This window comes from Coturnix japonica, chromosome 4 (assembly GCF_054131305.1).
Source record: "Coturnix japonica strain WE chromosome 4, WE-NBRP24, whole genome shotgun sequence".
Classification (NCBI taxonomy): domain Eukaryota; kingdom Metazoa; phylum Chordata; class Aves; order Galliformes; family Phasianidae; genus Coturnix; species Coturnix japonica.
The window spans coordinates 55,805,314-55,949,492 of NC_140666.1; the positions used below are offsets into that span (position 1 = coordinate 55,805,314).

At 39.3% G+C, this 144,179-nt stretch overlaps 1 protein-coding gene across 1 annotated transcript; it reads left to right on the forward strand.

Moving 5' to 3' along the window:
• Positions 1 to 37,965: 37,965 nt before the first annotated feature.
• Positions 37,966 to 77,845, forward strand: ANKRD50 (ankyrin repeat domain 50). Its single transcript, XM_015861898.3, has 5 exons — positions 37,966 to 38,395; positions 39,145 to 40,433; positions 61,094 to 61,323; positions 68,957 to 72,504; positions 74,772 to 77,845. The coding sequence occupies exons 2-4, from the start codon at positions 39,955 to 39,957 to the stop codon at positions 72,499 to 72,501; spliced, it is 4,254 nt and encodes a 1,417-aa protein (XP_015717384.2). The 5' UTR covers positions 37,966 to 38,395; positions 39,145 to 39,954; the 3' UTR covers positions 72,502 to 72,504; positions 74,772 to 77,845.
• The last annotated feature ends 66,334 nt before the right edge of the window (positions 77,846 to 144,179 follow it).

Sequence of the window (144,179 nt, forward strand, 5' to 3'; positions counted from 1 at the left end):
ATATCATCCATTAGTTTATATTTCTCTTTCCAAATATAATTAACATTAATATTTAGAATTATTTCTAGCATAGAAGATCACTGTGCCTTTAATCATGCTCATTTCTGGAGCTGTTTAAAATTCTCTTTTTTTTCAGTCATGGGGCATGACTGAAATTTTAATGCTGTCTGCAAAATGGATACGCACCACAGTTTTATCATATGTAATGACATTCATTTTTCAGATAGCTCATCTGGCTTCCTATTGTTACACATTTAGTAAAAGTGTTCTTGAACATCCACAGTACCATAGTGAGCAACATCACAGAAAGTGAATAATGGATTTTTCCAGGGTAGGCACTGACCTGTTTTCTCATCTTGAATGCGATCATTTTAGTTGAGAAATACTGCTGAAATAATTGCTCAGTCTGTACTCAATTTTGGATAAAATTGCAGAGACATTCTTAACAGCCTTGCTTCATTCACAAAGACTGTATACACCAGTGAATTTCACAGATAATAGAAACGATTTTTACCCCGGATCACTAAAGAAGCTTATGATTAAATAAGACTTCTTTTGAATTATTTTTCTAAATGTCCCTTTCTTTGTAAGTACAATGAATTGCTGGATGCTGCATTAAGAATTCCTCAGAGAACCACACTGGGTAAGATCATACTTAACAATTGGTTTAGGCAGGTTTATCCATCGCCAGTCAAAGGGAGAAAGCCAATATGATGCCAGCCACAGTCCTTACACATATCAGTGAGGATATTTAAAATTAAAAGGTCTTTTGTCCCTAGCCTAAACGAATAGATGGTGTATGCTTTGTCATCAGAGATGGTGCTGCACAGTCACTGTAGCAAGTGAAAAAATGGTAATAAGCTCCCTCTGGGTTCACTGAGGATTGTGGCAGTGACTTGTGTGATCTCAGTCCTCTTCACTTGGAGGAAACAAGACCCAGCACTTCACAATTCTCCTGGGTAGACAAAGGTACAAGAAAGAGATGGTTCAATGAAGCTGAATTAATTTCTCGATATTGTTAGCTTGTAAATTGCCTTGCACTATTTTGCTTCAGGAGAAATTTTAGGATGCTTGGCAACAGAGCAACTGTTGAATATCCATACAGTGTAGGGAAACTCTTACCTGGTAGCCTACAGAAGGAAGTGCTTGCATTTTCTTGATACAAACAAGATCCAGCACATCAGTGAGGATTGTCTTCATTTTACCTACTGTTCCCTTTGACCAACAAATTATAGACAAGCTAACCATCTCTTTTTTATTTTTATTTTTATTTTTATTTTTATTTTTATTTTTATTTTTATTTTTATTTTTATTTTTATTTTTATTTTTATTTTTATTTTTATTTTTTTCCTGTCAGTTACATTAGTCTCTTAGACAATCATTGTTTTTGTTTGATTCAGTTAGGAGATCTTAAAACCAAGGATGTATGGTGTAAGCATAGAAGATATCTGGTCACCACATCTTCTTACTGTACCTTACTCAAAATCTATTTTCCATCTCTTTCCAAACATCAGATTTTGTATTTGTATAGAGTCAAAAGACTGTGCATGATCTGCATTCTTGGACAAGGGTCCTACGTGTTAATGTGTAGCCAACTTTTTCAAAGCAGCCTTCAATATGAAAAGTGCTATCTCAGTGACAGCACAACTTGCAGGTCGCCTATACAGTCTGCTAGAAAGCTGACAAAAATCCATGTTATAAGAGTTATTTTTAACAGATTTGAGGCCTACAGGTTCTATTTCAAGGGACACTGACACTTTATTTAACTCTTTGACCTATAGTGCTAATGTAGATTTTACTGCCAGTAATGAACTAATATATCTGGGGCCGAATATCAAGAATTTAGATATCATTTAGCCACTGCATTCTCAGCTTGACAATTACAGAAACGTAGTAGTAATTCAGGAAGTTCATTTCTTCAACATACAGTAAAGTCTAAGATTCTATAAATCATGCCAGGTCTCAGAATTTGCCTGAGGTTTAGGTTCTCTTGATGACCATTGGTTTTCATAGGATATTTATGACATTGCTTGGAGTGCTGGGGATATTTCTGCCATTAATTCAAGGAACAAATGAAATCACACAGGCTTAAAACTTCTCCAGATATAACATCAAATATGTGCCCTTCATATGTTATGGGCCTTCATATGTTAACTGGGAAATAAGTGCAGTAGTACCAGCCAGCATTCTACAAGAAAGCTGTTTCAAAACTCATTAGTGTGGTAAGAAAATACAGCATTTACTGAACAGATAATAATACAATTGATTCAGTAACTAAAAGTAAGCTTCCATTCTGTTTTCAGTAATTCAAACACAATCAGAAGTTTATATTGGTTCAGGAAATTCTTTTTGAGACTTGTCTCATTCTAAACTAATTATTGCTGAATTGAGACTCTCCCATGAGTTTCTTCATCACACTCAATTTCAGACAATTACTATGTCTGTAGAAAAAACAGACTGCCAGAAATGACAGTTGGTAAAAACGATCTCTTTTAGAGAAAACGACTTGGCAAATTCTGCTCTTTTGAGCCCTTATTTTTCAGGAACGACTATTGCACAGTACATTAAACTACCCAACAGAAATTTTTTGACAAGCTCAGTGTTTAGGAACGACACTCCTAAATAGTTTTGCATGTGATTATGGGAGCGTTGTTTGATTTGCCATCTTAATTTTGTTATTGGCAGCCAAAGTAACAGTCATTGTCAAAAAAAAAAAAAAAAAAAAAAAAAGAACAACAAAAAAACCATCTCTTGTTGGAAATCTATACATCCATACTATGGTTTTCCCACCAAAAAGATCTATTTCACACACAGGTGGCTGCTTTTCCCACACCACGTTTCACAGTTACTTCACTATAAAGGATTTCTGATGTCTCCAGTCTAATGAAAATTTGATGGGGAAAGAGTAAGTATCACAAAATTTCATTTCATGTATTAAGGCCAATAACACAAATGGCAAAGGTAAAATGCCAACAGATTCATTAACATGATGGATAAGTATAGTACATTCATAGAATCATGGAATGGTTTGGGTTGGAAGGGACCTTTAAGATCATCTAGTTCCAACCCCTCTAGGCAGGAACACCTCTAGACCAGGTTGCTCAAAGCCCCCTCCAGCCTGGCCTTCCAGAGAGGAGACATTCACAGCCTCACTGGGCAACTTCTTCAGAGTCTCACCACTCTCACAGTAAAGAATTTCTTCCTAATAATTAGTCTAAACCCATCCTCTTCCAGTTTAAAATTTCCCCTTGTCCTGTCACTGCATGCCCTTATAAAAAAAACATTGCCTAGTTCTGATAAAAAAAAGTCAGACTGTTTTGGGAGTTGAACAACGATATCTTGTCCCTAGGTGACATGAGGGGTGGACTGTTCATTAAAGGCCTTTTGTCCATTTCACAGCTGGGTATAGGATGCATTTAAACCACTTAGCACTGATATTAATGCCTATCTCGTGCTTTCTGAAGTTTGAAATAATTAGCAAATTTTCCATTACGTATACAGCCTTTTCTGACATTGGTACTGCTGCTGTATAGAAACATTCAAGTATCTAATTCTCTCGATAAGAAATGCTGTCACCTATATTATACAGCTTGTCTTCTTTTTGATAGATTACATGCTACAATGAAACATGCTACTTGTCCACATAATTTAACTGCATACTTGAACAATGATTATGATATGCATTGCATTTTAAATTATCTTCCATTATGTTTCATATGCTGTACAGATTTCAGTTGGCATTTGCAAGACAGACAGAAAATTACAGCAATTATTGAAAACTATTGTGATATAAAAGCAATGTACTTCCCCTCCTCCCATCAATTTTCTTTGTACGGCTGCTTCAGCACCTAAGACAAACTATATTTTTCCTCCTTAACTATTAGCTGTACAGAGATAATTAATTCTACTTGGTATTTTTGGTATCAAACAGTCAATATTAATTCTGAACTTGATTATGCTTTTTACGGAGCCTTTTAATTAGACTAGAATTTGTTAAATGTACATGCACATTCAGACATATTTCCACAAGTGTAACAGTCAATTCTTAATTCTTCTTTAAAAATATAATCAATTTTTAATTTCATTATTGCTTTTCTGGTTCAGATTGAGGAGATTTTAACAAGAATTTCTTCGGCCAATCTTTTTTTATTACTTCATTTATCTTAATGGCAAGGACCTGTCCCATAAACTCGTCTATCCATGGTTAGTTTTACATTCACGAGTAGTTTCTCGCAATCCTGTGGGTATACTCACATGCAGAAAGTTAAGCATTTGTATGTTTATATAAGAACAAGGTCTTATTTTGCCTGAGCTTTCTTAAATACAGAGCACATTGTGTTCATTGTGTTCCTTTACGGGTAGAAACAATTTAGAAATGTTTGAAAAAGAGAATTAATGTTTTTTCATAGCATGCATACATAATAGTAATAATTTTCATCATGCATGCCTAACTCTAAAGTAAAATTTGTAACACAAATCTCTATGCTGTAATATAACAAAATTGTACTTTGTGTATTCATGTGATTTAAATTGAATCTGGCATTGCAAAGGGCAGGAATTTTAATTACTTAAAATAATATCTGTATTATGACCTAACATACTAGTACAAGAGGATGCTGTTTGATTATAATTAAGTTCTACATGTGTGAATATTTTCCTTTACAATTCTCCAAAAAGCAAATATGTATATATTATTGTGACAAGAAGGTTGAAAAAAAAACAACCATTAAAAAATAAATGTGTTAAAATTATAAAATAAAAGAATAACAACATCGTGATTCCTAGTTAAAACCTTGTCACTTTGTATCCATTAGAACAGCTACTGGAAGACATTAGTTCTCTGATGTGGGATGTGTTCAGCATATCGGAGACGTGGGGAGGTGGGTATTGTGATAGCAAAGAGCGATGCCATGAGCAGGAGGTAAGCTGCAAAATGAGAGCAAGAAATCAAATGCAATGTTGCTGAACATTGTAATCTTCACTAATTCTACTTGATTATCTTGACACAATTTGAGGCATAAATTCTGCTAGTTAAATTAGGGGGCCTGCTCCCACACACCTTTCAGTGTTTCTAGAGACCTTCCTTGATTCCTTCTACAGCATTCTGCACCACGTCAACAATTGTTACTTATGATAGTAACTGGTGATTAGTGCCATAGCAATTTTTAGCATTAAACACAACTTTCTCATTGTTTCTGCTGAAAGGTGAACAAACCAGTTCCAGGAAGATAAACTGTCTGGTTTAAGAATTGGCTTAACTGGGATTTTGTCTTTCCAGCATCCCTCCTCATCACACAAGAAAACAACCCCAGATATTAGTGCAGTTTTAAATGGTTACTATTCCAGGAACACTGGTGCTGTAGGCATCAGGTGGGGCACATCAACATGAAAATGCCAAAGATGTCACCGATTTCTTCTCCTCCAATTTCTGGAGAACTGAACATTCCTGGAGCTGGTCCAGCTCTACTTCTGGGGTTCCTCTCATTTACATGACCACACAGACAAACTTTACAACATCTCACATATTATTCTGCTACAGACAGTCACAGAGCATGGATGGTTACTACTGAGTATAAGCAGATGAGCATATGTCACAGAGCTGCTTAGCATTATGGCTTAAAAATAGATGTATATTTATGTCAGCTCTAGTTGCCATGGGTAAGTCTAAATGGTACTTTTTATTAAAAAAAACAAACAGTGCTTTAAGTTATGTGAACTCGAATACAGAAACCATCCAAATTGCACTGACATTTATATATATATATATAAAGTACCATTGAGAACAAGGTACAGTATGGCAACGTACAAACAGACAGTGTTGAGAAGGCTAGTCTACCAGTGTCCTGCATCTGTCATTCATAAAGGAAGCTATCTACCCAGAACACGTGAATATGGGTTACTATAGTAACAGAGCTTTTATTTTTCTTCAGGTTTATTATGTGGAAGCTAAGGAGTATGTCCAGACACTGAGTGCATTCATAACCTCTAGAAATGTCTGGTGAATGCCTCCTTGAAGGCACTTCTAATAGATTTGTTCACTGCTAAAGTCTGCAGCCTGGAAACTAAAAGCAGACAGCCCCCATAACAACAGTATAAAGCCTTAGTCCAGGCATGTACCTATGGCTCAGCAAAATAAGATAATAAATTAAAAATCAAAAACAAAGATGATGTCAAAACAAACAAACAAAACAATTAAATCACTGTTGCCTTTTTCTAAGAGTAAACTCAAGGGACAAAGTCCTATGGACAAGACTTTCTCTGTGCCACCAGAAAGGAGCAATTCTGAGGAGCTCTGAAGCAGGGAGTAACACATGCGCTTTGTTACAGAGGGAGTTCTCATCTCTCTGTTATTTATTCTTACAGATTACCCTGCGCAATGGGTTCAGTGCAAAAGCAATACAGAAATCTCTCAGCCTGCTAAATGCTGGGGAACCACTTAACAGAAGGGGTTAAAAGCCCTGGGATGACTCCTTTCCTTACAAAGCATCCATCTTTCAAGACTCATCTCCTTTCAATTCTCATTAAACAATGATCAATTTTAAAACTGAAACATTTTGTGTAGCTTTGAGGCATCATAGACAAGACAAAGAGAAAGCAGTGGTGCTCCAAGATTGTAGGGCTCTTACCAGGAAAGTTATGAAGTGCCAGAGCTAAGAATACATGCACAATCTATTTATAGCATTGTGATATTTTCTCATTCATTCATTTCCTTTGGGAGCTCGCTGTGTTGTGGTTGCATTCAGGAGTAAGTCTTCAATCTTGTGGCCCTGTGGTTGCAGGAAAAAAGCAGCTGAGGATTGTATTATTGTTTTATGTAGCTGTGCAGCGAGATTTTGGGCATCCTGGAATTAAAGGGAAAAAAATAACTGAACTTTGTTTGCTTTGCCACAGTGGACTGCTTTGTGGCAGGGATGAAGGATGATCCATGGTTAAGGAACTGCTGGTACACGTGGGGATGAAAGTTTGGTTCCTGAATATTGCAGGAGGTTTTTTATTTCCTTAAGTAGAACTGTCAAAAGTAACTAATGATTTCAGCTTCCTCCAGACGAGGTTGCCTGTTGAAGACAATTTAATGGATAATAATGGATTTAATGGACAATTTCCTGGATTTTCCAAGAAATTGAGCATCAACATTCCCCCAAATAAGGTTTCTTTGTCTTCTGTTTGGGCAGTCCAAATTTTCTCATAAAATTCCTACGTGCTTCCTGGAAATCTGGGCAACTGAGCCCCAGAGATATTGGGCTATCTACATTGAGAGAATACTCACTGTATTTCCCCCATCCTTTAGCTTTCTTTCATTTTTTGTCTCCTAAACTGCAAATCCCATTTAATGTGTCAATGTGCAGTGTCTGGTGTTGAGTTCTCAAATCCCAACTGAGGATTTTCACTATTACTAAAGTACAAATGTCTCAGTATCTAAATCATTCAATTTCAAATGCATCTTTTCCAGTGCTTTGTACAGAAAAAAAGTCCTGGACACCTGCATCCAATTTGAGTGTGGGCTAGTTAGCATACAGAAAGTAGCTGGAGCACCTTAGAAGACTTTTCTTGCCAATATGCTGTAGCTTCTGTCAGATTCCCTCCACTACCCTTCCTGTTGCTGCCATGGGTTAGGCTGCACATAGAGACAATGGTTGGCACTGGAGCAGAGATGTGGACACCACCGATCTCATCTCACATGGGTCAGTTGGGTGCCAGGGAACCCACAGCCCCCAAAGGAGATAAGCTACTTTAGTCCCCGCATTTCTACTACACTCTCCTGTATTCAGGACACTGCAAGAAGCACTCTGAAAAACACTGATCTGCCTTAGCACTCTTCATTAAAACTGAAATCCAATCAGCTGAAATATGCTGTGATGTAATAAAAAAAATCAGGACTGAAAAAAAATAAAACAGTATCTCAGCCTTATCTGAGGAGAGAATAGTTCAGCTGAAGTAGACATTTAAATGTCATTGAGTTCAACTTCAGCATAAATAGAACTATTTTCTTCATGATAATTGTAATGATGATTAATGTTAGTTCCAATTCAGATGAAGTAAAGACAGCAGAACTCCATGCTCATTTTAACTCCAGTTAAACTCTATACAACCCAAGCTGTTAATCTTTGGTAAAATACTCTATCTAAACAGTCCACAAGCTTTATTGCAGAGTGTTAGGAACCTAACAGTCTTCATCTACTGACTTTTGATTTCTGTTCTGAAATTTAAAGCTTTATAGCATCTTTGTTTAAACTATCCAAGTTTAGAGAGCACTTAAATTCAGCCTTGTACTGACCTTGTTGAACAAACTGTAATTTATTTTTGGCACCAAAACCTCTGGGTTCAGGCTGCTGCTGGTTGTGAGCTGTGTTGTTTTTTTAGGAGACATCCCTTGAATGCGCTTCCCAGATAACAGCAAAAGACTGTTTCCTCTTCATGTCTAGACACTTTGCCAAGTGTTCATTCTTGAGTAAGCAGTACAATGAATTATCTCCTCCATACAGAACAGCAGCCACAGAGCAATGCACAGGTTAAAACAGGAGCCTTCGGAGCTATGGAGACATATGGGGGGCTTGGAGGTTCTGTCTTGTAAACATGAGAAAAATGTGACCTTCTCAACACCACCTGAGATTATACTATGCATACCTGCAGACATCTGCTTGACCATATGTAAGTGATTCATGCATTCATTTTGGGGGTTTTGGCAAGTAAGAATAGGACTGGAAATCAGGAGCCAACATAACAGAACTGAGGGAGCCATCCAGAAAGGGATAGCATAATTGACAGGGAGACCAGGAAACACTGTTAATATGGTTTCTTGCAAGAAAGCTTATCCTGTGTTTAGCTTTGTTAGGCTTTCTGGTTCTTTGATTGCTCTTTGGATCAGCACAGAAAAAGATCTAGATCTGGAACAATACAAACAAAGGTGTACAGCTTGTAACTTTGTAGGTCTAATGTAACTTGAGGGGCAAGATTCTCCTAGAATTCAGGCCAGAAAAAGTCTGACATAATAAAAATAATATATGCAAGGCAGGGATATTATAGCATCAACTCTGTGCCTGGCAATATTTTTGAACCTATTTTTCTGCTAACTTATTTAAATATCTGTCAGCTTGAGTTCTCATACACAGTGTCCTGAGGCATTAATCTCTTTAATAAAATGCTATGCATTCCCACAGAAGCCAGCAATACAAAAATGAAAGGGAAGCTCTGCTCATATTTCACCACAAAAATAATCTTAAAGAATTGCTGAATGCGTGGTCAAAAATGTATTATAAGTTTGCTAGCTAATACTTTCTCCAGCAATACAGTAACAATGAGTATGTCCTAGGAAAATAGGAAACAGCAAGGACGTGCAAGCTGAAAATATAATCTCTGTTAGTTCAGCACCAAGAGCAACAGGATTGTCCCAAACCTCTGCATGGTTCTGGAGCCTGTTTGAATACTGTAACAAAAGAAGGAAAAACAAGTGCTCAGAAACAAATCATTTCCAAAAAAGAATGAAGCCCTCACCATCATACATAAGTTGTTAGGAAGCACGGATTTGCTATGCTTAATTTCATCATTCTCTGTTACCACACTGCTAGAGACACCCATACAAGAATGGAATGGACCCCACACGACCCCAAAAAGACAAATATATTTGGGCTGCAGTTCTCATCATGTGATAGAAACAATGGCAGTTTTCCATCAGATACCTCATCCTTCCATCCTCTGGGAGAAGGTTTACTTGTAGCAGTCTGTCTTTTCATTACATCTTTTCTACTGGCATAGCAGGAAACATAATAGTTAGGAGATTTGCTTTTGACTAGTGCACCCACTACATATGCAGTGTACATAGGTCATACATAGCTGCACAATACATGATAAAGCATTTGTATGTGAAACTTAGCTATGTGAAACTGCTTTTTAACTCTTTTGCTTCCAAATGCCTTTGGTAGGGATTTGACATTTTTCCACATTGATTATCTCTGGGCACAGATCATTACATTATAATCATTTGAAAGCTGTCATTTCCAGTTAAATCTTCATGCTGAGAAGGATTACATCAGTATGTAGGAAGTTTGTGTCAGTATAATTCAACAGATCAGGGACTGGATACTCTGTGAATTGTCATAGTCTCAGGACAAGTCACTCTAACTTTGGTCCACAGTGCTAATAGCTATGGAGGTTTGTTTTAATAAATCCTTTCTTCGTCTCTTTATAAATCAGGGTATATTATTTTCCTCATTTTTTCCCACTAAAGGACACGTTTCAGACCCTACTCTGAAGACAATAATTACCTCCAAGTTGCAGGGAGTAATTTTCCAGGTACTTTTCCAGACTTTTTTTTGTGACTGAAAAGATACAAACGATCTCAAAAGCTGTAATGTGCAGCAGTGCACCTGTCACTTACAGGGGTTTTTTTTCCTAACAAAAAAAATAATATAAAGAAAAGCAATATCCCTTGCCACTCTCCTCTCAAAAGAAACAACACCTCATAGCCAGTCTGTACATTTAAGTGACCAGTCGCCAGGATGCACTTATTTGAATCACAAAACAGTCTGGCTTAGCAATTAAGCTTGGTGTTGTCTTGAACAACTGGAAGCATCCACTGACAAAGCAAGGCTGAATACCCAATACTAGTACCCAAGATGGTTCGGATAGCAATGTGACACTGAGGCTAAAGTCTGAAGAATTCATTGATTAGACTTTCTCTTTGGTGACATCTGAATGGTTAAAGACATTTACATTCTTTGTAGCTCACTATTTCTTCCTGTAAGACGCCAATGCAATCATATTTCCCTGCCAAGTAAAATGGTATAATTTCCCAAATGGGTAAAAATTCCCCTCACTTATTGCTAAAATTTCCCGTATAAAAAAAGGAAATTATGTTTCTGAGAGCCTGGGGATTGAACACAATTTTCCAGAGTCAGTCAGACAAGCTATAATGCAGAGCTTTTGAAATCAGCCACGCAGCATGGTATGTAGCAGCATCCTGCACCTAATTATGCTCCCGCTTATATGAGGGTGTGAAACAAACCTGCTATCTCTTTATATTGCACATACACTTCTAATTATGTCTACAGCTTGTTATCAAAAATATAATTAGGCAAGGTGCCAATAGGTCATGGAGCTGAGTTAGTAACTGTGGCTGGCTGGCTAACTGCCTGCAGTTAACAATTGGGCTGATACACTCAAATCGTAGTTATTAAGGGAAATCTATGCAACTGATGGATGTTTGCTGTTTCCAAAGCATTCTAACATTCTGCTTGGTTTTACTTCAAATAACTTACCACTCTCCCTTGAAAGCGCATAGGCAGCAGTGAAGAGAATTAAACAAGTGTTAGCTCTGCTATATCCTTCACAGTTTACTAATCAAAAGAAAAACCAACAAACACCTAAACCTTTTTAATAAGCATGGAGTTTTATTAAGACCAACGTTAGCTGGTTGGATTTTTGGCCTCTTTGGAAAAGATGCACCAAAACTATTTTCATCTAGGCACTTATTACTGACGCATTTATCACCTCCAGAAACTGTGTGTGGTTTTTCTGTCCGCTAAATGAACAAACAAAGAAAAGTGAAGCAGCTTGATACTTCTGTCCTTACTCCCTGCACACACCATCTGTACACAGACTCTTGTTTAATTCATTGGGATTACAGGTATGGGTGAGTGCTTATTCTGAGAAATTGATTTTCTTACCACAGTACATTTTGTACCTTAAGTCTACCAGTTCATGTCAGAAATCGCTCAGACTTTGCCTTTTTGCTTCAAGCTGAAGTCAAAGCAGTGTGTATCATTGATCTGTTCATTATAGTAAGAACAACAGAGAATCTCAAATGTAAACTATTCCAAGTTAATTTTAACCAATTTGTGACACTTTTAAGACTGAAACGAAATCTACCAATGAGCAGCCTGAATCCAGGCTACTTAAATTCAGTCTGTAACAAGGATAATCTGAGACTTTTGCCTTAATCTGAGATGATACCCTGCCTAACAATGTCTTTGAATATTTTTACATCACCTTGGAAGTCTGGGTTCAGATCTGCACCTAAACATCATGAGTAGCAAGTAGCTATGTTGTTTTTTTTTTTTATTTTCAGTCTAATGTCACCCTAGAATTGCATTTCATAGGTCACTTTGTCCATATGATGAAGGTCAATTAGATTCATGTCCATTATCTCAGATGTTTATCCAGTGTCTTCTCCAAGATGTTTAGTGATGAGTATAGCTCTGCCGAGGTGACCTACTTCAGTGCTTCCAAAGCTTTACTAATGCTAAACTTATCTTACTGCCTGCTGTAGTGACTCATTCCAGTTTCAACCCATTATTTCTTGTCACAGTGAGTATTTTGGAAGTCATAAAGTGCTGCACTTCAGAATAATATTGTGACTTCTGTTTAAAAATATACTGGTTCACCCTTTACAATCATCTGTAGGTAACCACGCATACAGGTGTTTTCTTTGAAGATTTATCCAAATCATCAACAAATTGTTCTTTGCTCTTTTTCTCTGAGAATTTCGTATTCCTAAGCATAGGTACTGTAAGCAAATGTAAATACTGTAATAACATAAGTAAATAGAAATATCTCAGAATTGCAGTCTATATATATATATATATACATATAGATATACATATATACATATATATACATACATACACACACATATATATATGAAACTATTGTAACTGAGGACTCTTCTTCATTGTTAATATTTCCAGATACAGCACAATGGATTTTTTTTTTGTCATAGAATTCACTTTTATCTTTGGCTAAGTTTCAACAGTTGCCTTGTTTTAAAGGGATTTTTCGAGGCAACAGAAAGGTATTGGCTACACAGTGCTCTGTTTACAGGTACAGACAATTTTATAGTCAATCATCAGTTTATACATAGCAGCATGTTTAATATAGCATTTAGACATAGCTTTTCAAAGCTGATCACATTTACCATTATAAATTTCTGGCAATTTTAATATTTTTTTTATTCTTTTGCATAAAGATACAATAACAATATTGACCAATGAACATCCAAAGGATACATTTTAAGTTTGCAAATGATGAGATGGGTGATGTTACACATTAAATATTGTTTCTGTTCACCAATTGGAATGATGGAATTTTCTGAAGACTTTGTATGTAGAAGTATAAGTCATGCTAAGCTTTCAACTAATCAAACCAACAGGGTAAACTTAGTAAACATGAGAATCAAAGTAGATTTCTAATGGGTAATGCCTTCAGCTCAAAGGCTTTGTTTCTAAATTGCATGTGTCATCACAACACTTCTACATATCCTCAGTTGAAAATAAAGCTCACTTGCCTAAATGTGAGCAGGCAAATGAGACACAGAAAACAGACTTTTGTATAGCATAACACTACCTAAACCTAGTTTCATATCTAGCTGAAATGTGCCAGACACTTCTGAATGTGGAGGGAAACTGCTGAAGATCTCTGCAATTCACAAAGATGTCATGCTGCTAGGAAATTGCTTTCAAATATGTTCTGAAAGGCAGAAAACAGAACAAAACAAAACAAAAACAAATAAATAAGAGAAAAAAAACAACAACAAGGACAAACAAGCACTTTTAAAAAGGAAGTGGAGAGTAATAGCTGAGATAGCAACAGTCTCCAGAGAGGGGATCCATCAGCTGGTGTAGTGTTCCTGATGGATGTCTGACTTCTTCTCAAAGTTAATAGGAGGGCAGGGAGGGAAGTGCATCCATACAGCATTTTCCACCCAAAGGTAATTGTCTAAGCTGAGCAAAATGCATCTCTCAGGCATATTTCTCCTTATGGTAAGAGCTCAAACAGCTTTAGACAGATCCTAAATGACTGGCTTGGCCCAGGGACTTATGTTTCAAGTGGATGAAGATGCTAGGAAAAGGATCTCATTCTCTGTGACAGATTGTGAGAATGAAGTATCTAGGAGATAGGATCTATCTGCCCATTTATCTATAAATTCGTATCCCTACAGTAGGGTTTTGTGTATACATTTTGTTGTTTATAACTAAAAATGCATAAGAGAGTCTTAAGACCACACTCCAGCCTGTCCCCTCTGGATAGGTGCCTTCAACCACAGCCCACAGATCTCAGTCTATTTTCTCCTTTCTCCAAGCTAAAGAATTAGGAACATTTCCCACCTTCTGCATGACAGTCTAAGCTGTGTTTCAGTAATTACAGCCCTCTCCTGCCAAGAAGGAGGTGGATCTCCATTTTTCTGAGGCTCCAGCTGTGAAAGAAATTTTAGACTCTAAAGTTCCCTAAGTCACATAAGGAAAACCTGTGGGTAAAAACCCAAGAGAAGGAGAGAAGAGAGGTTTAAGCTATCCTCCTGCCAGCACTTTGCATCAGACCAACTGAAGCTTCTCCCTGCTCAGCATCAAGGCTGCTCTGCATCCTCCTCAGAAGTTTCTCTCTGGCCATATGTTGGCCATACAGAGAATTTGGCACCTCACCCAGCACTCTGAAGCAGGGAGCTGGCAACCCAATACCAACACAGCAATGCTTCCAGTTACCATACACACATCCCCCCGTGTGCCTTAAGCTCAGCTTTTAAGGTCAGATAAGTACTTGACTGAATAACTCAAGACAGGAACTGATGACTGATTTTGCTGTCTTTTGGCCACTGTGAGAACAATACTAGCCCAGAAGAACATTTTAAAAGCCTCAGCATTTTTTTAAATGGTATTAATTGTTATTTCTCTCCTCAGATGTGCTCTCAACTCTGTGCTTTTTGTCTGACAATTTTACAACAGGGCACATGCAGCTCACTTTTGATGTACGCCGTCTGTTTTGAAAAACAGGTCTGGGATTCCTTGAGCTAGCAGGCAGTATATAAATATGAAATAATTGAAAAGTATAGCCAGCTAGCTTCTTGCAAAACTACCTGCCAACATATAGGACATACCAGACTCACTCAAGTGTATGCAAAAAGAAAAAATCAAAGGAAAAGTCAAATAAACTCTAAAAGTAATATGTTCAGTTTTTCTTTACTCATTGACAAATGTACATATATGATATTTTAAAGGTAGGCAGCTGCTTAATCCCAAGACATGGTATGGCAGCATGCATTAGTGTTTAAATAATTAACAAAGAACACTTTCAATGACCAAGAACCAGGGACTTTACATTTCTGAAGCCTTAATTCAGATACTGCAGATTTTTTCTAAGGAATGAGGATGAGGAAGTAAGATTTTTTTCACTTCCAAAATATATGAATTTGAAATCTAGGTGCTCTTATCCTGTGCTTGGCTCTGTGATAGTGGGTCTGTACCTAATGTAAATACAGAGTACAAAATACATTTGATTCTGAACATTTGTTTCAGTTACTAAAATGATGTAAACCAAATTCATAATGCAGTAGTAAGACAAAATAGTCTTGTTTCAATTCTATAAGTTGCACAGTAACCAGAATGTAAGTTACAACGCTAGTTTAGATGGTAGATGCAAACATATATTAGTCTTCCTATTTTATCTTGTAGTGTAGCCTAGAGGTTTATTCCATATGGTATACAAAACAGACATAGAAGAATTAATTCCCTATCTATTAGAGGCTTCTCTACCACAGCCTGATCCAAAATCCACTGAAATCACTTGGAAAGGCTCCTACTGACTTCACTGGGCTTTAGGTCACAATGGTAGAAAATCTGTTTACATCTCTACATTATTTTATAAAGTATCTAACAAAGAAAAGCAGAAGAGGGTTAAAACTGCCATTCTTCCATTTAGTCCATAAAATCCATCAGAACCAACAACGAAAGGAGCTTACTAGTACACGTACCTTCAGTGAATTGTCATTTTAGCTAGCACATAACTGTGGGCTGTATTCAGAGAAAACGGATAATGCAAAAGCTGAAGTCTTCAATTCTTTCTGCTGAGGCACTATTTCTGCTTCCTAAAATCAAACAGAAATAATAGCATAATGAACTCACTTTTTGATCAGAATAAGAATAGATGTATTTATGCAGTAAGTCTTGTCTTACATATGAAACCACGAGCATTTCTTTGGAAAGGTTTAAAAACGCACACAAAAAATATTCAGGATTTCTTGGCTACATATAAAAGAATTTAATGTCATTTTTATTTATTATTTTTAGCGATAAAATTAATTTTCTGATACTAACAACATTATCCATATGACCAAAATTTTGTCCAAAGGAAAGTTCGAGGAAAAAACATTCATGCACATAGGACTGGAGTGGAATGTCCGCTCCAGTGTAACAACAGATCACAAGTGGAAAGCATAAGAATAGAGAATACTACAGTAAACTGGACACGTACATCCAACATGACTAAATCAAATATTTTTGCACAAATTAGGTAATGTGAACAAAAGGATAGAATTTGTAAGAAAAAAGCCATTCAGTCATCTTCAGTCTTCTGTATTGTTCTTTTGAGAGCCTTATCATCAGTAGTAAGGTTATGCACCCAAATTGATAAAGAATACTGTACACATACAGTTAAAAACCATTCAATTTCCATTGATATTACCTTTTAACTTTTGTATGTGATAACTAAACTGAACCAAGTGAGTGGAGACACTGCCAAGGTGCTAAGGTGATGTCTCTCATGGCTGTTGTGAGAGATATCTAATGTGGAGGGACCAGCAAAATTAAAATGCATTTACTTTGGAAATCAGAAGCAAAAAACGCCTTTAACAAAAACAAAAGTTCTGTCTATATTACACACGCAGTAGAGTATCCTCACAGGACCTTGAGAAGAAATGAATACTCCCAGGTGCCCCTAAGTTTGTTGAGAATATAGAGCATCTTCGAAGATTTAGTATCACAAAATCTATACAAAATGATCCCCTTGTGCACTCTTGCATCTGCACATAAACACACCTCACCACATTAAACTGGATGGAAGATAAATGATGGGATTATTTGTAATATGATACTTGATTCAATAACTCACATCATCTTTTCCAGCTGCACTCTATTTTATTCTATGGTCCTCTGAAACTGGAGAAGAAACTGGAGTATAGAAATAAATTAACCTAAAAACATTATGATTGTATGGATTCTGCTAATAAATAACAAAAGTAAAATGAAAATGACAGGGATTTTTTTCATTAAACAATCTCTGGAGATTTGTTTGGCTCAGTATCATGAGTTAATTTTAAGGTCTGTTTTCTTTTCTAGGGAAAATCTTTCTGAAAACAAAATACAAACAAAAGTGATGGGAAGTTCTTGAACTTCCAGAGCTGCAGCAGGAAATATTTGACCTTATAAGACCCCTAACTGTGATGTTTCCATCAGGGAAAAATATCACTAAGCAGAGTCTACAGTAAAGCTGTCTTACAACAGCAGTGTGGAATTTTAAAAAAATGTATGTCAAGTGTAATTAAAATCAGAAGAAAGATCAAATCTCAGTTAACATTCCCACATAAACAGCCACTACCAAACCAAGAAACAACCTTTCTCAATGATAATAGGGACAGTAAGCATCTTGTTTAAGGAAGCTGAGAAGTTCAGAGTTTATATGTGAGTATTTCTATCACTTATTTATACTGTACAGGTACAAGGACTTCTTTGGTCTTCACAAAGTTCAGCTGCAATGCAGTAAACAAAAGGAGGTTGAGAGCACTTCCGTTGCTCAATAAAATACAATCAGAGTCTTTTAAAAGAATACTACTTAAACCTGTAGAAAGTTTGTAATCTTTGTATACTATGGCAAAAGCAGAGTGCCTCAAAACATCCCAGAGCAGAGGTCACGGCTCCAAGCTGTCAGAGTTCAAGAAGCATTTGGACACCATTCTCAGACACAGGGTTTGCATTTTGAGTGGAGCCAGGAGATGGACTCAATGATCCTTGTGGGTCCCTCCCAGCATGGGCTATTCTGTGATTCTACTTACTCTGTGGGAGTACAAAGAGGTTTTCATGAAAACTAGCAATGAATAAATACATAACAAAAAATAAAATGGCATTTTCAATTTTGAACTGTCTTATACCGCTCAAGTCCTCATAGTCCCAATGGCTCAAATCAAACTACAGAGAAGTCCAAAAAAAGTCCAAAAACTTTCCAGAGAGCTAACCATTTCCTCAGTGACCATCTGGAGTTGCCTCAGATCTTCAGTGAGCCAGTGCTTGTTGAGAAGAACATGGAATGAGACACAAAGTTAACACTGCATCCATGATCTGTGTTTTACTTCCACATTTCCTGAGCTGCCTGCTTTTTAGTGGCTGACACAGTTAGAACAGATCTCTTCATCAAGTTTAGATGATTCACATCATTAAAAGACCACCTTCCCCATTCTATGAAGCTTTGGTCCCAGGTGCCTGAGGGCACTGATAGGATGTAATTGTCCAAACAGAAACACCTGAAACACCACACCAGCCCTTACCTCCCAGGGGGAGGGGTTATTTCAGCCCAGCCCTGGCTCCAGTAGTAATTTGAGTGATGCTGTAGGGGTACAGGAAGGTATCAGAGGTTGAAGACTGTAATTGAAGGTTTAGTAAAACTAAATGCTAAGTGGTTGGAGGAGGGGTTGTGCCTACTAAGTCAATTAGTGTTCTGGTATATTTTTGGTGTGATGTTTCTTCTTATCATGAAAGAATGCCACCCTGAAAAGTGTTACCACAACTTATTTTGTGAAGCTTTTTGAGGAACTACTGACTGACTTACTGCATTAGCATGGCTCCTTAAGAAAGTACTTGTAACCAATTTCCTGTCACTATACAGTATTCTCAAACCTTAGACCGATAAATCCTTCTATCCAATTTTTCTGCTTGAAATCTTGTATATCTTCCAATTGTGTTGCCATGTGCCATTTGTCTTTTTGGAAGAGTTGTATGTTTGTTGGCACAAGGAAAAGCTTTTGGGAATTCAAACATATTTTGAATTCTGCAGATCTGAACAGTGACTCTTTGGATCTCATCTCAAAGTATGTTGAAGACAGATTCAAACCACATGAAGAAAAAATTTTGACAAGTACATAATCGATTTATTTTTGTTATCTCCTTTTCTTGCTCAAAAACATCAAAAGAAAAGTTCTGGCTTTGATTGCTTTAAAATGTAAGACTGACTAATGAGCAAAACAATCACAAGTTACTAAAGCTTATTTATTTTTTATTTTCAAGGGGGTTGGTAGAGAAACCTCTTTAGATGTGTTTTTTTTCAAGGTCAGACTTTTCATTTGCAAGAAAGCAAAACAGCAACTGCAGTTGTGCAGTCTCTACTATTTGAATTAAATCAAGATTCCACTGGAGATCTTCCAATCTTCTTTATGGAAAATATGTAGGATATGCAGTGTTAAGATCCTTTCTAATTCCTTTTTGATTTTTGTTTTGTTTTCGTTTCACTTGCACTTTCTAATGTTGAATAAAATCTTTATTGTTAAATTATTTTAAGTAGTAATGATACGTGGATGTCACGATCTGATGAATCACAAAATGTACTATTTAAAATCTTACGTTGGTATGATTCTTTATGTAGGTATGATTCTTTCCCAGCTATCATAAAAATGAGCTAAGATTCTGAGGTGAATATCATTAATTGCTCATCTAAATAAGCCATAAGACGTGATAAAAGAATCTGAGAGATAAACTAACTAGATGGCAAAGATGGTTGATCAGTGAAAAAAAAAAAAAAAAAAAAAAAAAAAGTAATGGAAATGTTTTGCATTAGAAACATCTAGAAAGAAAAACATTACCAACTGAGCATCATGAGGAAGCCTTTCTGAAAGGAGCTGTGGAAATCTGAAATTAAATAGTTTGTGGTCTTCAAAGTGTGACTATAAAGAGCTCAAAAAACACACAAAACTTTGAGATGTTGTTACTGCAACTAGCATATGAATTCTTTCATCCATTGGAGTTGACTCAGTGTTGAACGTGAACAAGAGGAAGGGTTTGTATGTGTGTGATCAAAATAGCTTTGGAGTCTTGGTAGGTGTTGCCTATCTACTGCTTCAGTAGTCTTGTATAGTCTGCATTTTTTGTGTTACGCTCGAAATTACTCGTGAATATTTGCATTTATCTATTTCTGCGATATTTGTCCTGTAGAAAGTAGGCAAATGAAAAGAAGTTGCTGGCTACCGTGTCAGATAGACTAAAATACACAAAGGAGATGCTCAATACTGAAATTGCAGTTTGAAAGCTGCTGTATTCACTACTGTGAATAGTAGAGCACGGTGCCAAATAATTGGTTGTCATTGACTAGAATTTTCCAGTAAGTGGAAGGGTAGACAGACACTCCTGCCATAGCACTCCAGGTACAATTTGGCCCTTTCCTCACTCAATAGGCAGGCTAACAAGTAAATGACAATTTTAATCACTTGTGCACCAATACATGTGGTACTGCATTTCAGTAGAAGCTAAAACTGCATGATAAAATCTGTAATGAACAACTCACTCAGCATTCCTCAGGGGGAAATGTTTGAATGAGCTTGTTTAGGTTGTGTGGCTCTAGGAAGTGAAGAGTGCCAAAAAAAAGTCAAAGGTGCTTAAATAGTGGAGATCACAGAGGCTTTAATTCTTCTAGAAATGAGTTATCTACTTTTTAGACTACCTTCCAAGAAGACAGCAGCCCAAGATCAATGCCTTGAGCTGGCTGCAGTTCTGATGAAATCTTGTGAGGAGCGGGAGGAGCAGATCATTGTACTTCATTCCTCACATGTTTTGAATAGCACAATTGCATTTTCTTTGCCACTAGTCTTTCCCCTGAAAGACCTCGCTCCCTGTGCGGCATGTCAGCCCATCAAAAGCTGCTGCTTATCAGAATTTGAGGTGGCGAAACTGTAGGAAGGAAGCTGTTACTTATGGCTGGTGATGCCAGCGCTGTAGATGCGGATGTGGACCTATCCATGACTCCCACCAGCCTCTGCTGAGTGCCATAATATGCAAAGTGGCAGTTGCACTGCTGCTGAAAAAATGCTGCAAGGCAGCCAGCACAAGGGAAATGAAATGGCAGGCTGAGGGAAAGACTACAGCAGGAGAATAGGGCTGACATGCTAATCTTGGCTATCTCTCTCAAGCTGGAGGACCTACCAAACCAGCCAGTCTTCATCTAAATCATGCTTCTCCCTGCCTACTTCTATCAGGAAAGAGATGATCTGATGCTTTTTGGTGTCTGCAAGGCAAGGGTATACACAGCTTCACCAACCTAAGGGTTCATCCTTTCTTAGATCCAATAGTGAATACAAGAGGAGTCTCTATCTTGTATAGCCCCTTGCTCTTGTCTCAGTTCTACAGTGTACAGAAGGAGCACATAATGCCTTCTGTTGTCCTCTGAGATATGATTAACACAATTCTTACTAATTTTCTGGTTTCACTCATTAGATTCAAGAATTAGAAGCAATACTTTATACATAAACTATCTTCTTCAACCTATCAGGTAAGTCATCTGCAAAATTCCAGTGTGTTGTGGTGTTTTTTTTGGGGTGTTTTTGTTGTTGTTGTTGTTGTTTTTGAGGTACATCAGCAACTTCTTGAACCAGAAAGTACAGGTTCCACAACTGGCAGCTGGTCTTTTAAATGCAGTAATTTCTTTAGAGGGCAGGTGTTTATTTAAAAACAGCCTAATTTATATTTCTGCCAGGCATTTCTGAGAATGAAAGACCATGTCTTTGGAAGCCTGTAATTTTAAGCAAGTTTTTTGGGATTCATGGAAACAGAAGATCAAGTAAGTTACTAACAGAAAAAGTAATTCTTCCAACTTCCTACTTTGTATTCATTTGTTTCTTTTAAATTCTACTTAGATTTCTAGAAAACTTTAGACAGCATGGAATAAAACCTTCTTTTGAAATAATATTTTTGTTTGACATATTGAATGACCAGGACAAGAAATGTTGTAATAGAGCTTTCACATGAGCCATACAACATAATCCCTAAAGCTGGAAATCATTCAGAAGGGCACAGCATATGAAAATCTGTTTCACTAATTTCTGCTGTTAATGGGAATGCCAAATTGAATTCTGTTGCATCTCTTCACTTTTTCTTTTGCATAAGTGTTCTTATATTCAATATCCTCCTTAAATAACTTTAAATTGAGGTAGAGATAAGGTCTAAAAGCCCATCCTGTTAGGACTGAGTATATAATACTTTGCTCCAATGGAACCACCTGTAGAATATAAAGCAAATCCTTGCCAAAAAAATTAATAAAATCTTTAAGACTCTTAGTCATGTTCAGGAGTTACTTCTGTAGATAGGGAAACAATTTATTGTTTTACTTGGGACTTTTAGATCCTCAAATTACTTTTTCTTTTGGATTACTTTTCCAGAAGGCTTTTCTGTATGCTGCAGGAAGATACTGAAGATATCAAATAGTGGAAATACATAATTCCTAAAGCACATATAAGCATATAATCTTAATTAACATCTTATGCCTAAGAATACCTACAATTGCTTACTTGAAAAGTGAAAGTGTCTGTTTTTGCAAGACAAAAGGAAAGAGGGGGGTTTTACTTTATTCCTTTATTTACTTTATTCAAATATTCTTTATATCCTGGAAAAGTTATTTGGCCTGCATTTCATTGTCACCTGTCCCTGTAAGAAAACTCATAAAACCCAGGCAACTAGTAATGTTGATTGAAGATGTTTTGCATGAAACCTTTTCTTTCCATTTATTTTTGATTGAAGATGTTTTGCATGAAACCTTTTCTTTCCATTTATTTTACTGATTTGATTGAATGTAACAAGATTGATATCAAATATTCTGGCTGAAATTTGTCGCCCCATATTAGGAAAAGAGTCAGAGCAGAAAAGCATAATTATTTTCACAAATTACTACTCATTTAGTTGTATGAGACTTTTCCTCTGAAAGAAAGGGTTTTTTCCATGACAGATAGTCTTTACTCATCCTCTGCTCCTTAAAAACCACTGGATGTAACTGTACTTGTAAGGTTTGATTTATGGCAGCTAACCATTAAAATGATTTAGAAAGCTCATCTCGCTATTGTATTTCACATAATGACGTTATATGATGTACTCATTAGATAAAAAGTTTTGTTACTATTTTTAAAAATCTGGTATGTCTAATGGTGGTGTCAGAGACATAACAGTCTCAATAAAGGCTTAATTCACATCCTGCACAATAACAAGTGTATTGCATTCTTTAGGGGAAAAGGCAATCAAAAGATTTAAGTGTAATCTTTAAATTCTGCAAATGTAAAAATCCAAGAATATGTTTTAGAATTCTTTCACAAGCCAGTAATCACATAAAAAACTTATTTGAGAGGAATTCTCAACCTGTTCCTTTAAATACTTTCATTGGTCTTCCACCTATTGCTGCAGATTCAGTATCCCTGAATGGTCATTTGATGTTATGTAATCGCAAACTTCTTTAGCCTTATCTTCCAATATTTCACTTATTTCCTAGGAAATATGCTTTGCTACTTTCCTTGAAAAAGGAGGACTTTCTGAGTATGCTTTTTCTTTTTAATGAATATTCCTATCTTGTGCAATCAAGCATTCTTCCTGCATGTCTGCCTGTCTTCTGTTCAGTACTTGTGAATCCATTAACCACTTTAAATCAGATCTGATTGAATGATAATGGCCTTAGTAATGCAAAATTCTTGCAGGTTCTGTGGAAGCAGATAACTGGAAAAAATGTCCTGGCTGAAGGGAAGGGTTATAGTGTGAACTGAACCCCAGATAGTCCATGTAGGATTATGTAGCTGATGTATGAATCTTTGATTATTGCACTCTGTAATAAAGCAAAACTGTAGGAAACAGGCTTTTATCCTTCTGTTGCTTTAATATAATTTCAGTAGCTACTTGTTTCAAGTGTTCAACTCTGTACTTATTAATGCATGTTATCATCCACCACTTCTACGTGATCCAGCTCATAGCTACTGGTCTGATAAGTTTACGAATTCCAGCTCTGTGCTCTATGGCAAGAAAAGGTTTAAGAGGAAGTACTTTCTCAAAGAATGGGAAACTTTTGTGAAGGCAGGAACAAAAGCAGCTGTGTCATTAAATAAGTAGAACTTAAGATGTGAAAGATCGATGTAACTGAGATGTGATTTTATACGTGCATGTCTTTCTATGACCCCTGCAGCCTGAAACATGAGGGGGTTAAACTGCAACTGTTCTCTTTAGATGCCTTAACAATCCATTTAGAAAGTTGCAAACAACTTTCATTGCATACAGGAGGTGCAAAGCCAACAGTCTGCTGAGAGTACTAATGCTGGATGTGAGTTCAGATGTGGAACTGTTCTTTTTTATTGCTTATCACAGCAAGCTGCATTAACACCATCTAAGGGCAGTTTTCTTCCAGAGCAGACTCAGAAAGAGGTATAAATATATGTTCCAGTCATAGAGGATCATTGTTCTGTTGGATTCAAGGATGATTAATGTCTTATAACTACAGCCCAATCCATATAACTCTAATAGATTTATAATCTATTTTATGGGAACTGCCAAGTCTCCTGCTGCCATTACTAGAACATTTTGTCTGATCTTAGTTCTATCTGCTTCCCAGTCCAGTCTCTTCCTGTCATAATTAGTTCTTCAGTCATAGGCCTCTAGGTAATTTTTGATCCCGGTTTTGCCATGTTATGTCAGGACAGGGCTCGTGGGGAAAACAAACTTAACAGAAATACTGCTCTGAAGATGAGGGAGACGCAGAGATTTGACCAGCAAACACCAAACCCTCTCAGGATTCCCTTTTCAGCCATTTAAAAAACAAGCATTGTCAAATGTCATCACCAAGAGCCTCTGACTCCCCTGAGAAGACTGAATGATGGCTTATCGCCCAGGCAGAATTCTGTTCTGATATGATTTTGCAAAGAGATGAGCATATTTTCCAGTATTTGGCAGACTGCCATTTTAGAGCACTAAAGGTGATGGACTAAGATACAGAGCTAATGTGAAGAAGTAATGTTTTGGCTCATGTTTGTAGATGTAGACAAGTTTAAATAGCATGAGAAGTTGGATCAATGTTTTAACTGTAGTTAAGCATATAGTAAGGGCAAGAGAACTGGTCTTTGCTTGGGAAGAAAACTATCCTCGATTGCCAATAGTACTGCAATAGTACCCCCCCCCCCCCCCAACAAACCTCATTTACACATCAAGATATGTATATTTTTAATTTTTCTTGGATACAGTCAAGTAACTTTTTCTTGCCTTTGGGATGAGCATAAGGAGTAGTAGGCCTACTTGGCATCTGTCAAAGTATTTCCTCAGACAAATCTGCACGGCTGCTACCCGAAATTCTGTTCACACATTCACACAGCTTGGTGCTCTTTCTTGCCTCCTAGAAATAATGACTGATTCAGAGGGCCAGTTCCATATTCTGTGTTTAATTAAAGCCTACACTGTCCTCCTTTTCACCACATTATCTTTCATGTCCTGGAACTCTTTACAGAGTGTATAACCGGTGTTATTAAATTTACCCTTTTGTCATCTTGTTTCTTACCACTACACAGTTTTTTTCACCTTCACTGCAAAACTTTCCAAACCCATCCATATTCTTCAGTGCAGGCTTCATTTCTTCCTTTCAAAGCTTGCAGTCTTTTCTCCTATCTCAATTTTTTTATTCTGAAGACTTTTAGGATAACAGTACTCAGCTCTTCCCCAGAAACTCTCATAGGAGCCCTACTGATCTTTTAATGACCATCAGAAAAACAAGAAGAAAACAGATTTTCCTGCCTGCATTATCTTCAGCCCATTAAAATACTTGCCTGTCTGTCCCACAGCTGCCTTAGTACCTTTGAAAAAGATAAAAATAATTTAAAAATTCCTTGTCCTTGAAAGTTCAAGGCTGTACGATGCCTGACTGATGTGCACGCTCACCATTTTCCTCAGGGATGCATTTTTGCCTACTGGCATTTATTTACTATGCCAAGGGATGTTCCCTGAGAACTGGTTCACGTGCATTTCTCAATTTTACAATGCTCATGTGAGCGTGTTACAAAGCAATCAATCCTAAGCAAAGATTTGTTGGTTAGTACTCTTTTCTCTCTACCCAGCAGTCTGTAAAGTTTTCCTATTTCTATTGTTAACAGAATATGGTAGAATAAATTTGATATTAAATGTTTGCATACAGCTCCCCCTGACACAAATACACATATACACTTGTATGTGCTAAATGTTAACAACTACATATATGAATATGTGCGTTGTTATCCAGAATACAAATCCAGATTCTTACATTCAGCTTTAGAAATTGACAGTCCAATAGGATGGTGAGACTGTTCAGTTACATGTGTGAGCATGAATTAAACCATACGGGCTAACATAATATGGTTCTTTAATGTATGTCAGTGGAAGTCTAAAAGTTAAGTGAAGGTTACCTTGGAGTACAGCTGCCAGTCTTATAAATCAAAGAACATCACAAAGAGGTTTTAAAATACCAGTTTTAATGTAAAGTCTATTTGAAATGGCTTTATGGTACTTCTTTATATGTTTTTCAGACCGCTACTTTGAGAACAATTAATGTAGCTTAATCATTCTTTCATTCACTTTTATTTTTTTGGTCTTTTATTTGACTCATTTCTTCAGCATGGAAAAAGCCCTGAATTACTGATCCCTCTGCTTCAGCTTCTACTCTAAGTATATAACCTGTTTAATGCAGGAAAAAGAATAAAGAAATAGCAATAGTGTCTGTAAATATTGACAATTTTGAAATGCATCAGGAACTCTTCTAAGTATTCCATCATTTTGAAAAGCTCACTGTGAAAATTACTTTGCACGGCTGGCAGTTTCAATTTTCCTACCTTGACTTGCTAATATGAGGTTTTTCCGACTGCAATGAGCACGGCTCAAATCTGATACTGATCAAAAACATTTTAGTTTTATTTTATTGTTTGATTTAAATGGAATATTTGAAATAAGCTTAAATGAGAGAAAGTAGATTAACTTAAATTGGCATAGATACTATTAGTAACAGAGTATAATGATCTTTAATGGTTACTGGCCAGAAATCCTGATTTTTATGAAGCAGGATTTGGTCCAGTGTTGAACAAAGTCTTTCTGATGTACATTAAACATCTTGATAGCTCAAGGTGTGCTTAGATTTAAGTGAATCATGATAACATTTCAAATGAACGCTATTTTTTAAAGACTAGCATTTCTTAAAGGATGTTCACTAACAGTGGCGAAATCTCTACCATTTGTGATGAGTTTTCCAAAGGTAATACCTTAATGATTTTATTTCCCTGGGTAAAGCACTCTGAAAGGAGATGGCAGTTGTGAAGAGTATGACAAATTCCTGCTTCCTTGTGATTTTACTTCTGTAGCTAAAGCAATTAATAATTATGCAGCCATTAGGACTAAACATAAATGTCACAATGACGCTATTCTTAATGAAGCAGATTTCAGACAGTTGACAATGTGCCTTGCTTACAAACCAGTGTGCTGACAGTTGACATGCATCTCTTTTTGCGTGAGGTCTAAATTTTCTATGCTCCCAGGAACAGCAGCAACATGTGTTTGAGTCATCTGGCTCTATAATCAGAACATGAACATAATTATATACACACATTTCTCTGACTCCATACCCACGAGGGCTGCTGCTGCCATGCCCTCCCTGCTCTGGGGAAGCGGCAGACATGGTTAGGACTGATTTCACACTGGGGTCTTGCCCTCTTCCAGAGCAGCAGACTGTTCCTTCTCAGACCTCAGCTATACTAAGGAAAATCTGGATCCCACATTCTTAAAACATTTGCTTTCTATCGTCCTAATTCCCATTCTATCTTCTCCTACCCACATGTTGTGTATAAAAACAGACACTGGTTTCAAGGAGTTTAGGAATCTGATAAACTGAGTTGATTGCAATTTTAATAGCGCTAATAGTGGTTCTCAAAGCTGAGTTACCCAATTATACATTTACAGAGGTAATATTTGAGTTGTCACTCAGTATCTGGTGATGCTGTGCTTACTATGAGTTTATACTCCTTTACGCTCTTCAGCTTGGCTTAAAACTTTGAGTAAATGTTCTCTTTGAAAATACCAATTCAAATTGCTCTTGATATGACTAGCAGTTTCAGAATTATCTGTACATATGCTGTAAACAAATTTCACCCTTCCAGTATCAGCCGCCTTCTTTCTGAGCATCTGATTAATCTATTCTAATCTACGGCACTCAGCAAGGACCTAATGCCATAGTGTAATTATGTTTCCCAATTACGTATAAATTGATTTCCTTTGGAGAGATTTACTCTTCATGGTGTGGGTGGGTCTCATGGAGCATTTAGAAAAATCAAGCTAACTAGCAGTGAAGCTGGTGGTTGTAACACCAAGAGAATGCAGGCAAAATGCTAAAGAATGTGACCAGCCCAAGCAGGCAGTTAGGGTGAACAGATCAAAAACAGAAAAGAAGTATGAAAATTCGTAATAAAAAGCATACTGCTAAATGAATGTATACGGTCTTCCTGGATGATAAAGCTGGGACAACTGTTGTTGGCTACACTGCTTTTATACACTTCTCACAGCTGACTTTGGTCTATGTCTAGCAGTTGATACACATCAATGCTATTACCTCCAATAATAAGATTCTGAATTAGCAGTAAAACACTTAATCCTTTCTCACTGAACTTAATGTTCTGAATATAGTACAGAAGAGTACCTGGATGAGGCTAACATTTGTAAACAGCTGCTTTATTCACTTAGGAGTTGCAAAGTAGAAAGTGTATCCAAATTACTGTTTTACTAAAACTTCAAGTACTTCTGAAACTGGGAATACTTGACAAAGTAGAGAAAAAAATCTATTAGAGAGACATTAGCACGAGATTAATGGAGAGACATAAATCATTTTAAATTAGGAAGGCATTGATTTTTTATTTTCTGTTTTTGACAGAATCTGACTCAACTTCCAAAAAACCCCATGATCTTAACCTATTCATTTCCATTCACTCTAAGGGCAATAGCGATTAATCTCTTGATTAGAGATTAAATGAGAAGGAAAACATATTATAAAACTGAAACAAACCATCGTAGATATCATAATGGACTCAAATCCACCAAACAGATGCTTAGCATGTGAGAAATACAGATAGATCTGAAAATAACTGCAAAAGTATTTCAAAACGAGACTCATAGCAGTGAGACTGCAAAACTGTTGATGTTATGAATACAGAAATAACACATGTAATTGATTTCTACCAACATTTGCAGCATGTCTATTTGCTGTATGGTTCTCTTCAGACTAGTTTCAATCTTTGCCCTTACAGCAGGCCTTTACCATGGTGATTAATGCCCTTTTCATACGTCTGCGGAGACTGATCTTGTCTCCTGTAAATCTCCTGTTTCATTTCTAAGTCTCTAGCGAAATGCTGGAAGTTCCCTTTTCTTGTGCTAAGAATTACCCTGCAGTCCTTAGCTAACACTTGTATGGGTGTGCAAAGGTCCAAGCAGTTGCGCTACTGTGACTATGTAGTGTAAATGGGAACTTAACTTATACCAGCAAATCAAAAAAAACCCAAACCCTTCAGTGTTTGCTCTTCCCCACTAATTCACACCTGCCTCCCACCCTGGTAATTTAATCTGTGGAGGCTTCAGGACTCCATTTATCATCTCTCCCTCTTCGCGTTTACTAGATAGCTAAAGTTATCTCCACCTCTCTCCGCCTGAGTCCCATCGCCCACTTAATCCATTTAAATCCTTCCATTATTTCTTTCTTCTGCTAAATCCTCAGCTTCAGTGTCTTCTGTGTCTCCTCTTAATGTGTTGATAACCAGCACAAAGCTACTGGAGTGTTCTTGCTGAGACTCAGCAGAGCCTGCAAAGTAAAGACAATTTATCTTTTGCTCATTGTCTGCTATTTATGACTATGTAATATAAAAGGCTTTATGCTTTTTTCCCTTTATTTTTCAACTCTACCTCCAAGATCAAGATCCCAGGAATTCAGTCTTAAGGAGGTGAACAGCTCAGACTGGTATTCTGCTTAATTTAATAGGCCATCTTTAGCATATATTAATTATATATTAGAAAAATATTAGATGAATATTAGATATTAGATCAAATATTAGATGAATATTAATGTTCAGAATTGTATCTTTAAATGTTTTTTTGTTTGTTTGTTTTTTCTTTTAACCTCAACTTTAATTGTTTCCATGTTTCTTCTTCCTTTCTGACTAGATCTGCTTTTGAGAGACAGCTAAGATAAAAAGGCAAGTCTTGCTCATCATCTAAATACACATTAATCATTTTTGGACAGAGTATTTCATGGTTATAAACCCTCTGCTGCATAGCCAGATTTTCACCACTCCTCACAGGTTTCAATTTCCTTGTCTGCTCCCTAAGTGTGTTAACGGGATTTTATGAAGATGAGGCAGTCATGGAAACAACCTGAACTCAAACCCTTGGAGCTTTGAAGATATGGCCTGCATTTTGACTTCAGTATGTACTTCTGTAGCATTTTAAGGCAAAGGAGGAAAAGTAGCGTATTTGGTAATATACACTGAATAGTAGGAACTAAAATTGAACAGTGAGATGCTCAGTAAGGTATCCTTGCACTCAGATAGCTAGTAGAGCCACCTCAAGACCTTTTTCAGATCTGTTCTCCAGGTTCCCAATGCTCTGGTTAATGGTTTTTTGAATGCTTTGCATCTCTCAATTTCAGAGAGTACATTGCCACTTACAGTTAAAAAGGATATTGTAGAAGCTGTTGGGGTTATTAGCTGCACTCTTATTTAGGTTGCAGAGGCTTCCCACACACTCCACAGGCACAGGAAAAAAAAACATATATATATATCTTCTGATAGCTGCTTTGCATTTGCTATTTCATATTGTAGTGTTTACTGCAGCTCTATAATGCAACTTCCCTCATACTATCTACATGTCTGCTGGCATTTGTAGAACAATTTTTGAGGACTCCTCCAAGAATGTCATTAATAACCAAAGTCTGTAACTGCCATGAAACAATTTAATATCGGCTTTCTGTTCAGCATTATGTACTTGCTGGAATTCACTCGTGTTACTTTCAGCTCGTGAAGTTATATGTAAACCATATAACTACTATACATTCTAGCCCATAAAACACTCATTTTTGGCATGCTTGGACAAAGAAAGTAGAAAAGTTGCTCACTTTGACATAACCTTCTCTTGCAATACACACAGAATGTTCTGGATCCTTTTACAGAGTTGCAGGAGAAAATACAATTTGATTTTTGCCTTTTCGCTTGTTTTACAAAAGGAATGATTTTAGATTACTTAAAAAATATATTAATATTACCTGAAAGATGGGAAAGGGAGTAAAATTTGGTCTATCAAATTAGACTCACGATCAAACTAAAATTGACTTCCACATTAAATGCAAATGTTTTGTGTTTTTTTTTTCAATCAACATTAGCTACCCAGCAGCTTGGAGTCCACTCTCTGCTTTTCCATATATGCCAGTTGCACATGCTCTGGTACTTGAGTCCACTCATAAGAAAGTAAGGTTTGTACTCCCTGCTTTAAGCATGCCTTATGCTAAGGAGTTGGGGGGGGGGGAGGGAGGGAAAAGCATAATTACATTCTATATTTCCCCTAAGACTGGAAACTGTGTTGAATTGGACAGCTAGCAGTCTTGCAGCCAGAGAAATGAATGGGAGAATATCCATCCTACTTCAGGCGAAGCTAGCTAGGCAAAGCTTAAAAGGGCAAGCAAAATTAAACCCTGCTATCTTCTTACTCCTAAAGTGATGACTTATGGAGTACTACAGATTCGGGAAAACAGCAGAAGTGCTTAGTGCTTAATGCAGCAAGTGCTTAGTGACCTGGGATATTCTGTCAAATGGGCAGTTTGTCTCCACAGGGACTGCAGAATAGTGTTTAAAATGCATGAATTCACAAATACCAAGAAATGGTCTTGAGACAGAGTAAACTACATGGAGAGAGAAATGAGTTAAATTGACTATACAGTATATCAGCACGACTTCTCACACAAGGAGCACATGAGCTACTATGGGCTTAGGGCAGAGGTCTGCAAGAGCCTATACAGTGAAAGGGATTTGGGTTATTTATTACTTATGGTTTAGTCTGGATATCACACACTGATTCAACAACACATCAATCAGACTTGGCCAGTTAGAGCATTGCTACCTGGTGCTACTGAAGTAGTACAAAATATTTTGGTACATCTTGTTTTTGCTTGCAGTTAGACCAAGCATAAGAAAGCAAATAGGAAAGCTTTACTTTCTTTATTGTACTAATGAGGAAACAGAAGCAGATAAGGTTACAGGAGTTGCTCAAGATCACAGAACGGGTCAGGACAAGCATTCAGGTGCTGATGAAAGTAGTGAGATTACATGAGCAACATACAGAAAGAGCATAAGCTATTTACACACACATTCCTAATGATTACAGCTTAAATATTTCCAACATAAATCAAACAGTACTTGATCATATTTCACTAAGTTTATATAAAATCTTGCTTCAGTATAAATTCTTCTGTTATTGTATGTAGTCGTTCTCATTCTTCATGTAAGCATTATTTCTTATTCTTAGGCATCTGTTTATCTTTTTTTTCATGCACAGTCAATGATATTTTGACAAATATATTTCTGGTCCAAATCACAGAAAAGGTCATTTTCTTGATATAGTTTTACTATGTCTTACTGCTGACAGATTTTTTTCTATCAACTCCACAGAAGTTTTCATGCCATCCTTTAATGGCATTTAAATTCTTTGCAGATCCTCATACATTTTCATCCAACAGAACTAGTTATCTACTGCAGCACCTGTTTTTCAGAATATTATACTTAATAATTAAGTTTGACTGGCGTCATGTGTTGTCAACTCTTATTAAACAGAATGGTAATGTTATCCCATAATTCACATTGCACGAATACTGGTTAACATGCTACTCTGGGGCAGGAGGAAGGTGGAGTGTATTCCAATCCCTGCACACATAGCAACGTTTGAGGTTAGAATGACATAGGCCGCTACATTAGCATGTATGTCTTAAATTCTCAAGGCCACCGTTTTAAGAGTTTAGTTCTGTTTAGCTGCCTAAATACTGTAATGCATTTTGCAAACAAAGAGCCGAAACATAATAAATATCACAGGTTGAGTGTCAGTTTTTTTAACAGAAAATATGCCTCTTCCTAGCACTATGCAGATGCATATTCAGGTACTAAAATACATTGCAGCAAACTCTGGAAGCCATAGCCTGAAGTATTGGGCATGAAAGTATCGCTCAGCCCATTGACTAAATTTAGTGTGTGATCCCCATACCTAAAATGGAAGGATGGTGCTCTCATGTCGAGAGAAAAGCTTCTCCAAAACCATTTCACAGCATTTAAACTGGGTTCCTCTTGACAACAGCTACCTGGAGTAGCCAAATTTTATTTTATTTTACTTTATTTTATTTTATTTTATTTTATTTTATTTTTTTATTTTTTTTTTTTTTTCTGACAGTGTAGGGCTGATGGGTAATTGCACTGGTAGTATGATAGTGCCACAGAATCATGGAGGTTGGAAGGGACTTCTAGAGATCATCTAGTCCAACACCCCCCTTCCCTTCCCACCCACAGAGTTTTACAGGCGTGGGCAGCATGGCATTTGAGTTTGTCCTGATTCCATTGAGTTACAAAATGGCCATGCCCAAAAGGTAAGGATGTATGTATGAAAGCTTCCTTATTGCCTTTTTGGTGGCTGCAGGATAGATGCAGTGTTTTAAAGACCAGAATGCTGAGCCGTATGTATCAAAGGCAAGTTATCTTCAGTAATCCAAAGCATAGGAGCCATTTTTCTACCAAACAGCAACTAGAATATATTGTAGCAGCAGTTCTATAATAACCTATAAATTAATGCTGTCAGCCTGGAAGTGGGAACAATTTCTCTTTCAAGAGGAATGAGGATATAGCTCTTTCCTCTCCTGTTCAAGTGTTTGAACTACTGCATTATCATATCCAGGATCTTTTGTTTAATTTTTCTTCAGCTCCATCATTCTCGCATCCTTTGTTCACAGAGATCCCGTTTCAATAGATGGGATAGATAGTACCTCTACCCAAATTACTGGGTAATGAGGAAGGAACTGAAAGGAACTATTATACTTCCTAACTATATTCTTATGTAAAATAACGCTATTGCCTTCATCTATTGAAAACCCGCAGTGATGAGGGAAACTCCCAGATAGCTAGAATAAAATAGTATTATGAATAGGGTTATGTTCCTCTTTTAAAAAAAAAAAGGCAAAAAAAAAAAGCATTGAGGGAATGGTGTGGTCAGTATCAATTCAGGCCAAGACCTTACAAAGCACCTCTTGGGGTTAGTTTCCATGTAGTTAGGCAAACTGTGCTGTGCTGAAGGGGATCCACATACATGGCAGTAGGCATCAGGTTGAGCATGAGCTCCCTTGCATACAGGACTTCCAGGTTGCTCTGCGTAGGAATATTGTATGATGCCATGAGGCCTAAGGACTATCTCACCCTGGGCAGGTTTTTGAACTGGGATCTAAATGTTTGTATCACTGAAATCAGACATTCATGCCTTTGCCTAATTGTTCCACACGATAAAGCTTCCACTATTTGCTTGGAAAAATTATAATGTGCTTTTATGTCAATGTTCCTGTGTTATATCAGGTCTACACTATCTTCCCTTACCATCAAACTCACTAATTTCACCTGTCAGAGAAAGTATCTGAATTAATAATGCCTAATTATGCATGAAAATCAGTAAGTTACAGCTCGACAAGTAGTTAAAATGACTGCTGTAAGTTGGCAACGATGCCTCAGGCCCACCCCTAAAAGCTGTTTATTTGGGGTTGTGAATGCTTGCGTACCAAAAGCTTTCCCCAAACTCTTACAAGCTCCTGGGATCTGCAGCTCCACTCCCTTCTCTTGCAGACCTGGCACTGACTTGACGAGACATGCAGCACCTAGACAGCAGGACCAGGGCTGGGCGTGAGTCATACACAAACCAGAAAGCAACCAAACCGATAACACTGCTCCAAGCTACGTACAATGCAAATGTTTTTATGTGAACGTGATTACTCAGATTTTGATGACTTTAAATATCAGCCTCAGTCCTACCTTTGCCATCACAATTGATTACATTCTCTGGCCTATCAGAGATGATTGTTATCTGAAAACAAACCTTCCTATCTGAATAGCATCATACTGTAACTGCTAACACATTAGTGGTCTATTCTACCATTCTGAGAATAGATGCTGCAATTCACTTAGAATGCGTAACGGCTTTTTGTTTAATCAGTCCCTTGGATTTTCCAATGTCAGCATAGACTTGATAAAGTCTATTAAATTTTTTACCTTCTTACTAAAAAGTTTCATCTTATTTTTTCAGTGTTAACTAGTATTTATAACCATAAGATTATGCCTGAAAATGCATAGCAGAAACCTCCCATTGTATCTTAAGATCAGGTCCTGAAATGTCTTCATTTAAGCAGGCAGCTTATTACCGCCTCAGACCACTGGAGCTACAACAAGAGTGTATTTATTTTTTTTTCAGATGGGAGATTTTGATATGTTTCGTCTTCTTTGTGTCTGCTTGAGGTCTTATCTGTCAGTCTTGGAGTCTGTAAGGTTGCACCCAATTATATCGTGGTTGGTTTGCTATCTATGTCAAGCCGAGTTATACGAAACCACAAAATAAGGTTTGGTTCTTATCCTGTCTCATTAACTACAACGTTGCACAATTGTATCAGCAATATCTGACTCTTAGCTATAATAATTCACCAGGATGATGTCATAGAGGCTGTCGCGTTAGAAACAGGAGGTGCTACACAAACATGCTTGATAACAAAATACCTTCCTTGCTTTTGAAGGTTGACTTCAGGGTCTTACTCTTTAGCATACAGATGAAAGCTCTCAACCCCAGCAGCTGCACCTCTTACTTCATAGCAATCTCTCATTCTTTTCTTTTTAACGCTTCCGACGTTTGTTAGGACTTTTTATCTATATTTTAATTATTCATCACTTTCAGTGTTTACATGCTTTTTGTTTCCTAACTAATACAGGCAGTCAATGCAAGACCATTGTGTGAAACATCACCTTTAGGTCATATATGCATCCTTTTGGAAAGAAGCATGCAGGTTATACTTCCCACCTTGCAATTTTTTGTCATCTTTTGACAGCCTAAAAATCATCCCACTGGGAAGGGTATAACTGCATTCTAGGCCTACTGCGTTTTTCCTGTTCTTTCATTCCCTTTCTGCCTCCTTTCTTCTTTTTCCTTGCCGTTCTCACAAGTAATTTCCATTGCCTTTAGTTGTAGAACTGATCTTCGGAATGGAAGTTTTGCTCAAATGCATGATACATAAGTAATTTCAGTGGGGATGCTTATTGTGTGCCTCTTTTCCATGCTGAAATCAAATTACTGCCATCTATTCAGCTGCAGACTTTATATATTAGCGTGGAAAGATTAGTATTTTCTAGTCATTGTCTATAATGCAATCTTGATTACATTTAAATATCTAATTTTAGCAAACCACACTGTTATTCTTTCTGTTCATTTTGGATGTTGTGGAATCTAAAAGCAACTTCTCATGTTTAATCGGTCTTTGTTTGCTTTCCAGTCATCAGAAAAGGGGGAGCTCCATTTTCCCTTGGGTTTCATCATTGTCCAGATTCTCATTATATCTGTTTTGTTTCCCTGAACACCCACCAGCCCAAGGCTTGTATCTAAGATGTGACCCTCGGCATCTTGATCTTTTTTGGTGTTTGTGTGTGTCTAGTTTTAGGGTTTATTTCTTTGGTAGGTTTGTTGTTGTGTGTTTTGTTTGCTTGTTTGTTTGTTTGGTGTGGGGTTTCTTTTGCAGTCTCTTTCACTCTGTCAAACCCCTGTTTTGTCTCCATCCAACTCAGCTGACCAGAACTACAGTTCCATCATTCCACATGTTATCTATCACCATTCATTTACTGTTAAGAGAAAAACAAAGGGGAGGCGGAGGGGGGGAGAGAGAGATTTAGCAGTTCAAAGGCTCTCATGAGGAGGTGCTGCAAGGAAAGGAAAAAGCTTAGAGAAGATTATTTGCCTGAAGTATGTAGTCTAAAAAAGAAAACAGTTACATACATATACATACACATATATACAAAAACAACAAAACCAACACTTTTTTTCTGACTTCTATTCTTATTTCTGTTTCTCCCCCACTCCCCATTGCTTTGCAAATTCGTAATTCAGTGCTTCCAAAGGTTCTTCAAACTTGTTCTACTGGTTTCCAGAAGTAGGCAGACTTGTTTTTCTAAGCTCTTCAGTGTGCCAAATGAATTTATTCTTTTTTTTTTTTTTTTTTCTTTTTCATTCTATTCCTACAGAAAATCTTGGGACGCTCCTTGGAGGGTAGTAGATGTGTGTCCTGTATTGCATGGATATACTCTGTGTAAAGGAGTGCTTTAACTGCCTGATGTACAAAGCTGGACAGAGGAAAGACTCTTTATCAACCATAAAACCCCCGATCAGAAAGCTAATGGGAAGAAAAGCCTTATGATAAATAACATGGCCAGCCTAAGAGGTGAAATTTTAATGGAAACCCTTCCTCTCCTTGCTCTCTGGCAGCCAAATAAGGGGAGAACTCCCACTTTCTCCCTGCGTGTAGGCTGCACTGTGAAGGGCTGCTGAACCCAGCAATGTTTCCAGTCCTGTCAAAGGGATCTCACAGCAGTTTTCAGGGGTCTGCAAACTGAAAGAGGAATCAGGATGGCCACTGTGTTTCATGGGTCTGCAGCAGTCCATCTGTCTGAGGCTGGAGGGCTGCTAAGCCCACATTCAGGCAAGCAGCAAGCTTGGAAACAGTGTGGTTTTCAGTGTGTGAACTGTGAGGAGTAAGGGGAAAATTGCTTGGAATCACCGCATACGTTCTGCGAGGCTGCATTTCCCCAGTGCACGTAGCAAAACCCCACCTGGGATGGGCTGGTTTGGGAGAAATAGGAACAGGCAAAGGGAAAACAGCTATTAGGCCTACTCTTTTTCTAGGCTAACATAAGTAAGGCAAGCTGAAGTCGTGCATTAGAGTGCTGGCATACAAGATTTACACAGTGCAATCACCGCGCTCTGCACGTAAATAAAAGGACCGGCCATCGATGCAAACCGTTTCCCGAGAACCCTTATTTTTCAAGTTTCGGTGCTCCCGCCCCCCTCAGTTCCCCTCAGGGCGCTCCGCCCCACCCGGGCAAACCCCGCGGCCGCGCCCCGGCGCCGGGAGCAACGCTGCCGCCCCCTGCAGGGCCCCGCAGCCGGGGGGCTCCGGCAGCTGGAAGCCCCCTACATCGGCAACGGAGACGGCGGGACAAAGCGGAGGGGCGGTAAAGCGCCCGCCCGGCGTCTCCCTCCGCCCAGGACTACTTGCAGCCAGATGTCGGGCTGGCAGGAGGGAAGGGGGCGGGCCGTGAGGCGGGCAGGGGCGGGGGCAATGCGAGGGGGTGGGGTCTGGAGGAAGGGGTCAAGGAGTCGCCGAGGAGAGCACGGGCGGGCTGAGGCGCCGCGGAGCGGGCTGGACGCGGGCCTGGCACGGCGGAGCCCGGGGGCGGGAGCCGAGCGGCCGGGAGGAAGAGGAGGAGCGCGCTGCGCCGAGCCGCTGGGAGCCTGGAGCGGCAGCTGGGGCGCTGGTGGAGGTAAGAGAGCGGCGGTAGGGAGCCCCCCAGCCCGGCGGCCGTTGGGGCGGTCGGCGGCTGTTGGGCGGTACCTGGCTGAGGTGGGCAGCGGAGTGACAGCGGCGGGCGGGCGGCTGCGGCCGGGGGCTTTGTGCGGAGCCGTACTGGGGGAGGGGAGCGGGGGGGTTACCCGGCTGTTTTCTCGGCTTCGGGATCGCCGGAGTGAGTCGGGTGCCTGGCCGGGTAGCCGCACCGTGCAGGGCAGCGCAGCGCGGGATGAGGACACGGGCGGGGGGAGCCGCTGGGGCTGACAGGAGCGGCAGCCGGGGCAGCCCCGGTCCTGCTACGGGCGGGCGGCGAACAAAGGGCTGTGCGAGGAACCGTGGGCAGAGCTCGTCTGTGGGATAAAGTTCTCGAGAAAGCCGTGGGCAGCAGCTGGAAGGCTGCGCGCAGGGAGGGATCGGCGCTGGAGCTGTGGGAGAAAAGAGCGTGCGGAGATAAAGGGAGCGTTCGGCTCTCGTAGGGAGGAAGTGCGGGGTTCGTTGTGCTGTGATTCTGAGGCCACTGTCACAGCTGGCTATTGTTATGCTTTTATATACGTATTCAGTTGTACCTTGAGAAAACATTTTGTTTTTTCCTTTTAAAGCAGCTTTTTAGATGGGCAAAAACTAAAGATAAGAGCCATTGGCTTCACTCTTTGTTGTCTGCTTTGCAGCTGACTGAATTACGACTTGCATGCAGGGTTAAAAGTGCTGTCTTCTTTATTTCAGAGCTCTAGGGGAAGATGTTGTCTCTTCTGACATCTTGCGATTAAGATACCTGAGAACAGGTTCAGTAAGAATCCAGGTTGCTGAAGAAGACGCTTATGAATGTACTGAAATGAGAAGTTGTAAACACTTTTTTTTTTTTTATCCCTTTCATCTCTCCTGCCTAAGAAGCCATAATCCAAAGCACTTCTGAGACGCTTGCCCAGATACATGAAGTCTGCAAAGTTCCTCGTCCAAACTGACTGTTTCTCAGTAAGCTGTGCGTATCTGCGTGTTTGGAATATGTGTATTGTACTCTGAAGAAGAATTGCTTTCTGTATAAAATTCCCAGCAGGAACATTTTGTTATGGACAGCTTTTTCTGGATTTATATCCGGAGAGATTAATGCCTAGAGTTGAAAGGCATTTAGTATACACTGAAAAGCTGGCTTCCCTTCAGTTTTTCCAGATGTAGTGTCTCCCCTGTATGCTGGGAACGCGCACAACTGCATAAACTACAGATGTAGCCATGGAGCTGTATGGACTTTTGAGCCATAGGAGAAGTATTGTTGAGCACTGGTATCGGATGCTGCTTCGTGATGTCAGCTGAGCTGTGACTGTGTTTCACTACTTGTATCACAGCATCCAGATGGAGTGACACCCTTTGCGAGAAGATGCCGTTAAGTGTTACGGGGAAGGTTAACTGATTATTTTACGCGCTGTCAAGTTCTGAGCAGAAGATCTTCCTGCACAAGATGAACCTGTGCCTCCCTGCGCTAAGATGATGAAAGTATACTGCCGCTTATGACGAGTCCAAGAGAAGAAGCATTGTAAAATGGCTCAAACCAGCTTGCTGCAGGGAAAGCAGTTTTACTGTAGGGAGTGGGTTTTCCACAAGCTTCAGCACTGCCTCCAGGAGAAAGCTAACTGCAGCGGTAGTGCTGCCAACAAACCATCTCTTGTAGCAAGTTCTGGGAATAATACTGGTGTTGTCTCTGGGAAAGGAGCTGCCTGGGGTGTATTGTTGGTAGGAGGGCCCGGTAGTGGGAAGACAGCCCTCTGTACTGAGTTACTCTGGCCAAGCTCACCTTTAAACCTGCAGAGAGGTTTACATCGGCAAGCCCTAGCTTTCCATTTCTGCAGAGCCCAGGACTCTGACACGCTCTGTGTTGGAGGGTTTATTAGAGGTTTAGTTGCACAGATCTGCCGCAGTGGACTGATCCACGGATATGAGGACAAACTAAGAGATCCTGCTATTCAAAGCCTCTTGCAACCTGGGGAATGCGAGAGGAACCCTGCTGAAGCATTTAAAAGGTAAAAACTAATAACAACCTAAAGCGAAAACCAAATAATAATTTAAAAAACCCCTTGTTTCTATTTAGGTTTTGCTTCCAAAGAGTCTACAATACAGACTGTTTATTACATGCCTGTCTCTTGGTTTGTTATCTCTGTGGATTACTCAGAGCTTTCAGACCTACTGTGGAAAAAAAGAAGTTTGTCCTTATAGCTGATATAAATAAATATTTGCTTTTTAAATAAAACTTACTATTGATAGTGAGTTTATTTACATTACTTGAAAGTAATGGACTGAAGGGTGGATGATAGCTAGAATAAAAGTCAGTGGCCTTTGTGTTGTGTAAAAGGTAGGGTAGTTGTTCACAGATGTGAAACAGACCTTTGGGGACCCTTGCAAAAGCTTCCAACGCTGTTCTTTGTCAAAGAGGAAACTGGACTAATGGATCCCTGGGTCTGATCCAGCACATCAGTTTTATGTTTGTCTAAAAACATGTGGTAGGAAAATGTCAGTTAACTCCTGATGTTACTTCTCTAAGTGTTGGATGAGTTATGTCATCTTCATCACTATTTATAAAATAAGTGCTTTAAAGTAGTAGGTGGATCAGAAACTCATCAAGAGAGTTCACCTTTCTCCTTCTTATTAGATTTGGCAGCTAAGCTGAACAAAAATACTAATTTACCAATTTTTTTTACAGTATGTTACTGGGAATTGTATTTCTCTGAGAGTATTTGTGTGTGTATCCATATCCCTTAAAATAGTCTGCCATCTTGAGCATGGCATTCATGTCAGTATTCCTTTGGATCACAGTGAAGGAAAAGAATAAGGCTAACAATAGTATTTCTGCTGGTTGTTAGCTAACCTGATATTCCTTACTGTTACATGGTGGCTTAACTGTTGTTTTTCTTCTCTATCATGGGGATAGGACTAGGGGTAATGTGATGAAAGTACAGCATAGGAAGTTCCGCATGAATGTGTGGAAGAACTTCTTTGCAGTGAGGGTGACAGAGCACTGGAACAGGCTGCCCAGGGAGGTGGTGGAGTCTCCTTCTCTGGAGATATTTAAGACCTGCCTGGACGCCTACCTGTGTGACATGGTGTAGGGAGCCTGCTTTGGCAGGGGGGGTGGACTCGATGATCTCTAGAGGTCCCTTCCAACCCCTACAATTCTGTGATTCTCTGAGGATTGAGGCTGGTCAATACTGACGTTGAATGTAATGTCACTATGTTGGGAAAGAGCCTTCCAGCTCTGGTGGCTGCGATGTCCTTGTCTGTGTAATAAACAGGATGCAATTCTACATTGTTCCCAGTGCGGGGTCTTCAGAGCAAGCACTAAACTGAGACTAATTCTGTATTATTATTGTTACTGTTGTTGCTAACTGAAGATGCAACTTCTAGCAACTCTTAAAGTCCTAATTTCAGAAGCATTAAGTCCTCTCAGTCTCTAATGGCTAAAAAGTGGGTGAAATGATCTATAAACAGAATAACGGGCTCTGTCTGGCTCTAGGCAGTCTTTTAAAGTCATGGAAGTGGATTAATCTGGTGAATGAGAGCCTGTTTACATTTGAACGTCTATTACAAAGGAATCTTACTAATTTAGAGCAAATTCTGTTTAAGAACCTGAACCTTGCCTTCATTCTAAGCGCAACTGGCTTGCTCAGAAGAATAGGAGCAAAGTAAATGTCTTTAGCCAAAGATGCAGTAGTAGAAATAGAGAAGATGATTGTAAGTTAGACTTAGCTTCTTAGGTAAGACTGCTGTATGAATGCAAGATTAAATGATGGGTTGTTTGAGAATTTAGGTGTTTCTACAGGATTCTTGCATTGGGAGATTGAGGTGACAGTGTTTGGTAGCAGTCTCAAATTTTTTCAGCAGTGATTGTAACCTCTGAAGCTAAAAATACTTCCCATGGTGTAGCAGCTTCAGTCAAGGGTTTATTTTTATTACAATTTTATTTTGTCTCTTGCTGCCCACCACCGCTGGTCTCCTGCTCCCAAAAGCAGCTGTGGTGGCTGGTATTCATCTTCAGGTTTAAGGGAGATGGAGTGTTAGCACTGAGGTGCTGTCTTGGGAATGGATGTTTTCAGCAATGTGGCAGGGGACCAGCAGGTGGCTGCTGACAGCAGTACTGGGAGCTGGTTCTGCTGCCCATATGGTGCAGTCCCTGTACACAGACGTAAGGTACATGGCAATGCCTCCTCCACCCTGAAGTACCTCAATCACTTGCTAATATATAGAGTATGGAATAAATATTTATCGAAAATATAAGCTTTGTTCACAAGTCCCAAGATGTAATGTTCTAGTATCCCAGTCCTGGTAAATGCAGGTTGTACGTGAACTCTAAGAAGACTTAACAGTCAGCTAATTGCCTTTCTTATTGAATAAAGGCCCTGAAAACAGAGCTCCCATCTCATTGCTCCATTGGCTTTACCATATTTTATTTTTCTTTCATCAGCAGAAGATGGCAAGGGCCTTTCTTTAAAGTTACTGTCAGTTTTTTCCTCTGCTTTGCACAGCAGCTCTAGGCCCAGCTCTTCCTTCATGGCCTAAAATGGAAAGTCTTTATAAGTGCTAAGCAAGCTTATACTTTTCTGTTTTGTGCTAATTTTCCTAGAAGTAGTAAGAAAAAAACTTGCTGGTGCCTTGTAAAGTGTCACTTTATGAACAATGTAACGTGCTTTAGTCAAACTACTAAATCTTCTTGTGAGGAATGTTTTTATGTAGGTTTCCATCAAACCTTGTGGTGATGCCTTGTGCGAGTGATTACCCGTAAAGTCTTTTCTCCTCCTTATTTGGAATCTCTGCTCTTAAAAAAATTCTCATGTATTTATAATCTTTAAGTGCTCTAAAAGTTCCTTCAGGATTGGATCTTGCTGAATTGCAGATCTGGAAGGTTTGCTATGTACAAATGTATTTGGCATTTGTTTCTACACTGACAGCTGAGAGAAAGAAGAGCTACTTAATAGTGCTGCTTCTGAGGCATTTCTCCATGCATGTGGTTCTGGAGCATGAAGTGGCCTTTAAAAACACAAGGGAGAAAGCTGAAACCTCATGTTGAAATTTTAAGTGAAAATTAAGAAGGAAGTGTAAAGAAAATGAAAAAGGAATAGAACATGTTCCAAAACTCAGATGGAACAATGTGTTTAACTGAACAAATTTAATCAAAAAAGGTCTGTTAACTTGCTCTTCCTTGTATGAATAGAAAAATTAGAACCAGAATACCCCAGATTTTGCCAGACTACATCTAGAGTTGTGCGTTTTCAGTTATCTTAGAGCAATCTTATGCTTCCAATGGCTGGTAGGAATACGGGCAGCTGTCAGTTGTTCAAAGCCATGAGTAAGTAGTGGAAGTCAGATACAAGCCATGGATAGTGTTGACATGGTTTAAGCTTCAATGTAAAATAACACATCTTAGTTTGTTTTTCAGGAAGAGGAGATAGCATTAAACCAGGCAGCAAGGGAAGGTGTGCATCTGCTGCATGTTGGGCTGCAGCTGGGATTAGGGACAGAAGAATGAGGCTGGTTAGCTCCCAGCCCAGAAAACTGGACTGTGCTGGAAGTGTGGGGCTGGTTTACACCACACAGTTGATTTCTTTTCCAGCCTGTTGCTCTGAGTTTGAAAGACATCCAGAACCAGAGCTCATGAGTCAGTTTCAGGGAGAGAACATCTGTCTGTTAAATAACATCACATCATTAAGTTTGTAGTGTGTGTTGGTCTGGTACAAACTTAAGGACAAGTCTGGATGTTGTGTAATGTTTGGGTGGATTGATGAAATGAAGGAATACCTTAAAATGGTGAATTCCCATTTCTCTTGGAAGGCTGGTGTGGATGGAGCTGCTTTACTCTCATGGTGAAGTTACTTGCTGTCTTCTGCATCTCTTTTTAAGAGACCTGAAGGCAAGTCTTGTGAGATTTTTGCTCAAAGGCTGAGTCATGGCTGGAAACAGTACCTGGATGGAAGGCAGGGCTATAACCCATGGTTGGAAGGGTGCAAATTTCAGGTGTTTGAGAGAGTTTTCAATAAGGGAAAATTCTAGGCTGTTGTAGAAAAACACAGGTTTGTTTCACAAATATTCTGTGACAGTTCTCCAAGGTCTTTAAATCTGCAGCATAAAATGCCATTTTTCTTGCAATTTATTTGGCATGGATGAAGGTAAAGGTTTAGAAAATGGGTTTTACATGATAAGACTAAATGTGTTGAAGCTGTTCTTTTTGAAACTCCTTGTATGATCCTTGAAGCCAGTAATATGCTTTAAATTATAGATTATATAATTTATATAATCTATAATTTATATATATAATTTATATATATATAGATTATATGGACTTGATCAAGCAATTAATTAGTGGGCCTTTTCACTTTTTCAGAGTAGCCTATTCTTAGTTGTAAAGACTTAATTTATTTTCTTTTTGGAGTAAATCTAAAAAGTTCAGAGCCGGCTCCTTTTCTCCACTTTCTCTTTTTCCTTTTATCTGTTTATTTTCACATTGTCTTTAGTTAGTAAGTTTCAAATCCACCTTAATGGCTGAGGCAAGAGGGTTAATTAGAGAATCCCAGCTTTGATGACAGTGAGAAGAGTTGCTCTTTATAAAGTATTAAACTTCGTGTTTTCCTTGCTAGTGTTAAGCATGTGTTTCTGCCGCTGTTTGTAGCTGGTCACTTATTGTAGTTTTATTGACAACCAAATTTGTGATTTCTGTGGAAGCACTCATAGCATCATAGAATTGCTTGGATTGGCGAAGACCATCCAGTCCCAACCCCCTGCTGTGGGCTGGTTGCCCCCCACTGGATCAGGCTGCCCAGGGCCCTATTCAGCCTGGCCTTGAGTGCCTGCAGGGATAGAGCATCTACAACTTATCTGGGCAGCTTGTTCAAATATGCAGTATTTGTTTTACTCTGAAGGTAGTGAGGGGATAGTGTGGTATTTACTTCGTTTTTTGTAAATGCATTTAGTAGAAATCTGTTTCTATCATGAACTTAGGAGGTGTATATGGAGAGGCAGCGTACTGGAGGCGGTTACAGGTGTCTGAGCTCATCCTTTGGGAAACTTGAAGCTACTGGAATTTCTGCTGATTTATTCTGTAGAGCATTAGGAATTCAGTCTTAATCTTTATGTATAAATTTGACTTTTTTCATCCAGGAGGTGATCTGTGTTTTTGCTCTGATAACCTGCTGGCTTCAAGTGACTGTTGCACAGGCTTTCCTGCTGCCTCTGCAGCACCAGTACAATGCTGTAGCTTTGCCACAATTGCAACGTAGCATGAATGTGGATCTTGTCAGATTCTAATTTTACAAAGCTATAAGTGGTAGAAATAAAGCCAAGAACTGTGTCCTGTTTCAGTGGAAAATCTGAATGCATAATGAATTAATTTACAGGATCCTTTTGAGAACTTCACAGTGTGTTTATTCATTTACCACATGTAAAGTTCAAACATGCAAGTAACTGACTTCCACCTAGATAGAGGAGGAGGGGTTGGAGGTGACCTCAGAAAATGAAGATCATATTCTTGTTCCTGACAGAAACAGCTAAGTCTGAGAGTGATGCTTGTTTCATCTACCCTTAAAAGCATTCCTGTATGCCTGACTTAAGGTTTTTTGCTCTAATCTGAGCTTGTTACTAATATTACTAATCATGCCATTCTCCAGAGATGTGGAGAATGGATTCCTTCTTCCTTGTTTCTGTGACACCTTTTTACCTATTTGAATACTGTCTAATTTCTTTCATCTCATAATTAAGTTTCATAATGCTCACTGGTTAGAGCTTCACACCTAAGAATGTGACACTTAAAGGGAAAAAAAAAGAAATCCCTTGCTTAAATTTAGGGCTTTTTGTATCTAGATGGAAATGTCATTAGAAAATTTTAGATGTGTATGTATATATCATTTTACTTCCATACTTTCCCAGAATTGTGTCTGTTCCTATGTCATTCCCTTATGCTTGACTAGAATCCTGAAGTGAGTTGGATCCCAGCCCAGAGAAGCTTGAACTGGTACAAGATTGAATTCCGCTTAAAATAGAGGCCATAACCATTTTCAGTTAAAAGCAATCTCAGAGATGATTTGTTTTGTCCTAGGTACTTTGTGTAATCATCCAAGGATTGATGCGTTTGTGAATTGTTCAAGATCTTAGTACCTACAACTTGCCAAAGGAGAAGCAGGTCTCCAAAGAGTCACAGAATCATGGAATGGTTTGGGTTGGATGGGATCTATAAAATCATCTAGTTTCAACCCCCCTTCTATAGGCAGGGACACCTCTAGATTGGGTTGCTCAAAGCTCTATCCAGCCTGGCCTTGAATACTTGCAGGGAGGGTGCATTCACAACCTCACTGGGCAACCTTTTCCAGTGTCTTACCACCTCACAGTAAATAATTTCTTCCTGATATCTAGTCTGAATCTCCCATCTTCCAGTTTAAAACTGTTTCTCCTTGTCCTGTCACTACATGGCCTTATAAAGGAGGACTCTTATTACATCTTTGCAGGAGCTAGTGGAAAAAGAGCATCTTGAGAACTGTGTTCAGTTTTGGGCCCTTCCTTATAAGGAAGACATTGAGGCCCGGGAGCATACCCAAAGAAGGTCAACAAAGCTGGCAAGGGGTCTGAGCATGAGTTTCATGAGGAGTCTCTGAGGGAGCTGGGGTTGTACAGTCCGAAGAAGATGCTCAAGGGATACCTTATTGTTCTTGAGAACTACCTGAAAGGAAGTTGTGAGGTGGGGGTCAGCCTCTTCTCCCTCATAACTAGTGATAACCAGGGGATGTGCAGGTTCAATAGTAGGAATTATTTATTGTCAGAAAGAGTGGTGGTACATTGGAATAGCATGCCCAGGGAGGTGGTGGAGTCGCTGTCCCTGGAGGTGTTGAAGAAATGTGGAGATGTGGTACTAACAGATATGGTTTAGTGGGGAAGTATTGGTGGTATAATGGAACTACATGATTTTGGCCTTTTCCAACCTTGCTGATTCAATGATTTCAAGAGCTGCAGAGCTTAAACTTATTTTCTTTCTTTTGACGTTGCAGGTCTTTCCCTCATTCGACTAGAGGAAACAGAATATAGTACTGTTTCTTCCTACTTTTTGGAGAAGTTGAAGGAGGACTAATTTTGATTGATTGCTGTTGTGAGGGATGTAGACTTCTTAATTAATGGTGATAAAATTTATAAACATGATGGGGAAAAAATTGTCTTCTGAAACCTTTCTGCTGTCATTGCATTGATTCGGATTGGTTACAGCTAATCATTGAGTCTTTGTAGAAGGTCCTGTATTCTCTTGTTGTCCTCTTCAGCATTTTACAAAGGTTTTTTTGCTTTTTTTTTTTTCTCTCTAAGGCATTGCTACTGTTGCAATATCTTCTTCCCCCTATGGATTTCAAAATATAGGTATTAGGTCTTATAGGCTAGGAAATACTTCTGGGCTAAGAATTCCTAATTTGCCAAGTGTATGCAGGAGGGCAGCTGAAATCCTGTCCTTCTCCTTCTTTTAAATTTCATTTTGGTGGTTTGTCCCATGTAGTCTCATTATGGATTTCTGTGGAAGTTATTTTGTACTCAACCATAATGGAATAGGTACAGAAAGGACATTGAGGTGTTGGAGCAGTTCCAAAGAAGGGCAGCAAGGCTGGTGAAGGGCTTGGAGAATATGCCCTGTGAGGAGAGACTGAAGGAACTGGGGCTGTTTAGTCAGGGGAAAAGGAGGATGGGGGGAGATCTTGCTGCTGCAATATCTGAAAGGTGCTTTCAGCGAGAGCGGGGTTGGTCTCTTCTCATTGGTGTTGGGATGAGGAGAAATGGCCTCGAGTTGTGCCTGAGAGGTTTAGGCTGGGTATCAGGAAAAATGTCTTTACAGAAAGACTTGTTGAGCACTGGAATAGGCTCCCCAGGGAGGTGGGCGAGTCACCTCAGGGTTGTTAGTTAAGGTAGTATAGTTAGGTTGTGGTTGGACTTGATGATCTTTAAGGTCTTTTCCAACCTGAGCAATTCTATGATTCTATAATTAGAACTTGCTCTTAATACCTGATTTCTGATGAGGAAACTTAGTGTCAAAAATACTTAACTTCAAGATCAAGTGGTTGAGGGACTATTTAATTAAAATATTTACTGAAGATCTTTTTAAACAGCACAAATTCTGTAGGTTTCATCAGAAAGACTGGACGGTTTTACTGACTTTAGCTCCCTAGTAGGTTAGTGTTCATATGGTGGGGGCTTAAACTTTAGTGATTGTATAGTGGGAGACATAAAATATTAAAAACAGCAGACAGCCTTCACAGCCCAAAGTCTCTTACTGCTTTTCACAGGAAGCAGCTGCACGTAAGCTGATATCTGCAAGATCAAAAGATCTTTTGAGGTCTAATGAAGAAAACGGTGAACAAGACACTTTGTATGAAAGGAGTAAGGAACAGCAGAAGAAAATCTTACGTGGAACTTTAGTATAATCTCCTGTGTGATGGTGTGCTTTGAAGATGTAAACAGCTACAATGGATGAATGCTAAATGTCTGGTAAAATGCTGTTGGTCCTCAGAGTGGCTTACTAGTTATAGCAGTTCAAGTAAATACATATTTCTGTGCTGGCTTTCAATTTTTTGTAGTGTGGATATGAATTTAGAAGTATTTACATACTTCTGTCACGTGCCTTATGGAGACTTCCAATAAAGATAAGATTTGTCTATATTTCAGTTATTCAGTAGCACAACTGTGCTCTGAAATGTTAGAGGCAGGATGCTAACTGAAAGTCATAGCTATTTATTGGTATAGGGAGAAACAAGGTATTTCTAAGATTGTGCACGAGAGCGTAAAACATCTGCTAACTGAGCTTGCATTCCCACTGTGTTGAAATTGACGTTCTGGAAGGTTAACTGGAGTTTTGGAAGCTCAGTCTATTTTGTATTTTGACATTGGTGGAGCTTCTGATTCTTATAGTCCATGTAGTGCTTAACTGATGCTTTGGGCTTTTACTGTTGCTGGATTTCATAGGCAATGCTGTGTTCACATGCTCCCCGCTATTAGAAAGTTGAGCGTTGCCTGAAGCTTAAGTACTTTGTGGCATGTTTCTCTTTAGGCTTTTCTCTTAAATCTGTGGAGTTAGTGGGTCACATAGCAACAGCTGGTGTTTCTGCAAGAGTAAGTTGTATGTTCTTTCATTGTATGGAAGCGCTGCATACGAGGTGAACGTTATACCATTTAAGGTTTTAACCTTTTCAGTTTGAATTACCATAAGAAAGTTTCCCTAAGGCATTTTAATAATGACAACTTACATAGGCCTTTTTGTCTTCTACTTCTATAGGCATTAACATTTTGCCTTTAATCCATGTGGCTCAGTCTTAAACCTTGCAGGTTTTCCTATAAGCTGTTTAGTTAGATGGACCTTCGTAGCAATTCTCACTTGTTAATTATTTCCCTTCTCTCCTGTTTTCTATGCACATGTTCATAGCTTGTGCAAGGGTTTAAGTTTCTTTTGTTCCTTTCTAACGAAAAAAAATGAAAAGGATTTGGAGGATTGTGAAGCAGAAAGGATTTAGTGTCTAATATACTGGGAAAAGATAGCATTGAAATATCTCTTTTTGAAAGCGTTAGTGAAGCAAGTGCATTGAAGAGGTTTCAGTTTCTTCTGTGTGATGATGTGTACAATGCCCTGGGAATGTTCAGATGCCTTCCAAATGTTTAGTGCAGGTGCACTTTAAATAGTTAATGCAGAAACCCTTCAGGACTTGAGTCCTCAATCGTTATTTCAGAGGTGTTGTGGAGGAAACATTGCAAAGAATGTAGGTGGATGAGTTCCTGGTACATTTGAATGATGTCAGAATGTAGTAGAATAGCATAAAAGAACCGAAAATGGAATCGAGAAGGAGACTAATAGGGAAATTAACATAGCTGATGGAGCAAATGGTGCAGAACACTTGCAGTCAGAGTTCTCTCCACAGTGTGTTCGTATATGCCTTCACACAAAGGAAGGACCAAAGTATTTTTGATAGAAGGTGATTATTCTTAGCTCAGTTTTGGTTGCTGTTGTTTCAATGGACAGGAGTGGGAATTTAGGATTGTATGTGAGTGGGCTTTCAGGTCAGTGGTCATTGTGCCATCTTTTCCCTTTTTTTTTTTTTCCTCTCTTTTTTGTCACACACTAAAGATAGTTGGCTATAGTGGTGCACATGCAGAGGACAAAAATGCCAACCACCTTGCACAGATACAAGCTTGTGTGCTAAAGTTCTTGATAGATGAAAGAAGTGGAGCACAGGCCTTATGAGGAGAGGCTGAGGGAGCTGGGATTGTTCAGCCTGGAGAAGAGGAGGCTCAGGGGAGACCTTATTGCTCTCTATAACTTCCTGAAGGGAGGTTGTAGTGAGCTGGGGGTTGGCCTCTTCTCTCGTGTAATCGATGACAGAACTAGAGGGAATGGTTTTAAGCTGCGCCAGGGGAGATTCAGGCTGAACATTAGGAAGTATTACTTCTCGGAAAGGGTAGTCAGGCATTGGAATGCACTGCCCAGGGAGGTGGTGGAGTCACCGACCATGGGAGTGTTCAAGAAACGTTTGGATGTGGTGTTGAGGAATATGATTTAGCCAGGAAGTATTGGTAATGGTTGGACTAGATGATCTTCTAGGTCTTTTCCAACCTTGATAATTCTGTGATTCTGTGAAGTGTGTAGAAAGGGGTTATGGCAGCATCCAGGACGTGGACTTGTCTTGGAAGAAGACAACTTTTGTTAGGTAGTAAAAATAGTGGCTGTGTAGAGATGGCTTTAACAAGTGGATGTGAATGAACCTCATGAGGGAAAACTGCTGAGAAAAGGATTACAACGTGATTTCAGCCTTAAAGCAGCTAATTAACAAATCTCGGATCAACTGCATTAATTCTCTTGCAGTGATATAAATCGTTAAATCGTTTTTCTGCACATTCAAGAAGTACAGTTCAGCAGGACAGTGGAATGAAAGCTGCGTTTGTAGGGCGAGTGCAGCTGATGTGTGGTAGGAGGAATTGTCTTATCATGACTATATATGACTCTAAATAAGTGAAGGAGTATTAACTCTGCCTTCTCTACCAGATACACACTTAAGTAGTCAGCCATGCAAAAAACGTTAAGTTGCCTTACAGTTCTCTTGGTATGACATGAATTGTACCAACACATTCTAGCTTTGACAAACCTACCAACTCTTGGGTAAAATGTCCCTGCTTTTACAGCATTCCATTGCCAGTTGTATGCATCAGTTTGGTTTCAGTAGCTTTACTGTGTATTGGTTAGTGCTGCCATGTTCTTTGCTTTGGCTTTGATCCATTGAATTTGTTATTTGTTGAATAAGTTGAGATACAAGGAAGAAATGGATTTTGTCTGCCTCTAAAATGTAGAATAATGCCAACAAATTAAAATGCCTGTTAGGCTACAAGAATTTATATTCAGCTGTGCATTAACCTCTATAGACAACACTGCTTCTAATTGAAGCTGTATTTGATTAACAAATAGAGGTTAATTTTTATGAGTAAAGTACCAATGATTAATGAGAAAAAACTAAGACTATATTTAGCTTTGCTGTACCTTTCTTTTTCTAAGTGATTTAAAACTAACTTTGCAATTTTAATATATTTTCTTGCATATGTGAACCTGTTAGTTTTTCTTATTGTGGTACCCTATGGCTACCTTTTGCATTTCAACTAGAGACTTCTGAATGTGTAAATATATTATCATAACTTCACAGGTGTAAAAAAATAATGTGCCTTATGGGTAATTCTCATTTCAACTCATAACTTACCGTGAGCCTGATTTGATACTTTCTCCTCATGCATTTGATGTTAAATGCTGTTTCTTTGAGACACGGGCTTTTATTTGTTTTTAAGAGTGGATTCATATAGACAATGAGAATATATTTGATGTTTCAAAAAGAAAAACAGTGGTTTTCCACCATAACAAGAGACATCTTTTAAACAGCGCACAGTTGATGACAAATCCTGCGGATGAATGTAAATAACAGTAACTTGGACAACAGCTCAAATAACTGGAGTTAGAAGAGGGGAGGAAATGAGGGTATTCAGGTAGGGACATGGGATGGATAAAGAGGATGAGGCAGTTATTCAGCTGTCCTGGATGTCTTTAAATAGTGGAAAGAAAGGTATGGGGTGTAAAGAAGCAGAACTGGAAATCTTACTACGCAGAGTCAAGGTTGATTTAAATGCTTTTAAAGGTCTCTCAGGGTAACTTGTGTGACTGGTGTTTTTTGTTTAGGAGTTGCTTTCTATATTGCAAACTTGCTTTGAATTCTAGAATAATCTAAAACTATCGAGAAGTCTTTGAATGAAGAAAAGCACTGTATGTGGGGATAGTTTTGTACATATGTTATCTATTTAGAGGATGGAGGTAGCACTTCTAATTGGAAAAAATAGAGTTACCCTATTAGACGATATTGTGCATCTTAAAGATTATCTGCATTGCCAGAGTGTAGTTGCTGTAATTGAGAAATTCCTGCACCTCTAAGCTGTCTTTTTCTAAAAATCTAATTGTTTTACTCTTTCAAACCAGCATGATCAAGTAAATTAAGTTTCTTTAAGAGAACAGATGGGTTGTCCATAGCGTAGGGTTTGGATGAGAATGCCTGAAATATGTCTGTAGCTGACTATAATGAATTGCCATAATAGATTGGAGATGAACATCATCTGGGAAACAAGAGTCTGTCAGTAACTTGATTTCTAGTGTGAGAGAGGAAAAAATAATGAATAAAAGGACAGAAATTTGCTTCCAGCAGATGAGAAGATGAAAAACGGCTTTTGTTGATTGTATCTGTAAAATGATTTTAAATGTGTGATTTTTGGAAGAGAAAGATGAACAGATTAAAAGCAGTGGACTTTCCCCTCAGATAATTTGTGGGTGAGGTCTTGTGACTGCGAGCAGAAAGGAAAGGAATTAGCTGGAAAGTAAATACTAAGGCCTCGAATCCCAGTGTATTAAATAGCCGGTTTAGTGAAATCAAGCTCCTCATCATTCATATGTAAAACCTAAGGACAAAATCAGGGAAGTAGATCAGCTACTTAATATGAATTTAAGATCGCAGGAAAAAAGCCTGCACAGAAACAACAACAAAGAAACAGAATAGGTGAGAGGCTCTAACAGAGTCTGAGTTGTCACTGTTGTCTTCAGAGGACAGGTTATATTTTTCAATGTGGTCTTGAAAGAAAAAGATACTTAATGTCACACTTTATGAAGGGATAAAAAGACATTAGAGAACTGTAGACCTGTCAGTTGAATAAAAAATGCTGAACAAATAATCAAGCCATTTGCAAGCAGCTGGGAAGAGTTGAATTGACAGTTAACATGGCATGACATGGTTTGTTTTTTACAAATCTAATTAATTTCTTGCTGTAAAAGGCAATAATAGTACTTGTGGATAAGGGATGACCATAAATGTCATTTTTAGTTCAGATAGGCATTGAGGATGTTCGTATGATTCCACTGCAAACACGCAGTGCTCTGGGTAGACCGACATTTGGCTCCATGCAGTGTGATTTGGGTACCTTGGGAGTAACTAGGAGCAGTTCACAGTGACACTGCACCTCATGTTGGGCATCGCTGCCATCTGTCCTGCATCTGTCCCTTTGGTGGGCTAATTGACCTCAGTCACTGAACCATTGTCTGGGAGAATTTGCGTAGGATAAATTAAACAGTTCTGCACTTTGTGCTCAGGAAATTCTTTGTAGGGGGTTTTCATACTCACCTCCTCTTCCCCTTTGATAGGGAAGCAGATTTTTAGACTCTGAGTGGTTAGAACATATTGTGTAGGTAAGAATATAAAACAAATACATTCAGATAAAAAAAAGACTCAACCTGCTCCTAGTAGCAGGTGTGAGTGGGCTTCAGCCACACTAGTCTTTCCTTAATACAGCTGAGTTGTTTGCAAACTGTTCTAGGCAGTCCAATTATTACAACCAAAATATTTGCTCTTAAGGTTTCTTTTTCTGAGTTTTCTAGTAAATCTACCAGTGGATCGACCTGCGGAGCTGTGTAAAAGAAAATCACCTGTATATTTATATGAGACAGCAGGAGGTCTTTAATCAATATGCAGGGGTCCGGCATGTTGTGTTTGTGTGACTGATGGTGCTGACTGTATGATAAACTCTGCTTTTGTCTGGCTCAATACCCTGGAGCTGCCTTTTGTGCCCTCCTTGTAGGATTGCAGCTCTGCTCTACAAAGACAGATAAAACTCAGGTTACTCCAAGGCACTGCAGGATCAGGTGCTGAATTGCACAGCAAGCCTTGCCTGCCGTTTCTAATTTGCCAGTCTGAAAAGCCTGGACCTGAAGTTTACACACAAACACTAGAGCTTACTTAGCGGGTGATTCTCAGCACTGTCTTTCCTTCCTTTCTGCTTCCTAAGACTTCCTTCCTAAGTCTCCCTTCAGTTTGTTAGAACCACCAGGGCTGGTTTATCTTTCTGTGCAGCCTGTGAATTAGCAATTCACTTGAAACAATTGTGTGTATTATACACACCAAGGAATGATAATATAATTCCAGTATTGTGCTTTCTCAGAAAGTCATAATCAGTTGCAGGCACTTTTATCACTTTGAAATGGGGCTGAACAACCACCTCAATAACTTGCACGTGTGTATGTACACAGGTGTGCACACAAAATCAAGCCAGGTAATTTTACTTTCAAGGAAGGCAGCTATTGAACTTTACCATTAGATTGTGCCGCAATCAGTAATTCAGAAGCCATGTAACAATTAGTTTACTCCAGATGAATAAGCGGCTGCTGGTAGTGATCCATAGGACATAAAGGGAAATGTGCCCTAATCTAGAAACAGCAGTGTAGATAATCTGTGAAGATGCTTTTTTTTCAGCTGCTGCAAGTATTCTCAGGAAGGGGTTAATATTTCATCAACTGAATGGCTAAAACTGTCTGATTAGAAGTATAATTTCCCTTTGTGGCCTGTGTCCCCTGTACAGTTTGGGAGTCAAAAGAGAAAAATTCAGCTCCTGGCTAATGGATGCATTTGCTGAGGTATCTAGCAGTGTTTAACAGGTTTGTCCTCCCTGTCTTCAGTCTTTTAAGTGCAAATTAGAAACCAGGGTACTGACAGCCTCATGAGTTTACATTCTACTGGCTGACCGTGGAAATATGGTGGCCTCAAGTTGCGCCAGGGCAAGTTTAGGTTGGATATTAGGAAGAACTTCTTTACAGAAAGGGTAGTTAGGTACTGGAATAGGCTCCTCAGGGAGGTGGTTGAATCGCCATCCCTGGTTGTGTTTAAGAGCCGTTTGGATGTGGTGCTCAGGGATATGATTTAGTGGAGGGTTTTTAGAGTTAGGGTTCTGGTTAGGTTGCGGTTGGTCTTGATGATCTTCAAGGTCTTTTCCAACCTGGGTAATTCTATGATTCTGTATAATATAAGAGTGGGTTCATGAGACAGCGGGAAAAGAGATGGGATGTGACTTACTGTCAAATGTGAAAATATTGTAAGTAGAAATTTTAAGAACAGTGATCTGGAATTCTGAATTTCTATTCTGAAACTGTGGATCTATGCACTTTAAAGGATGATTATTCCAGTTCCAGTGGAACTAATAAAAACCTCATTGCCTACAGCTTTATGCCTTTTGGCACTTCTATCCTTAGGTATGGTGCATTGACCTGGGATCCCCCCTACAATGTTTCTATAAAATAATTCCTTCCAGCTGTGAGGTGGAGAGGGCAGAGCTTCTCATCCACCAGATAAAGCTGGCAAGAGCTGAGTTAGGATGCCTACAAGGTTTCTACATCTGATTCTTAGGCAAAAATCCCAGTAATTCTTATGTTGCTGACAAAAATAGTTACAGTGTTAACTTAGTAAGCATAATTGGCTTCCTTAGAGTTTCATTGATGTATTTCGTCTTCCTGAATTCTCTGATACAACATAAATGGAAATGAGCGTCTTAAAAGTAAAATAGCAAATTGCTGTGATACATCGTGTAGGAAGTAATCCATAAGAAGAATGATGATTCTTTGCTTTTTCAGAGATCAGCACTATTGTTTGAAGAAATGTCTGCTTAGCTATTGAAGTGTGTGTGTATATATAGGGAGGTATATATCCATCCAGTTTATTTATAGCAATCTTTTACAATTATTTCAATCTTCAAGAGCTCTTTAGGTAAAATGTAGCAGTTTTAAAGGAAATCATGCAAGGCAGTCTTATCTCTTGCCAAGGACAACACTGTGCAGTCCTTTTCATGTTAGGAGAATGTTTTATGCGGTTCTGTTGGTAAGTTTTTTGCCAACGTAACAATAAATTCAGTTGAAACTCAGTGTAATCTGGATTGCTCTTACCAGTTAATAGTGTCCATTATGTTGCTTGTAGTTACTAACCTTATTTTTCCATGGCATTATGATTAAATGCTTTTTCAGTGAATGTTTGCAATCCTCAAAGTTGTTTAGCTGAAGTTGGCTGGTATTTCCCAGTACTCAGAGGGATCACGTACTTGGGACTGTGGTTTCTTTTGATTCAGAATAGTTGCAAGTAATGTGGCATTGGTGTTAACTTAATTCTAAGTACCACGTATAAACCACTTCAGTGGCAATGCCTGTCATCTTCCTTTTTGAAATATCAATGGTGTTTGGAAAAGAAGAGAGTATGCAAGGATCTCCATAGTGAAGATTCAAGTAGGAGAATGACAATTCACCAAAATCCTGAAACTCCTAACTGAATGGGGGAAACAGATTTGCTAAAGGAGAGGATAATAACGGCCTTGCCTGCCTGGTGGCAATAAACATCAGTGCTGAGCATTTAGCTCAGTGTCACTTGGAGAAGAATTGCCTTTTCTTGTGCTCTTTTTCTGTGGTGTCACTGTGTGTGTGTGTGTATGTATTTGTTCCACAGTGTACCTGCTGTCGTACCTAAGCAAAAAGATGCCCAGTGTTATGCTAGTATCATTTTGGAGACTTATTGCACACCTGGCAAAAGCAGCAGCAAAGCTTGGAAGAAAGCAGGCGGCTCTCTAACCCTCATGTGAAAAGCCTGGGTCTGGTTAGCCTGTACAGAAGTAGTTTATGATGCTGGAGGGCAGCGTGCATGCCCAGTCATTGCTGTCTTTGAAAGATAAGTCTATTGCCTGCTTCTTAAAACAGCTCTCTTCTGAAAGAGCAAACATTGTAAATGTATAATGGGCTCATTATGTAATGTATACTATATATGTCACGCGCATTGCTGTGGAGGTTTTTTGTGACAATAATGGCTGTAACTGAAATGGAAGTGCCGAACCATAACACATAGGCAAGAAAGTGGCTCAAAGGGCAATTTGTTAACGAAATATCATACTGATAAATTAAATTCAAAAGCAGTAGTGGCAGTTAAACACTTTCCAAATTTGTATCATTATGATATTTGAAATATTTTTGTTTTGCTACAAGTTGCAGTGCTTGGACTTAGACAAATATTGGATTTCTGATCTTTCTAGCTTTCTTCTGCTACTTTGCCTAGGAGATGAGTTTTTTACAATTGTTCTGTGTGTTTGCCAGTAGTGAGCACCAGCAGCTGGCAAGAGGACAGGGACCCTTTTGAGGGGATAAGCTGTATTTGTGCTGTAACAGACATCAGAGAATTTAAGTGGGGACATAACTCTGACTTTCCTACACACCAGAGTCAGTCACATGAGGGGCATTCATAACAAACTAGGCTTTATCATCCTTCTTCTTCAAGAACTGCTCATTCATTGTTATAAGGCATCTTGGCTTTTTTATTTTCTAACAAGTATGTGCATTCCACTGTGTCTTTCAGTCTTTGTGGACACTGCTGCTATCGCTCTGCTTTCTTCTGTCGTGTCTTAGCATTTTTTGCAGATCCAATTTAAAAATCTGAGGGATAATCATTTGCAGAACTTCAGCCTTGCTGCTATGTATTTCTTCCATATGTGGAAAATCATATTTGCATGGGTTCCGTCAACTCAGTAGCAGTCTGAAGAATTCTGTGGGAGGGTTCATTGTTCTTAGGACTCTCTATTTATTTGAGAGCATACAAAGCATCTTAGCTCTGCATAAATAAGTCATTACATTACATTCCTGTTAAATTTCATCATTTAAGATACATAATTGTGCTGTTTTCTCTAAAGATCTCGTTTTTTTTAGTGAACACTTTCAGAACTATTCTGTAACAAGGAATTGCTATGTAATGAGAACCACTTTTATATCTGTATTGGCTGTGAAAGTTCTGAAGATAAGGCTGTTTGCTATTATCCTTTCAGAAGGTGAAGAAAACTCCTCATCTTTTGAACAGTACTCTGCAAATTAAGCGATCTGTTAAAATGCTCTGTAGAGGAATCACCGTTTACAGAAGTCCATTTAAGACGTTTATTCCATGTCGATTGATGTGATTTCCATATGCAAGCAAGATGTTATCGGAGAGTAGGAATTACTGTGGAGGTAAACACAATGGGAATTCTGGCCTCAAACATGAATGTCTGAAAAATTTCCCTATTAACGTTATCTGGCACTACTCTGAACTCCGAGATAGAAAAGTCTAGACAGAACTGAGGTTATCAAGTGGTTCCTAAGAGCACTTTCAGAGAATGCTTTGTCAGTGTCTTGTCAGTGCCACACTTGTGAGTAATATAGCTGTAACCTGGAAGAAGTAGTCATACCTCATCGAATATATTCTTGTATGTGTATGTTTATATATGATGATTTTTTTTCCCTGGTTGAATGGATGTTATGCTGCTGCTCAGAAATGAAAGTATTGTGAAGTGGAAGGGATGCCAAGTGGAAAACTAAATCTCTGTTCCACAAAACTCCTGCAACCACTGTTTCTGCAGTCTCCAAGATATGGAAAAATGTGGTTTAGTGCTTGCACTATTTTTTAATACCTTATTCTTTGTACATCTTTTGACTTCATTTGGAGGCAGGATGACCTTTTACTTTGACCTACTGTGGCCAACTACTGCATACTGTAGAATAATCCAGCAGAATAATTTGGGACTCTTTCCCAGTTGTATCTATTAGGTTATCTTGGTATTTCCTACAGGTAAATACTAACACACAAGAGCACTGTCAGATACACCAAAGGTATTTCATAGGCGTTTTGTGACGATCACTCAGATTTTAGGTGAGATTTTGCTTTAAGGTATTATTTATTCACATCTCAAAGCAATGTAAATAGCTGAGAGTACAAGGCTGCATTCTGCTAGGAAAGAGGTGGAAAATGAGGTAATTTCAAGCTGCCTCCTTTCATTGTGGGGTTGATATCACTTCGGAAAGTAATTTTAGCCTTATGGCTACATTAATTTCCTGCTTTGTAAGTTAGTAGTTGCTTAACTTCCCAGCTTAGGGAGCACAGAGACTACCTGCCCTGCAAGCATCTTCTGAAAGAGGGGGACTGGCTTTAGGAAGTAACAAAGAATTCAGAATAGTCTTGTGTTTCTGGAAATGCAAGGGGCCAGAGTTAAGGATTTAAATGCAACTAATACTGAAAGCTTTCAGAACTCATCCTCTCTATCCCTTTGGGAAAATTTCACCAACTGGAATAAATTGCCTAGCTGGCTCTGCTAGATCCTGCTGTTACTGTAAGCAGCGCACCACTTTGTGTTTCCATTCTGCACTTTTCTCAGTCAGAAAACAAGAAAGCAACACTGTACTAGTGGTGCTTGCAAATAATTTTTTACTCTGTTTTTTTGTTGGTTTTTTTTCCATCAAACAGGCAAGATTTGCCATTGTTCTAATTTGCATCCTTGATAGGTAGTAATTAAGTTGTCGGCCAAAGTGTTCTGAAGATAAATTTGTTCAGTAAAACAAATGAAAGAAGATTATTATTGCCTTAAGTAAAACAAAAATACTTGTGACGTCTATGCCATCTGGACACAAGCATAAAATCTGCAAAAAGAGAACTATCATGCAAGTGTATTTATACACTCAGAGCGTTAATATATTTCATACCCTGTTTCATTTTCTGAGTCTTTTTACTATAAAGGCAAACTTTACTTGTCAAATGTATTTAAAGATCATAGAATCATTCTATGATCACAGAAATCATACAATGGCCTGGGTTGAAAAGGACCACAATGATCATCCAGTTTCAACCCCCCTGCTGTGTGCAGGTTGCCAGCCACCAGACCAGGCTGCCCAGAGCCTCATCCAGCCTGGCCTTGAATGCCTCCATGGATGGGAGATGTATTCAGTGGATCTTCAGGGCCTAAATGAAACTTGCCTGCAAAACAGTATTGTTGTGTAGAAATACTGGAAAGCATGTGGCAGTTTATATATAAGCACAGAGATATATTTTAATGAGTACTACTAGAGATGGCAGCAGTACATGCAAATATGAGGCAGGAACTCTGGTTATTAGCTGTGCTGATGCATTTGTTCAGCTCCTTGTGTTCTGAGAATGCAAATATGTAGAAATTCAGTTCTTTGTAAAATTTGTTCACTCAGGGGTTAAACTTTTGAGCTCTGATACTGCAGATGTCTTTTTATTTAGTTTGGTATCATGACCAGCATCTGATAAGCAATAATAACAGAAAAAAAGATTAATGAGTCTTTTACATTTTATGCCAAGTAGTTTCTGGCATACTAAACCACCGTTTTTCTAGGTATTCTTATGGACACTGAACCACGTTAACTTGTTTTAAAGTATGATTAGAGACATCAAGGTCATTAAAATGTAATCTTGCCTAAGCAAAAGTTGCGTCACTGCATTTATTATATTGTTACGTTTACAAGATTGATTTTGCTCCCCATTCCTTGCAGGTGCATTCTACTTCCTCTTCTGGGAATGAAGCCGCCTCAGCAAAGCCTCTTCCTGCTCGTAGACTCAGTCGATGAGGGCTGCAACATCTCTGAGGGTGAACAGACCTCTACAAGTTTATCTGGAACGATAGCAGAGCTGTTAGCTGGCCACTTTGAGTTCTTCCCTCCCTGGTTGCTCCTTCTGTGTTCTGCCCGCAAGCAGAGTAAAGCTGTTACAAAAATGTTTACAGGTGAGTGCAGACCCCGGGAAGCATCATTACATCTGTCTATAATGAGGATTTGGCATTTACAAAACCTGTGGTGATGGTCGAAAGCACTAATGTGCGCATAGTTCTAAAAAATGATAATGGCAAAAATGGTAATTTTAAAAACCTCACGTTCCAGTTTACCTACCATAAGCTTAAAGTGGCATTTAGAAGTAAATTATGTCTCTGCACTAGAGCTATTGGTGGCTTTGAGTTCTCTTTTTGCCTTGCTTCTTCTAAAAAGCTTTGAAGCCATGTAGGTGATGTGTAAGTACATAAGTATGTTGGCTGTATACGCCCATTCCTCACAACCTCAAAAGATTTTTTTCATCTACCATTAAAATATTTCCCCTTATTTTCAGAAAGCAGTGAATAACCTTTGAAGGTGGAACTTGAGAGGGTAATGCTGTCAATGTGGATTCTTAGAGTATACTTTTGGCAAAGGTTACTTGGTAAAGAATTCTTTACAACTTCTTCGTCCAGTCTTTACAGTGTCATGAGAACATTTCTTCACTATAATCACATTGTTACTGGATGTTCTCTGAAATTTAATAAAGGCCAATATCTAGACTGGATTCCAGGCCTATGTATAAAGCCTGTGTGTATTAAGGCAACGATTAGGACAAAAATGTGATTATAGAACATAGACCCATAGGCTTGCTTGTTTCCACTGTGGCAAAAGGTCAATGTGATAATTGCATTCTGGAATGTAGTCCTGTATTAATCAACAGCAGACATGAACGTTGGTATTTAGGGGTATGTGAGAACTAAAGGAAACTTTAGAGTAGTTTCATAGGGCTCTTTTGGATGTTCGTATGGGAATAGTTTTGTCAGAGCTTGGCTGATTAGAAAGGTTGTCGCTGCCAAAAATACTGACAAAACTTTCTTCAGAGCAGCTTTATTTCCTTTCCACTGAATCACATAATGTTTCAGACTAGTCCTAAAAAATTGTTGCTGTCTTCTAAGTATACTTCCAGATAGAGTTCGTGACAGGAGAAATCAGCAGAATTAATGGGTATGCCTTTAAAATAAATTTAATTTGAAAGGGTAAATTTCTCATTTCCACAGTGAATGATTTGATGAATAGCATAAAGAGTTGTCTTGTGATGTTATAATGCATCTGTGCTTTGAGAAGAGGTGCAAAAAACAACATTATTCCCAAAGCATTTGAACTCATAATGAGTCTAAGTTTGGGGGTCTATTTGTAGGAAGGAAGGGGTGGCTTGTTGCTTTTTTTGTTGGTGGTTGGTTTGGGTTTTGTTTTTGCTTGTGTTTATTTTTTTCCAAATGAGAGTGAACTGTGATATTACATCCCCCAGTACCCTACTGGATGATTTTCCTCCTTTCAGCCTATGCTCGAATATGTGAAAGATACAATGAAGTTGTGAGCAGTACGATTGAAGCTTCAGTTAACTTCAGATACATTGGAACTTTGTGTTGTAAAACTTTGAAATAATTTTGGTTTTCTTTTTTTTTAACCTGCAAAGGATAGGCTGTTGTTAACACGTCTCTTGGGGCACACTCTTCTTCCCCTTTGCATAATGTGAACGTTTAATTTTATCCAAGCAAATTTCTTTTTAAAGTTATATAGAATCATAGAATTGCCCAGGTTGGAAAAGACCTTGCAGATCATCAAGTCCAACTGCAGCCTAACCAGTACCCTAACTCTAAAAACCCTACACTAAATCATATCCATGAGTATGCAGAATTCAAGATTGACTGGGAACATTTTTTGCAAACACGGCTGAAGAAATGGTCTGCACAATAATGCGCACTGTACTCTGGAACACCATTATACTGAATTTCTAATGCTTTCTAATTTCTCATCAAGTGGTTGCAAGTGTAATGTTAACCTTGTCGCTGCACGCTTTCTTCCGAATAGTTTCTTCCATTTGGAAGACATCAGTTTCACACTAACTTAGTAAGATAGGCTGGAATACTTTTAGCATTACTTTAGGAAAATGAGTCCATCTGTAGGCTTTCGTGCTAAAAGTTTTAGAGTAAGGTGTGACGTATGTACTAGTTGGTATTAATTCAATAAGCTGTTTTGTATCAGCTTTCACTTAAAATTTTGATGTGAGGAATCTTCTTCTGGAAATGTGCTGAAATAGAGCTAAACCCATTTGTCAGCATGTGGTGTAAGTGATTGGGAGCAGGGCTGCTGCAGTAGTGTGGCCTTGACAATGTTCTTTTTTGGGTGTTGAATACAGACGAGAGTTCTGCAAGCATCTCTCCAGCCAAAAATAGTCATAGACGTGGAAGAAAGAGTGCAGCCTTTCTCATCTGCTGTCATCTTGCTGCTGCCAGTGGTGAATACATCATCCCCACCAGAAGATACCGAGCAAAGGAGGAGATTTATTCTAGTCCTCTTCATTTATTTCCTTTTGCTGGTGACTAATTTATGCAATCTGAATAGCTGTGCCTGCATCTGCTGCAGCCCTGTGTTCAGGGGTGTATTCAGAGTTTCTGTAGTAGCACAGAATGCTACAGATTTCTTTTTTCCTCTCTCACCAGATTCTCAACTTTCAATAATTAAAAATAAAATAGTTTTTGCCTCTTGTGGCTGCAAAGACAACCTCAAAAATATGAACCAAATGTAAATTGATGCCTGCATGAGTCTGCGGTCACCCTCCACAGTGAGCAAAAGCCAGGCAGCTGAGGAGAAAAAGAAGAGAACAGATATGTGTGTCCTCCTGCCTCCTCTTGTATGCACTGTCACCAGCTGTCACATTGTGCCTGTTTACTTTTCTTACATTTGTCCTGAAGTTTGCCATTCTTTTTCCTGTTCCTTTGTTATCCCAATAGTTCCATGTGACATCATCTGCTTGCAAGTGTGAGTGGTCAAGCAGCTGCATTAAATGCAGTCTTTCCAACCTTTTTGTTATTTGTTTGAAGGAATTCTTTATTTTTCTAAATAACTTCAGAAAACTTCTGTATGTAGCATAGGCATTCAACTTGTTTAGGTTTTATATTTCAGCTAACTAACAAGTGGAAATAAAAACCTCTAAAATGAGGTTAAATATTAAAAGTGTATCAGTTTTTCTTGCAAAACTAAATTCTTTTTCTAAAGTTCTATCATAAGAGCTAAAGATGATGGGCATTTTAAATTCCGGAAATTTTATTTAGGTAAGTTGGAGTAAAAAGCAGGTATTTCCTCATTTGATAGCATAATGGCAAACAGAACTGCATATGTAGAAATGCTCTATTCATTGGTCTGAAGAGGCATTTTAATAGACATTTACTTATTTGTTTCATGGATATCACTCAAAAGAAGAAACTGTCCTTGGCATCTGGCTTGATTATACTTCTCAGTTAAGCACTGCTATTCTTGATCAAAATAGTTCCTTTTCACACGAGACGTGTGCACCAGATTGGTGCAGCCCATGTGAATGGCTTGTCTTAGGAAGCTGAAGTTAATACATAGTTCATGTTATTTACTAGAAACCAGAATAAAAAGAATGAAAAATGGACATGCAAACATTCACTGTAGCATCAAGGCAGCTTACACTCCATTCAGCCGGTTATCCACAGGCAGAAGCAGACTGTTTGTCCTTTTTCACTCTTGCATTTGCCTGTCATCCAGCTGAAAGTGTACAGATAAGATATTCATCCTGATTTACTCTGAATTAACGATCTTGAGCGTATCAGTCTTTCTGTCATGTTTTCAGTTTGCTAGTTCTAGTTGGAATAAATATAGAGAATTGTTCTTGAAGACTTTCCTAAAATTAAATTATGAACAAAAATGTGAAAACCTAAGAAAAACGTACTAAAATAACAAGTCAGCTTCTGCACCAGAAAATTTAAGCTGCTTGTTTAGTTGCATTGCTGAATCCTCAAATCAAATCGCTTGTCAAATTTGGAACTGCACTTTCCTTCCTCATGCTCGTTCCAGAGAATAAATAGCATGAGGCTGCTTTAGGAGAGATTGCTTTAAAAGAAGAAAATATTAAGCTTATGCCATGCTTTGCAATTTACGTTGGCAGTTTCATGTTACTTTAACATCTTTGTAGGAGTTTGGATTTTGACAATAAAAGATTGACAACAGCAGAATTTAGTCTCAAGACTAGTCCTATGTCTTTTAGCATCTGTGATGGATATGATACAATTTGTAATGGATTGTACACTGCAAATGTGCTACAAACTAAGCATGCTGCTTTGGTTTTCAAGTGCTTTTTACTTTTCTGGATATGTTATTCTTTTTAAGTGGGTGTGCATAAATAGCCATACAAATACCTAACTTAATGCACATTTAGATTAACAGTGTAAATCAGTAGTATTAAAACATTGCTGTGTTTTTAATCATTTGGATTATTTTAAATTTAACAGTTGAGTTAGATGGGGTATATTAAAGTATTTAAACTTTCAATGCAATTAAATGTATTTAATTAAAGATACAGAAATTGAAAGAGATTTCTAATCATTTAGTGGAACCTGGTTGTTAATAGTTTATTTTTTATTGTTAAAGTTTGAAAAGGTTGATATAGTGTACAAGTATTTATATAGCCAAGATACTTTTTTTATTCCCCTTTAAATGACCACAGACCTTGCCAAGAAATACATTTGGAACTGATTTGTTTACCGAACTGCCAGGAATTTAATAAATCAGGAAAATCCATAGTAGAGCACCCATTGGGTTGAAAGTGATGTGTTGTAAGAAAAATCTGAACAATGCAAAAAGCAGTGTCGTGGGACTGTGAGTTCTGTCTGCTGCACTCCTGTTCTGCTGAGCTTAAGTAGTTCATGGGAATGCATCTGAAACAAATGAGCTTTCTCTCAGTGTTTTGATTCTTCTTGATCTTGAAAATAAGTTATTACAGTTGGTAGGGTGGAAAAGCAAGTTTGCAGAATCTTTGTTTGGAAACATAAAATGACCTCATTTAGATTAAAAACAACAACAAAAAAAACCCCACCGATTTGTTTTATTCCTTCAAGCTAACAAGTAGAATGTTAGGGTTTTGTATTTAAGTATCTTCTCTCCGTAAAACTTTTCTTTGGATTACTTATTGTACTGTGGCATGGTACAGTGGTTTAATATAACAGCCTACTTCTGTTCAAAAGGCTGTTATAAAGGAAGTGTATTAATCCCAGCCCTTAAGGAACATATTGTCCTTGGGACGTGTGAAGGCTGAGAGTCGAGGGAGGTGAGGATCTCACCTCGCATCAGCCCTGAGCACTGGCTGATGTCTCTGCATTGCTGTCCAGGTCTGTCAGTGGCTTTCTGGCACAGCTGCAGTTATATCAGCTGCTCTACAAGTTGCAAAAGCAGTTGAGTTATTTAAAAAATAAAAGTAACTTAGGCAGATAATATATTGGAAGGAAAGATGTGGGCATGGGATGGCTGTGAGAGATGGGGATCTGGTGTGAGGAGTCACCTAGGGCTAAACGCACTAGGAAGGACTTTGCAGAGCTCTGTGTCTGCTTTTCTTTAGTCAAGTGGCAGGTGTATATCTATCAGGAATGTTTGTTTCACTCATAAGAGAGAGGTTTAAGAAACTAGCAATTGAGTGAATGATGGTGGCGTTTGCTCTGAATTGAGTAACTGAGCTGCTCCCTGCACACGTGACATGGGCTAATCAAAGTGATGATTGGCTGAGGACAGCCTTGCATGTAGGTATGGCTGTGAATGTGTACGTTAAGCGTTGTTTTTTCACTTCCCTGTTTGCTTTTCTGTCTTCTGAATGCTCGTAGTCTGGAAGCTCAACAAGAAATCTTGGCATCTGCAAAACTGGAAGGCACCAGCTATCCTTACTCAGCAATATCTCTTACTTGGTTTATGTGTGTGTGAATTATGGGTTCTGCAGAGTTGCACACAGAATATTTTAATGAAATGCCCAGTCAATCAGTGAATTATGCCATCCTGTGGGTCAAGTTAGGATATTGTTCAAAGTTGTGGTGACAGATTGCAGTCAATAAAGATAGTTCTGTATTTTGGAAAGCCAGAAAAAAAAAATGCATCTGTAGAATGGCAAGAGATCCTCCCAAATCTTATTTTTTACCTTCTTGACATTAAATGAAAATATCTACAAGTGGAGTATCTTATTGCACTTTTAATGTGAAAAGTGACTGTGCAAAAATATCCTGTCTGATGATTTTGAGTAGAAGCATAATTTTAAGAGTTCTATTGATTTACTCCTGTCAGATTTGTCATGCTGCCATAATTAATAAAGGAAGAATACATTTATTTATTTATTTTTTTAGCAATATCACTCTGATTGATTAGCAGAAGTAGTTGAATGTCCTGTTCGGAATCTCTGCTGAAGACATTTGGGAACAAAAAACCAAAGCTCAATTATTGGAACATACTTCCAGACCAAGCGGTTTGATCTGCAGAATATTTAAATATAATAAAAACACAGAACTGAAAATGACATTCTTCAGGGTGTCACTTCCAATTATTTGTTCTATGGAGCTAAGGCCAAGATCACATTGACTAGGCTGCACTATGGTAGCTTTTCCTTCAGGATAATTTGGGGGTTAGTAACTGCTTTGGTTTGCAAAGCAAAGCTTTTTTGGACTACAGATGAGCTGACTCTAAAGGAACTTTATGCAAACTGCGATGCTAGAGGAAGAGATGAGAGCTTGTCCTTGGAGAAATGAGGTGCAATTCTGGCCTGAAATAGCTATAAAGCTGGTCATTCCAGGCACTGTGACTGCATCCTCTGCAGTTTTCCTCCAGCTTCCAGAAAAGCAGCATTCAAACAATGTAATGTTTCGTTTAGACGTAGAAAGTAGGTTTTCATCAAATACCTATGTTTTAAATTAGATAATTGCATATACCCTGGCACAGTAACATCGATCATAAGTACCATTCCTCCTTGGTCTCAAGAGCTTCTGCTCTGTGCGATGTGGGAGTGTGCAAGTGTGTATGCAGGGAGGAGACGTACGCAGCATACAAAGATGAAATAATTTCCCCTTTTCCTCTCAAGAATAAACAGGCTGAAAGAACAATGGGAATGTCTGATTCGTAGAATGCCTGTTTCCTTACGCAGTGAGCCAGAGAACTGGGCTGTTTATCTAAAAATCAGCTCTTGTTTCAAAAATTAAGTACTTATCATTTCACACAGATATATAGGTATTTTTAAATAGTTTTGAGTGTCTCTCTCTCTTAGATCTGAAGAGTTTTGAAAAGAAGCAAAGGTAATTTTGTTAAAGTGATTTATGTTCATTTCTTCATGAATGTGCACTGCATGTGGATAATATCCTCTATAATTATATTAAGATAATGATTGTCTTAATTTCAGTAGCTGAAAATTATTTGGAATTCTACTGTTGACCACGTTGGATAAATGATTATTCTGTCATAATATAATAAGTTTTACTAATCTTTCTTAACTTGCAGTTTTGATTTTGCTTTATTTATGGTCTTACTTAGGCGTTTAGTAATGTCCAAGGCAGGCACAAAGCATCTGACTTGAAGTTATTTTTTAAATGTTCTTGTTTATTAATATGTATTTATCATTATAGCAGATTATGATTAAAAAAATAAGTGTTTTTTATCAAAGTGTTCTGCTGTTATTAATAATGATTTGCATTCAGTATGTTTGCATACAAAATATAAGTGGGTGCTTCCTATTCCAAAATGTGTCTTTTTGCTAATGACCTTCTTCTCTTCCAATAGGTTTTAGAAAAATAAGTCTGGATGATCTGCGGAAGGCGTACATTGTGAAGGACGTGCAGCAATATATTCTGCATCGTTTGGATCAAGAGGAAGCGCTGAGACAACATCTAACAAAAGAAACTGCCGAAATGCTGAATCAGCTTCACATCAAAAGCAGCGGCTGCTTTTTGTATCTGGAACGTGTCCTAGATGGAGTTGTAGAGAATTTTATTATGTTACGAGAGATCCGCGATATTCCAGGAACATTGAACGGCCTCTACCTTTGGCTCTGTCAGAGACTTTTTGTGAGAAAACAATTTGCAAAGGTGCAGCCTATTCTTAATGTGATTCTCGCAGCCTGTAGGCCGCTAACTACGACGGAGCTGTATCATGCTGTGTGGACCAAAAACATGACATTGACTATGGAAGACTTTCAGCGCAAATTGGATGTCCTGTCCAAAGTCCTTATTGATGGACTTGGGAATACAAAAATCTTGTTTCATTACAGTTTTGCTGAATGGTTGTTGGATGTGAAGCATTGCACACAGAAATACCTGTGTAATGCGGCTGAGGGGCACAGAATGCTAGCCATGAGCTACACCTGCCGAGCAAAGGACTTAACACCATTGGAAGCTCAAGAATTTGCATTGCATCTAATTAACTCCAATTTACAATTAGAGACTTCCGAGCTGGCCTTGTGGATGATATGGAATGGCACACCTGTCAAAGACTCCCTGTCAACCTTAATTCCCAAAGAACAAGAAGTGTTACAGCTCTTAGTGAAAGCTGGTGCTCACGTCAACAGCGAGGATGACCGCACATCCTGCATTGTGAGGCAGGCTCTGGAAAGAGAGGATTCCATCCGCACCTTGCTAGATAATGGGGCATCAGTCAACCAGTGTGATGTAAACGGGAGAACCCTCCTAGCCAACGCTGCCTACAGCGGCAACCTCGATGTAGTTAACTTGCTGGTTTCCAGGGGAGCAGATTTAGAGGTAGAAGACAGTCATGGTCAAACAGCACTTACTTTAGCTGCACGGCAGGGCCACACCAAAGTGGTGAATTGCTTGATAGGGTGCGGGGCCAATGTTAATCACACAGATCGTGATGGCTGGACAGCACTGAGATCTGCAGCATGGGGTGGGCACACCGAGGTAGTTTCTGCACTCCTTTATGCCGGAGTCAAAGTGGACTGCGCAGATGCTGACAGCCGAACTGCACTGAGAGCAGCGGCCTGGGGAGGGCACGAAGATATTGTGCTGAATCTGCTTCAGCATGGGGCTGAAGTGAATAAGGCTGATAACGAAGGCAGAACAGCATTGATCGCAGCAGCATATATGGGGCATAAAGAGATCGTGGAGCACCTGCTGGACCATGGTGCAGAGGTGAACCATGAGGATGTGGATGGAAGGACAGCATTGTCAGTTGCTGCACTCTGTGTTCCAGCCAGCAAAGGGCATGCCTCGGTGGTCAGCCTTCTCATTGACCGAGGTGCTGAAGTTGACCACTGTGATAAAGACGGCATGACGCCGCTGTTGGTGGCTGCTTACGAAGGACACGTGGATGTTGTTGACCTGCTCCTGGAGGGAGGAGCAGATGTGGATCACACAGATAACAATGGTCGTACACCGCTCCTGGCTGCAGCCTCCATGGGCCATGCCTCGGTTGTAAATACTCTCTTATTTTGGGGCGCAGCTGTTGATAGCATTGATAGTGAAGGGAGAACAGTTTTGAGCATAGCCTCTGCACAAGGCAATGTTGAAGTAGTGCGGACTCTGCTGGACAGGGGGCTGGATGAAAATCACAGGGATGATGCAGGCTGGACACCTTTGCATATGGCAGCTTTTGAAGGTCACAGGTTGATATGTGAAGCTCTTATAGAACAAGGTGCTAGAACAAATGAGATTGATAACGATGGACGTATACCTTTCATATTAGCTGCACAGGAAGGTCACTATGATTGTGTGCAGATATTGCTGGAAAATAAATCCAACATTGATCAGAGAGGCTATGATGGGAGAAATGCTCTCCGTGTTGCTGCTTTAGAAGGTCACAGAGAGATAGTTGAACTACTGCTCAGCCATGGAGCAGATGTAAACTATAAGGATGCTGATGGTCGGCCAACACTCTATATTTTAGCATTAGAAAACCAACTTACAATGGCTGAGTATTTTTTAGAAAATGGTGCAAATGTAGAAGCTAGTGATGCTGAAGGAAGAACAGCGCTCCATGTTTCCTGCTGGCAGGGCCATTTGGAGATGGTACAGGTGCTGATAACATACCATGCTGATGTGAATGCTGCAGATAATGAGAAGAGGTCTGCTTTGCAGTCTGCTGCATGGCAAGGTCATGTGAAGGTAGTGCAGCTTCTCATTGAGCATGGAGCTCTGGTTGATCATACGTGTAACCAAGGTGCTACTGGACTCTGCATCGCAGCCCAAGAAGGGCACATTGATGTTGTCCAGATATTACTCGAGCATGGTGCTGATCCAAATCATGCCGATCAGTTTGGGCGCACTGCAATGCGCGTTGCGGCTAAAAACGGGCACTCTCAGATTATTAAATTACTGGAAAAATATGGTGCATCTACTCTGAATGGCTGCACTCCATCTCCAGTCCACACAATGGAGCAAAAACCCTTACAGTCTGTCTCCTCTAAAATGCAGTCCTTAACAATGAAGTCAAATAGTTCAGGGAGTACTGGTGGAGATATGCAGCCTAGCATGCGGGGCTTATCTAATGGGCCCGCTCATGCCTTCAGTTCTCCTTCAGAGTCACCCGATTCTACAGTTGACCGTCAGAAGTCATCTTTATCAAATAATTCCCTGAAAAGTTCCAAAAATTCTTCTCTCCGTACCACATCATCAACAGCAACTGCTCAGACTGTGCCCATTGATAGTTTCCACAGCCTCTCCTTTACGGAGCAAATACAGCAGCATTCCCTGCCACGCAGCAGAAGCAGGCAGTCTATTGTTTCTCCTTCTTCCACAACCCACTCCCTAAGTCAAAATCATAATTCTCCAAGTAGTGAATTTGAATGGAGCCAAGTGAAACCTAGTCTGAAATCAACAAAGGCTAACAAAGGGGGGAAAACAGACAATTCCAACAAGTCTGGGTCAGCTGGAAAAAAAATCAAACAAAATAGTTCCTCCCAACCAAAAGTGTTAGAGTATGAAATGACTCAGTTTGATAAACGAGTACCTGTTGCCAAATCTGGGACAAACATGCCACTCAAATCCATGCCACCAGAGCCACAGTGCAAAATCTTGGTACCGCCAGCTCAGCAAGAGGTTGGTCGATCTCAGCAGCAGTTCTTAATTCATCAACAGAGTGGGGAACAGAAGAAGAGGAATGGAATTATGACAAATCCCAATTATCATCTTCAAAGCAATCAGGTTTTCCTTGGTAGGGTTTCTGTCCCACGAACGGTGCAGGATCGAGGGCATCAGGAGGTGCTGGAAGGCTACCCTTCTGCAGAGACAGAACTCAGCCTTAAGCAAGCCTTAAAACTGCAGATTGAAGGTGGTGACCCAAGCTTCAACTACAAGAAGGAAACACCATTATAAAAGGTAATCAGTCCATTCACAAAGGAGTCAAACACATGTATTTCATCATATGCGTTTAAAGAAGCTGAAAATGCACTTCATTTTATTTTTCTTAATGAAAACCTTGTCAAGTATCTGTTTTGTTGTAATTTAAAGCATAGAATTTGGAAGAATTGGTTCACAGCCGTATTTGCTGTTCAGTAGTGATTGCTCAAGTCTTGCCCCACTGTCCTTGATATGCAACGGAATAAGATACAAAATTTCATGTAGCATCAATCTGGAATTTTCCGAGATAGAATAGCTGGGAGTCTTAATTTGTGGTATTTTCAGGTGTAGTTGTTATTTTGTGTAGCTCCACATGTATTGAGTAACTACTTGTATTTGCAAAGATGCTTTTCAGGAAGCTTATAAAGATTCTCACAAGTCACAGGCACTATACTTCTGTGAATTTGGATTTTGAATGGGAAATCTCATATATCTGCAAATTTACATGGTACCATAAGGCTTGAACTTTATATTTCTGTTACCTTGGAGTAACCTCCCATGAAAGGGATGACGGTTCTGATAGCAAAATGAGAATCTACGTTATCATCAATTTCCTCATCATTCTGTAGCATGAGCTTAAGACCAGCAGAGCTCACTTTGGTTTTTCACTCTCTTGTACTGAATTTTATGCTGAGAAGGAAGTGTTGTGTACGGAAGTGCTGTGTACCATTTTCAAACGTAAATTGTCAGTAAGTCAGCGAAAACAGAGCTATTTTTCTGCCTCATCCTGATGAAGTTTTTTTATCTCAGCGTATTTGGATTATTAATAATTAATGTGTACTATTTGAATTTCAGAGGAGCAGCATCTTTATGAAATGTATGCAGCTCTCTTTGCTTATTTCTGAAAATATTTTTTTTTGTTTTTGTAAATATTGCCATTTTTCCAGACCAGACTGCTGCTACTTAGAACCAGGATGTTCTTGGTTGCTGACTCAGTTCTGCTGCTGTTCATCAAACAGCACAGGTTTCTAGGTCATTTGCAGATGGTGCAGAATCCACAAATAGAAGATATTGAGCTGTGAAAAGCACATTGACAGGTTGTTTGGTTTGGTTTGGTTTTTTCCCCCCTAAAAAAGTGTCGGGCAAATAGAATTCACTTTAATGGAACTCATCTCTCTAGATATACCAGTGGTCTCTTGTGAATTGCAGGGTGTTGGGATATTGTGCTGGACTATGAGGCTGGTATCTTGATTAAATCAAAATATTTGAAACAATACAGTGTTTCAAAAAGGCATGTACTACAGCCTGCACATCAGTAACATGCAGATATTAATACTGTTTACCAAGAGGTCAGATGAGCTGTGTAGCAGACAATAGCAAAGAGGCAGAACTAGGTAAGGAGAGAGAGGAGTAAGTGAGAGGAGACAGGCCCTGGATATTAGTAAAGTCAAAACAACTTCAGATTCCTACAGTTCTAAATCATGTCTAAGCCAGCATTTAAATTTGTCATTTTTTTTCCCCCCATCTCCATACCTACACCTGATATTCAGTGCAGGCACTCATATGTATATATTGTTTATACTTCTGACCTAAGATGTATTGATTTGACCTGACCTGCCGTCAAAATACTAGTTTTGATGCATTTTTCCTCTCTGTAGATTTTAAAGCAAAAAAAGCACAGGGAGTTTTTAACATTCCTCATACAATTCTATAACTCAAGCTGGGCTTTTTTATTGTCAGTAGCAAGTAGTACTTCTTTAAAAAGACAAGTTTTCCTGTGTGAAGTACTTATTTCTGCAAGAAACAGGTGATGTGATGGATAACTGAATTGTTTCTTGTGCTTTTTCTCTAACGATTTCACATAATTTTAAATCTAGAAGTTTAAAACAGTTGTGTGCATTGAGGATTGCTTGGTGCAGGCTGTAATTTACCTCCTCTTTTGCCCAGACTTGAGCAAAAAAGCAGTTATTTCCTTGACCACTGAAGTGCGTTAGTCACCTGTGCAGAATCACATCAGCAATATTCTTCCAGAGCACCTTGAAGAACAGTTTTCCCTTCCCCTGCTGCTTCTTCTAAGCTAGATTCAGAAGCTTTCTTGCTGCAGGGACCTTGTTGCTGCTTTGGATGTCTGCAAGCACAGGAAATCCGTCATGTGATTTGAGTTAGACAGGAAATGCTTTTCGTCATTGGTATGCTGTTGTGTGCTTTTAACTTTAATTATTAGAAATTATACAGCTGTCTTGCTGACAGCACCGCATGTATCACAGAATATTTCAAAACTTGGTGTGTTTGTTTTATACTTCTAGGTCAGTTTCATGATGCCGTGAACAGAAGTGCTTCTGCTCCAAGTGATTTATCGACGGGCTGGGATGGAAGCATGCAGTTCTTGTTTAGTCCACCTAAAAACTCAAGAATGTGAATACTACAGTACAGTTACCTTAATTACTGTAACGTGCCTACATTTTCAGGCTGCCTTCCACTATGTTACCCTCTGTGCTTCAAAAATTTATTTTGTGTACTTCGTATTTAATACACAGAATGAGCACTTTTCTTTTTTAATTGCGGAAAGATACACGCGATATTTCCCTGACAACAGCTGAAAATTGTAAGAGCGAGGAATTGTGATTACCTCTTCCAGAATGCTTGGCAAAGGTGCATGTGCCATAGTTGAACTGTGTATGAAAAGGCCATGCTTTTTGTGTTTATTTTCCTGTGGCTAAAGGAAAGAAATGCAAACACTTTGTCACATTTGCATTGATGTAATGTATGGTCAGTCTTTTCTGTGTGCTTCAAAAAGTTCTTTCAAGAAATACAAATCTTATAGTGGGGTTTTATAAATACTGTACTTGTATGTTCTGTCTATGTAATAGCCGGTCAGTGGTAGCAAAGGAGTTGGAATGCAGCCCTCTGCAGTATCCTTGGGATTTTCGAGAAATGAAATCCAGTGTCTGGTAGTACAGCACCAAATCTGGATGGCAGACTGTGACCACTGAAAGTGAAAGGTGAATTTGGTCTTGAATTCCTGGTCTTCAATAGCCTCAGTTATTGTTACAGTAATGAGGTAACCGAATATGGGTATTTCTTAGGTGCTAAAGTAAAAGGTTTGATCCTGCTTTCCTGTATGTCTTTATACATTAGAAACAGCTCTTTATTTTTCCAAGGTAACAAACTGCATTGAAAATGTCAGTTAAACCAATGTGGAAAACACAGAAGCTTTGTTAGGATGAAAGAATACACAATGAGAGTATAATGGAGAAAGAAAAGGTTAGGAATACTGTTGTCTGTGGACTACAAAGATTACTGAGTTATCCCTGTCCTGAGACAGTAACTCTTTAAAGCACAAACCTGTATGAATGTGGTTACTGCTTCTGATGGATTAGGTAGAGATAATGTGCTTCTCTGGACACAGAGCATCGTTGATCAACAGCCTGGCTAGTCCCTTTGTGGGTAATGGACAGCAGGCCCCCTGCTCTCACAGCTGAAAAAGAATTACATGTCTAGGGGAGAGCAAAGTCAAGACCGTAGTCATGAAAGCAAATGCTATGAATTTTTCCCTTGAATGTGTGTATCTTACTTGCACAGCTCTGAGTGATAGAATGAAACAAGTGATTATTTTCTCCTAAAGATGGAATCTATATTCTACTGTTCACCTTTATGCGGTCTTGCTCTCTAGAAAATACGCCTATTTTTGTAAGCCAGTATTTCTTCTAAAGGCTTGAGATTTGTCTTTTTCATACTCTGATTCCGATCATTCCACAGAGAAGATGATAGAAACCTGACGTTATTTTTACATAGAGGATTAATTAGATGTGTGGCTATCCTTAAACTTGGCTCAGTGGCCCCTGGATGTATGTGTAGTGCATATTCTGAAGCACTAAAGGTCATTGTGTTTTCTTATCATAATTAACGGTCATCAGAACATTTTCTGAAGTTGTTTTTTTGTGGGTTGTCTTTGTTTGTTTCTTTGTTTTTTTTTTTAATATCTTGCACCTCCATTCTTATTCACTTGTTATTAAATGTAAAAAGAATCTTTTATAGTCAGGCATTCAGTGCATAAAAAGATTAAATGTTGAAGGTTGACACACAGCAATATTGATTATTCTGTATGTTTCATGCGTTAAATTTCTTGTCCCCGTGGGACAATTATAACATAAACATGACAGGAGTCTTACAAAACAGCCTTAAGAGAGTTAGTGGCTCAGTAAAGGGAGAGTACCAAAATGTTCTCAGCAAACTTGTTCTGAACCTCAAGTACAGTACATCTGCAATGCTGTGCAAGAATAAAACTTTTCTTGGTTGTTAGCTATGTGTTTTGTTCTGTAGAAAGGGATCCCTGAATGCTGACATTTTTCTACTGACCTTGGCTGTCATTGGGATTATATTTATTTAATTTTATTGTGTTATGAATTGCACCTTGTGAACGGAGGACGTAAAAATGTGGTCAGTTTCGCAAGGGGCCACCATTTATAGATAGCCTGATGGTTTTTGTGTGAATAATATTTACATTCGAAACAGCTGTTGAAGAAATCCTGTATCTAAATCAGCAGAAAGCAGACCTCTTGAAAATGTTTGTAGAAAGGAAACAACAATTCTTACAGATTTTGAACATAGCTTTGGAACAGAGCATGAATTGCTTTAAAACATCTACTTTTCTTGGAAGGTCTGTGTAATTCCACATTGCTGTTGTGCGTGAGTTTTTAATCCCATTGCTTGTGAGGTTTCTGCATCCAAAGGCAAGTCGCTGTTCCCCTGTTGTTCTCTCTGTTCTGCTCTGCTCCTTTACATCTGTACAGTCCAGTGGAGGCGAGTGGAGTTGCATAGCCGTGATTCAGCACGTTTTCTTCTGATGGTGTGAGGGTCCTCCCAACCCAAAAAACCTGAATAAAACGCAAATCCTTTTTCTCTTCATCACATTTCACTGCTCCCTCCAAGGTCTTCTCCACAAGACATCTAAAACTCCTAGTAGTGGGAAAGCTAGGGAAAAGACTGTTTTGTGGACACCGATGTCAATGCTGTATGCATGTGGAAAAACTCTTCAAAAGAGAAATGCATTAAGAAGTATAGAGGCACAATGACGCGTTTTTGTCCTCTCTGTGATCAGTATTGAAAGCGTTACCATTTATTTAAAAATAAAAAGGTATTTTCCCTCCTCAGTTACTCTGCTATGCAAACGTCTGTTACGCTTAATATTCCCCATCTGAACTCCTCAGTTAACTTGGTTTGCAGATAGACTTTTTCCTGGAGTGGGTTGTAAATAGCCTTTAATGTACATTGAATGAATTTCACATTGTAAAATTTTTATTTTATTCCTTGTATTATATTAAGTGAAAATCCCTGTGTATATGAAAGTGCATAATAAATATATTTGCTTTTCAGCAGACATCTAACTGTTTTAATTTTACTACCTCATTTCCTGGGATATCTCAAGAAAAGGCTATTAAACTTGATTAACGTTTGTGCGGTACTTAGTAAAACACAGTGTATGCGTCAGGCTGTCTGGGCTAGCAAGAGTCAGACCCCAAGATTAGTTCCTACAGCCCTGCTTATCTCCTGACTGACTTTTCCCTTTTCCCCATTAAAAGCAAGTCAGTGTGTGCAGCAGAGAATTCACTGCATGTTCTTTTGGTTGAAAAGACAACTTATGCCAGCTGTAGCAGGAGGGCCAGTAAATTAACTATTTCATTTGCTCTTAGTTCTTTACCACTTTAAATGGTGTTTATTAATCATATGTTTGTTCAGTGTCAGTCTGTAGTATAGTCACTTCAAGCAAAAACTTGCAGGAATTCTGCCAGCCTCCTCTTATCTTGAACTTTTCACTCAAAAGTAATAGAAATACTCAGAGAAGGGAGGGATTTTCCAGTCATTGCAGTAATCCCGTTTACCCATCTTACTTCAGATCATGTACTGATGGTGATCTCCCTGCAGAGTGTTTGGAGTGTGGAAGCAGAGTTTGCCTGTACCTTTTGAGGGAATGGTTCAGGTTTATCCCCACACATGCTGGTTCAAACTGACTGTAGCTGCTGCTGCTTACGAGCAGACTGGTTTGTAAGATTAGGAGAGTGTCAAATGAAAATGGTGGTAACTGTTGGCTTATTTTCTGTATAGTATTTTTGTGGTTTCCCCTTATATCTGTTGACACACTTCTGTTAGTTCTTTATGTCTGAAATGGCAAAATATGAGATACATTCGTTCAGTAGCTGTTTTTCACAGAGGCAGAGACGAATATGTACTATTTAAGTTCTGGAGACATTTTTTTCAGATAATCACAGGAATAATATGTAAATACGATTATTCAACACCTCTTTTTAATCTCTAATTCTATGGAATATAAGCAGTCAGGCTGAATAATCCTTCAAATCTCCTGTGAGATCTTTGTAACAGTTTGGCTTGTGCCTTATATGTATTTTCCAAAAGAAATCTGGGACTAGTTGGCACAGCGAACAAGAGCAAGGCTTTGCAGTCAGAGGCCCTGTAGACAGCAATGAGAATTTGGCATTGATCTAAATCCTGACTGTTTTATACTACAAAGAGTCACAGTAATAGGGCAGGGGACTGAGAAATCTACTTGGCAAATCATCTTATTGAAAAAGTCTCTGAAGTTACATGGAGATAATACAAACAAATTGACCATTACGATGAAAATTTAATTTACTGGTGTCCCGGAAAGACCTACTGTCCTCTCATTTATGCTTATCAGTTACTAAGTTTATATGAGAGCAGCTGAGTCACAGAACTATAGATACAGGTAGATTTTAACCTAGAGAGAGACAACTTCTAACAGTCTCCTGTGATATAATCTTGAGGAATTTGATTTGTGTCCTCAGACCCTTTCAGATGGATTAAGATTGCAGTAGAGGATCTTGTCATGGACATTCTTCAGTTTTCCTTACTGATGGCCTGTGCTAAAATGGTGAGGAAACCCTTGGTTCACTCTGTTTACTATCCCTGCACTTTTTCAAAGGTAATAGTTCACAGAGCTGACATAAGAAGCCTGACTTGCTTTTGGTGGGTAAGGTGCAGCCACATCAACAGTGGTTTCCAAACTGGTCTGCAAAATCCTCATGATTCATGACTGAATGTTAGTGGTCCATAAAAAGGTAATAAAGAAGACTCATAACAGAAAGCTGCCTTAGGCATTTGCAAACCAGAAGGCCACAACTCTGAAGTTCCAGCTAAATAAGGTCAGGTGTTTATGGATAGAAATATTTCATTCACAAGTTATCTTAGAAACAAACAAACAAATCAGCTGTCCCTGGGCTCCTACTGCAGCTTCTCTATTCAGAACCTGGCAGTTGAGCTAGGATTGCCTTTAAAGATAATTGTATTTCTAAATAAATCTTGTTACTTACAGACACAGGGCAGAGTGTAGACACTTCCTTTTGGGCAATAGCACCTGTATACAGTCAGATGTATTTTTTTTGCATGCGAAGCTAGTTTTCTCAAGAAAAACACATATCACAAGGAAGTGGTGGTCAGATAAGCTGGTAAGGCTTATAATGCAAGGATCGTATTGTTAGAGTGAGACTTACCATTTTTAAACTGCCAGATTGGTGATGTACTACGAGATTAGTAGGGAAAAGAGCAGGAGATTTAGGGAGAATCCTCTGGAAGTTGTTTGGTGCATTTATTAAAGGAGTGTGCAAGCAAAACAGACAACTTCCCAGTGATGTTAAGGGTTTCTCCATAAAGCTGAAAACAGTGAAATTCCAGACAGGAGAGATTTGGGGACAAAACTCACTTCTTGAGTGACGAGGGATCTTTGTTTTACCTTCTTTAATGCATCCTGTTTTCAGTCAGCATCTCCTAGAGCGAAAGAAAGTAATAATAATACAAATCGGGTAAGTAATATAGTTATTATTTTCCTTTCCATTTTGAATTATGCACAGCTGTTTTGTGCTTGCCATGTCCTGGCAAACAATAAGCAACCTCTCCGGTAGACTACTTAAAATTCTGCGCTTTGTTCATATATGATAAAGACAAAGTGGACTTTTATTATGATTTATTCTGTCATTTTTCATTATACTGGCTATTCAGCTTGCTCTTTTGTGTTCCCCAAGTAAAGAACAGTCCTATTCAGCTGTTTTATCTGGATAAAGTGCCATGGCTAGTGCTTGAGATTGCTCTAATAACTATGATGTAATAATTACACTGGTGATTTTCTGCATTACTCTTCTATAAGATGTTACTTTTTACCAGTAAAACTCAAAACACTTTGTAGAAAAGACAAGAGAAGTATTGAGGTAAAGACATTCCTGCTCTTTCAATTAGGCCAAAAACAAAGGCAGGAAAAACTGCTGGGTCTCTCCCAGCACTGGGCAGTTCTGCTGCCTTGAATAACCTGTTGTCTAGCATTAACTCATCTCCTTCTTTTTTTAGTTGCTTTCTTTGTGTTTGCAGCATAACCCACTGGAGGCTATCCACACAGCTGGGCACAGCCAGCTCTAACTCTCTGGCCAGCCATCAGAGATGAGTCAGCTCAGATTTGGAGCCTGTCAGACAGCAGATTTGTATTAGGTTGGGCACTCTGATGCATCGCTGCGGCTGTGGGACATTGAGGTCAGATCTGGCATGTACTTGAGAAGCACAGCACATGAGAGAGCTCTGTATGTAGTCGTATTCATTATGCTGCTGCAAGCAGTTCTTTCAGAAATCCCTCTTAAAAAAATCAGACTTATCTAGGAACGTGATTGACAATTGTAGGAAGATCCAGACCTTTCAAATGCAGTGAGAAGGAATAGTCAGCATGCATCCCAGCTTTCATATTTCATACCATTTTTGTCTTATTCACCTCTGATGCAATGTTCTGAATTGAATGCACCGTGAGTGATCCTGTCTCTGCTAACTTTTGATGTCTCCCTTGGCAAACTGTCAATCTTTTGACAAACCGAGGGATCAGTCTAATTCCGAAGGTCATCATCTTGATTCCAGTTGAGATCTTTTGTATGCAGTGTCCAAAGTGTTCTTTTCACAAGCCTCAGCCATCTGGTTTAAGGTACAAATTTTAGTTACATGGGAGAAAGCCTGAGGGCAAGACAGGTATCTCGGGAGCCTTCAAAACACAATTCACTCATTGCTACATCCAGTAACTTCCTTATTAGAGCAAACCTTGAGATTTATAGTGGGTGAGTAACTAAGAGCAAGAGTCCCTATTTGGGACCCGAAGGTGATCATTGCAGACCAGACACAGGGCAGAAATGCCTTCCCTCTGGCTCTTCTGTGGTGTTAGTCCTAAAAGAAACCCACCTGCTAATTCTTGCTATCAATGCTTGCCATTGGTTGAGACTTCCCAAGAGAAGACTGGATTAAGTTGCTTTTTAAAAGATTCTTTTAATTACCTTTTTTAAATGTGCTATTAATAGAATGCCCTATTCAAGGGCATTCTTAATTACATGGCATAGAAAATCCTTCCTTGAGTTACACTCAGTTTTGCTGATTCTATTGCAGTACTTGAAGGGCGCACACATTTGAGGGACAGGTAGCAGGACCTGTGCCCGGATTGCTGCTGCAGTGCTTTTTTGGCTTGTGCTGCCAGCTCATCTACATGAAGCCTGTTTTTATAAAGGGTGAGTCTCTCTTGGGCAAGATGGGATGATGAATTTAAGACATCAGAGCTCTCTCCAGCCCAGCAATCTGCCTTTAGCAATGACCAACCCCAGACAGAGAGAGAAGAATGCAAGATCAGGGTAAACTTCTAATGATTTTTGGCCTGAGTGCTCTCCAGTCATTTGTGGTTCAAGGATTTCCAAACAGGGAGACTGTATCTTTATCTATAATATTTTATATGTTGATCAATATTAAACAAATCGGACAAGCAGAGAAAGAAAAAGAACACTTACCATAGCTCAGCTTAAAGATTACTTAATGGCATCCCATTTTGGAACTGCACTTGATAGAAACATAGAGCTATTTGTAGACAAAAAAAATGGGAGCAGAATGTTTGGTTTTTTTTTAAGTAATGATCCTGTATTCTCTTTCCACCACTCCTTAATAGTTCTCACAAGGCCATTAATCTGCTACACTCTTACTGGGACACACATTTCACCAGGTTTTATAAATACCTCAAACAACCATCAAGGATGACTTTATCTGTACTTTGCCCTATGGTTTGAGCAATACAAATGAAACACCAGCACATGAAAGCTGAGCTGAATACCATGAAATGAAGCACAGATCTTCTAGGGAGGAGCAGAGGCACACACCAGTTGTGCTTGCTTCACTCCCCAGCCAGCAGTGAGCAGAGACGCTTTGACAAGTCAAGCCTCTGTGACTGCCATAAAGCAGCAGTCCTGGGCATGAAGGGAAACACAGGTGCAAGAAAACATGGCTGAAATGCTTCTCTTCAGCATGACTTTGTTGCTCAACAGTAACTGGGTGAAGAGGAAAGGGAGTCCGGCAGGCTTACTCTCTCATGCATTTCCTGAGCTGCCAGCTTGTCAAACCATTTTGCCAAGATCAAGTTGTGATCCAGCAGAAATAATGACTGTCTTATCAATCTGTTTTCATTTGGCTCTGTGATTTTCACAGATTACATGAACAATGACTAGAAGTTGCCAAGAAGTATCAAGCTGGGTTAAAGTTGATGTTCCCCCCATTGTATGGAAACTGTTAGGTCCACAGCCTAAGCCAGTGATTGAGCACCTGGTAAAGGGGTGTAACCCTGGAAGCAGCAGTGTGCTCAATTCACCTGTGGGATCCTAAACACATTTAAAGCCTGGCAGTTGGAATGGAAGTATCTCTGCTTGGATATCACTTCCTCTGGGAGTTCACTAGTGAGCCTGGTATCCTCAGAAAGGGGTAAGATATTCGTTCTTTATTATTGAATTAATTGTGACTAATGCGTTTCTGGGGTGATCTGAAAACTGGTAAAAAGCAGCAGTATCCTCTGCCTTTTACAATATGTTCATGCTTGCAATTCAGTTCTTTTGAAAGAGGACAGGTTTCTACAATGTAAATAACATCTTGGTCAAAGTATTCCTTGACTTCTCTGTATGGGAAATTGGTAATCACAGCCTGAACCTTTGATTAATCAGCTGAGGTAAGTGTTGGGGCAGCTGTGGGAGCACAGGTGAGAGTAATTTAGCTGTGCCCCCCAAAGGGATGGAGCTTGACTCCATCTCCTCTAGACCTCATTTAAGGGCTGACCACCACTAAGGCAGTATCTCTTGGGGATTGCTTCTTGGTGGAGATTGCCTCAGTGGTTCCCAGCAGACCAAAGGCTTCCATACGGGTGAGTTTTTCCTGTAAATAACCTTTTGGGTATTTACAACTACCATCTTTTCATTATTTGTCACCATACACTTCTCCAAGCTTTCTCCCTCCACCTGAATCACTAGAGTGTGAGTGCTGTTCCTCACACAGCAAAGCAATCCACTCTGTTAAATCTGCTCTGTGCTTCATTTAGATGTGGTAATTATGGGGCAAAGTGCTGCTGCATTCAGAGCTGAACAAGCAAGGCTGCACTCTGTCTCTCACCACAACAGCAAGTGCCAACTTCAGGCAACGCATAGGCATTTCTTAGGCTAGGAAACAGTGAGCCAACAGAACTGATGTTTGTTCTTTCTTTTTGATTTTTTTTCTTTTCTTGCAGCTGGATTTTTATCAAATTTTGAATTCTTAAGAAGGATCGTGGGGGAAAAGAAGTCTTGTTTGTTTGTGTTTTTTTTCATGTGGATATTACTTTCCCAACCATGAGAGAATAGCTTGTTTGAACATCCAGCATTGCAGTGGGCAGTGCAGGCTGGACAGAAGAATGAGCTGAAGATTGGAAATTATTTTGAATATGGCAGAGGAAGGGGTGCCATCTAAGAGACTTATGGTATAGCAAGAGCTATGCTAGAAAAACTGTCATTGGACAATTACTGCATGTGGAAATAGTAGAAGGTGTAAAGCATAGGCGCTCTATCTTGTGAGAGAAGGTCTCTTATCCAAGAGTGTACTGAGAGTCACAGAGTAAGTAGGAACCTGAAAAAGAAAAGTCTGAGTTGAAGGGTTTGAGGGGAAGGTAGGCTACTATACTGTGTCTGCTCCCTTGGGATGTGGGCTTTAATCCCACAAGGTGGGTTTCTTTTGTACCAGGGCTACATCTGTTGTGCAGCTGAGATCAGCTTATTCTGTGTGATGTGACTGACTCTGTAGCAGAGTCAGTTCATCCAAAGCTGCCTGCTTCTGCCATAGCAAAGTAGCTTTCCAGGTGTATGTTCTGTCTGCCTACAGTTTACTCCCAGCACACCTCCTGCTCTCATGGCTGTGGATGGAGTTAGCTGCACAGGGTTAAGTACATTTGTTCGAGGCTTATTCTAGGAGCTTGAGCCTAGTTCCACATACAAAACACTGTTTATACCCCAGTCAATTCTCTATTAGTTGAGATTAATAAAAGACTGAGTTGGCACACTGTGGGCTGTGCATGGGAATTGCAGTGTGCACACATCCACGCATCAGCTGGGCATGTTTGTTAGCCCTGAGGCAATGCTGGATTTTCCTTGCCTGCAGTGCTCCTGGCCACAGGCTTTGCCATTCACTGTGGCTCCCTTCTCCTGCTTGGCATTGCCACTGTAAGAAGGCATCCATCCAGGGCTAGCAAGCCTGTGGGATCTCACTGTTTCTTAGCACCCTTGCACTCTTCCCCTGACATGGGGCACAGACCCTGCCATATGATGGACAAGTCACTGGGCAGTGCTCCCAAGCTGGGCCTTGAAGCAGAGGGCTGTCTGTGAATGCTTTCTTGAGTGAACAGGTCTTATCACATCTGCACCTCCATGCCAGCCAGCCCCATTCCTGTGACTAAATTTAGTCAATTGAGACCTGGCTGCGCTGATCTGGAGGTAACAGAGCATCATGGGGTGCTCTGAGTGACTGCAGTTTCCAGGCATCTTGTAGGCCCAATGGGCCTGTGAAGAGTGAGGCTGCTTGGCCCATGTCTCATGAGCTTTGCACTGGGCCTTCCTGTCTCAGCTGTGCCCACTTTTTTTGTGGTTCACATCTAAAACTATTTTCCAGCCATAGGGTGTGCTGAGATTAACATGGTCCACTGTCACGGTTTGAACTAAAAATCCACCTGCGTCCGTGACAGGGGGCCGTAGGCCCCGGAGGGGCCCTAGGCCGAAAGGAAAAAGTTAATTAGGAAAAGAAAACAGCGGCAACGATCTAAGGAGGCACACTTATTTACTAAATACTATATCGAAATACAGGATAACACAATATAATACAATATAATTGAAATTGAGCTAACGAATCAAGCAAAATAGGAGAGAGAATGAGTCCCGTAACCGAGAGGCCTACTGTGAATCTAGGCGAACGGCTGAAGGCTCCCACACACTCCCCTGAACGCCAGAACTCGAAAGACGTCAGTCTGTTCTGCGACAGAGTTAATATAGAGTCCAGGTCCCGTGACCTATCGTGTTGTTCCCTGGGAGATGTAGTCTTCTTCTGATAAGTTGCAGATTCAGTAAAATTATTCATGCTTTATATGATGTTATGATGTGGAATACTGATAGCAAAAATTACAAAATTATTAAACCATGACATTCCACCCCTTATTCTACATCATTACATTATATTTATACATACATACACACTCATATGTATAATTGTGAATAATCAGCAACCTTATTTTTTCTCAACAATCTATATTTATTCCATACAAATCCCTAAGTTGAGAACAAAACTCTATAACCTAATTTACTATTTATTAATTTTGAGAAAATGGCAAAACTGCCAGAAAAAGGAAAACATGTCAGCGGTAGAGGGGAAAGGCAGCGCTGGTAGGGCGTCCCCCACATCAAGGTGCACTCATCCTTTCCCAGCCACCACAGCAGATTTCCTTTTGACTTATACTTCTTTCCATGTGTGCTCTACACATGCATGGCCAGTGCAGGATATAGAGTCCAGATGGAAAACTTGCTTACAGAATGCCTAATTAAGGTATATAGAGAAAAGTGTTTCCTTAACATTGATCCACTCTATCTTAAGTCCTATACCTAATTGAACTATTCTGTAACCAATTGAAATATTTTCTGAGACTCTACCTATATATCTACAGGAAAATCATTGGCTGCACTCCCCCAACATCAAATTCCCTTGTGGTACACATTGAACATTCCCATTTTTGTCCATCACCCACCATGTGCACCCAGGTCCCTGGGCAAAGACAGTACCCCGGAGAGGTTTGCCCTTTCCAGACGCTGGAAGGACCCAAACTGTTTTTCCCAACACACTCTTTATGTGTACTACAGGAACCTTATCTCCCTCCACGGTACGTAGGGAGCTGGATTGGTTAGGACCATTACGATTACTAGATCCTCGAGTGTTGACCAACCAGGTGGCTTCTGCTAAATGGTTCTCCCAATTTTTATACGTTCCGCCACCCATTGCTTTCAACATAGTTTTCAATAACCCATTGAATCGTTCAATCTTACCAGAAGCTGGTGCATGATAGGGAATATGGTAAATCCACTCAATGCCATGATTTTTGGCCCAAGTGGTTACAAGGGAATTTTTAAAATGGGTCCCATTATCTGATTCAATTCTTTCCGGAGTGCCATGCCGCCACAGGATTTGCTTTTCCAACCCTAATATGGTGTTTCGGGCAGTAGCATGGGGTACTGCGTATGTTTCGAGCCACCCAGTGGTTGCCTCCACCATGGTGAGTACATAACGCTTACCATTGCGAGATCGTGGCAAGGTGATATAATCAACCTGCCATGCCTCTCCATATTTATACTTTTGCCATCGCCCTTCCCCCCAAAGAGGTTTCATCCTCTTGGCTTGTTTAATTATGGCGCATGTTTCACAATCATGAATAACTTGAGCAATAGCGTCCATAGTTAAGTCCACCCCTCGGTCTCTGGCCCACTTATATGTTGCATCCCTTCCTTGATGACCTGAAGTCTCATGGGCCCACCGAGCTAGGAATAATTCACCCTTGTTCTGCCAGTCCAAGTCTATTTGAGCCACCTCAATTTTGGCAGCTCGATCAACCTGATGGTTATTTTTATGTTCTTCAGTAGCCTTACTTTTAGGCACATGAGCATCTACATGGCGCACCTTTACAACAATGTTCCTTATTCGGGCAGCAATGTCTTTCCACAGTTCAGCAGCCCAAACAGGTTTACCCTTTCGTTGCCAATTATCATTTTCCCACTGTTGCAACCACCCCCATAAGGCATTTGCCACCATCCATGAATCAGTATAAAGATGAAGCATTGGCCACCTCTCCCGTTCAGCCACATCTAAAGCCAGCTGAACAGCCTTTACCTCTGCGAATTGACTTGATTCTCCTTTACCTTCGGTGGCCTCTGCAACTTGTCGTGTGGGGCTCCATACAGCAGCTTTCCATCTGCGATGCTTCCCTACAATACGACATGATCCGTCTGTGAATAGGGCAAATTTCTTTTCGTTTTCTGGTAGCTCATTGTATGGTGGTGCCTCTTTAGCACGTGATACCTCTTCTGTAGGTGGTGTTTCAATTTTTTTACTCTCAGGCCAGTCCATGATCACTTCTAGAATTCCAGGACGGCTGAGTTTTCCCATTCGAGCTCGTTGAGTAATTAATGAAATCCACTTACTCCAAGTGGCATCAGTAGCATGATGGGTGGAGGGAACCTGTCCTTTAAACATCCAGTTTATTACTGGCAAGCGAGGTGCTAGAAGAAGCTGAACCTCTGTCCCAACTACTTCAGAAGCAGCCCGAACCCCCTCATACACGGCTAAGATCTCCTTCTCAGTTGGAGTGTAGCGCTCCTCAGACCCTTTATATGCTCGACTCCAAAATCCTAGGGGTCGGCCTCGGGTCTCTCCTGAGGCTCTTTGCCACAAACTCCAGGTGGGACCTTTCTCTCCAGCAGCAGTGTAGAGGATGTTCTTCACATCCTGTCCCGTCCGTACTGGCCCCAAGGCCACGGCACGGGCTATTTCTTGTTTTATCTGCTCAAAAGCCTGCTGCTGCTCAGGACCCCATGAGAAATTATTCTTCTTCCGTGTTACCTGATAGAGAGGGCTCACTATGTGGCTGTAGTTTGGGACATGCATTCTCCAAAAGCCCACTACTCCCAGAAAAGATTGGGTCTCTGTTTTATTTGTGGGCGGAGACATAGCAGTGATTTTGTCAATCACATCTGCTGGGATGTGACGACGTCCATCTTGCCATTTTATGCCTAAGAACTGGATTTCCTGGGCAGGCCCCTTCACCTTGCTGCGCTTAATGGCAAAACCAGCTTTCAAAAGAATTTGGATTATCTGTTTCCCTTTCTTGGAAACCTCTGCTGCTGTATGGCCCCACACCACAATGTCATCAATATACTGCAAGTGCTCAGGAGCATTACCCTGTTCCAAAACAGCTTGGATCAATCCATGGCAAATTGTTGGGCTGTGCTTCCACCCCTGGGGTAAACGGTTCCAGGTATACTGAATACCTCTCCAGGTAAAAGCAAACTGTGGCCTACATTTTGCAGCCAATGGGATGGAAAAGAAGGCATTAGCAATATCAATGGTGGCATACCACCTAGCTTCTTTTGACTCCAGTTCATACTGGAGTTCTAGCATGTCTGGTACAGCAGCACTTAATGGAGGTGTAACTTCATTCAGGCCACGGTAATCTACCGTCAGCCTCCATTCCCCACTGGTTTTACGCACTGGCCATATGGGGCTGTTAAAAGGCGAGTGCGTTTTGCTAATCACTCCCTGATTTTCTAATTGGCGAATTAGCTTGTGAATGGGGAGCAATGAGTCCCTGTTGGTGCGGTACTGCCGTCTGTGAACCACTTTGGTGGCAATTGGTACCTCTTGGTCTTTTACCTGGAGCAACCCCACAACAGAAGGATCATCTGACAGACCAGGTAAAGTTGACAGCTGCTTAACACCATTTGTGTTTACAGCAGCTATCCCAAAGGCCCATCGATACCCCTTGGGATCCTTGAAATATCCCATCCTAAGGTAATCGATTCCCAGTATACATGGAGCCTCTGGACCAGTCACAATAGGGTGTCTCTGCCAGTTTTTACCAGTGAGGCTTATTTCGGCCTCCAACATAGTCAATTCTTGGGAACCCCCAGTCACTCCATGGATATATATTGGTTGTGTCCCTTGGTGACTTGAGGGCATTAGGGTGCATTGTGCACCAGTGTCCACCAAGGCTTTATATTTCTGTGGTCGAGATGTGCCAGGCCACTTAATCCACACAGTCCAGTATACTCTATTGTCCCTTTCCCCCCCCTGGCTGGGGGCAGGGCCCCTCTATTGTTTACCTCGGCGGCTTGCAGCAACTGGAACTTTCCCCCGTTTGGAAGAGTTCACCTTGGTGGTTGTTTTGGATTGTAATTCTTTCACTCGTGCCTGAAGTGCAGAAGTGGATGAGTTATACCACTTCTTTATATCCTCCCCATGATTACTCAAGAAATACAACAAAGCAAAACGTATGGTCTTATCATTGTCGTTTGCTTGAATACGAGGTGTCTTATCGTTGTCATTTGCTTGAATACGAGGACGTCTCTTTTTTATGGTTGAGATTTTCGATGATACAGGTCGAGAGGAACTCATGTTGTTTAGCTCTCTCAATAGGCGATCGTGGAAATCCTGGTTTCCATCATCTGGTACCACCGTGGATTCATCTACATCAGGCACATTAGCCAATTTGTCAATAATATCACTTTGTGTTTCCTCCACTTTGTCTAACCTTTCCACTATTTTTTTTCCCATTTGGACAATGGCTGAAGTATAAAGCTTAACTTCTGTAGCGCTTATAAATAATTCAAGCTCCTGAAGTCTGCTAATTAGCTCATTTACAGGGGGCTTTCTTTCCCCTTTGCCATATACCAATGCAAGTGCACTGGCATGCTTTTCTGGAGCTGCCTTTGTAAAGTCACGCCACATTTGTCGTGGAACGTGGACTGCTTCAGGATCATGTAATTGGTTTGGATTGTTACGATTGAACTGGGGGCTGTAGAGCATTTCCACCAGAGCCCTTTCTCTCAAAAATTGGATACCTTTCTCCATATCAGTCCATTTCTTTTTCTCAGGCTCCAAGTCCCGTTTAAAAGGGAATCTATCTCTTACCGCTATCAACATCCGCTTCCAGAGGGTGTAGGACCGATTTTGGCATGTGCCTATACCTCTGTCCACACGTGAGTCCCTGGAAATGCTACCCAGTTGGCGAGCTTCACTGCCATCGAGCCACGCACTGTTGCCCGCATTCTCCACCAAAATCTGTCACGGTTTGAACTAAAAATCCACCTGCGTCCGTGACAGGGGGCCGTAGGCCCCGGAGGGGCCCTAGGCCGAAAGGAAAAAGTTAATTAGGAAAAGAAAACAGCGGCAACGATCTAAGGAGGCACACTTATTTACTAAATACTATATCGAAATACAGGATAACACAATATAATACAATATAATTGAAATTGAGCTAACGAATCAAGCAAAATAGGAGAGAGAATGAGTCCCGTAACCGAGAGGCCTACTGTGAATCTAGGCGAACGGCTGAAGGCTCCCACACACTCCCCTGAACGCCAGAACTCGAAAGACGTCAGTCTGTTCTGCGACAGAGTTAATATAGAGTCCAGGTCCCGTGACCTATCGTGTTGTTCCCTGGGAGATGTAGTCTTCTTCTGATAAGTTGCAGATTCAGTAAAATTATTCATGCTTTATATGATGTTATGATGTGGAATACTGATAGCAAAAATTACAAAATTATTAAACCATGACATCCACTCTTGCTTTCTGGGGTAGGTATCTATCAGCTTGTTGGCACAGCTTCCTCTCTATCATTAGGTTGTTTAGAGAAAACCAGAACAATATATCTGCTCATTTTAAGTACTGCTTTAATCCCAAAATATCTACTCAGGTTCAAGTTTACTGCAAAGTGAGAATTAGTTTACTTTAAAGCATTCTAAATGGAGCATGATTGAAAACGACTTAGCCAAATGCTTGTGCATCAGCCAGCCGTCAGCTGACAAGGGACAAAACATCTGCACAGATATGGAACAGGCTGACAAAGAAAGGAAAGCTGCTCACATAGCAAGACCCAGAGCCCTTGTCTCCCACCAGGTTGCAAGGCTGTCAGAAAGAGCAATGCAATGTAATTTGTTTAAACATAGGCTTCACTCCCAAACGTTTTCCCTTGTTCTGTTTTTATTGTTGCAATATGAAATGTGAGTGTGAAAAGGCAAAAAATGATAAACTGGGAACCCATCTGAATGGCTCTGTTCTTGTGCTTCCATATGCTGTTGTTCTATGCAGAGGCACAGAAGGAATGACAACTGTATCACTTAGTGGTTAAGTTGCTTTTTTACTAGTCACTAGTATGAGTTCAAAAACTGAAATTCCACTGAAAGAATGATATTTTATTGCTGAGTTCAGAACAAATGGCAAAGCACCTCAAGAAACACAATTGTATTTTAGTCTGTGACAAATTACAGTGGTGTTTGGACAGTCCTTGGTATTAACCAGATGCAGTCAGATTCATTTTTCTCCATTGTAAGAGAAAATGACTCACATATTCCACTTTTATCCCAAGGGACAGATGAAAAACTGATTGCAGACTTTTGTGCTGCTGTCCTTTCATGCAGTTGGGCCCATCCTCTGCTCAAGCTGTGTTTAAAAAGAGAAAATGCTTGTGTGTAAGAGATGAAGTATGTTCATGCTGTACCCATTAGTTACTCCTGCCCGCAGTGCTGTGCTCCATTTGTGGTGTGCTCCAGCCCTGGGGTGCGATTACAGGCTGAGTTAGTATTCCATTCCATTTTCACCCTGGTATTGCTCCACTTGCTTTGCAGGCTTTCTGAACCACAAGGCATAGGTAACTACTGCTGCTTTAATCTGGAGTCTACTTCAATGATAAACATGCTTTGTTTCCATGGAACTTAGATCTAATGAAAGTTTGTCCCAATTAAATTATGTTTATATTACGGTATTTAGAGTGCTCTAAGTGCTGATGAGACTCAAAGCCAAATATAATTGCAGTCAATACAGGCCCAGATAAATTGTTTTCAGATTCATGCCAACAAATGGTGATTAATTTCTTTGTTGTGGTGCAAGCTCGCTTCTGAGCATGTTCCACATTAGCTCAGTAAGCATCCCATGCAATCACTGGTACACTGCAGAACAGATCAGCTCTCCCTTGTTGCGCTGATTGCACAATGCACTGCAACCTCCCTGAAAAGCTCTGGAAAATGCTGTGCTCTGAGGAGATGCTTATGACCAGCCAGGATAAATGTCATTTCTCTTCCTGGTCTATATTGCAGCAACATGACCAGCAACAAGCAATGTTAACACATCTTAACACTGACAATTAAATGATACCTCTCCATAGAAGTGGCTAGCTTATTTGCAGGTTCTTTTGATTCAAGTATAGTCAGGAAGATTGGGAAGGCTTCACAGGTTTTGTTGCTGGAAAACCCAGGGGAAGGTCTGTGTTGTTTAAACAGTTCCCCTGGAAGTGGCAATTCATCTAAATTGAAACTATTCAATCACAAGCACATATTTAGAGAAACATCCTATGTAAATTTTCTTCAGAGTTTGAAATCACTGGAGCATTTTCTTTGGTAGTTTGAATACCTCTGCTTTTTAAAGTAAAATTTACAGTAAAAACAGAAGTAAAAGAGAAAATTTTGTAAAATTCCAAGATAAGAAGACAGGGCTTTTTAGCTGGTGTGAGGTGGTTTCTTCTTTAGATTCTAGGTTGCGTTAGCACTCAGGTGCTGACCCCAAAGTCTTGCAAGACTAAAAACTTAATCTGCGCCCAACTTTAATTTTCATGTCTTATCATATATGAACTTCCCAAATCTATGCATTATCATTTTTTTCCCACAATGTAGGCTTTTTGCCTGTTTTTTGGTTGGTTTGTTGTTGTTTTTTTTCTTTTTGTGAAAATCACTCAGAAGAATGAGCAAGCATATTCCAGTCTTTCATCATTCTGCTCTCTGACTTTCCTTTGGCTGCTTTCCATTAGAGAGAATTAAAGAGCCAAAAATGCAATGTGGTTCTATGGGAAGCAGAGGTGGGGTTTCAGAAACTACTGAGATAGGACCAAAGGGAAAAAGAATGTGGGTGAAGAAACATTTCCTCCTGCTGCGTGTTCTTCTCTTGATTTAATCATTCCAAGGACTCTGTAGATATAAAATCTGAGTGCAGGCCTCTTATATACTTATAAAGTTTCAGAGCTTCTGCTCAACATAAACTGAAGTATGTGATATTCCACAGAATAGATTAGCTCTTAATTTCATAGTATAAGTCACAGAATAATGAAGTCCTAAAACAAGGTGGTTTGAAATGGACCTTAAAGATCATATAGTTCCCACCTCCTACTGTGAGCAGGGTTGCTAACCACTAAATTGAGCAACAGAACAGGTAATCTCACTTTCTTGGCAAATGTTATAGTGAACTCCACTGATTGGATTTAGAATAATGGAAAATAATGTCTTTGCTCCTCTAAAATAGACATAATTATTTGTATAATCATAGTATTCTGTTCAGAGCTAATTTCAGAAGATCAATTAGTATGTGATCTTAGTGTGGATGATGACTCGTCTTTTGTCCTACAGACTCCATAAATACCATCTTCCAAACAGTTAAAGTAACTGGTAGAAGGTCATACAAATTCAGAACCTAATGCAGCTCTAACCTGACTGGAAGCTGTTACACAGATCTTACAGTACTGTTATTTATGGCAGTATGATCTTTTCTACTTTCTGACTTAGAGCCATGGCTGCCTGAAGTCCTATCAACATGTGCTGTGATCAGATTTCACAAATCAAGTGGAGCTAGTTGCATCAGGTGTGTTCTTGGGTGGGAGTCCTTAAAAATGCACCCAGTGCTGCAAGTAAAGGCACCTGACCTGAAGCTAGAGAGGAATGCTTCTTCCTGGGGGTCTCTTTAGATGGGTTTAATTTATCTCCTGTATACAGTGCAACTACAATAAGAAGGGTATGGAGAACAGTCTCTTTCCTTCATTTTATAGAGTCATAGAATCATTTCTTTTAATCTCAAAGGATAGGATAGGTTGGGGTAGAATGAAATTAGTAGAATAATACACAGCAGTTTAGTTGGAGTAAACCTATTAATACTGTTGGGTCCAACTGCCTGACTGCCAGAACTGACCAAAGCATAAAGCAAATGCCAAAGGGTATTGTCCAAATACCTCTTGAACACTCCAGGCACAACTTCCTCATGAAGAACACTGCTCCAGTGTACTGTGGCTCACTTCCCAAAGAACAAATTTCACTACCAGTGCAAGCCTGGTAGCTACCAACCTTGTAATGCTGTCCTTGTTAATGAATTTGTTCTTGTTTATAGTGTTGCTAGGAAGGTACTTAGAGGCTTCTTGAACACATAGGACCCAGAAAAAGTTATGGCTCCTTCTGGTTTCTTGTTTTACTAAAGAAAATGTTGAAGTTAATTAATTAGACGCCAGGTCTATTCCTGGCTTCATTCAGAAAGTGGCAGGCGAAATAAGTGTTAATGAGAGTGATTTCTTCTTCACAATAATGCTAGGCCTGTTGCCTCTGGGTCTCAATTGTATGAACTTCAGGATGTATTTTTATACCTTTTAGTTTGCCTTAGCATAGTCTTGCAGAGAGCATTTGACGATAACCTTTAATTTGGAGAGAGGCTACAGCCGACTGTAATTAAGGCAGCTTTTTTTTTTTTTTAATTAACCAATAGCGGTATCTTTCTAGACAACAGGAGTCCTACCCTGATTAAGTTGTTCTGAGAGGATATTTTTAATTAGGACATCTCCCAGAGAAGCAATATGCTTTAGCTGGTGCCTCAAGCTAACAAGAAATAAGTATGCAGCCTTTTTCTCAAGAAAGAAAACAACCCTCCTTTTAAATATGCGCAAGGTATTCCAGAGGGAGTCTTTTTGAAGGCAACTTCTTAACGAGTATTTACTAATATAACAAAAAGAAAGTTGGGAAGTGTTTTGCTTATATCTAGGCTCAAATTTCATTTTGAAAGGGAAAAGTCTTTTGATTGTCTTAAATAATAGCTTGAGATAATACGAGCTCCTTTGTAATGGTTAGTTGGAAATAGTTTATATATAAATAAAGCCATTTAATGTAAAAGAAACCTGATCTTGTCTGTATTTTGAACAGTGAGGTGCCTGATGTCTGACTAGGAGATCAAACAATTTTTATCTCAGTAGATAGCTGTTTAAAAAGCAGTTACAATAGTAACTGAAGACCTAATTAGTTGCATTGTAATGCCTAACCAATATCTTAACCACTTCAAGACTTGCTAAGAAAGGGATGCAGTAACTTTGACGATTTGAGCTAGAGGAACTCATAAGAATTTGAATGTTACCAAAAAAAAAAAAAAAAGGGAAGTTTATTTTGTTTCAAAAAATCTTTTAAAAATCAGACTAAATTACAAAGTAGTTTCAGCTTTACAGAGGTTCTGCAAGTAGCTGTAACTGCATTGTTTGATTTCAACGCCAACCTTAGAGGATGTCAGCACTGCAATTCTTGGGAGGAAGCCCAAGGCACAGAGGAGGAGCTGGAATTACTAAGTTTTCTGATATGTATGCAAGAGATTTTGTAGTAACCTAAGGAAGTGGATTATGTCTAGTATTGCTGAGAAGGTTTGTAGGTGTGAAACAAGAGCAGAAATGATATTAGTGGATCAGAAACTGAAATCCAGGCTAAGTTTTCAAATATTTCAAATTTGTTATCCATACTGCTCAATAGCATTACAGTCTGTTGTTGTGGTTTTTTTGGTTGGTTGGTTTTTGGTTCTGATTTTTTTTATGCTGCAGTGAAGTCAGTGTTCCTTGAACAGAAAGAACAGTGCTGATATCACACGCTTTCTCCAAAACATAGAATCATATCTTAGAATGGTTTGGGTTGGAAGGGACCTTAAAGGTTGTCTAGTTCCAGCCCCACAAAACATGTTCATTGTCATAATGAAGATTTGTGTTTGTTCAAAATCACCCTCTCTTTTTGTTTTGTTTTGAAAATATGTTTATTTGTAGGGTTCTAAAATGTGGTGTAAGTTGTTTTGGCTACTAGATGGAAAAAAGCCTTTGGAAATATGCTTCGATATCTCTAAAAGGACTTCTGGTCAGGAGCTTAATGCTTTCAGTGTGCCATGTTAGGGATTGTGAATTCTCAGTTGTACTGTGCTAAATAGCTTTGTGACTTAATTTAGCAGAGAAAGAAACTTTGATACTGGTCTGGCTATTTCTGACTCAAATATAATAGTTTATGCAAGCCAGTCAATTGAGGAATGTTGCACAGGAAAAATAGAAAATGAGATGGTTTAGATCTGAAAGCCAACTCTTGAAGAAAATTAGGCACAGCAATTATGATATATGTATTTTTAATTAAATTTTGAAGATTTTACATGTCATTCAAAGAGATGAGAATTCCCAAGGCTAGCAATTATTTTACACAATTTATAATATCTAGAAAGAACTGATAACTTTCATCAAGCCAATGTGGTGGGGTGTTTGGTTTGTTTTTTTTTTTTTAGCCTTTAAGTGTAATTTAGGAAGATTTATAGTACTGGAAAAGTTTGCAAGAATGACAATGTTGATATCCCCTAGCTTTAATTTTGGCGATGTTTGCCATTCATTTAATCTTTTTGCTTTAATCTCTGCAAGTGAAATTGACTTAAAACCTCTGATTTTTTTTGTTGCTATCCAAGCTAATTCTAGGTCTTCCAAAAAAAAAATCTGATGAACATGCCTGAAGGATGATAGAAATTGCTCTGTTTGCCAACTGCATTAATGTAGGGTGTGCTTTGTACTATGTAAGCAAAAGTGCTGCTGGTTTATCATCACATGCAATCTTTCTCTGCTTTTTTTGTTTGCTGTTGTTTTTGGTTTTTTTTCCCTTGTTTTGATTTATATTTAATTTCTCCTTGGTATGTGTGATACACGGCTCTCCAATAGCAATGTGCAGTTAGCCTTTTAAAGAAAAGCCTGAGGACATATTTCTACTAAGCAAAAACTCTGAAAAGAAAGGGACAACAGATAAAGTACCCACAGAAACAATTTCTCCAGAAGATTCTGCTTTTGATAATATGTAATTATCTAATCACTTCCAGCCTGGCATGAAGCACATAATTATCTGACATCTTCCTTTCTCTTATGAGGGAATAAATGCAGCATGGATTCAATTAGAAAATTATTTAATAAAGATGCTGCTAGAGTTCAGTGCAAGAAGATACCTGAGGTATTCTGATTTCTTTGCTGTCTCAGATCATTAATTGTGTCCCTTTGCTTGCTCACGACAAGAATTCTGGCAGCACAGGAAAGCAAAACATGAATTGGGAAAACTACTGTTTAAATAAGCATTAAGACAATGCCAGCCAGAATACATTTAAAACAATGTGTAGGAATGATTCTTGTTCACCTATGATCATAGAATTACCCAGATTGGAAAAGATCTTGAAGATCATCAAGTCCAACTGCAGCCTAACCATAGTACCCTAACTCTAAAAACCCTCTGCTAAATCATATCCCTGAGCACCACATCCAAATGGCTCTTAAACACATTCAAGGATGGCGATTCAACCACCTCCCTGGGGAGCCTATTCCAGTACTTGACTACCGTTTCTGTAAAGAAATGTTTCCTAACATCCAACCTAAACTTGCCCTGGCGCAACTTGAGGCCATTTCTGCTTGCCCTGTCACTTGTCACCAGTGAGAAGAGATCTTGACTGTTTCATTAATATGGCTGAGAAAAACTATCTGACAAGTTCAGTGGCTTCTTAAGCAATAGTCTTTAGACAATATGGTTTATACCACTATGAACTGAATTATATCAGTGTGCTGAAACGTAGGAAGATAATTTGAAATAGCTAGTAGAATATTTGTTATGTAATGACTTGTTAAATTTAAACAATGAATCGTTATATGCATAAATGCATAGTAACTGAGCAAGCAGCAGTTTATAGCTTAGCTGTTACGAGATTGAAATTAATGGAAAAACAATTACTAGAATAGTGTGAAATATTCCAGAAAAAATAATGCTACCATGTGCGATAAAGAGTATTCAGCCCTAGCTTCTAATCTCTTCCTTGACTTCCTCATCTCTAAAGCAGATCTTTTGAATTAATGAAATTAAAGTGGTAAGCAAAAGAGAGCTTTGAGAGAAAATATTCTTTTAAAGTTTATGGATGTTAGATAAATATATTTATGTTAAAACATGGAAAAAATAGAAAAACTGTAATCCACTGTACTTTGCAAAAAGATGCAGATCTGGAGGTACAACTAATCAAAATGCCAGTTATGCAGTTTCCTTTTATATTGGAACTGTTATGATATTGCCTGTTGTACACGGCAGATCTGTATCTGTAATCCAGAGTCAATGACATAGCCAACAAATGTCTTTGTTTCATAATCACAGCTATTTTTCCAGCATGTGATCTCTGAATCTGGTTCCAATTTTGCTGACTGTGTGCATCAAGTATTATTCCATACAGATATCCCTCTCTCTTAATGCCTGTATTGGTTTGGGATGGCCTTCTGCTAGTGAGACCCATGTGGGCCTGGAGGGAAGAACTCAGGACAAGCCTTTCGTCCTTGGCCAAAGAGAGCTTCAACTGTAGGGTCTCTTAGAGAATGCTGGTTGTATATTCACAAAATTAGACTTATAGAGAGATATCTGCCTCTGTGGCATGGAGATTGAGGTTATTCACCAAGGAAGCCTGTGCCAAGGTGGGCAATGGTGAAGATGGGCACCACACAGGGAGGCACTGGCCAGGCTGTGCACGGTGTTACACACAGAATCACAGAATTACCCGGGTTGGAAGGGACCTCAAGGATCATGTAGTTCCAACCCCCCTGCCTAGCAGGGCCACCAAACATACACCTTTACTAGATCAGGTTGCCCAGGGCCCCGTCCAACCTGGCCTTGAACACCTCCAAGGACGGGGCATCCACAACCTCACTGGGCAGCCTGTTCCAGGACCTAACCACTCTTCTAGTAAAGAACTTTCCCCTAACATCCAACCTAAATCTTCCCTCCTTCAACTTAAAACCATTTCCCCGTGTCCTGCTATTATCAGCCCTTTCGAAGAGTTTACTCCCTTCCTGGGAGTAAGTTCCCTTCAGGTACTGAAAGGCTGCAATGAGGTCACCCCGCAACCTTCTCTTCTCCAGGCTGAACAAACCCAAATCCCTCAGCCTGTCCTCATAGGGGAGGTGCTCCAGCCCCCTGATCATCTTTGTGGCCCTCCTCTGGACCCTTTCCAAAATCTCCATATCTTTTTTGTACTGAGGGCTCCACACCTGGACACAGTACTCCAGATGGGGCCTCACAAGAGCAGAGTAGAGAGGGACGATCACCTCCCTATCCCTGCTGACCACCCCTCTCCTGATGGAGCCCAGGATCCCATTTGCTTTCCGGGCTGCCAGAGCGCACTGCTGGCTCATGTTAAGTTTCTCATCTATCAGGACCCCTAGGTCTTTTTCTGCCGAGCTGCTCTCAAGGACAACTCCTCCCAGGCTGTACAGGTGCCTGGGGTTCTTCCGGCCCAAGTGCAAAACCTTGCACTTTGCCGTGTTGAACCTCATTAGGTTCACCCGAGCCCAGCTTTCCAGCCTGTCAAGGTCCCTCTGAATGGCATCCGTTCCCTCCACCGTATCGACTGCACCACTCAGCTTGGTGTCATCAGCAAACTTGCTGAGGGTGCACGTCTAGCTATGGGATTTCTGGTGGCCTTATGACTATTTGCAAAAGACTTCCTCTAGCTTTTAAAGTGGGACTATGTGAACCCTGGACTTCTAAGAATTTGCTTCTCAGTTGTAAATGCAGTTTAGTGGCCTGGGTCGGGGGTATCACACCGTATGTCCTCAGTACAGTGCTGTCTGCTTTGGGTTTAAAGCAGATTTTGTCTAATTGTAATTTCAATTTTTTATTCTTTACTAATACCTAGAATTTTTACTTACTGTACTGCACAGAGCACCTCAGAAATGGTACAGGAATATTAAGAACACAGTTTTATGACAGCTGTAAAAATTGTTGATTATGTATACCTTTATAACTTGCAAAGCATTAGTAACTGCCTCCTAGCTACAGGACGTAATTGCATTGCTTGGTACAGTACTGAGCATTAACAAGATTTTTTCCATCTGTCTAATTATTCCAAGCCAAGGATACTATCATATTTTATTATGGCCATTGAAAAATTCCTGATGCTCTTCCAGACTCACTCAGGATATGATAATACACAATTTCACCCAAAGTATTTTAAAGGACAACTGGACTTTATAAGGCACAAAAGGATAGTGTTTTGCCTGATGTTATCTCAGGTTTGTTTTTGCTATCATAAAATAGCTTTAGGTTCACTAACAATTAGCAATAGTTTTATTATTCTTTTTATTATCTCAGAGTCAGTACTGAAATACAAAACTGCTTTTCAGAGACCAAGGACTCCACAAAATCAAGTATGAGTGAACCCACATTTTTGCACATTAACTAGCTGTTCAGCATTCTCACTGGATAGGCTAGCAACTTAGCAGCAAGATTTGATGGTGCATTGTACCAAAGCAGCAGATAGGACTTCAGCATCCTTTCCATTAAACTGAGTACCTCTCCCTGGCTAGCTCCTTCTTGCTGCAGCAGCTGCATGCACAACATGCTTCCCAGTTAAAAGGGAACATCATTATGATTTTTAGGGAAAATGAGGAAATTCTTGCTGGTAACACATCTTAAGATAATGTGAGATTTTGGCAGAGTGGTAATGTTCCTATGTTCTATAGTTATTGAGATCCTTCCTTTGTCCTCATGTGCTATCAGCAAGCAGACATGCAAGCCCATCCTCTCAGGGTAGTGACAGCTATGCAGGCACAGGTGCAAATACAAATGATGGCCTGTGAGGAAGGGCACTGGCAAATCAGTCTTCACAAGAGATACTGGAAAGAAAATGTATTTGCTATTTCTCATTAGGATCATGTTGACACATCCTGCTCCCTCCAGGGAAAGAAACACACACACTCACAAATACATAGGCTGTTTATCTTTCCTTCTGTGACATACACTGTTTTAAATTCTATTCCTGACATCCCACTATGAGCTAATTTTTGGCCTTACTTTACAATACGTTCCTATACTTTCAAATTTATAATCTGTTTGAGAGAAAGAAGTGAGATATATTCTCTGTGCATTTTAGCCCTAACTGGACAAAAATTAAACAAAAATATTCACAAATTTATGGAGTAGGCAGCATACCAAATTCCCAAATTGTAATAGGCTCTCAAGAAATTGTATGACAGTGTGTGCTTGTTGTCTGAAGTTAGTTGATGTGTAATGGAATGAAGAATTTGTTAGCATACTGAAACAGCCTCTTTTTGCCCCAGAACATGGAAGACTGGAATGAGATTTGTTTGATATTCTAATCACGTGAAGATTAGCTGGAAAAATCTGATGTTGTCCCTGCTAGCTAAAGTGAATATTTCATGTATATTTTAGATCAGTGAGGTGGAGGTGCTAGATGGGTATCTCTGTAATATTGGAACCTCATCTTGAATGTGGAAGTGTCGTCATGTTGTTCCAATGAAATCTGAGCAGTGAGATGCCGTTTTGTGCATTTTTCCTCAGCATGTTTCATTGTTTCAGCTGCCTTCAGTGTCTTGCTTTGAATCGTTGATTATAAATGACCTAAATCCTCAAATTACCATTTGTATATTTTCTTCAAAAAGCTTCTGTCAGATTCCAGGACAGAATATTTTAGGAAGACGACCTTAAAATAGACATGTGATTTTTTTAGAATAGAAGAAAAACACTGCAGTGCACAAAGCAATCTGAGTATAAAAGTGATCCATCTTTTGCCTATTCTAATTAGAGAATCAAAAATAGAAATATTGGAGTGGTACATATCCAATTAAACTTGCCATTCACTGAACTTAAGGCTTTCCTACAGAGGCTTCTACCATAATGATAAGGAGATGGAAAAAGAAAGTAGTCATTAGCAATGCTCTGAGAATTCAGTTTTCTTGATGTGAACCAGCAGTGCTGTAGATCAGGCAGCAATACTTGGTGGCTTTTTCTTAGGTATTTCTCCTTGTGGTGAAAAGTGTAGTGACAGCCTTCTTGTAGCGTTGAAGTGCTATGGTAATACTACTGAAATAGCTTGATGGACCTGAAAAACTTATTTTTTCATATTTGTTGAGGTTTGAATGACTATTGCATTTGAAGAAACAACTTAGTATCAGTGGTTACCATAGAGAGAGGATTTAGGGCCTTGGTTCAAACCAGAAACCTTGCAGCATTCAGTGGCCTTACTGGTAGAAGAGATACAGGATGCTTATGTTTATTGGCAGAAGAGGGATAAGATAACAAGTTTGTGTCATCAGTTCTTGCTTTTCTCTTCGGAGGTTGGTGTATTCTCAAGTGGCTCCTTCTGAGGTATCTCACAGGCTACCTGAGAGCCTCTCAAAATAAAGCACCTCTGGCAGCTGCTGGAGGTCACACTCTGACTTTGGTTTCTAGGTTGCATGGACATGAGGAAAAGAAGGGCTGTTCAGAGGCACTCCAGAGATCCTAGACAGGCTAAATTATTTGTTGGTATTCTGTAAGAATTTGATCTGATGCACAATTGCTTGGAGAATGAGGCCTTCATAATCAACCCTGCATGATCTCTTTGTCCAATCCATGTTATGGAGTTCACTCAGCAATACTAGAAGTGGGCAAATGTCACTTTGTGAATAGTTCTAGCCCATGACAAAAAGCTGTCGTTCACCAGCAAAACTATGACTTACTGAGCAGAATCATTATGTCCATAAAGAATGAAAACTGGTGCAATCTGTGTGCAAGTGAACAAAATGTAGCCAGGAAGACAGGCTGAGAATCTTTTTCTCGTACGTGTCAGGAAGTTTTGGAAGCGGCCATGTCACTGAGAGATTAATTATCAGATGAGATTTGTGGGAGGGGAGAAATTCTGAGACCAGTATATACATGTACTGCTGAAAACTTACCCAAAGGAATGTTTACAAGCTCTAAGACAAAGTCTAAGATTAGACAATCTCATTTGCCACTGAAATTAGTGGACTGGTAAATTGTTAGGTTAGCTTATACCTACAAAAATAGTTCACTAGTTTACAAATAAGAGTACATCATACTAAAAACTGTCCTGCATTTCAAACTACGAATTAATAGCAACAGAATGCACGCTGGCACATAAGTTAGATTCTACCATGAAGTCTCTGAGCTGGAAACTACAATAACATATTTCATAAATACAGCTATTGTTTTTGCTGGCATCACGTTGCACTTAGCAACTGGATGAGCACTCAATGACATTTAGCAACCTTAAGGGCTGAGGAACAGTCTGAAAGTCTTCTTTGCATTATTTGAGGGATTTAAATGTTTTTCCAAATTGAAATAAAATACACAGATTAAATTGCTGAAATGAAAAACATACATTAATAATTTTGAAGTTTTTCCTAATATTTTATTAAAACAAATTGTTCTTAAGAATGAATATTCATCTAACTATTAGGCCACGGTTTTCTTCTGCATAGAACACTTGCAGATGTGGGATATTTGGTGTCAAGGATGATTTGACGAGGAATCGAGATGTATCAATGCAGTGAACAGTCACTGAACCCAAGCATATTCATTTCTCTCCTGCAGTGATGTTATCAGGCACCTCCTCACTAAATCATGGCTTCTAGAAAATAAAATAGTCTATGTGTTTCTTTTAGATCAGAGATCACAAACACATCTGCTGAGACGTGTATGTATCAAATTCCAATCTCAACACCATAAACATAGGTTTTGTAGGTGCAATTCTCTGTTAAGACTAATGTAGTTTCATTCTATGCGTAAGGTATACATGGAGACTTGAATACGTAAGTCCTTTTCTTTTGTTAGAAATAGACTTGTGGCATATCTTTCTTATCTTTTAAATCGCATAAAATAAAAAGAGGACATAAATTTTCCTCCAGAAACATTTTTCCTATGGGTAAGCTTTTACACACTTGCATGAAATTAGCATAACTTTTTAAAACCCCATTTTAAGTTTTATTCATCCATATTCTAAGCCAGATGAAGGAGTTCAGGAGCAAATCTGATGTGCCTGATTCAGGAAAAATGGAGTCAAGAGGGAGCAGTACTTCTGTTCCCTGAGCGATAAGATTAGCTGAGTAGGTGTTGTCCATTCTACTTGAAAAGTTTCTGTTGATTTCTAAGGGAGCTCATGCTGACTTTTTCAAAGGAAAACAACACATGCTACAGGAATAGTGCCTGGATTCCCTTGAAGAATATTTGGAGCTTAGTGACTCGAAACACAGAAGCTTTCAGCAATCACACTGTGAGCCCAGAATTGCACAGCACTTGGGTTGCTGGAGACAGTTGTTTTATCAAGAAACTTTGGCCTAAATGGGCCCAATTCACACAGAGCAAGGTCATTAAAATCGCATGGTTTATAAGCAAGGCTGTAGGCATAGGGATGTAACACATCCTGTATTAGCAGCAGGAACGCATGGAGCTCCCACCTCTTGGACTAGGCTCCTATGTGCTGTGTGTATTGGGTGTGGGAACAGTTAAATATCTGAGAAGTAAATTCAGAAAGATAGCACATTAAGCCAGGAGTCTCCAAAGCAGTAGCAGGAAAGGATGAAAGGAGAATAATTTTTTTCCTTGAAATCTGTCTTTCAAAAAGAGCTAGAAACTTAATTCCTGGCAAGAGTGTGGCATTTAACCCAAAAATGAAATTACAGCTGTGAACCTTTCTCTCACGTTAGTAACTAAAACTAAGATGCTCTTTTTCCAAAGCCAAAACAGAATACTAGGAGAGGCATGCCTCCTTTTCAGGAGAATGCTCAATAGCACTATATGAATCCTGTCTGAATTTTGCATGAAATATGATGCCCTATTCTCATCCTCTACTCTCCTGATTTACCCTGATAAAGTTTGCACTTTCACAACAGGTATTAAAGAAAGAAATTAATTTTTATGTTCTTTTCTTTATTAACAATTCTGGCTTGTCTTAACCCTTCCTCTTATACTCTCTGCAAAGCAGAGAATCTTTAGTATGACCCAACTCACCAACCTAAGGATGAGTAACTGATGGTAGTAATCAGAAGCTTTTGCTTTGGTGTTTGATTCTGAAGAGAGCCTGGGATATTGTAAATGATTATGGATTAAAGGTAATGAAGAATATCTAATTAGCTACAGTTTCCTACAGACATAAATGTGAATTACATACCGTGCTGTGAACTCTGCTTGCTACTTAGCCTCATGACAAGCACTTGGACTTTTTAAATATCCTCCTAGGAAGTACCTTAAAATATCCAATCATCTAACAAAATCATTCATATCATATAATCATGATTACAGGTAGCAGCTCTTTATCTGATATGATCTTAAATTTCAGTGTAAATCCATTACCAGTGTGGGTTGTTTTTGTTTTTTTTCCCCTCTACTTAGTTACCTGTTTAATTTCTTCAATGTCAAGAAAACTATAAGGACAATGAAGGGATCTCTAGCAATCATTGAGTCCAAACTCCTACTAAAGTTGGTCTACTTAGCATTATTAATAACTGGCCTGAGTTTTGGAGAATAGTGCACCAGATACAAATCTCTCATAAGAGTTTTCATTTTATCCCACACAAATGTAATAAAATACATTTTAACACTTTGTGTTGTGGGCCTCTGGCAATGCAGCTCTCAGCTATAGGAAATCAGGAGTTTGTAACCAGAAAGGGATGAATGAGTTGGAATTAATCATATTCAATCATATGCAAATATACTGACCACCTGGAAGTTCATTGTTAACTAGTTATATTGCAAATGCCTTTGGGTCTTTATCCAGAGAAATACTTAGTTTTTTGTATGCTGTTATAGTTATTTGGGAGCATTTTTTCCCTGTTTTTATACACCAGCTTATAAGAATAAAAAAGCAAAGTAAGCACAATTTTGTGTAACTTCTTTAGGTTCTTAAAGTGAGCAAATGCGGTTTTCCATATCCATTGCAAACCTGTAGAGGTTCCTTAGTTAGCCAATGTGATTCCTGGCAGAAGTTAGAAATGTAACTTAAAGCAAACAAGCTATTTATGCTTCAGTACTCAAGTGAATGTCTGATAAACACATCTGGTTATATTTGCCTTTCAGTAATTGCTGATTTGTTCCTCCTTAAGTATAGAACTGTATTTGTTGCATTCTTTTTACTGGGGCTTCTAAACAAATCAGTGAGGCATAAGAGTAAGGTACCCAACTATAAACTTCATTGACCATGAAAAGCCTCACATAATTAACTGATCTTCCAAACAGCTTTAACCAGGGAAGGATGAATAGACCAGTCAATCACTGTTTAGGAATCTCTTAAGAACACTCTGAGATTGTTAAACTGTTGTTTTACTTGTTGTCTGGAATTAGCATCCAATACACTGTTGGGAGAACAATTGATTTGGTTCAAATCTGAGAAGTTTAAAGTGGTGTGTAAGCAATGTAATATTTCTGACCAGGCCCTCTCCTCCCACAATATGTTGTGGCCAGGGGGGCTCCATAGGTGCTATCACCACACCTTTATTAGTAGGGAAAAATCTGTTTCTTTGTGTGCCCTTCTCTTTTCTCTCCCAAATCACATATGCATGCTGCATCCACAAGAGTGGATACATGAAGCCTTGTGCCTACAGTTCTTGAAATCGGAGTTGACTGGTGCATTCTAGTTTAGTCTTATTTACTAAATACATAATCACACCAGGCTGTGGCTTAAACATTCATTCTTCATGGTTCATAGAGCACTCTCAGCACTTCCGTGACATTTGGACAAAGCTGGTGTGGCTAAAATTTATGGAGTCAGGCTGCAAAATTGTGATTTACTAAGCACTATCAATCTGACAGAATGGAGGGAGAGAGCGAAGGACACATGACAAATAATAGAGACAGTGCTCTACTGTAAAGCATGATGGGAATTGAGTTGTAAATGTAAATCCCTTCCCATTTGAAACTGCAAAAGCAACCAGTAATTGGAATTATCTGATAAATGTTGCTAAAATGAAGAAATGCTACAGATTTTAGTGCCAGTCTCTGAGAGCACATTCTCTACGGGCTTACTCAGCCCTAAACAGGGCAATAACATCTAATGGAATTCATTGGGAAAATACAAATGTCAGAACTATAAAGTAGCCTGTATCAATTTCAGACCCTTCCAAATAACCAGTTTGACCTATGGATCTAAACACTTAAAAACAAATAGTAGTCTCCATCTGCTGAGATTCCAGCCATCTCTCCGCTGTCTATATTTGAACAAAACTGACCATTCTTGTAAGGATCCACCAGCCACCATTCCACAGCACTGAGTGATCATTTTTTTCATAATTATTACTTTTTAAACAGTTCTGCCCTCAGACTCAGTGACACATCAGTCATTTGGCTGACATTTCAATAAACATCTGTTTTTTTTTCAGAGCAAACCACAATAGTTATCTTTGTTAGGATTTCATGGTGTTCTAATGTCATCTCCATGGATATTGAAGTCTGTTCCTGCAAAAATAAAACTATAAAACAAACCAGCCTCTCCAGAACTTAGAGTGAGATAAAAAGACCTTGAGAGCTTTCATCCCTCTCTGTTTGTACTTGCCACCTGGCCCTGGAAAAAGCTTAGCTTCACTAGACTGTAGCCTTAACTTCCCCATGTTGTGAAGCCATCCTGATGTAGAGCAAGATTTCTGGGCTTTCCTGGATAGGAATACTGCAGTTGATCTAGTCACATTGGAAGCATAGCATTCTTGCTCAAGATTATTGCTGAATTTCCAAGGGTTCAAGGAAATTAATTGTGCACAAAAGAAGAGGTTTTGCTATCATTACATTCTAATATGGACATTAAGTTGTGTTTAAAGTTCAAACTAGCACAATCTCTTGCTTCAGATATGCACATATTTTTTAAAGATGTGGGATGATGGGAGTAACGCTTCCAGGTGGTGAGAAAGAAAGACAGAGAAATTGCTTTCTCATAAATTGTCAGCTTAAATAAATAGTGAATATTCCAGACAACCAAACCTGTAAAAATTGTGTTGTTTCACCACTTCTTAATCCATACTAACCAGGGAACACCAAGAGAGAAAATGGTAGCAAGAGCTATATTGCACTATGGAAATAGTCTGTTATAACTTAAAAGTTTGTGACAGTGAAACTCATTTTTATTTATTTTTTTTCCTGAAGTCACAAGATGAGAAACTTTAGAAAGTGAGAAACTCATATTTATAAAGGGGTATGGACTCATTTTAAGTATTTTCATCTGATAACAAGTTAATCAATAAGTAACTGGCTTTGGAAACCTCAGCATATATATATTTGCATTATAGTGCAAAAATATTTGCTGGAAAACCTTAGCAGGCTATTTAATTACTGAGCATGTGTGCTGGGAAGTGTGAATTTATGTCATTTTTATACTTATCAGAAGTTAGAGGGCAAGGACAGAAAAAAAACAAGTGTCTGAAGTAAAGAATCTCTAAATGCAACTTAGTGTGGTTTGAAAGTTGTAAATAACCTCCCACACGCATATGCAGAGCAGAAACTAAACATAATTTAATCATATAAAAATTCTTAGATTTATTCTAGAATTGACCTTCATCACTACAGCCCAGCACATCACACAGTTTTCTGCCTAAAGAAGGAAACCAGACGAGATGCTTGTCATGTTTCTGAGCTTTGGTGCAATCCCAAAGTAGATTTACATATTTTTTGTTATTTCTTTGGGGTTCTGTTTTGTTTATGTTAGTTTTTTAGGATATACCACTTGGCATCTGCCTCATTCAAAGTACAGATGGGTATACTGAGTAAGTCATCAACTTTGCTGGAGAACCTTGGAGCTGTGTGCTGGGTTTCATGGCAGATTCAATAAGGAACAGAAATGGAACAAATCCCTTAAGGCAGCTGGAAGGTTACACATGTATTTCAGGGAAAGGGAATACTCTTCAGAAATCAGAATGAAGTCAGGGCCTCAGGTTATCCTAAGAGTAGTTAAAATATAATAATGTCTGGGACCTATAGGCAACTGTCAATGGGTTGCAGTGTGACAGAGAAGGAGATTAGAGATGTTATCCACGTGTTTAAAATGGAGAAGCTGAGATGCATGATTGTTGATCTGTACCATATGGAGAGGTCACGGTGTCTGTGCAGTCTCACAGTCTGTGTTTACTGTGATTACAAATGCTACTTAACTTCTAAGGTGATATCTCACTCAAGAGAAAGGTAAGTGTTCCTCGGGACCAGTGAAATGCTCAACAAATGACACCCCTGTGCTTTGAGAAAAATTAATGATGTTATATTAATTACTACTCTGGCAAAAATTTAATCTTGAACTTTCCTCCAACTCCCACCACTGCTCTGATATGCTTGCTTTGCCTCATCATGGCATGTTGAACTCTTGAGCTCCTATTTGTACATTGCACTGATTAGCTTCAAGCCTTCCATCCTTCTCTGAGAAATATCATTGCTCATCCCTATCTCCTCGCATGACAACCAGTGAGGTTACTGTGAAAGCTTTTGTATTTTCAGTGCCTTCCAAGCCCCATATCCTCTTGACAGCTTTCCACAATATACAGCAAGACCTAACAGAAGGGTGACTTTGTGACAGCAGTAGTGTTGCTCCAGCAAAAACCCCCTGCTTGAGTGATATACACAGCTCTGCTGCTCATGACCTACTAGGCCAGGCTGCCTATTGATCTTCTAATATCACCAGTCCCACAAGGCAACTGACTTCTTACAGAGTTGGTTGTGTTCTGTATAAGGGTAGAAAGAGAGTAGATCCTGCTTGCATTTCTTTTCTTGAAAGCGTTGGCTCCAGAGTCTTCCTGCAAGGGGTAAATGCTAAATGTCAGGAAAATGCTTGCTGACATTTGGTGTGTAAATGGCATGTAAAGCCATTGCTTTACAATGTCTGCTTGTACAAAATTGCTGTGAATTGAATTTAGACAACAAAGAAGGAGAAGGGGTGTTCATGGTTTGTGCATGGGCTATCCCAAGGCAGGGGCTGGTCCCAGGCTGACCACACAGCTGGGCGGAATGCCAGTCCCAAGTTGGGACCTGAACAATCCAGTATCATACTACTGGGAAAAGCTGCAGTGACATAAATTTGACTTGACATAGAGTTGGTAAAACTCTGCTTTGAACTGTCCGATCATTTTCAAGCCATATTTGTGAGGGCAAAGTTCCATTAGGTGCATTGTCACTGGAGTTATATGAGAGAATATCTTGAGCTAAATGATAGTATGAGCAGGCAAGTACTGTTCCTAGTGAAGAGGGTAAAGCAGAATAGACACATAGTAGCTCTTTTTAAGTCTGCTGATCAAACAGAAATGCTGCCAGTTTAACCTCCAATACTTTAAAGAAATCAGAAATTCTCAGTAGAGAGAGATAATTAAAAATAATAATAATAATAAATAGAGAGTTATTAGTAGGGAATAAAAAATAGCTGGACAAATTGTCACTGCCTGCCACTTTTCCATCAGCCGTAGTTTCTGTCTTCCCAATGTAAATACAGTTAACTGCTCAGAACCGATCAACTACTGCAAAAAACAGTGTTAGTGAACATCCATTTCAGCAGTAGTCCATCACAGCCTGCCCTTTAATAAAGAATGCCTATGCTATTAGCTTTTTAGAAGAAGAATAATGACTGGTAGGTAGTTATCACCATTCATTAAGCTATTATTAAGTGTTCAGCTCATACACAAAAGCACACGATTACTGTGTAGCCTATGTGTCCACGTGGCATGAAGGGAGAATAACTGGAGGAAAAATTTTGGAACTGACTATGCACAGAAAAAATGTTTTCCTGTGTTATCTGTCAGGGGGTTGTGAATAGCAAACAGATTTTCTCTCATCTGAGAAGCTGAAATTACTTTCTGATGAGGAAATTGGATGCACAATTAAGATAAGTTATACATAATAAATAGTTCTGCTTCTCTACATACTAGGACTAGGAGATCCACTCATGGCAATACTGGGGAGTTTTAATCTAATCAGTGCATGTAACCTGTTTATATTGTACATATTGAAACTGAGATATAGTATTTGAAATTGATAGCCAGAATTTTGGTAAGACACAGGCCTTAAGTACTTTATTAGACTGGAGAAACCTATTCTGCCTTTTAACTGTCTGAAAGCACTGAATTTCATTAACCTGTTAGAATTAAAACTGCTTCCTCATTTGTTGGAAGTGCTTCTCTAGCTACAGAACAAAACAAGAAGCTCCAAGCCAACAGGACCACTGGCTGCCCAACTTCTCAGTGTGTTGTCAAGTCCACCCACATCTGCTCAGATAGGCCTGAACATGATCCAGGCTTCCCCAGAGAAGCTGAGCTGGCAGGAGATTTTAGATCAGACTTCACGTATAGATGACTCCCAAGACAAAAAGAGCATTTTTGACCTGTGCTCTTAAAGGTGTTAATGTGATGTAATTCCAGCTCCCCTGAGAGAGAGTTTAAGGTGCTGAAAAATCTTTTCAATGGCTCAGTTCCAAATGTAACTGCTCTGAAGTAGGGCTACATTAAGATATGAATACCTCATACTGAATCTGTTTTACTATTGAAAATTGAATCCAGCTGCAGGATGTTTTCAAAACTACTGGTTAATATAATTGATCAAGATGTGGAGGTTTCCATTGCATTGATTAAAAATTATTAACGATTCTGAAAAGATTCACATTTCTACAATACTTAGTAATCCTCATTAATGTGTTTTAATTCATACCATCTTAAGTATTTATTAGTAAGTCGGTGATTAACAGCATTTAATAATGAAAAAGGCAAAACTGTAACATCATAGGTCAAATTGTTTTTGTTTGTTGTCAGAGTTGTTTTTCAGAACTTCGTGACAAATAGCTGCAGTACCATCTATATTCTTGATATAGTCGAATCAGACTTCTGAGGATTCACAGCAGAAGTAAATTTGAACTGGTCTGTAGTTGAGCTTTTAATCTTGCAAATTTTTTCCTCAAGTAGAATCCAAAATTTACCAAATAAGCTGGAAATTATGCAATAGCAGGAAAATATGTTGTGTTTTGAGGACTGGAAAAAAGCACATCTATGTTTCATTTAAAACAACAAAACAAAACAAAAAACAACTACACTTCATCAAAATTAAATCTAAACATAGGATATTAATTAACTTCTCTTTTTCTCTATTTTTTTCTTCCAAATTTCCTTATTAGAACTCTGTGTTTAGATTAGAACTCTGCAGTGAACAGAACTTGCAACGTTACTTCTTTGAGACTGCCAGGAAATATATTGTATTCAACATTTGCCCTTTGCAGTCATGGACCCTTTCAAGTTTCACAAGATGGCTTTCATTCTTTGCTGCAGTTTCTGAGGTGTGCCTTCCATGAAATGAGGTAGAAATGCAGCACAAATCTTCTGAATGGAAAAACTGGGTTGACAAGTCTGACATTTTTGTGGTTTATATTACCTCTTAGTAAAAACAAATAAGCAAACCCTAACCACATTAGGTAGAGAGAGAGAGGATAATTTGTGCAGTGTTTTCCATCTTCCAGCATTTTTAATTACCCAGGTTTGGTTCTTCATGTCTTATTTTCCTAGGCTGAAAAAGGCACATTAATGGTCTTTGCTACATGGAGCTATAAATTCTTCTAAGCATTTTGCATTTGTTGTAATGACATCAATTATATATGAATTGTTATTACTTAGTAGGAAAAAAAAGAAATCTTCCATTATTCTCTCATATCAGTCTCCTTATGAAGCATGTTTTGATATGTCAGTGTAGAATTGTACGTAGCAGGATGCCAAAACCAAACATAGGTTATAAAGGATTGATAGCCATGAACGTGGATGCCCTGCTGTGTTACACAAACAGTCAAAATGCTCTAACTGCAGTATTAGAAGTAACACTTCAGTACTCATTCCTTACAGCTTGTTTGAAAGAATTTGAAGGCTGCTTCCTTAAACGTAAGCAGATCCCTTATTTTTGGAAGAGGGTTAACAAATGATTACTAAGGGAATGACTGTAATATCTTGCAGATGCTAGAAGTCAACACTGGAAAGACAAATGCTGTAAGTATGCAGCCTGCAGCTCAGAAAACATAGTCACAGAAAACATCCTTCCAACCTGTACCAAACAATATCCAATATATGCTCAAATTTTGTGATGATCTTCAGAGATCCCTTCCAAACTACACAGTTCTGTGATTCTTGCATTGGAGATGGTCTCTTCTTTTTGAGAGAAGTGATGTACAAATGCCTCCCATGTTTATTTAGATTTAGTCCGCATTTATTTATACTGCCTTATATTTATTTATAGTTTATTTCTGCCAGTCTATAACATATTCTAAATACACTCAAATATATGTTGATGAAAAATAAATGAGAGGAGGACTTCAAACCTGTAGGAGTAGAAAGTGAAAGAATTTTCTGTTCTATTGAAACTATGAGTTATCTTAAGGTAACCAAACAAATAGCCTAATCTTTTTAAAATTACAGTGGAATTTGTTAAAGATAATAAAAAAATCTATCACAGTAGTAGCCATAAAATGAACTCCTGCACCCAAAATAGACAGAAAATCCCCTGATGACCTGATGCCATGTTCATCAGTTGGTCGAGTGACCTGCTCAGCATTATGGGAGCTATTGGTAATAGGTGAATGGTTGGACTGGATGATCTTTTAGGTCTTTTCCAACCTTGGTGTTTCTATGATTCTATGAGGAAATGTAAGTGTGGATAAGAAGGGTTGGTAATGACATGGCATGACTCCATAGTCCTTGGGCAGTCATGGCACATCTCCTGTTGGAAGACCCTTGTGTTCAATCTCCACCTTGGCTAAAGAGGCTGCTGCTCCTAGCTGCACTGCAGGGCTGGGTGTTGAGGTCTGTGTTGAGGATCCTTCCAATGTGGGAAACTCCTCCTGTGCTGCTGGCCTTGTGCGCCATGGGGTGCTGCCCTCGCCATGTCCCCTTTTGTTTGCCCATGGCATGAGCGTTTGCTGCAGGGCTCTCTCTGCCATGTCTCTGGTTCTCCTCCTACAAATGGATCTGAAGCTTGGTATACCTCTGGCACATGTCCCTCATGTGCTCTCTCTCTTCCCCCTTTCCTCCCCCTCCCCCCCCCAATATGCAGCAGAGGATAGAAAGTAATTGCTTAGCTATAGGGCCAGGCACCACACCCAGCTCTTTGGCTGCTGATGGTCTTGGCCCATATCCAGGAAGATGCTGGAAGGCAAGCTCCTGGGTTGGCAGAAGTCTTAAATGCCAGAGTAAAAAGTCAGCTGCAAGTAATCCCTACCCTAGCAGCCTGTTTTAGTGTTGAGTTTTCTGAGGAGAGTGCCTTGTGCCACGTGGGGCTGGCAGCTCTGCTCCCTGTGTGAAGAACAAACACAGAGCACTTTCATGGGCTGTGCCACAGACCTGCTTCCACCAGGTCTGATCACAGCCCTGTGTTTACAAAGGTAGGGGCTGGCAGGGTAGGGATGACTGTATCTCAAAGAGAAGGTTTTTAGAGACTAATTTTTAGATAAGGAAGGAGGAGAAGAAGCAGGCAATCAAGGAGATGCCAGAAGCAAAACGAAGCATTACATTTTAAAGCCCTTTAAAAAGGTCAAATCTGTCTAAGTCAGAAAGTAGCCCTGGACACAGATATGCAATTGGCCCCTCTTCCCTTCTTGAAGATCCACTAAAAGAAATCTCTGCTGGATGTCTGCTGTGTGTTCATTTTAATTTTTCTAAGCTTACGTGCTAGCTGTGCATCTCATACTCTGGAGTCTTGGTGGGACAAGAACTTCCTATTTCTACCTCCTACCCACTATAGGTTGCCCAGCACTGAGCAGCTGGTGGCCCTTCATGGACCCAGACCATCAAAGAGAGGACTACAGACTGGGGACAGGCATTCTTTCCATTCCTGTCTGTCGGTGAATATGAGGAAATGAGAGCATGGGCCAGACCTCACTCTGGGTACTCCTGTGCTGCTGCTGGGGACAGCTGTGAATCAAAATTATTCCTGTTTTTAGTTTGTTGGTAACAGAATGAAATCACCATGACAAATAATATAAATGTTTCTCCAGATGCATTTGGTTGAAGGGCTCCCCCCGACTAGGTCTGTAGTCTTTTGCAGCTAAGGAAATGCCATCTAAAGCAAACACCTAAATCAACTGCAAACACAGAAGGTGCCTATAGTCTGCATTCAGAGCCCTGATCAATTGGTAGTACAGATCTCATTTAGGGGGCAGAGAGGAGTCACCAGGACCAGCTGTTGTCCCTTATGGGAATGCCAGGATATGGGCCTTCATCCCTCCATAACTGTCCTTATGCCAGTTGCCTCGAGTGTTGGTGCAGACTATGTCAAGTAATTCTTTTAGTGCAGAAATAAAGCTGGAAACAGCACCATCATTTGGAAAAACTGCTACAGCCTCCTTTCCACAGACATATTTGTTTTGCTGAGCAGATACTTTATCCTTTTGTTCACCAATACTTTTTAGACATAAAGTATTTTTCTTTCTCAGAATATTTCAGTTACATCCAGCAGATGTAATTTCTGTGGAAACTCTTTTTTTTAAGCCAAAGTACTTGTAATTAGATTTAGATTAATTTCGATAGTATAAACATGTTTCAAAAATGTGAGACAGCTGCTCTGTCTCATATGATAAGAGAATTAAAAAGGTCGTGTTTTCATTCATCATAGCAGAGGATCAGGTGGCAGGGATAGATCGCAAAGGTAAGATAAATCTTTTCAAACAGGTGCTGGCAGTGCTTTCAAACACGAAAGGATGCCATTAAACTGCTGAACCTTAAGTGACAGAGCTCCTTTGCACAGAAGCATTGTCTTCTGGCTATGTTGACACCGTAAAATGTTCATGCCATCAAGGACAATCTGTTTCTGAGCCTTCCTTATGGGTATGGAGGTGTTAGCTGAACATAACTTATCTGTGGCAACTTTTCAATGGGTTCCTGTATGGAGAGTAGAGATTCTGGGAGAAAAGGCAAATTACAGATGGTGCAATAGTATGTTGATGAAAGCTGTGACTTATATATGGGTGTAAGAAACAGGCTGTAGGCCCTCATCTACATTTCAGTTCATTCCAAACCTTGGAGAAGTTGCTTCCGTCTGACGTTTTGGTTTGGCCCCATATGCAACTAGAGATCTGCCTCCAAATGTCATTCTCAGTCTGGATTCAGTCTGTGAGCAGCCTGCTTTACCAGGTTAGAATAGGAGCTTTAACTTGGACCATTATGAGGATATTTCTTCATTCTGATTTAAAAAACATGGCCCTTCAGATTCTGTTTTCAATGACTGAAAAGTCTCCTAAAATCAAAAATTTTGTCTTCAAATCTTTGAAAGAGAATGTTGAGGACTCTGACGCCACCTCTACCATAACCATTCTACTTTTTTTGTCCATTTGCTCTAAAAAAACAGCCAACTCATTAACCTGGCTGTAATCTTAAAATCTAAAAAGCATTGACTTCTTAGGTGCCAAGGAAAGCTATTGCGTAATTGAGTTTTCAGTTTCTTGGTGTCTGGCTGTGTAAGATATCTGTGGCTATCATGGATAGGCATGTGTTGTCTTGAATTTGTTAATGACTCTAGGTATTTGTAGTCTCCATTTTGTGGTTCATTTAAAGGTTAGGGGGAAAAAAGCTTTCTTCCTTCCTAGTCTTCGCCAGACGTTGTGAAATATAGCTCCAACTAATTTAAAAGAGTTTTGTTTCTTATATTCTGAAGATATTATCATGAGAAAACTAACTAAAATAAATGAATTTTGCATTTAATTTGGCATTCAGTGAAGCCATAGCACTCCTCAGGGAATTGCATTTTCTCTTTTGGTGATCCAGCTCCCAAGAAAGTTTCTGTATAGCTGCCACCTTATGGACCATTCTTATACTCTATAAAATTGTTCTAAAAATGAGAACAGTGGCTATGACTGTTCACCATCTTTCCTTCATATTATTTCCACAGTTCATTTTAAATTTTTTTTTTAAAACAAACTTCGTTTCTATAATGCAATCTCCTCACACCACTAGCAGCAGCAGAGTTTAGAGATGTATGAAAGCTGTGTCTCCATATTGTGAATGGTGTAGAAGGTGATAAGAAGCTTAGAGGAGAAAATAGCCTGGGAGGAAGGAGGATTAGCCTCTCTTACTGGGAGTGGAATAGATACCAAGAAATTATATTTGGCTTGACTTGCATTCCTAGCTTGAGTTCATTCAAATTTAAGGGAGGATGTTCTCAGGGAGGTTGTGTGGGAAGGAGTTATAGTTCTTGTATTTTACACTCTGGCTACATATGCAGTGGAGATGTGGTAGCAAGTACAGAGCTGTTTGCTTAAATAAAGTCTATTTTATTTTATTTTATTTTTAATCAAGAAGAGTAGTTATTTAAAAAGAGATTCTCTTTCCCGTGCCATTTCAGACAGCTCTTTCTCCCTGAGCTGCCTTGTCTTTCTTGGAGCTGTTCTTCAGAAATAATTCCCAGGGTGAATCCAGCAGCAAATAGCACTGGTGACCGCAGTTAACCCCCAGCTGTTGATCTTGGAATAGATGATGAAATCCAGTCCTCTTTTGTGGAGGATTTTGGGTCTGGTTCTTTTGGTGCTGTTCCAATCCAAATCTAAACCCAAGCATTTCTGAGTTCTCTATGAAAGGAAGCAACGCGGTAGGGGGAGTGGGGCTTGTAGGCTCACTTAGGGATATGGGTCTACATCTGTGAAGGAGACTGCATGGTCTGCTCTTCTGAAGCTGCAGAGCCTGTGGCTGCAGGCCCATGGAAGCAGGGTGAGCATGATGGTGTAACTTAACACTGAGAAAGACAGACAGGACCCTCCAGTACAAGGATGAAACAGAAACTGCAAACTCCTTAGAGCCTCCTGCTCTTAGAACAGCCCCATTGCTGCAGAGCAAATCTGCATGGGCAGGAGGCCAGGCTTTCTGCATGGGTGACTTGGAGAGTGTAGTTCCCCTGGGGCTCAAAAGTCTCTGCTTGAACTCCAGGGAAACTGCTCTATGTTTTGGATCTTTGTCCCAGCTTTCTCCACAATTTCCTCTTCCTCGGCAGAAATATGTGGGATATAGTTAACATGGAAATGAGGCATTTAAAATTTTACTACTTGGCCTAGCACAGCAATTGTACTGTTGGAGTCCGTAGGATGGGTTTCTGCATTCAGCCACAAACCTGGAAATTGCTATCATCACTTATGCTCACCCCACGGAGGGCTGGCATTTCTCCTTTGCTTGCACTCAAGTCTTTCTTACCCCACCCATGGCACAGCTCTGGTTGACCTACTAAATATTTTACAAAACATAATTTCAAATAAAATCTTCAAAGCTTAACTTAGACAAGAATACTTAAACTTTTCCATAGACATGAAGTCACCAGTTGGCACTATTCTGTGTTTATAGAAATAGAATCTGCTTTTTATTATTTGCTTTTTGTTAGTTAAGCTTCTTTAACCCATGCTGTCTACTACACCAGTCTGCACTCAGTGGTAGACTGACAGGTGGTGAACTTCTCCATCAGTTGGTGTTTCAGTTGCTGAATAACTTCCACAACTAACTAGCTTCAGAAGCATCAAAGTCAGACCTGAATAATATTTCTTGTGTTTTGGATTAAGCACCTCTGGCTATGCCTGAATCTCTTTCCTGTGGAAATCCTTTTCCTTGGCCCCTCAACATAATGAGAGAAATGACTACTTTAAAGCAAATATTACGTAATTGTGGGAAGCAATTTTTGAGTCCATAGTAATTGCTTGTATCAATAAAATAACTTGGAAGTGATAACTGACCAGTCAGTAGAGTGAATTATACCTTGGGTTCCTCTGAACCATTGGTACAAGTTACGTTTCAGAGATTCCTGCAGATATAACTCTGTTCACAAAGAAGCCACGGATCAATAATTAAGGACAGAAAATCTTTGAAAGACATTTTCAGAAATCAGCAAAATCTATTGCTATGCGATACATAGACATGAAAGAGAAAAAGAGATGAAGATTATAGTATTTGTTTTATATTTTATCTAACTTTTAAGTTTCTAGATATCTGTAACAAACTGTAATTTAAAAGGTATTATGAAATGATGATAAAAATCTAAAGTTTCAAAACACTGCTCCCGGAGAAGATGGTAGTTGTGAAAACTAGCCCTTCCCCATTCAAAAGGAATATACCTTGAATGAGTGACAAAATTGCGTGTTATTTCTGTCACTTTCATGAACATCAAAATTAGCATGCTTCTTTAAGCAGTGTCCAAAAGAGAGTGAAAGAACTTCATTGTCAGTGTTTATTGTGTAAATGTTTCTCAGCGTTAAATGGCAGGCTATACTGTTTTTATTGGATTTAGATCCAAAGCAGTTCTTGAAGCTGTTTTGTCAGGTGTTAAACTGCACATAAATGTGCCACATTACTGACTATTGCAATTGTGCCATAAGTTAGCAGATGAGGTAAAGAGGACAGTGAACTGCTATTGTAAAGAGGAACTGTGAAGCATATAAATCTTCTATGGATATCAATAACATGACAGTCACAAGATTAAAGTCTGACCATTCTTATGCTGTCTGGCCCTGCAGTGTGTGTTTGCCTGAAATCTGTTTTCTGCCTTGTGAGGTTTCCAGGTATTTACAAATGGATCTGCGGCTGAGCACATGACCTGATGCAAAACCTTGGAGGTCAGAGGAAAAGCCCTTTTCCTCTTGTGACTACCACTGGGTTTGGGGGGCACAGACTTTTGTATATGTGCAGGTCGAGAGAATAAGGCTTTTGCACTTTAACCAGAAAGATAAACTTGTCATTTTGTAGAAATACACAGCATGCATGTATACTTTTAAATGTAAATCATATGACATAAGCAGATAATAGGAATGCAAATTCTGACCAATAGATTCAGAGACCATTCACCTAGGACGTGTACTTAAAGAGTGATGAGAACAGCATATCCATGTTTAGCTACAAGTTTTCTGCAGGATGAAGTTTGTTCCATGAACAGCTGAAGAAAATTATTAGTGAGCAAAAGCTCCACACTCCTTGTGCCTCTACTGAAATGCAGAAAGACCTATAGGAAATACTTCTTCCCATTTTGAAGAAACCATTTGATAGTGTTCAGCAACTTTTCATTTTAATCCAATGTATGTGCCTAATCCTTAAAAGCAAGAAAAGATAAGCAAATAGGAGTGTTCATAATTTCCTTCTCCAGCTGTCACATAGTATTCTTGATTGTGTTGGAAACCTAAGTCATAGCTTACACTTCCAATGTTATATAGGAGATTATTTAGAATATTGTTTTACTGTCTCAAAGTGCATAGGTATTTCAAAGTAACAGCACCCAGCTGCAATCTCTATGATCTGCCAGCAATACACATCCTAAGGGAATGATATCCAGTATATAAATATATTACTTTTTATCATGGAAATATTACTGAAACTTCAACATGGCATTCTAAACTCCTGAGAAATGTTTAAATGTAGCTTAACATTTGTATGGGAAATTGGTAATCACAGCCTGAACCTTTGATTAATCAGCTGAGGCAAGTGTCAGGTCAGCTGTGGGAGCACAGGTGAGAGTAATTTAGCTGTGCTCCAGGTAGGGGTGGAGCTTGACTCCATCTCCTCTAGACCCCATTAAAGGGCTGACCACCACTAAGGCAACATCTCTTGGAGATTGCGCCTTGGTGGAGATTGTCTCGGTGGTTCTCAGCAGACTGAAGGCTTCTATACGGGTGAGTTTTTTCCTGTAAATAATCTTTTTGGTATTTACAACTATCATCTTTCCATTATTGTCACCATACAGCATTCAACCTAGTTGGTGGATTTGGTCTTGTCTGCTCTCTGGTTACAGAACGTTGTATCTCAGTGAAATGCATTCCTAGTAGCACCCTTCCTTTATTTAACCCTAGTCATGGTATAGGTTTGTATTGAGCGTGGCTGTAGTGCAATTAGGAGATTTTCCTTCTTGATTCATCATGCTGGAAACTGTAGTATTATTGCTCTTAGCTGTATTGTACTGAACTGGCAAAAATGTGAGCAACTTTTGTTTTATGTTCAAATAAAGGGAAAAACTTTAAACCTGTCTAGCAAAAACACTCAGTTCTGACAGATTTATCACCACTGGGTTGTATTTCTCCTTGTTTGCAAGATGGTTTATTTTCAGGATTTTGCAAAGTATTGGTTGCCTAATAATTTTGTTTGTGTACTTTGTTAATGCTTCTTTAATTGCCATAAACATTATAATCAACACAGTTATTTGGGCCTGAGAATGGAGTATCAAAATAGCATTCGTACTAACTTCAACGGAAATATATGGTATTCTTTATAAGATTGATTCTTTGTAAAAACATTTCAGGATTCAGCAGAGTCTAAAAAAAGATTTTTCAGTTGTAGTTGTGTTTTGTTTGGTTGGTTTTGTTTTAGTCATTGCTGGGGACTGTCCAAAGACTGTTTTGTAGCAACAAGTGTTAGGCTGCTTCTCACAGAATCACAGAATTACCCGGGTTGGAAGGGACCTCAAGGATCATGTAGTTCCAACCCCCCTGCCTGGCAGGGCCACCAAACATACGCATTTACTAGATCAGGTTGCCCAGGGCCCCGTCCAACCTGGTCTTGAACACCTCCAAGGACGGGGCATCCACAACCTCACTGGGCAGCCTGTTCCAGGACCTAACCACCCTTCTAGTAAAGAACTTTCCCCTAACATCCAACCTAAATCTTCCCTCCTTCAACTTAAAACCATTTCCCCTAGTCCTGCTATTATCAGCCCTTTCGAAGAGTTTACTCCCCTCCTGGGAGTAAGTTCCCTTCAGGTATTGAAAGGCTGCAATGAGGTCACCTCGCAACCTTCTCTTCTCCAGGCTGAACAAACCCAACTCCCTCAGCCTGTCCTCATAGGGGAGGTGCTCCAGCCCCCTGATCATCTTTGTGGCCCTCCTCTGGACCCTTTCCAAAATTTCCATATCTTTTTTGTACTGAGGGCTCCACACCTGGACACAGTACTCCAGATGGGGCCTCACAAGAGCAGAGTAGAGAGGGACGATCACCTCCCTATCCCTGCTGAACACCCCTCTCCTGATGGAGCCCAGGATCCCATTTGCTTTCCGGGCTGCCAGAGCGCACTGCTGGCTCATGTTAAGTTTCTCATCTACCAGGACCCCTAGGTCTTTTTCAGCCGAGCTGCTCTCAAGGACAACTCCTCCCAGCCTGTACAGGTGCCTGGGGTTCTTCCGGCCCAAGTGCAAAACCTTGCACTTTGCCGTGTTGAACCTCATTAGGTTCACCCGAGCCCAGCTTTCCAGCCTGTCAAGGTCCCTCTGAATGGCATCTGTTCCCTCCACCGTATCGACTGCACCACTCAGCTTGGTGTCGTCAGCAAACTTGCTGAGGGTGCACTCCATTCCCTCATCGATGTCATTAATAAAGATGTTAAAGAGCACCGGTCCCAAGACAGACCCTTGAGGGACGCCGCTTGTTACCGGCCTCCACCTGGACATAGAGCCATTGACCACCACCCTCTGTCTGCGGCCTAACTCAGCAGCAGTGGGGATAAACTCTTAACTGGATGTTAGCCAGGGTTGAGAAGTACCTGGGAAGAGTTTCCTTTTCTGCTGGGGTTGTTCAAGTGACACTGAGCAAGAAGTGGGAGTTGGTGGAGTAAGAAAAGGGCTTCTGCTAGCGCTGTTTCTCTTAGACAACATTTTATTGCTACAAAGCCAGAAAGATTATCTAGGAAGTGAAAACTTTGCTGTATTTTTTCCCCTTCCTGATATTTTAAGGAAGGATTCTTACAAATTAAAGCCTTTATTTCTTTTTTCCATTTTTTTTCTTTCCTATTTCTACCCCCTTCCCCCTCCCCTTTTCCAAGCTGCTTATTTCTGAGCCTTGATTCCCACCAAAGAATTCAGAGAAAAGAGGGGTTTTTACTATTTTCTCTTGTTTGTAGTCTTCTCTGGGGATTAAAGTTCTTCTTTCTGCAATCTTAGTACTTAAGGTGCGTTAAAGCTTTCTTCATCCTTCCAACAGACACTCAGCTATTCTTAGTAGAATCACTGGAGATCATTCCTTGTAAGGTTTGTTATAGGTTTGAAGATTCTTACAGGGTTTGTTATGGTTCAGGGGAGCAGAAGTCTTGAAAGAAACATCTCTTGTGGATCATGTCTACACAGTCCCTGGGAAAGAAACACTACCTGCAGACTTGCCTAGCACTTCATTAGCCAAAGAGGTTAGCTTAGTTTCAGCATCACCTTACAGCTGTTTTTGTTTTACCTATAGAACTGGGAAGTTATTTGAAAATCCAAAAATGTACTGAAAATGAAAAAACTGTTATAGGTTGGATCATTTTCTGGACATCTGAAATAGGAAGTTCAATATATTTTAGCCTTATGTGTATATTGCATTTATGTCAGGGCTGTGTGTGTAAATGTGAATAGAGTTTAGTGTGAACTGTGAAATAATTACTGAGAGAATGAAATTTGGTGGCATTAGCTGGTGATCATAAACTAAAACTAGCTATTGATTATGGCCATCAGCCATGGCTATCAGACCACAGTTTGGTCAACAGTATGAACTGATAGCATTATCACAAATTATTTTCACAATATCAGCTTCATTGCTTCTTCTTGAGGAAACAGCAGAGCTGATGTTGAGATGATTTTTTGTGTTTGACTGAAGAAATAGACAGTATTTCAAATCCTTCTATGTGGGATTAACAGAAGACAACATTCTATCCTACTGTAAGTGTTGTGGGAGCAAAAGGGAAGGAACATACTAAACAGCCAACTCTTCTTGATTTAGAGCAGTTTTATCTCTTGTCTCCCATCTTGTGTTCTGAGAAATGCTCACCAGTTGACTGGGGATTATGGAAAGCAGGATTAGGTGCATGTATTTTGTTTCTCAGATATGTTATTTACCCTTTTTGGTAAATAAGTTCTGGGTAATAGTGCTTCATATCTTTTTTTTTTTTTTAACCACCATTTTCTAATCATTTAAATTGTCCTTTTGTTATGTGCATTTAAGGTATTTAAGATCAGTAGGCAATTTAGAATTACTGCAAATAGTAAGGTTATGGTAAAAATATAAATAAGCTTAATAGCAGCCTGCTAAAAGTAAATAGCAATGAGCCTGCTTTCCTTTTGGCAAAAAAAAAAAAAAAGAAAAAACAAATACTCCCTGCTGATAGTTCCTGCAGTCCTTACAGCTTCATTTAAAGACTTTGCTAAAATATGGTAGTATATATTTCATTTAATTTGCATTAAATGTTATTGATTTGTATTTGTTCATTCTTGTTATTTTTCTGATACGTGCAAATGCTGCACAGGCATCCTGATTTCTTTCTCCCACCCTGAGGGTGCCTGTTTCAGCAATGTCCCTGTAGCTAATGAGGTTACTGGGGGGTGGGAGAGGAGCAAACCAATGCTACGTAAATCTTCAGATCTCAGTTTGGATGGGTTCCTTTCTCACAGAAACCAGACTGAATAAAAACCGGGACCTTTACCTAATACAATTTTATGTTAAAAACAAAATGCTATTATAAACTTAAAGAATCACCACCCGGAGTTATAAACTTGTTATGTTTTCATTACTACTCATTATTTTATTTTCATTCTACTTTCATTTTCTTGTCCCATTTTATAGACAGCTTTATAAAACCTACAGTATTTTAACACAAATATCTTGCCTAGCTATGAACAGGAAGCATTTATTCACACACTATATATATATGTGTGTGTGTAGTATATATATGTGTATGTATATATACAGACATATATTGTGAGGAGGTTAGCATAATAATTCTTCCTGACAGATGAAGAGTTAAACTCATAACAAGTTCCTATCATGAAAAGGGCAGAGGATTAATTTTTGTCTGTTGTGAGCAAGGTAGTCTTGATTGAGCAAGTACCAAGAAGCTTTTTCATCATCCAGAACATCAGCCTATTTGCCACAGCCTGCACAGAGGGCTCCAGTATGAAATTGCAATATCTGGGCAGCTGGTTTAAAATGTCTGGAAGGAAAATAACTGCTGGATTATCTCAGGAAGCAATTACTAAACAGCAGTAATATATAAGAAGGATTGATTCTGCATTTCTCAGTGGTATAAATTGAGCATACGAGCACTTTTTGTAATAAATTATTGCTACAGCCATTTTTTCCCCTTCAAAGAATTAACTTGGTGCTATACATGTCTGAAAACTAATTTCTTCTTCAAGCTATTCAGAATGAAAGTGTGTTTGAGTGAAGTATACATTTACATTGAAACACTGATCAAAATACCATTTAGGTTTAAGAGAGGAGTGCCTGGGGTGGATTTCTCTCCCCTGCTGTCATCATCATACCCAGAGGGCTGCCCTGGATCCGAGGTTCCCAGGGGCCACTGTTTCTGGCTGGTGCCAGTAGGACACTTCCCTGTGGGTGCCAGGGTTGTGGTTTTGGGACAGCTCGGCTGTATTCACATGGCTGCATGCTTTTGTAGTTAATATATTTCACAGAATTCTCCCTCTGCAACACATCAGAGACTCCACTTCTCATCTAGTTTCTGTAACTCCTCCCTTTTCTGCAGATTGTATTTTGAGCACTCTCACTCCACTATAGCTAGGTTTTATATATTGACTGTCAGCCATGCAGTGCTCTTTGCAGAGAATACAAAAAATGAGTTATCAGCTGGACATTCTGGGTATGTTGCTGTACACCAATACCTCTTGCGTGTGGGAGTGATAATGGTCTGTTGCTGATGTGCTTAATGAAAACCGCTGTAGGTGATGCTGCTCCGAGTCTGTTTACAAACAAACAAGCAGCCTGCAGCAGGTACACCCTTGGGGCAGGCCAGACGCTGAGATTTGTGTGCATCATTATGTGTGTGTGGGCAGTTAAGATACTTGTGGTGAAACCGTGGCCTCATTGAAGTGGGTGGCAGCTTTTCCACTGACTTTAGTTTGGCCAAATACTAGCCTTTCTTTTAGTTCTTATTTACCCAGAACACTTAGCTGAGTTCAAGGGAGACTAAGCAGCATGAAATTCAGCAAGATGCTGTTGCCTTGCAAAATGAGCTCTGAAATCAGTTGACATACATAGAGTTTTGTATTTATTTTACTGTCCAAATATAATGGACAGTATAAACTTGGAATAATTTTAACAAAGGATGTAGTAGAAATGATCTGTAGGTCCTCTGGAATTTTCTTGCTAAGCAGTTCCCTATGTAATAAGAATAAATGATTAAATTCAGGTTCCAAAACAAGATGACCAACAGATGCACATGTTCTAAAAGCTTCCCTCTTCCACTTGAGTTTCCCATAGAATAAAACTGATAGAAAGAGGAAAACCTGATTTTTTCATAGTAAGCAGCAACATTCATGCACTGTGTAAAGCTGAACTTGTCTGTGTTTCCATGTTGAACTGAATGTGCTGGGACTCCTCAGGGTTCAGTTACAGGCAAAGAAACACTCTTTCATGAAGTCTATGAGTTGTTACTGCTTTGTAAAAATCCTGAATATTTCCATACTTTTAGAAAACCTGTAGGTTTTGTTTTTTGGTTTTTTTGCAGCATATAGTAAGGGTGGGCGAATCTGAAGTGGGAGGGCACATAACCTTTGGAAAGGGACTGTGTAATTATTGCCTGTAATACCATTCAGTAATGCTGTCTCTACCGTGACATATCCATCTTAGACTGTAAGACATAAAGCTGTGCCTTATCATCAGAATCTATTCCAACTAGTATGGCTTAGATCGTCCTGTTTTCTCATTTGTCTCTGGTATTTCCTGGCCTTTAAATCTCCAGACCACCTGGGGCTTTTAACCCCCTTTAATAAATAGGTCCATCACATTTCCCTTGTGTTCAAAAATGGCACAGCTGCTTCCAATATGCTCTGCAGGGATCATAAAAATAAGTACAGTATAAAACATTATAACCCTATTTCCAGTTTCTTCAGCATAGCTCATTTCAAGACATTAGACATTCTGTAAGCACTGCTGTCATGGTTCTTTCCAGTCACTCTGTTTTTAAACATCTCAGTCAGATACTGGTATCTTTAGGCCGTCAAGTAGCAGTTTATAGACTCAAAACAAACCTGCATGTTTAAAAAAGTTGTGCAGAATCCTGTTCCTAGAGTTTTTCACCCTCAATGCAATCCGCTTCCCCTTCTTCCTGGGCTCTGGGATGTGCAACACAGGCATCACCTGCACAGGGCATGGGTTGGTATCTGTGCATGGTCTCTAACAGTGTGTCCCTGGCTTCTCCTGCACTTCAGTGTCTGCAGGCGCCATCTCTCATGGACAATAGTCTCTCCTGCTAATGGGTCTGGACAGAGAGGAGCCGTGGCTTTCAAACAGTATTTCTTTGAAATACTGCCTGAACTCGTGCTGTGTCTGTGACCTGGGCTAACAAGAGTAGCTGTCAAAAAATGGTGCATGTTGTTTGGGTTTTTTTATTACTAATCCAGTCATTCTTCTCACATCAAGAGAGAGGGTATAAATATCTGTATGCATGCATCTCTGCAGAGCTCAATGGTTTATTTAAACACATTGCAGGATGTTTTCAGGAATTAGCAGTAGGTGAGCGATGCTGACCTTACAGAGGCTCAGCACCAGCACTCATGCTGAATAACCGGGTTCAGAATTTTCCCCAGGCTGCTCGTACTGTACGTGATTCAAAAACTGCAAGCAGTTGCAAACAAGGAGCACATAGTTCAGAGGTTCACCATTTGTATTTAATCTACATTATAAGCAGCCATCTGCAGATCGTTATTCACCAAGAAATCCATCATGCATTGGATATAGGAAACCTAACTGTCATTCATAATCTATTCTATGTTTTGTTTTCATCATGTGTGGGTTATGTTTTTTGTATGATTTTTTTTATTACTCCAGAGGTGCCATTACATAGACTTCAATGAATATGAGTGCTAGGTAACAATTTATATTTTTTTTTTACTACCATATTTGCAGTTCCTCCTCCTGGAGAACAAGTTTGTGAATGTGATTTAGGAAAGAGAAAATGCAGCAATAGCATTTTGCTGGCTCCCAGTATCTGATGGCTTACACCTACAGCCGCATGTGGCCTTAATGCACTTGAGCTGTTCTTTTTCCAGGAGAAAGATACCGTTTTCAGCCCAGTACCTCTCTACAGGTTCCTCTGGTGCAGTCAGCTGCAGCATAACCATTTCTCAGGAGACATCCATCTCCTTCGAGCCCCCCAATAATAACAAATTGCTGAGGGCCTTTTCTGTTGGAGTAGACTTTGAAGCATGTACTTCTGCAAGTGGTTCCCTCGTCTTTTCACACACCGTTTTTCTTGTTACATTTGCTGTTTTTAAGTATCATCAGTAGCTAAATAAAGACTATATAACCCTCACGACCAAGCTTCCATTTGGACCTGGGCATGCCAGGTCCAGAATTCCCAGGTCCGGGATTGCAGACACATGACCATGACAACAGAGCAACATCTCAAAGATGCAGGCTGTGACCTCACAGAGGCATCCTGAGAAGCTGAAAACTAGATAGAAAAAGCCATATTGTCAACTAAATAGAGTTTGATCGTGGACAGAAAGGAAAACAAGAGCTGCAAATTATGTTTTATCTCCTATGGATGGTTTTCTTTCCAACTTTGCTTCCCTGCTTTGCAGACTGCTTGCATCTTTTTAGAGGCTGGAAATCTGTTCTTAATCCAGTCAATTTAGGCTTAACACATGCAGAGTATAACAAATGGATAACAAAATGCACCTCCTCTATAAGTACTTCTCAAAGTTTACCTAGAGAATAATGATAGTGATTTTCAAATGAACTCAGGCATTTTTAACTAAACCTTCCTCATTATTTTAATGTTTCTCTTTCCTTCGTTTTCCTTCCTTTCCTAAAAGGCACTGGTTACAGATCTAATCACCAACCACACAGTCCAACAATATCCCCAGTAAGGAAGAAAATAGTATTTCCTTGAGCTAGAATAAAAGTGACTAGTTTGACTAAAAAATGGTGAATGACAAATAGGCAAGTGGACAAAGTACCTTAAGAACTTTTAACAATTGAAGAGACAGAAATTATTGAGCTTATGCCTATGAGGTGTAAAGAGAATCTAAAACACAAATTTGGCCCAATATTTTCATGTGTGTTGTTGTTGTTTTTTAATAGTTCTCAGACACCTTAGACCTTCTATGTTCTTTCTGAATGAAAAAGCCATCAAATTATTTCTATCCATATCTGTTCATACAGAACATAGTTTGCACAATTCAGTGTGAGGAGCACAGCCCATGACCTCATTGCAACGACCTCATGCATCCGTGAATCTGGCTCCTTTCCATGGGTGTGAATCACTCACAAGCAGGCCTGGAGCCCTGTGAATATGTACAGCCAGTTATTTTTAGCAACTACTTATTTTTGTCAAAAAAGTGTTAACTTCTCTGGGTTCTCCTGTTCTCAAATGCCAGCAGCCTCTGGTACCAACAGTCGCAACTCTGCTGTGCTGCCTTGCCAATCAGCAGGGTAGGGCAGTGAACAGCCACTCAAGGCTTTCAGTACTGAGAAGTATAACGTAAATAATTTGTGACATCTGAGAGAGATTTGTTAAGCCCGGGCAGCTCTGGATTGTCAGAAGTCCCTCTCTATCATTAGGAGTAACATTTTCTCTCACTTCCAAAAATGGTAATGAAGCTGGAAAAGAGGGCTGGTTTGTTCTGATGCGGTGATAAAAGTGAGAGATTTGCTATGTTTGCACATCGTGCTTCTATTCTTGAAATGACTGTTTTATGAACAACGGTGAGGAAATTAAACAGGATTTGAATTTGCCCTTCAGGTTATAAACAGCTCTAGTATTTACAATGCACTTTGCACTCGAGTTTGTTGTAGCAGCAATGTTAACAGCAGCTAAATTAAAGTTGCCTAAAGATTTCCATTAGCCCATGCAAAAGGTATTTTTAAGTACATGTGTATATAATCTTTGACTTGCATGAAAAATTGAATAGTCATTTGTTGTAATTCTTTCCATATTCATTTTTAGATATATTAAAAAGAAGCTCAAGGTTCTCCCTGTAGGTCAGCTTTTGGCTGCAGTTTATCTTTTCTTCTTTTTCAGTCTTTTTTCTTTTTTTTAAGGTTGGGAATTGTAAGAAAGCTCTGGTGTGAGGCTCAAGCTTTGAACAGCCACGCTGTACCTAGATTTGCAGAAGGCTCAGCACAGAGCACCATCTAAGCAGAGAGCTCTGGGAGAAGCTCACTATCTCCAGCCTCCTAGTTCAACAGTCTCTGGTTGATAAATGGAGTCTTAGGTCCCTTTCAGTGTCTTGCTGGGTGTGAGGAACTGTTATCTGAGAGAAAAGAGCATGGACCTTCCGCTTTTATTCTGCGTGAAGAGTGAATGTTTGTAGAAGATTTGGCTTCTTCGGTAATGAGGTTTTTAGCCTCTTTTCTTTTTTTTCCCTCTCTTTTTGTCTTCTTTTCTCTTTTTCTCCATTTCTCTATTTCTCTTTTCCTTTTTTTTCCTCTTTTTTTTTTTCTCTTTTTCCTTCCTGTAGTGAAAAATAAAGATAATAGATTATTCTCCTATACTTGTAATAGTAAGACTTCCAGATACACCTGGTTCATTATTAGAGGTATATTTTGAAAGTGTAAATGAGCCTCTTTTTCCAGCTCTGAAGCAGTTCATAGACATAAAGTTAAGAAATTGTATTTGGCCTGTCACAAAATCCAGACTCAGTGTAACTAAGCAGAAACAGAGGAACTCCTTTGCTTGAAAGTAGTCTTGTATAAGCAGACTTGCCTCGTCAGGTGAGAGGGAGGAGTGAACAAAACAACTATCTCTAGCTGATCTTCTCAGACTTATCAGAGAGAGTAATCTCCAGCGTGATTTCAGGGTCATGTAGTGTTGGATATCTTCCCATAAACTTTAGGAATCTGGGTTGCTGAGAATTTAAACATGTAGAAAAGATTCATAAGCTTCACTCTTCTTTTCACCATCAAGAGCAGTAGCCTTGACCCATGCGCCCTAAAAAGTCTTTCTAAGCGTGGGTCTCTTCCCTCTCACTCAAGAGTTCATTTTCATTTGCTATTTGAATATCTAATATGTTGATTAGAAACAATACAAAGAAAGCATAACTGAGAAATACTGAAACATAAATGAGAAAACAATCTTCATTCTAGCACTGAGTGACTGTTTTTTAAATTAGAGTTGTTTCTATGCTTCATTGAACACATGCAGAAATGGATGCACATTGCTATTCAGGCTTGAATAAAGGTACCTTTGCTCCAGCAGCCTGCCTCCCACCACAAGCACTTCTGGAGGCTATACAAGAACTCTGCTACATGTAAATGTAAGGTAATTCACTTTCCACAGTTGGCCTTATCTGCATCTCTAATAGATCACAACTTAAATCTTGAAGTACAAAAGCTTAATTATTAAAAATGTTCTCAGAGCTAAATTAAATTAAAACAAACAAACAAAAAACCTGGAAACTTTAGCACTGAGATAAATAATCAAAGTGATCTTGACATTTGTTAACATTTGTTGATAGCAGAAAACACCAGTCAGATCGTGTCCTTGGACCCATAACCATCCTTTTCCTGCAACTTCCATTTCCTCAGTCCTTGCTGTTAAAGCAACAGATACTTTGCATATTCAGTTAAGATTATTTGATTATAAAATGCCACAAGCAACTACTTCACTACTGCAGGTTTTGCTACTGGTAAGCCTCAACTTTCCACAGCCAAAAGTTTTACTGGAAGATTCCTTTTCATAAAGCTTACCTAAACTAACAAAGCACTTTCTAGCTTGTATTTGATATGTCAATGGAATGTGATATTCTTCACAAAATCAGGTTAATCTGAGACAGTTTGTTAGTTATTTTGGCTGTGGTCCCCCTCCTCAGAGTAGTGACATGGAAGGGGACTGGGTATTCCTTAAAGACTTATTAGAAATTGTACATAGAGGAAATGCTGCATTTCCTTTGTTCTTTATATATTCTATAAATATTTAGCGTGTTTGTTAAAGCTGTGTCATTTCTAGAAGCATGCCTACTCTCTTGTTTAATTTTTCCTGAATCCTTCATGGCTGTAGATATCTTGGGATACACAGAGATTCAGCATTCCATATTTATGGTCTTGCTAATAGATACCATGTGAAGATTGGGAATGTAAAAGGGTTGCGAGGAACAGAGAGGGAAATTTTTAGCACATCTAAAAAAGGACTGGGCTTAGAGTTCTTTGCATGAAAGACATCTCTATTACTCGTACTTATGACTTTCCATCCTTTTCACAGAAAAAAAAGAATGAGAAAGGTCATCAGAGCTTCCTAAGCCTGATCAGATATCGGAACAGTCCTGCTGAGTTTTGCATCTTGACACTCTGAATTACAGCAAAAGAATTTTTAGCAACATTCTCTTCTTTTTCCATCTTTTTATATTCATTTATCACAGCTAGTGATTGTTCCTGGCTTCTTTTGATCACAGCCAACTTCTTTCCTTTGGGAGAAAGTATTTCTTAATATGAAAAACTTATCCATTTGCTTCTGCAATTGAATATAACCGCTTTGCTTCCATTTTCTTGCCATAATGCTCCTAACACATTCACCCTGCCCAGCTCTGAATGAACAGCTGTACTATTTTGTCTATGGCAATATGTGTAAGAAAGATGCAAAAATATCAGGACAATAAATAAAACTTTATGTCTGTAAATATACAGAGAAAAATGAGTAAAAATGCTGAACTGCTTTTAGAAGTGACTCACTCCTTGCACTCCATTCAGCTTGAAAGACAGGTCAACCAATGAAAGTTTGGGTGACAAACACAAGGTTATCAAAGATGATTTTTAGAGTGGTTATTCTTTGAAGTGAGGTTTACGGACCCATGGTCTTGAAGTTCTTCTGGAAATTCTACTTGTTTTTTGTTTTGTTTTGTTTTACATTCTCTTCCACTTTTTGTTTGTTTGCGTATTCATCTGGAGGAGTAAGTGAATATGAATTATGAATAGAAATTCTCTGTCCTTTCAGATTTCATAGTAACACTTTTTTGAAAGGAGTTATCCCCCAAAAAAGGACTCTTTCCCTTGAGCAGTTCTTTTAACTCAAGGCTTCATATCTTTGCCTGGAAATTCAGCAGTGATGCTGGTGTGGCAACGCCCACTGGGAGTCACTAGAAAAACACAGAAAATCTGGGCTTGAGTAGATTTTCCAATGCAACTGGAAAAAGAATGATTTTACTTTATGCTGTGTGTAGAAGTAGCTTAAACGTATCTTTAAGCCTCGGAATCATGGGTTTTCAGGATGTATTTTCCATGATTATTGACACAATGAGGATGAACAGATAACATAGAGGATATTTGATGCAGCACTAGATATGTATAGGGTGAGATTTTGATGGCTCTAAGAAGTAGTGAAAAACAGTTTACCTCCTGAGTAGTCCAACCAAAAGCAATAAACCTTCTCACAGTATAAAATGCTGAGCTGAAAGTATAAGGCTGTCTAAGTGTGTCTTGTATTTGAACTTCTTCTACGAAGTAGGTAGGAAAGGTCAAGTGTATATTCAGAAAACAGGAGGCTGATTGATGCAGTAAACCTCAAGGCCCTTTCTTCTGTTTCCAAAAAAACTGAGCATGAAACCCATGCACTCCCCAGAAAATAGAGGCCTCAGAGAACAGAGACCAGAAACATCCCTCCCAAGGGATTCAACTTTTTTATTTGTAGTGATGATATCTGTAAGAAAGTAAGGCAATGACTGATTCACAAACCATAATGAGAGTTTCAAGGGTATTTGCCCAGTGAGTTAAATCCTCAGATGATTGCTACAAGTCTTGGCAATTTCTCAATTATTTTTATTGCAGTTTTAAAATTCATCTATGCTATTTCCCATGTGAAAAACAAAACCTACGCTGGTTTCTTGTGCAGTATTAACATTCTCCAGCTTTCTATGAGGTCCCACATATCAGACTGGAGACCCCAATGAAAAATCAATGTGTTCCTTGTTTCTGTAAGACAAAAATAATCAGGAAAGTACTTTGCCTAAAAAATTGTCAGTTTAGGGTCCTGGATTTGTATCCAAATGTCTACAAACATTTTAACTGAGAGTAAGTATTTAAAAATCATCTTCTCCTGTAAGCCTAGCAACCCAAATTGAAGTGAGAAGAGCTTTTGAAGTAGTTAAGATCTCTGCTTCCTTTAGCAGTGCCACACGAAACTATTCAAAGTAGACATCTCTTAGAGTCAACAAAAGTTTCTGCTGCCAAGGGAGGAAGAGAGTCAAGCCATAAAAGAGGAAAAACAAATTGTTTTGCCCTTAAATTTTGTTGGCAGTTGTCATGCTGGAGTCAGAGCCTGTTTTCCTCCTGCCACAAGCAGATGAGACTAATGTTGAAGATTACATCATCGCTGACACAGCCACAGCCTTCCTTGTTATCCTAGTTTATACATCAGAATATCACACAAATGCACAGACCCTTTAAATATAGTCTCATGGGGAGTTTCCTTCAATAATACCTTTTAATAGAATCGTTGAGTTGGAAAGGGCCCTTAAAGGCCACCTAATGCAATTCACCTGCAATGAACAGGGACACCTACAGCTACATCAGGTGCTCAGAGCTCCACCCAGCCTGACCTTGAGTGTCTCCAGGGATGGGACATCCACCATCTCTCTGGAAAACCTGTGCCGAGATTCGTTGCTTTATTGTTAAAAACAACAACAGCTTTTCTTATACCAAATATAAATAATCTCTGTTATAGTTTGAAACCATTTACCCTGGCTACAGTATCTCTAGGGGTTTGTGTCATTTTCCTGGATTGATTTAATGCATGTGAATCTTTCCAACATTTTAACAATTCTTCATTTGTGTTATAATGCTTTTCAATGTTGGGGTACCATGGGTATTTGTTTGTTTTTAATTTTGAAGGGGTTTTATCAAGATTTTCTTGAATGTAATGAGATGTTGTTTTTCATTTACTTTTATAGTGTCTTTCCGTCACGTTCAAAACATTCTAGTCAATACCCTCTAAGAGTGATTCAAATATAAATATTTCTAATGACTCACCTTAAGAAACTGAAAGAATTACATCATTTCAAACCCTGCCCGCTCTTTGTAGTTTCTACCGGACTTCCAGACTGCCATCAGAAATCTGAGATCACTTTATTTTCCTGCAAAATCTTAGCTCTTTATTTGTGCCAGTGTTTGAACTGCAAAATCTTGATTTGGACTTTCTGGCAGATTTGTACTGAACAGGATTTCTAATCCCTTTCAGTATGTGTTTTGTAGGCTAAAAGTAAGGGATTTTTCAACATAGGCAAAAGTTTACAAAGGTTCTTACCTAAAAAAATTTCCCCTAACACAATCCTCTTTAAAAACCTGAAACCTAACACCAAATAGACACTAATTCAAATTTGTAACAAAAACAGGAAAAAGTGGGAGTGCCAGTGGATATGCATAAGTCTCAGTATGAGCCAGACAACTTAATAACACCGTTTATTAGAGAAGCCTTAAAGGTAATCCCATTACAGCTATTCAGCAGAACACTGATATTTTTCTGAAATCTGCTCGGAAGCAAACAGGATTACTAGAACTAAATGTGAGCAGCTTTCCAGTAAATCTCGTCCCTTGCCATCTTTTACTCCCAAACGCTACAGTCCTTGATGCTCCACCAGCCCCTCACTTGATGAATGAGGTGAAACTTCTGCTCTGAAATAGGGAGGGATGGAAAGGCGAATAGGCAATTCTCTACAGCTCTTCTGATAATGGCATGGCAAGAGAGATTGTTGACACTGCCACAGATTCCTTTCCTGGCACTATGTAGTGGTAATTCAGGTAAACTGCTCACTTTGTATGGCTATTAATTTCTGCAATATAAAAAGTTGGGTTACAGCTGTATGGGTACAGCAACAAATGTGAGGGAAACTAGCACATAATGTAAGGTCATTGTTCCCTCACATTTTCTTCATGTTTAGCAATACTTGCAGTCCCATTCATGGAAAGCTACATCTCAAATACATGAAGCGTCCCCACCATCCCACCCTGTGTACAAGGCCCTGGCTGGGCTGTAATTGTGTGGTGGGGTCTCATTGCTGAGAGCAAAGAGTGGTGGTTTGACAGAGCTACAGAGAAATTTAGAATGACAGGAAGCTATGATCCTGTTTGAACTTGAGAAAGAGTGAATTTCTGTTTTAAAGCACTTTATCTAAACAGTGCTTAAGGAAGGAAATCTTGTGAACTCTTGTTAAAAACCTATAGCTATAATTTAGTAACCCCTTTCATCTAGCATGAAGGGGTTTTTTTCACCTTGAAGAAATAAGGATGCAGTGTTCTCATTTGCATGTACTGTGTCAGGGAAACAAGGATATTTTCTGGAATGCTCTTTTCAATTTTGAGTATCTATGATTCTCTTGAATTTTTGGGACTCTTGAGGATCACCAAAGAAACTGTCCTCAAAAGAGAGTAGGCTTATTATACATGAACAGTATCTGCTGTTATTTGGGCTTAATAAAGTGAGGAGGTGCCTGTACTCTGTATAAACATTCTGAAGTAGTTTAATCCAAACCTACAAGGATATCTGATTTCTCTAAAGGTGTCTGTAATTATAAGGCAAAGCTCTGGAGAATATAATTATTCATTTTAAAAATTTGCACTGAAACATTACACAACTGTTTTATGGTTGGGAAAAAGAAAAAAGAAAATTAAAAATAATAATAAAAAAAAAAAGAATATGATGGATCCAAAGGAATTTTTTTTCTTCAAGTCAATGTCTACTTTAGTTCAGGATAATGTATTAATATGAAAGCAGAGGTGTGAGCCAGAGAAACCACTAGCTCAGTGAATCCTCCCAGACATTATCAAGCCTCTTCCATCAGGAATTTGCAAGGCTCTGGAACAGATTTTTAATCTGGTGTTTGCCTGGGGCTTATTTCCCCCAACGTGCTATTTTTGGAGTGGTTGAAATGTTGCTCCAGTGTCTCCCCCAGACAGTTACAGGACAGAGCTGTTTTGGGGTGTTAGAGGTTATTTCCTAGCAAAACTGCTTTACAACTTGAACTCTGATTAGCAGCATCCTTTTTATCAGTGTGCAACTGATAAAAGCTCACTGTCTTTAAAATGATGACGACTAGATGGCTCATTCCCTTTATGGCTGGGCTGAAAAATTTCAAGGATCTCTGAGGACTTGAAAATTTTATTGTGCCTTCCCAGAGTAGCTTATCTGCTTGCAAAAAGAGGTTATACAGTACTCTTTTAATAGTCTGTGTTTAAAAAGTGGAATAATTCTGCTTTATTTCTTAATATTAGTTTTTAATCAGGGATTTCTCTAAAAATCACACTGATTTTTCACGATGAAACTGATGCTTGTCAACACCACTGTGTCTGCTATGTGCATAGCCTGTCTGGTGGCTTACAAGTTATTTTTGTGAAACATCCCTGATATACCTGAGATGCCCAAAGTTACTTTTCATGTCTCAGTAGCAGCTCCATCTCAATGAATTATAGAGAGAGGAATGAGTTGATCATTTTCCAGTTTTTGCAGAAAAATGGAGGCTTTCCACACCCTGGTCTTAATTCCTACTTGTGCTTATTTCTGCCTTGTATGTTCAGGTGACTGGAGACCACTTTTTCCAGCTTGTCCCTCTTTGTTCTCTTGCCATCTTTTTATCAATTGAATATTTGTTTCATTTTGGCCTGAGGAAAGTTAAGTCAAGACAAGGAACAAAAGTCATCTCCCCAATACTTATGGGAGACAGAATGGGAGGAGGGTGCTGTTTATCTTGGAAATATGTCAACTATAACCATCTACATATTCTGCCTGGCTAGCACCATTATTAATTTTGTTAGGATTCCTCTGCAGAATGAATCCATACAGTTGATCTATCTCTTACTGGAAATATTCCTAATTTTGTGGTTTTAGTATGTTTCCTGTATTTCAGTATGTTTTAGTCTATTTTTCTTCCTCTCACCATAGAGATTTTACTTCCAATTTACCCAGGAGCTGTTGACATGAATTCCTATTCATTGCAACTTTTCCTTGACAATGAGCATTTCAACTTACCTCAATTCAGATGTTAGATTTCTTACAGCTAGAAGTAAATTGGCTCTGCATGATTGTTTCTCTAAATTCACAGAAATACATAAATTTTAAGTTAAAACTGATTCTTAACACTATAGATATTTTTGAGATGTGTGATTGGTCCCTGTTTCAGCAGTCTTACTTTTGTATGCACTGCTGAATTGGGACCTTGTTGATTGTGTTTTCAAAATAGATCAATGTATGACTGTCACGGCATTATTGAAAGGCATGAAGAGGAATCTGAGGATTTCGTGAAGCTGGATGGATTGTTGTTGCATCAGGGAAGAACATAAAAGGTGTCAGTGTCTTCATTTTCTCTTTCCTTTGCTTCCAAATTGGGGTGGGCAGAGCCACAGAAGGGCTACAAAAGACATCTACTGGCTCATCATTTTAAAAAGCTCTATGGAATACTGACCAGTACAGGTACTGAAAAAGCGGAGCTTCTGTCATCCCAAGCACAAGCATCCCCACAGCCTCTTGCAAACTGAGACCCAGTGTGCTGAGGAACCTAACATGGGAGGAAGAAAAAGGAGTCGCTGTAGAGTTGCATGCCTTTGTAGAGTGGCAAAGGTTTCAACTCTTCAGTGAGGCATGGGGGCAAGCCAGAGGAGGGTCATGAATGCTGTCAGTTGCCAAGAGTATAAAGCCCTTTGCTGCTGCTCTTTTCTCTATTCCGCTCATATAGCATAAAGAGTTACCTAAACTCTGGTTGCCAACTATGTAGTTTAACCCAGTGGTCATATGATAGAGGGCTTCCATAGGTCAGGAAGTGATGCAGGCTTCATTGGCTGAATAAAAATTTCATTTACAGAATGGGGCAACAAGTTGGTATCTTCTTTTGTTCTTTTGAACTGTAAGTAAACGCTTCCTGTCAAAGTAATTAGTATCTGAATCACTGTTCTCCAAAGCATAACAAGAAAGCACCAGGGTTTCTGTGAAAGTTCTTTTTCTACACTTGTCACACATTGTTTCTTTCATTGATATAACAGATTCATTGCTGCTTTGAGATATTTTTCTTTACTCTCCTTCAGGCTATGCATTTTTTATTAGAAGTGAGTGAATAATTTATTGCAAATTGCTTATTAGAAAAGGTTTACTTTATTCCATTCAGTCCAGAATAATATATTTTCAAATTATTATTCAAATTATTATTCAAGTGATCCTCAGAATTTCAGTGAAAAATTATTGGTCTAAAGCTTACTTGGAAACATATTTGTCACAAAAGACATGAATCTACTGAAGAGTATTTTGGTATTCAAGACTGTAGGCTGGTTTGGAGTAGGAGAATAGGTCTCAGTTCGTTCCACGTCTTGACTGGTTGTTAACCAGTCTGTTATCGGTTTTATAATGTTAACACTCTTGTGTTTTACAGCATTCACTTCTTATAAATATTCTCCACAAGTCAATGAAAATGTTCTATTTCTATAAACATCCCTGCTATTAAATTCATTTGAAGTGATATTCCCTGGTAAATAAATGTAGATGGTGCAAGAAGACATGAAAGTAAAATCCCCTAGGGAAAGAGCGGGAGGAGAAATCAGAGATAACACATCCCTTGGAAGTTTTTATATAAATAGACCTACAGATTTCCACATATTTAGTCACTGAAGAAGATTAAAATGTTTGATGTGCAGTTACCATTGCACATGAAAGCAAAAGGTAGTTTTTCAGTTGCATTTGGTCCTTATAATTCAAATGCTGACAATCACCAAAAACCTAATTTAATGAGCATTCTATAGCATCTTCAAGTGCTGCATGGAAATTCCCTTTCTCCTTGCAGGGCTGTACTCTCCCTCTTTCTGTGGTTCTGAGTCTGTAGGCCCATTCTTCACAAACCCTCATGTGCCACTGTCTCCCATCTCCCTGTTTGCTGTCTGGAGCTGCTCCCATTGGTGCAGGATCTCTACATGCCCACAGCAGCTTTGCTGTTCTTGGCCCTGGTGGGCAATTTGTTTAAGCAACACAATTACTTGCAGCTCAGTTGGCACAACAAGCTGAACATGCTGCCAGTCTCAGGGTTCCTGGTCTCATTCGCAGAGGCATGCCCCTGATACAGCACAAATACTGATGCCCTTCCAGATGTCTACAAGGTGTCACTCTAAGACCAATCACAGGTCCATGTTTCCTGCTTTCCCTCATCCCTCCCCTCAGGGAACCAGCTGGCTCCAGCTAACACACAAGGCAGGCAGTAGCCCTCCAGAGGACAGCTGCTCTCTGCAGCTTTTCTCTAATGCCCTACTATTTAGTGCTTTCAACTGGGCTTGCTTTCTCTTGGAGAAATGAGCTATGAGGTCCTGGGGATTTATCACCAAATCGTCATTGCTCCTTGTCTCTTTCTATGAGGAAGACTCATGACATGAGGTTGGTGGCAGGTCACAAATGACATGACTCACTTTTCCCAGTCTTGGTTAGCACAGTACCCTCAGTTAAATGCTCTCCATCCCTCATTTTCCCTGTGTTCTGAGGGAAACAGGGATATAATTCTGAGCATAACAAAAAGATTCGTCTTGAACAATTTTTTTTTCTGGCATTTCTGGGGACACAGCTATTCCATCAGGGTTGAGCAAGAAATATGTTTATGGCCCTGAGTGAAGGAGGAGTTTGGCTGTGTTCAGGAAGGATGCTGTATCCAAGCAGCTGGGGGAAGCTGCAGGAAGAACTTTTATTTCTTGGGTAATCCATGCAACATGAGCCTCTGAGCAGCTCACGTCCCCAGGGCTATGCAGCACTGGAGGTAGCCAAATGCATTAGGAAGAGCACAGGAAAAGCAGGAAGCACAGAGGGGCAGGAGGAAGGGAGACTGTTTGTTTCCTGAATTACCTTAGGACAATAAGGTTGCTCAGAATAATTTGAGCATTTGCCAAAGAAACAGTTGCAGCCATCCACAAACGCTGTGTAATGTTGAAGAGGATGAAGAATAACAACTTACCTGTGATAGCTGTCAGAGGTTGCACCCACCTCCACCACTGACCCAAAATTCTGTCTTAGGCTTTTCTATTTGTCAGGAAAAGCAAGACTTAGAAGACAGAGCAGGCCTTCAGTTGTGCTGTGGTTGCTTTTTAACACAAAAACAGTGGATACTTTGCCTTCTAGCTTGTGTTACAGACACCAGTGGTGCTGCAACTGTGCTGAGCCAGCCTGAAGTGAGGTGCAGCATTGCAACCAGACAGCCTTACCTGAGTGGACATAGGCAGTGCAACAATAAATGTTCTCTGCAGGACAGAAAGGTGCTTAGGGTCCTTAGGGTCAGTGATCCTTCCCTGCTCCTGTCTGTCATGAGACCCAGCTAGTCTCAACAGGGTCTTGTGGCAGTGGCTCTCGTGGATCATGTTGAACCCTATGTGTAACAGAGGAGACATCTCGCTGCCAGTGGTTTTACAGATCCTTCTGGTTTCAGTGATGTAAACAATGCAGTAAATGCAGTCAGCATGAATCTTTTTTAAATCTGGAGAGAAAAAATCAGGAAAATTCACCTTAGGAGTGCTTAACAAAAGCTTCCTGGCACAAGTGCATAAAATAAAAGAGCCGACATTTTTCACATTTTCATACTTTTAATGAGCCTAAGTGCAAGATTCACCACTCAGAACAGATTTTGGATGGAAATTTTCAAAGGAGTCTAGTAATTCCAGTATTTATTTCCCAGTGAAAGCTTCAGATACAGAGGAGAATTTTTAAAGGGTAATCGCTGCTCTCCAGTGTATTACAGCACTGCTCTTTTCAAGGATGGCTTTTCTAAGGCCGTCTGCTTACTCTTGAGAATCAGATTTCCTTCTTTTGTTCTCTTCCTCACTCCACCCCTAACTCAAAAAACAATGCATGTCTGTTAACCAGTGTGCCTCAGTCAATGTGATATAAAATACAGAGAACAGTTGACACAATGCTCTATGTGATAGCAAATGGTCATCTGGGGCAGGGCAGTGAGCCTGTGCACGGGCTGTTTCTAAGTTTAGCTTTGTAGCTAAACCAAGCAGCATCTCTTCCCTCCAGACAACTTACAACTTAAAAGGGAATATGGACTCAAGCCTGAGAAAGTCATTCCAAAATGTCCAGTATCTGTTTTATGCACGTACTTTACTTTCCATTATGCAGAGAACTGTTTAATATTCCTGTTTGGTTTGGTAATTACTAGAATACACAACAGCCTTTTTAACCTCTGTTTAATCTGAATGTTCCCGGTTGGTACTCAGCTTAATAGATTTATTTCCTCCACTACCCTATCTACTCTCAAGACAAAAGGAAGGCTTAAGACATGAAAACTTACAGCTGTGGGTCTGGAGTCTCCTTTTGATTTCTGTAAGCATGCTTGTGTCTGTGCAGCTTTCACATGTACCTTCTAATGATGCACCTCTTGTGAATACACAAGGCACACGTTTCACCTGGCAGATCCTTTTTAATTTCAGATCCACCAAAGACAGTATTCCTACATGAAATCATTGCACAAGCCAGTGGTTAAACTTCATTCCTTTTTGTTTTTGTGGCTATATATGCAACTATATGTGAGCTACTAATAAATAAATAAATAAAATATTTCCAAAGTTAATTTCAAACAGCTTAAAGCACTTTGGTTTTGCTTCCAAGAACGTAGCTCCAGTCAGAGATCAAGCATGGACATTTTCAATGATAAAGATAAATATTTGGAAAAATAACCCAATGTTTTGCAGAAGGGACACTGAACCCAACAGTATCAGTACTTGATGACACTGTGTCATGGGGGCTCAAAATATGCTGTAATACAAATAACAAAGGCATAAGCTATGCTATGGTGGACATCTCCCATACTGCAGTGTTCTACAGGATCCTTGCTTTGTTGAAGTGTGAACTGAGTGCAAAGCAGAAACAGATAAATAAATTCTTACTGTCCTAAACAGAGGTAGTCTCCTAGGTCTGCTCATTTTGGCCTAAACAGATGTCTTATATAGCCTTGTATTATTTAAATGACCTGCAGAGAAACAGCTTTTTACTCAGATACTGCTTCTCATGCTGGGTGCAACTGGGAGGCTGGGTTTAGGTGGGAGCAATTCAAACCCCACAGCTCCTGATTCCCTTAGCAAGGCTCTTTGATCTTTGTCCTTCTCTAGGTATCTAAACATGACAGCTTCTGGTCCTTGAGAGACTGTCCTCTTCTCTACTCGGTTTGGGCCAGCCAAAACAAGCTTCTTGCTTCTGAAATAGTGAAGTGCGAAAAGAATAAGGCTGTCAAGTATTAAATTGTTCTTCTAAGATGAGAAACTGGATGGGAAAAGGAGCTGTTACTGAAATGTTTTGGTCTTGCTGATCATGGCAGCACTATGAAGCAGCCTGCTGACCCCAAGCTGGTGGGAATTCATACTGGCTGAGCATCAGCATCACTGCCATCTCATTCTGTGATTATGGAGAGCTGCTGGAAGAATGTGGTTATGGCCCAGCCCAGCAGCATGGAGCTGGTGTCAGGTTGTGTACCCAGCTTCCCACAGAGCTCTGAGTGACCTCTGAGCCACATGACCCACCAGGAAGGATCGATGCCTCTGACAACCCCTGGGAATCTTATCAGGGGCTAGATTTCCTGTCTGCCTTATTTTTGTTCTACCAGACAAGATGCTCTCTGCTTTGCATCTTTCTTGAATGTATCAGGAAGCATTTGTAATTTTTTCTAATAGAGATGTCACTTCAGAAAATTGTTTTCTGACAAACATCTTTTTGTTACCATGTATCTTAAAACAAAAGAAATGACTGAAGCTGGAATAAATGGAAAACACAAGAATGAAAGTATTTCTGGGCATTTCACATGTGCCTTGGTACAATGAAGTCCATATTTGTGACAATGGCAAATTGGATAGTGCAGTGTACATGGCAATATACAGTGAGAGGGAAAGTTAAAACCAC

Bases quoted from the DNA above. Each gene is read 5' to 3' on its own strand.
- ANKRD50 (XM_015861898.3), top strand. From the start codon at position 39,955: ATGGCTCAAACCAGCTTGCTGCAGGGAAAGCAGTTTTACTGTAGGGAG. The intron at 40,434-61,093 runs GTAAAAACTAAT...CATTCCTTGCAG, and splicing joins CCTGCTGAAGCATTTAAAAG to GTGCATTCTACTTCCTCTTC. The intron at 61,324-68,956 runs GTGAGTGCAGAC...CTCTTCCAATAG, and splicing joins TGTTACAAAAATGTTTACAG to GTTTTAGAAAAATAAGTCTG.